General features: G+C 40.6%; 9 protein-coding genes, 1 long non-coding RNA gene and 21 other non-coding genes across 35 annotated transcripts; 23 read left to right on the plus strand and 8 right to left on the minus strand.

The window, feature by feature from the left end:
• The first annotated feature begins 20,363 nt into the window (after nucleotides 1–20,363).
• On the plus strand, nucleotides 20,364–29,528 carry LOC102722149. The gene is made up of 12 exons (XM_006662248.3): nucleotides 20,364–20,738; nucleotides 20,876–20,977; nucleotides 24,482–24,562; nucleotides 25,001–25,110; nucleotides 25,205–25,340; nucleotides 25,410–25,508; nucleotides 26,333–26,438; nucleotides 26,582–26,892; nucleotides 26,978–27,160; nucleotides 27,305–27,502; nucleotides 28,375–28,692; nucleotides 29,242–29,528. Exons 1-12 carry the CDS (start codon nucleotides 20,409–20,411, stop codon nucleotides 29,332–29,334), a joined length of 2,067 nt encoding a protein of 688 aa, XP_006662311.3. The 5' UTR covers nucleotides 20,364–20,408; the 3' UTR covers nucleotides 29,335–29,528.
• Nucleotides 29,529–32,749: 3,221 nt separating this feature from the next.
• Nucleotides 32,750–32,858, plus strand: LOC121055630. The gene has a single exon (XR_005812664.1). It is a non-coding gene; the product is annotated as a small nucleolar RNA Z173 (small nucleolar RNA).
• A 1,500-nt stretch (nucleotides 32,859–34,358) lies between these two features.
• Nucleotides 34,359–34,439, plus strand: LOC121055624. The gene has a single exon (XR_005812658.1). It is a non-coding gene; the product is annotated as a small nucleolar RNA Z168/Z174 (small nucleolar RNA).
• A 1,033-nt stretch (nucleotides 34,440–35,472) lies between these two features.
• On the plus strand, nucleotides 35,473–35,554 carry LOC121055621. Its single transcript, XR_005812655.1, has one exon. It is a non-coding gene; the product is annotated as a small nucleolar RNA Z168/Z174 (small nucleolar RNA).
• Nucleotides 35,555–35,921: 367 nt separating this feature from the next.
• LOC121055638 lies at nucleotides 35,922–35,996 on the plus strand. Its single transcript, XR_005812672.1, has one exon. It is a non-coding gene; the product is annotated as a small nucleolar RNA Z163/Z177 family (small nucleolar RNA).
• Nucleotides 35,997–37,073: 1,077 nt separating this feature from the next.
• On the plus strand, nucleotides 37,074–37,167 carry LOC121055625. The gene has a single exon (XR_005812659.1). It is a non-coding gene; the product is annotated as a small nucleolar RNA Z165 (small nucleolar RNA).
• Nucleotides 37,168–52,433: 15,266 nt separating this feature from the next.
• LOC121055633 lies at nucleotides 52,434–52,524 on the plus strand. The gene has a single exon (XR_005812667.1). It is a non-coding gene; the product is annotated as a small nucleolar RNA Z182 (small nucleolar RNA).
• A 202-nt stretch (nucleotides 52,525–52,726) lies between these two features.
• On the plus strand, nucleotides 52,727–52,808 carry LOC121055640. The gene has a single exon (XR_005812674.1). It is a non-coding gene; the product is annotated as a small nucleolar RNA Z185 (small nucleolar RNA).
• Nucleotides 52,809–53,940: 1,132 nt separating this feature from the next.
• Nucleotides 53,941–54,049, plus strand: LOC121055629. Its single transcript, XR_005812663.1, has one exon. It is a non-coding gene; the product is annotated as a small nucleolar RNA Z173 (small nucleolar RNA).
• Nucleotides 54,050–55,249: 1,200 nt separating this feature from the next.
• On the plus strand, nucleotides 55,250–55,329 carry LOC121055622. Its single transcript, XR_005812656.1, has one exon. It is a non-coding gene; the product is annotated as a small nucleolar RNA Z168/Z174 (small nucleolar RNA).
• A 360-nt stretch (nucleotides 55,330–55,689) lies between these two features.
• On the plus strand, nucleotides 55,690–55,759 carry LOC121055639. The gene has a single exon (XR_005812673.1). It is a non-coding gene; the product is annotated as a small nucleolar RNA Z163/Z177 family (small nucleolar RNA).
• Nucleotides 55,760–56,292: 533 nt separating this feature from the next.
• LOC121055650 lies at nucleotides 56,293–56,374 on the plus strand. The gene has a single exon (XR_005812684.1). It is a non-coding gene; the product is annotated as a small nucleolar RNA Z168/Z174 (small nucleolar RNA).
• Nucleotides 56,375–57,194: 820 nt separating this feature from the next.
• Nucleotides 57,195–57,269, plus strand: LOC121055637. The gene has a single exon (XR_005812671.1). It is a non-coding gene; the product is annotated as a small nucleolar RNA Z163/Z177 family (small nucleolar RNA).
• Nucleotides 57,270–58,039: 770 nt separating this feature from the next.
• Nucleotides 58,040–58,119, plus strand: LOC121055635. The gene has a single exon (XR_005812669.1). It is a non-coding gene; the product is annotated as a small nucleolar RNA Z163/Z177 family (small nucleolar RNA).
• A 4-nt stretch (nucleotides 58,120–58,123) lies between these two features.
• On the minus strand, nucleotides 58,124–64,271 carry LOC107305108. The gene is made up of 3 exons (XR_001551196.2): nucleotides 63,818–64,271; nucleotides 63,518–63,667; nucleotides 58,124–58,933 (listed from the first exon to the last, which is right to left on the minus strand). It is a non-coding gene; the product is annotated as an uncharacterized LOC107305108 (long non-coding RNA).
• A 1,016-nt stretch (nucleotides 64,272–65,287) lies between these two features.
• On the minus strand, nucleotides 65,288–66,709 carry LOC121055489. Its single transcript, XM_040527986.1, has one exon. It carries the CDS (start codon nucleotides 66,707–66,709, stop codon nucleotides 65,288–65,290), a length of 1,422 nt encoding a protein of 473 aa, XP_040383920.1.
• A 5,657-nt stretch (nucleotides 66,710–72,366) lies between these two features.
• LOC121055634 lies at nucleotides 72,367–72,458 on the plus strand. Its single transcript, XR_005812668.1, has one exon. It is a non-coding gene; the product is annotated as a small nucleolar RNA Z182 (small nucleolar RNA).
• A 943-nt stretch (nucleotides 72,459–73,401) lies between these two features.
• LOC121055641 lies at nucleotides 73,402–73,487 on the plus strand. Its single transcript, XR_005812675.1, has one exon. It is a non-coding gene; the product is annotated as a small nucleolar RNA Z185 (small nucleolar RNA).
• A 718-nt stretch (nucleotides 73,488–74,205) lies between these two features.
• Nucleotides 74,206–74,322, plus strand: LOC121055632. The gene has a single exon (XR_005812666.1). It is a non-coding gene; the product is annotated as a small nucleolar RNA Z173 (small nucleolar RNA).
• A 4,817-nt stretch (nucleotides 74,323–79,139) lies between these two features.
• LOC121055623 lies at nucleotides 79,140–79,219 on the plus strand. Its single transcript, XR_005812657.1, has one exon. It is a non-coding gene; the product is annotated as a small nucleolar RNA Z168/Z174 (small nucleolar RNA).
• A 1,017-nt stretch (nucleotides 79,220–80,236) lies between these two features.
• On the plus strand, nucleotides 80,237–80,317 carry LOC121055636. The gene has a single exon (XR_005812670.1). It is a non-coding gene; the product is annotated as a small nucleolar RNA Z163/Z177 family (small nucleolar RNA).
• Nucleotides 80,318–84,414: 4,097 nt separating this feature from the next.
• On the minus strand, nucleotides 84,415–91,990 carry LOC102703063 (eukaryotic initiation factor 4A-I). Of its 4 annotated transcripts, none has more exons than XM_040527926.1 (12): nucleotides 91,621–91,990; nucleotides 89,740–89,817; nucleotides 89,575–89,653; nucleotides 86,942–87,051; nucleotides 86,793–86,827; nucleotides 86,562–86,709; nucleotides 86,424–86,472; nucleotides 86,183–86,323; nucleotides 85,554–85,790; nucleotides 85,361–85,400; nucleotides 85,190–85,287; nucleotides 84,415–85,109 (listed from the first exon to the last, which is right to left on the minus strand). In XM_040527926.1, exons 6-12 carry the CDS (start codon nucleotides 86,651–86,653, stop codon nucleotides 85,092–85,094), a joined length of 675 nt encoding a protein of 224 aa, XP_040383860.1. In that variant the 5' UTR covers nucleotides 86,654–86,709; nucleotides 86,793–86,827; nucleotides 86,942–87,051; nucleotides 89,575–89,653; nucleotides 89,740–89,817; nucleotides 91,621–91,990; the 3' UTR covers nucleotides 84,415–85,091. The 4 variants fall into 4 exon arrangements, with proteins under 4 accessions (XP_040383860.1, XP_040383859.1, XP_040383861.1 ...); XM_040527925.1 differs by having other exon boundaries at nucleotides 86,793–86,844; XM_040527924.1 differs by lacking the exon at nucleotides 86,793–86,827 and having other exon boundaries at nucleotides 84,416–85,109.
• A 16,136-nt stretch (nucleotides 91,991–108,126) lies between these two features.
• LOC121055490 (loricrin-like) lies at nucleotides 108,127–108,522 on the plus strand. Its single transcript, XM_040527987.1, has one exon. It carries the CDS (start codon nucleotides 108,127–108,129, stop codon nucleotides 108,520–108,522), a length of 396 nt encoding a protein of 131 aa, XP_040383921.1.
• A 1,983-nt stretch (nucleotides 108,523–110,505) lies between these two features.
• Nucleotides 110,506–114,121, minus strand: LOC102703336 (probable calcium-binding protein CML8). Of its 2 annotated transcripts, none has more exons than XM_015841693.2 (7): nucleotides 113,803–114,121; nucleotides 113,139–113,292; nucleotides 112,989–113,025; nucleotides 112,508–112,535; nucleotides 112,184–112,336; nucleotides 111,597–111,753; nucleotides 110,506–111,058 (listed from the first exon to the last, which is right to left on the minus strand). In XM_015841693.2, exons 1-7 carry the CDS (start codon nucleotides 113,803–113,805, stop codon nucleotides 110,994–110,996), a joined length of 597 nt encoding a protein of 198 aa, XP_015697179.1. In that variant the 5' UTR covers nucleotides 113,806–114,121; the 3' UTR covers nucleotides 110,506–110,993. The 2 variants fall into 2 exon arrangements, with proteins under 2 accessions (XP_015697179.1, XP_006661729.1); XM_006661666.3 differs by having other exon boundaries at nucleotides 110,509–111,058; nucleotides 111,651–111,753; nucleotides 113,803–114,110.
• Nucleotides 114,122–119,208: 5,087 nt separating this feature from the next.
• LOC121055628 lies at nucleotides 119,209–119,312 on the plus strand. The gene has a single exon (XR_005812662.1). It is a non-coding gene; the product is annotated as a small nucleolar RNA Z188 (small nucleolar RNA).
• A 301-nt stretch (nucleotides 119,313–119,613) lies between these two features.
• LOC121055627 lies at nucleotides 119,614–119,728 on the plus strand. The gene has a single exon (XR_005812661.1). It is a non-coding gene; the product is annotated as a small nucleolar RNA Z188 (small nucleolar RNA).
• Nucleotides 119,729–122,572: 2,844 nt separating this feature from the next.
• Nucleotides 122,573–122,682, plus strand: LOC121055626. The gene has a single exon (XR_005812660.1). It is a non-coding gene; the product is annotated as a small nucleolar RNA Z188 (small nucleolar RNA).
• Nucleotides 122,683–123,617: 935 nt separating this feature from the next.
• LOC102703616 (red chlorophyll catabolite reductase) lies at nucleotides 123,618–125,762 on the minus strand. Its single transcript, XM_006661667.3, has 2 exons — nucleotides 125,330–125,762; nucleotides 123,618–124,386 (listed from the first exon to the last, which is right to left on the minus strand). The coding sequence occupies exons 1-2, from the start codon at nucleotides 125,720–125,722 to the stop codon at nucleotides 123,772–123,774; spliced, it is 1,008 nt and encodes a 335-aa protein (XP_006661730.2). The 5' UTR covers nucleotides 125,723–125,762; the 3' UTR covers nucleotides 123,618–123,771.
• A 4,749-nt stretch (nucleotides 125,763–130,511) lies between these two features.
• On the minus strand, nucleotides 130,512–132,449 carry LOC107305093. Its single transcript, XM_015841633.2, has 3 exons — nucleotides 132,292–132,449; nucleotides 131,814–132,104; nucleotides 130,512–131,728 (listed from the first exon to the last, which is right to left on the minus strand). The coding sequence occupies exons 1-3, from the start codon at nucleotides 132,297–132,299 to the stop codon at nucleotides 131,311–131,313; spliced, it is 717 nt and encodes a 238-aa protein (XP_015697119.2). The 5' UTR covers nucleotides 132,300–132,449; the 3' UTR covers nucleotides 130,512–131,310.
• On the minus strand, nucleotides 130,748–131,143 carry LOC107305094. Its single transcript, XM_015841634.2, has one exon. It carries the CDS (start codon nucleotides 131,141–131,143, stop codon nucleotides 130,748–130,750), a length of 396 nt encoding a protein of 131 aa, XP_015697120.1.
• Nucleotides 132,450–134,925: 2,476 nt separating the features above from the next.
• Nucleotides 134,926–138,455, minus strand: LOC121055589 (red chlorophyll catabolite reductase-like). Its single transcript, XM_040528431.1, has 2 exons — nucleotides 138,070–138,455; nucleotides 134,926–135,870 (listed from the first exon to the last, which is right to left on the minus strand). Exons 1-2 carry the CDS (start codon nucleotides 138,412–138,414, stop codon nucleotides 135,226–135,228), a joined length of 990 nt encoding a protein of 329 aa, XP_040384365.1. The 5' UTR covers nucleotides 138,415–138,455; the 3' UTR covers nucleotides 134,926–135,225.
• Nucleotides 138,456–141,241: the final 2,786 nt, after the last annotated feature.

A 141,241-nucleotide genomic window follows, 5' to 3' on the forward strand; every position in this document is an offset into this window, starting at 1 on the left:
TTTTGTAGATTATATTACTGCTGTAGGATCGAACAAGATCAAACAAACCTACCAGAGGGGGGTAAATGGTAGGGAAAAACAAAACCCAAAAATCTTTCGCGGAATAAAGGATTACCTCTGTCGAAGAAATTAACGAAGACTTGCTACCTTAATCACGTCGCTCCTGTGTCGCTGCTACCTTGATCGTGCCGCTCATGTGCCGTCGAGCAGATCATCGAATCGCGCCACTCCTATGACGTCGATCGGATCGTCGGAATCCAAAAAATCACCAGTAGATGAAAGTCAAAAACGTAGATTGAATGATCTTGACTTTATTGCATCAACTGGTATTTACAAAGTGCACCAACAGCACTCCTATCAAAATCGTCGATCTAGAATCAACAACTAAGTCTCACAAAAGCACACCGGGGGCATATCCCTCGGTCTCTATTTATATCGAAAAGCCTATCACCAAATAGGAGTAGGACTCCTTATACTAATATGGCTCATCTCTTTGTTTTCCTAATTAAATCCAACATGCCAAAATCAGGCGTGCTACAGTAGTCCGACTGCAACAGTACCCGCCGCGCTACAGTAATCCGGTCCGGTTGCTACAGTGCCGCGCGCTACAGTACGACGCTGCTACAGTGTCCGACCCTGTAGCAAATTCCTTTTCTTTTCTCATCCAGTTTTGATCCGATTTACTTTCCGATTTTTCCGGCGCTTACACATACAACATGTGAAGCCCGTTACGATTCCATCCCACACGGTGTTGCTCCACCATGTGCCAACTCGTATTCAATATCGTCACCTGGCATTCTCGATCGTCCGGACCTCAGCTCCTCCCTGAGCCTAGTCACGATCCCACCGCCATTGACCGATATTGACTTCAAGTCACCTGCACAACTAGAGACAAACCAACCGTTTCCGAGCACAGATATCGCAACCTGACTCACATTAGTTACACACACTCGCACCAACACCTTAATTGTTTTCAAACCAAATTCAATTTATAAACCAAATGGCAAGCCAATTGTTCATCAGAAAATATTAATCATGCTTATGATCTTACAATCTCCCCCTTGATGAACACATTGGCAAACACTTCAAAATTTGTTTTGTTGTTTTTGTGTAGAAACTCCAAAAAGCATGCAATGCAAAAATCTCTCACTTTTGAAAAGAAAGAAAATCCTTTGAGTATGACAATTATGCACAATTTTTTTTTTGTTACCTTGTTCTCCCCCTTTTGACAATGAATTCATCAATGAAGGTTTTTTATTTTCATTTTTTCTCGGAGAGCTTTGCAATGTACCAATAGTAACTCAAGAACTTGTATTGCAATAACAAGGTAGAAAAAGTGACTAGCTAACTAACAAGCATGCACTAAAGTAAAACCATGAACTCGAGATATGGCAATTAAGATCAAGTCAACATTAAGAATTCATGATTTCAAAGAGTTATAATGCAACATCGGTACAAGCACATAGATTGAAAAATAAATACTGTACATATATACCCATTGTATTTATCACTCTTTCTCAAATTAGCTCTAGCACAAAATTACCAAGAGAATTTTTAACCTTTTTACTTGAGCCTTTTTGCTCAATTTTTTTCTCTCAATTATTCCGGGTACGTCCTTGTCGTCAAGACTGTTTCCAAGGATTCGGCACCCATTATTTTTGCTCACATCGAATACGTCCTTGTCGTCAAGACTGTCCAAGGATTCGGTATTCATTTTTTTCTCTCAGATATTTTTTATTCTCTTGAGCAATTTAAAAAGCTATTGAGGAATAACAAATCAATAAAGCATATATATAAGCATTTAAGTGTCATGCTAACATCAATATTGCATATTTACTTAATTCAAGTATAGAATTTAAGTGTCATGCATCATCTCCCTTAAAAGCAATATCAAAAGCTCATGTATAAACCAAAAATGCAGGCAAGCTAGATTACTAATCATATTCTCTAACAAGTATTGCAAGCAAGTACTACAATATACTAAAGGCACGAAACAAAGCTCTTCCTTTTTTTTGATTTTTTTTTGGTTTTAAAACACACCATGCATTAATTAAAACATGTATGCAAAAACAAAATCAAAAGAGGAAAATGCAACACGGAGCCAAAAACTCCCCCTTAATTGATGCCAAAAGGATGAATAACTCCCAATTCTCCCCGAAGAAAAGCAAATCGAGAAGAATCCAAAGGTTTCGTGAAAATATCGGCCAATTGCAATGTAGTATCAACAAATTTTAATTCCACATCTCCCTTTTCAACATGATCCCTCAAAAAGTGAAAACGAATATCAATGTGCTTAGTGCGTGAGTGTTGAACAGGATTCTTAGCAATATTAATAGCACTTGTATTATCACAAAAGAGAGGAACTTTCTCAAAAGTAAGACCATAATCTCTCAAGGTTGAGATAAGCCACAAAATTTGGGAGCAACAACTAGCAGCAGCAACATATTCAGATTCAGCAGTTGATTGAGCAACATTAGATTGTTTTCGAGAAGACCATGCAACCAATGAAGTACCAAGAAAATGGCATGTACCACTGGTACTCTTCCTATCAATTCTACAGCCTCCAAAATCCGCATCCGAATAACCACTCAAGCATATAGAAGATGAAGTAGAATACCAAATTCCAAATTCAAGAGTGTGTTGTAAGTACCTCATGATGCGTTTAACCGCTTGGTGATGTGAAGCTCTCGGAGAAGCTTGAAATCGAGCGCACAAACACACAGCAAATTGTATATCCGGTCTTGAAGCAGTGAGATAAAGCAATGATCCTATCATACTCCTGTATTCCTTTTGATTAACCGCTTCACCATCTTCATCAGGATCCAACACAGTAGCAGATCCTATAGGTGTAGTCATCGGCTTGCAATTGTCCATCTTGAAACGTCGTAAAAGATTCTTGGTGTATTTTGTTTGATGCACAAACGTACCTTGAGATGTTTGTTTAATTTGCAATCCCAAAAAATAAGTCAACTCGCCCATCATACTCATTTCAAATTCCCTATGCATCGTTTCAGCAAACTCCACAACCAAAGGGTGAGATGAACAACCAAAGATGATATCATCCACATAAATCTGAACGAACAGTTGATCATCACCATGCTTAAGAACAAAGAGAGTTTTATCAATTTTTCCCATTATAAAACCTTTAGCAAGTAAAAAGTTTTTAAGCCTATCATACCATGCTCTAGGTGCTTGTTTCAAGCCATACAAGGCTTTAGACAAACGAAAAACATGGTTGGGAAAATCAGGATTTTCAAAACCAGGTGGTTGTTTCACATAAACTTTCTCCTGTATATAGCCATTTAGAAAAGCACTTTTAACATCCATTTGAAATAATTTAAAACCTTTTGAAGCAGCAAAAGCCAACAAAAGTCTAATTGCTTCAATTCTAGCAACAGGAGCAAAAGTTTCATCATAATCCAACCCTTCCATTTGAGTAAAACCCTGAGCCACAAGTCTAGCCTTGTTTCTAACAATTAAACCATCCTGATTTTGTTTATTTTTGAAAACCCATTTAGTTCCAATAATATTATGACCAACAGGAGGTTCAACTAAGTACCAAACTTTATTTCTTTCAAAATTCTCAAGTTCTTCATGCATGGCATTAATCCACGATTCATCAGTTAAGGCATGAGTAACATCTTTGGGCTCAAAATTAGCAACAAAAGCAGAGTTCACATGAAAATCACGAGTGATTACCTTCGACCTTGTAGTACGTTCATCCAAGTTACCTATTATTTGTTCCGGAGGATGTCGTCGTTGAATATGAAGTGGAGCAGTGGCTTCAGATGAATTTTCATGTTCTGTACCCTGTTCTAACGAACTAGAGGTTTTTGGAGGTCCACCACCATCCGCACCTGAAGCACATGAGAAAGATCCTCCGGGCCTGTTTGACCGCTCTTCTACCTGCGGTCTGACTGACATTGTGCCACCGGTCTGACCGGCTGACAATTCGTCGTCGTCCTCGTCATCACTTTCCTCCACAAATATATCCTCCCCCTGAACCTGTGATATTGTACCTGAAATTTCGGGTCTAGTACCTGGACTAGCCTCATCAAAAGTGACTTGACAAGTCTCAACAATTTTGTTAGTTTCTAAAACAAGTACACGGTAACCTCGAGAATGGGCAGCATATCCTAACATAAGTCCATCACGAGAGCGTGATTCAAATTTATCTAAAAACCCAGACTTTAACACAAAGCACTTACACCCAAAAACACGTAAATGAGAAATCTTAGGTGTATGTCCAAAACGAAGCTCATAAGAAGTCTTTCTAAGTTTTGATCTCAAGAAAACACGATTGGAAATATAGCATGCAGTATTAACCGCTTCAGCCCAAAAATTCCTAGGTGTACTGTACTCATCAAGCATAGTCCTAGCCATCTCAACCAAAGAACGATTTTTTCTTTCAACCACACCATTTTGTTGAGGAACCCGGGGAGACGAAAATTGATGTTCAAGACCTTTTTCATTGCAAAACCTCTCAAAAGAAGCGTTTTTAAACTCTCCACCATTATCGCTTCGGATGGTTCTTAAAGATCCAGGAAGTTGAATGGCCAACCGAAGATACAAACTTTTAAAGTGTTCAAAAGCCTCATCTTTGGTAACCATAAAGAAAACCCAAGAATAACGAGAGAAATCGTCAACTATAACCAACACATACCACTTTCTTCCAACAGATTGCACTCTAGCCGGACCGACAGTGTCCATGTGTAAGAGCTGTCCTGGTGCATCCGTCATCACAGAAAATGTAGGAGTATGCGAGCATACAACCATTTTAGCATGACGACATGGCGAGCAAACCAAATCAACATCTTTTTTAAGTTTAGGCAAACCACGAATAAGATCTGAACCACTAATCCTAGTTAGATGATCAAAGCCAATATGTCCAAGTCTGCGATGCCAGAACATCACATCTTTAGAAAACTTTGCAACAAAACATATAACTTCAGAAGAAATACTACTTTCAAAATCAGCTTTAAAAACTCTTCCATATCGAGAAATATTAAGCACAACATCTCCAGAAAAATCAAAAATTTTACTTCCACTTTTCTTAAACAGAACATCAAAATTCTCATCCACAATTTGAGAAACGGAGAGCAAATTGTACTTTAGATTTTCAACCAAAGCGACATCATTCAATGTAAATTTGTCACTTACCTTGACAGATCCAGTTGCAGTGATCGTACTAGTAGAAGCATCACCGAAGATGATTGAATCCTTCCTTGATGCCCTCACGAGAGAGGAGAACCAACTTTTATCACCGGTCATATGTCGCGAACAACCGGAGTCCACAATCCACACGTTCTCCTTCCTCGCAAAAAATGCCTATGCATAAGCAGATGCCGAAGTCTCAGTACTGGGGTTAGATAATAAACATTCAGGAATCCAGTACTGAGACACACGACCAGATCTAACAGGAACATAACCAGTAGAAAATTCAATATGTTTCCTTTTAGAAAAATGCTCCCAAGGCTGGTTTAACTGCTTAGGAACCTCCGGTCTGACCAAAGCTTTACCACCGTTCTGACGGGGGTTATAACACCGGTTTGACTGCTGGTACTGCTGCAGTCTAACCGCCTGTCTCGAGGTAAAAGCCAATTTTTGCCATCTTTGTTTTGCAAAAGCAATTTTCCGTTCCTTTTTCTGCTTTCTAGCAAGTCTAAAACAGAAACCAACAATATGGCCATCTTTGCCACAAAAGGAACATGTATACTTATCACGATGAGTTGAAGCACAAGTTGATATAGCAGGTTTAGCATTAACAACCGATGTAGTACTAAAGACAGGTTTGGCATTTACAACAGATTTAGTGTTAAAAGCAGGTTTAGCATTCACAACATGTTTAGCACTCACAACTTTTGATGAAGAAGCACTCAAGGAAGACATAATGCCAGCAGATTTAAATACAGTGGTCTTAGGTTCAGGTTCAGTCAAAATTTCACCATTCTGAACAATACTTAAAACAGTAGGAGGATGTCTAGAAAAGTGAACATGAGGATCAAAACCTAAACCACGATTGTGTGTGCTAACTTTAGATTGATCAAGAATCATGTTGAGGTTCCTTTTTCCATCAGAAAATCTTTGCAAAGAACTTTTTAAATAAGAAACCTCTTGAGTTAAACTAGCACAATTTTTGCAAGAAATCACTTCATCTCTTTTAACAACTTCCTCCATTTGTTTAACACACTCCAAAGCATGTTTAAGTTTCATCTCATTAGCAGGACATGTCAAGCAAGGTTTAGCACTAGATTGCTTGATTCTTTTAGAGCTAATCAAGTTAAACATAGAACTAGCAAACACAGCAACTCGACATTTGTTTAAAGCTCTCTTAGCCAAGAATAATTCATCAACCAATCTAGTATTCATTGTAAAGCTAAGAGCAAGACAGGATTCAAGTTTTCTAGATTTCTTGGTTACAGCATCAAGTTTTTTGCAATTATTCTGATTAACTTCTCTTACAGCATTCACTTCAGCAAATAAAACATCACACGATTTGCATTCATCATCATTAGAAGCAAGAGATTTTAATTTACTATTTTCAATATTAAGAGAATCAATAGTAACTTCTTGTTGACTAATTTTTTTCTCAAATTTAGAAATCTTGTAACCAAGTCTAGCAATCACTTCTTGAAAATATTCAACACTAGAAGGACCAGTTACCTCGTTGTCATCGTCAGAATCTTCAAAACTTTTAGCCATGAGACAAACACCAGCAATGTTCATACTCTTGTCTTCTTCTTCATCATCTTCAAACTCAACGTCACTGTTTTCTTGAACAGCTGCAAAAGCTTCATCCAACGCCTTTTGATAATACTTCTTCATCTTCATATTCTTGATTTGTTTCTTATTCTGCTTGGCATCTTTAGATGCATCTTGAGGTTTAGCTTCTTCCTGTTTACCTCTTCCAAGCTTGGGGCACTGAGAACGGATGTGATTCGGTTGACCACATCCAAAGCATCGAATTGGTCCTCCTCTTCTCCTGATCCTGATATTACTCACAGCTCGAGAAATTCTGTTAGCGGCCAAAACCAAGTTCTCCTCACTGATCTCTTCCAGTTGATCATCGGACAAGGCGGTAAAAGCAGCAAAGGCTGCCAAAGAAATAGACTCAGAAGAAGATCCAGATGAGGATATTAAAGCAGTAGATTTCAAATCAGTCCTTTTTGAAAGAATATTCATCTCATATGTTTTCAATTTAGTATAAAGAATATCCAAAGTTAAAGCATTCATATCAACAGACTCTTGAATTGAAGTAATTTTAACATCCCAAACTTTCATATCAAGGCCATTCATAAAGTGACGAGCAATCTCAGATTGAGAATAGTTAACATCATAAGAAGCATCAACAGATCTAAGATCACTCAAGATTTTATTGAAACGAGCCAAATAGTCATCCAAGGATTCTCCAAGTTTCATCTCAAATTTTATGTACTCCTTTTTGAAAACATCCTTTCGCAACTCTTTGATATTTGAAGTTCCAGTATGAAAATCATTTAAAGCTTTCCAAATCTTATTAGCAGTTGCAAGATGCGAAACACGATCAAAATCGGAGCGAGAAATCCCATTCAGAATAATATTGCGCGCTTTGCAATTATTTTCAAATTCTAATTTTAGAGCCGGAGTATCAATGCGTTCAGGAATCTCATAAGGTTGATTAACTTTAAGCCAAATATCATAACCCTGAGATGTAATATAAGATTCCATCTTTTTCTTCCAATAGTCAAAATCAGATCCATTAAATATGTGAGGTTTGTTTGAAAACTTTTCAGCCATGGCAAACAAATCTAAAGATCGGTGAAGATCAAATAGAAAACGAGGCTCTGATACCACTTATAGGATCGAACAAGATCAAACAAACCTACCAGAGGGGGGGTGAATGGTAGGGAAAAACAAAACCCAAAAATCTTTCGCGGAATAAAGGATTACCTCTGTCGAAGAAATTAACGAAGACTTGCTACCTTAATCACGTCGCTCCTGTGTCGCTGCTACCTTGATCGTGCCGCTGATGTGCCGTCGAGCAGATCATCGAATCGCGCCACTCCTATGACGTCGATCGGATCGTCGGAATCCAAAAAATCACCAGTAGATGAAAGTCAAAAACGTAGATTGAATGATCTTGACTTTATTGCATCAACTGGTATTTACAAAGTGCACCAACAGCACTCCTATCAAAATCGTCGATCTAGAATCAACAACTAAGTCTCACAAAAGCACACCGGGGGCATATCCCTCGGTCTCTATTTATATCGAAAAGCCTATCACCAAATAGGAGTAGGACTCCTTATACTAATATGGCTCATCTCTTTGTTTTCCTAATTAAATCCAACATGCCAAAATCAGGCGTGCTACAGTAGTCCGACTGCTACAGTACCCGCCGCGCTACAGTAATCCGGGTTCGCTACAGTAATCCGGTCCGGTTGCTACAGTGCCGCGCGCTACAGTACGACGCTGCTACAGTGTCCGACCCTGTAGCAAATTCCTTTTCTTTTCTCATCCAGTTTTGATCCGATTTACTTTCCGATTTTTCCGGCGCTTACACATACAACATGTGAAGCCCGTTACGATTCCGTCCCACACGGTGTTGCTCCACCATGTGCCAACTCGTATTCAATATCGTCACCTGGCATTCTCGATCGTCCGGACCTCAGCTCCTCCCTGAGCCTAGTCACGATCCCACCGCCATTGACCGATATTGACTTCAAGTCACCTGCACAACTAGAGACAAACCAACCGTTTCCGAGCACAGATATCGCAACCTGACTCACATTAGTTACACACACTCGCACCAACACCTTAATTGTTTTCAAACCAAATTCAATTTATAAACCAAATGGCAAGCCAATTGTTCATCAGAAAATATTAATCATGCTTATGATCTTACAACTGCCAAGTGGTAGCTATGAATTATTGAGAAATTTAAGTAAGACCTTGTGAGCTAATTAAGTCAGTGTAAGTTGGAATTATCATTTAGCCGGTCCAACATATTTATACGGGCTCTATACATCTGAAATCACCGAAGTTTATTTTTCAGTATTAACTTTTAGATTGCTAAGAATATATATATATAAGTTCTATTTATACATTATTTTTCGTTTATAAATATGGTGTTTGACTTTTTCAATCACCCACCATTTATTGTAAATATGTATGTACCCTTGCATCCACCATTCAACTAGCTAGATGATCAGTAGATCGTATCTAAATTGTGTTTGATGTGGTCAAAATCAAATATGTCTACGTACCTATCCCGGTCTCTCTCTGGATTCAATCCGCATGCTCATGTTCTACGCCAACAATCTAGTTGAGTGGTACATGCAAGTGGTACATAATTGCAATGAAATATATACAAATGACTTCAAGGCCTTCATGCCTGCAAGAAATTTGCTAGTAGTTGAGTGAGTACCACTTGTCATGATTTTTTTGCAACATGCTCGTTAATGGAAGAACGTCACGGTGCTGGTTGGCTTTGTTGGTTGGACACTAATAAACAGAGAAATAAGAGATAAAGAGATAATATAAGAGATACTGTTGAAATAAGAGATAAAAGATAAAAAAGAGTTTGTAGTTAGAATCAAACCGAATTATTCGAGGGCGTAGATGCACTTTCAGCAGTCTAGTTCTATCTCTCTCCTGCCAGAGGGGAAAAATAACACCTGAAACTACCACCGCTCTGCCAGCACATGGTACTCGGCGTGCTGGAGTAAGGACCCAGGACCGGTGTTTACAATTTCAGACCAAAATTAATTCCGGGTTTGTCGGCAGGTCTCAATAGTGAATGTATTTTGGCCAAAAAATTGGTATGGATTGTTGCAACCTATAATTTCTCATTTGTTGATGCACTTTATGAATCCAAAAGTTATTTGTTGTTACCACTGATTTAGATGGTTGACGGATTGTTAATTCTAAATTAAATTTTAGAAAATTTGATCAAATTTTAATTTAAAATTAAATTTTGTTTTAAAACTTCGTTCGAAAGTTATGAATAAATCACGATACCAATACATTGAACCATGTCTGGGACAGGTATGTTGGAGAAGTAGCTAACACCTGTCCTATCGGGGGTTCTTGTCCACCACCTTGCAGCTTGGTGATGAGACGTTGATGTCCAGCAGTTGCAGACGTGTCGCATTACCCTTCGTCCGGGAGGTGAATGTGGCCATGCAAGCAACTGCATAGGCTGCCATGTCTTGAGTGCATGCGGGTGCGCTAGAGCCCTAGCATCGCATCCCTGATGGGGGTGCTATCAATGTTAGGGTGTATTTACTCTAGTACCTTGAAGTTGTAACTTTGTTGGTCTCAACACTCCCCTTGCTTAGGAAAAGCTTGTAGAGTCGAAGGGAGGCTAAGTCCCAAGGACCTCGGGGACTCCTTCCCCATAGTAGCCCTAGGGGGCCAGAGCTTACTATGTCCTCTCGGGGGCACAACCTCTGAGTTCATGATGAGCATTGGCTTGGAGGAGATACCGATGTTGGGGTGCACCAGCTGATCGAACACCTTGATGTAGGTTCCGATATCCCCTCCATCGCGAGCAGCATAGGGGAGGCACTGAGCCCCCAAATCCGGGGCGCACCATGCTACTCTGGATATGTAGATTTTATAAGTCTCCACACTCTCCTTTCTAGGACAATTATGAAGAACGGGGAGGTGTTATGCCCCCGGTCCAGGCCCCTGCCTTCTGCGTGGTGACATGTTGGGCCACGACATGGCTTCTTATAGGGAATGGGAGATTTTGGGTCCTATTTTGCCAACACATTTACGAATCTAGACAAAGTTAGATAGTCTTGCATTATATAACAAAGAATTTATTAAATAATTTAAGTCAAAGAGTGTATTAAATAATTTAAGTCGTAATCTATAATTCTCATGGTTCTCGACCAAGATGCATAGCCTGTTATATATAATTTGAGCCTTCAGATATGTACCTACTATGCATCACTACTTAACTTCACATTTTATCTTCTATATATTACAAATGTATCAAAATATAAATATTTTTAGATTGTTTAGCAGGGATTAAGGTTGAGAAGAAAAGACTATAGTTCTATCTAATAATGAGGAAGAATGTAGGGTGGGAGGGTAGCCGAGGGACAAAATAGAAAATAAAAAGTGATTACTAAAACAAGAAGTATCGTAAATAATGCCATAAATATTTATATATGGGACAATATTACATGCAGAAATAATTACGTTTTGGAACATAGGGAGTATATCTCAGCGATCTTCAGGGCTAATCATACACTGGTGCTAAGCTAGATAATTAAAGTGCACCCTTTTCTTCTGAACTGATGTGAACAACTCTGTGTGTACGCATGCCCTTCTATTTCAAGGTAAAATGTACGGGACATGTTTTTGTTACCAGAATCAACAATTATAAGCATTTACAATACTAAAATTTTGGTAGGTAACAACCTAGATGAACCTCACCATCATACCTTACCAATATTTGATTATTCAAGTAAATTGTACTCATAAAACTATGCTAAAATTTAGTAGGATATCAAATTAACTAAACACGCCTATACATCTTACATTGTCAAAAATTTGGTATAATTGCTAAATTTTGGCTTTGGTAATGGACGATAAAGTTTATTTGGGCAAAAGAGTGAACATACCCATAGTTATGCTATGTTTCCCTTTGAACTAGTTATTTTTGTGTTCTTCGCTTCTTAGGCTGCATTCTAGGGATAGGATCGGAAACATCTCCCCTATTAATGAAAAGTATAGCGGTGGATTAGTGCAATATTTATTTAGTATTAGCTAAATGAATTGAAAGATGAATTAATATAATGTTTAGAGCAAATTTTCTATAAGAAATCTTTTACAAAAATGTATCATTTATCTATTCATGAGGTGTACGCATGGATATCTCCATTAAGGGAAACAAGTTGGAATGAGATAAAGGAACCCAACTGATGTAGTATCGTGCATCTGCCCCAATGTATTCATCATTTGTTAATAATGACATACTCTGTTATTTCTAGAAAAAAAACATATTCTAGATTATGAAATTTGTCGAGTGTGAGCTACTTGAGCAAGAGTCCGTGGGACCCCTTTGTGAGTTTGGCCGAGCTTAGGGCCCGAAAGCCTCGTCAAAGAGAAGAAAGTAAAAACAGGGAGGATACCAGGGGATCGGACCCCTCGGCAGACACAAAAGCGAGTTATACATGTTTAGACCGCCGTAAGGCGTAATACCCTACACTTGTTGCTTGTGCACTATAGGAGTAAATCCGTTACAAGCTTATGTGAAAATGTTCTCCTTGTTTTTTCATTCTATTGGCCAGGGTTTCCTTTTATAGCACAATGCGACACCACAACAGCCATGATTTTTACCTTCTGCAATGTGTAGGCAATCATCATTTTTGGGACTGCTGTGGAGGCTTGTCGTTGGTCAACTTAACGCCACGCCGCTCAAGTTGGGTCCCATCCGTCAGTGGGTAGGTGCAATGGGCGACGCCCCCTAGACCCAGCGGTCCGAAAAGAGAAACCACCACTCCTTTCCTGCGATCGTCCATTGCATTTAATGCGACGGCGATGCAAAGGAATCAGGCCATCCCTGCAGCGGTGAAGATGTCACCGTGCTGTCAGATTGGCATGTCTCCTCCCATCTCTTCCCAAGGAGAGGTGTAAGCCAGGGGGCATACGCCTGTAGTTGCATTTAATGCAGCGCGGACGCATGCCTACGCCCATCATGAGAGCGGCGTGGCGCGCCAGACGCCCTCTCATCGCAATAAATGTAGTGGTTGGGCGCTAAGGCCGCTTCTGACGTACGGTGGGTCCCACAACACGCTGCTCATGCCCGAGGGGTTAGGGGCGGCCCGACCCCTCGCACGCTCGAGTGCTCAACCACCTAGCATCCTTCGGGCTCGATCCCTTGAGGGTGCGTGGTTTTCTGGGGCCTGACCCCTTCCCTTTCCAGGGGTTTTGTTCAGTGGGCCCATGGTCACCACACGTCAACCTAAAACAAGGGATACCCCTGGATCCATATCTCTAACAAAATCGGTAGCACGAAATGCAGAAGAAAGCTCTAAAAGAGATTTAGGGCAAATTTGGATCATGGGCAAGGGCCATCCTAACCTTGCAGGCTAAGGAGAGCCGATTTGGCTCGCTTTCGACGGCAAACTTTACTCGTGTGAAAAATTGACGGAGGGCGATGCGGACTTCTCCAGAATCAAACAACTAACCGCCGTTCCTTGCTCCATGAAGCAAACCCCAACCAAATAGGTTACGGCAAGGCTAGCAGCAAGCTGGCGATGGACTGGTTTAGGCCGTGTTCGGTTTACAAAATGATTTTACGAAAAAATCGTATTGATACCTACGGTCACATATTTAAAACATTTAAAGTATTAAACGTAGTCTAATTATAAAATAAATTTCATATTCCGTCTGAAAACCGCGAGACGAATCTTTCGAGTCTAATTAATCCGTCATTAGCACATATTTGTTACTGTAGCACTTATGGCTAATCACGTACTAATTAGACTCAAAAGATTCGTCTCATGATTTCTTCTGTTCATGTATATTTAATGATTTATTTAGGTGTCTAAAGATTCGATGTGGTATTTTCGAGAAGAACTTTTAGGAACTAAATAGGCCCAGGCTAGCTAAGTAATAGCCAAACATACACCTGATCTCCCTATCTCTTCTCGTGCTCTCTCTCTGACTTTTGTGGGTAAAGAAGTACTGATCGTTTTCAAACTCATCGCACAGGTTGTTCAAAAAGTGGATTAAAACGTACTACCTCTGTCTCATAATAATTTTATTTTTCATTTTTTCGTGTCTAACGTTTGACCATTCGTCTTATTTGAAAAATTTATATAAAAACATAAAAAAAGTCACACATAAGATACTATTTATGTTTTATCATCTAGTAAAAATAAAAATATTAATTATAAAAAATTTCAAATAAGACTATCAAAAAAACTGAAAAACGATCTTATTTCGGGATAGAGGTATTAGCATATTTTGTTTGCATCTGCCCAACTATATACTCCGTTAATAAATATTCAGCGCCGTTAATTTTTTTTTATATACGTTTGACTATTCGTCTTATCTATTTTTTATAAATATATAAAGCTATATATATATAAGTATATTTAACAATAAATAAAATAATGTAAGAATAATTAATAATTATGTAAGTCTTTTAAATAAGATGAATAACTAAACGTATATAAAAAGAGAATAGCTTTAAGCATTTAGGGACGAAAGTATATCTCGCACGTATATGCTACCAGCGCTATCGAGATGCATGAGACTGATAATGTTTCATTCTGACACGGCGTCTCAGAAATATTAAAGGCATCCAATCGCGAAGAAAATATGCGATGTGCACTAAACCAAGCTGATTCAACGCTCGAATATTAACCAGCTGCTTCTTTCGGCATCAAACTAAAATTCGTCTTTGGCTGATCTCGTGGACAAACTAATACTGAAAATAATGTGTTTACCTGTGCAGTTCACCTCCCTTGGACCAACATGCCCCAGCTAAAAATAGCTTAGAATAGTTTTCAAATTTGTAGTGATTAATTCTATCGTTTATATTATTAATTAGCTAAAACAATTCGATAATTTTTATCTTCCGTCTTTTACAGAAGTAAATATGAAAGAACGCAGAGTGCACGTGAAATTTATGAAGTATAAGGAAGTGTATTTTAAAAGAATTATGAAAACCGAAAGGAGTTTAACTGAAAAACTTATCATATACGTAGATGATTCAGTTTATATGACGACAGTTCCTGGCCAAAACAATGTATGCTCGCTGATATGTACTGTTTGATTCTTTTGGTTGCAACGTTTAACCATTTGTCTTATTCAAAAATTTAATACAAATAAAAAATGACAAGTCATGCTTAAAGTTCTTTTGATAATAAAGTAAGTCACAAGTAAAATAAATAATATTTTCGTAATTTTTTGAATAATATAAATGGCCAAACATTGCAAGAAAAAAATCGAACATCTTATTATGTTATGAAACGGAGGGATTACATTGAACCTTGTTTTCTGTTCATACTTCATATCACAGTCCTCATTTAGTTACAAAATATATTACAATAACTTGTAGTATTTAAAATTTGTTTTAAAATACTCCCTTCGTCCCTAAATGTTTAACGCCGTTAACTTTTTTTATACATGTTGACAATTCATCTTATTCAATATTTTTAGTAAAATATGTAAAGTTATATATATGCTACAAGTATACTAAACAATAAATAAAATGATATAAAAATAATTAGTAATTATGTAAATTTTTTAAATAAAACAAATAGTCAAACATGCATTAAAAAGTCAACGGCGTCAAACATTTAGGGACGGAGGTAGTATAAGGTTTCCTTACATCTGCTCACCTGTTTCGACCAATAATCACAACCACATTTTATCTAATTTCTTCACATATTTTCTCATCTCAGCTAATCATTACTGTACCATATTTAATTTTATTATAGTTCGTACAAAAACTGTAGAAGCGGTTATATTTTAGGACAGATGAGTAGACTGCCTATATTATTTCGTTTTCATCTGTTTTTTTTTCTGAAAGACCGTATGTGATACGCACTGGATCATGCATGGACGGGTTAAATCGAGAACAATTTAGGACAGGAACCTTAAAATATGGAGTAAAATATGTAGACTGATATTGTAAATAAAGGAAGTAAAAATTATGGTTTCTCAATTTTTCTCACTGAACTTCAGTAGTTAGGTCTTTATCTCATTAACCAACTGAAATCGCTTTTCTTTTTTCCCCCAAAATTCCAAATATATTTATGCTCAAATATATTTCATACGTTTTCATGCAACCGAACTTTGAAACCAATGGGTACTTATTAACAAAAAAATGTAACGATTTAACCATCATCACATAGTGATATTGATGAATTTGTTGCACTAAAAATATTTAATAATTATTTTCACTAACAACAAATCAAAATAAGAAATGAACATTTTCTGTATTGAAGACGATGTTGATATATATTCTGATTGGGCTGTGTATGCCCTCATTGGGTGTAGAGGTCAGGTTTTATCAACTCCATTATTAGAAAACAAAATGGATATTCTGAGCGCATATTAATTATTTCACTACATGGACATACTGTCCTAGCTTTATGGTACTTATAAAATTTCGTATGCACACGCGTGTGTGTGTATATATATGACAGATACGATCAAGCTGCTGAGAGCATCATTGTTTCGATTATATATATTATACCTTTTCTATTTATTTTATTTGACGCAATTGACTGTTGAATTTACGTTTGGCCATTTGTCTTATACAAAAAATATGTAATTTTAATTATTTTGTTATGATTTGATTTATTACTAAAAGAATTTTAAAAATGAGTTATAGTTTTGCATATTTGCACAAAATTTTTGAATAAAATGAACTGTTAGATGTTTATCAAAAGTTAACGGCGTGGTATAAAAGAAATCCAAGGGAATAGGTTGTAATAGATCATTAAGGACAAAAACATTATGAATATCAGTAGCGGTTTAATAGTAGATGGTTCTCTGCAGAAAATAAATTACGTTGTAAAAACTCAAAATTAACTTCATACAAAATAAATTACGATAAAAAACCCAAAAAAATTAGATTTAAAATTAAGTTTTAAAATTTAAAGTACTTGGGCTACAGCTTACCGGCGGTGGATGATTGAGTGTGATTAATTAGTTGCCCTTATATAAATCAGGTAGCTAAAGTTTAATTAACTGCTGCTAGTAACAACAACGTCTAAAGTTTAACCAGGCTGCCGTGCTGTGGTGGATGCATGAACCGGTCTTGATTATCGCTAACAACCCACTAAGTAACAAACAGTCAAAAATGACCGGATAGATGGATGTATAGACCATGTCGTTATAAGAATAAAGGTGAAAAACTTGCGTAGCCAACCAATCTCTATTTTCCTAGGTCAGTCCTGGTATTCCAAATCATTATACTACCTCCATCCCTAAATATTTGAAGCCATTGACTTTTTTTAAACACGTTTAACCATTCGTTTTATTCAATTTTTTAAAAAATATGTAAAGTTATATATATGCATAAAAATATACTTAACAATAAATAAAATGATATAAAAATAATTAGTAATTATGTAACTTTTTAAATAAGACGAATGGTCAAGCATGCATTAAAAAGTCGACGGCGTCAAATATTTAGGGACGGAGGGAGTAACAAAGGGCCCATAATTAAAAATAAATCATTAACAAGGAGAGTCCAGATCAACAAAGTCGTTTTCTCCTCGATCTATATCTTCGTTCTCTCCATGTACACGATTAAGAGCATAATTCACTGACCCTAGCTAGCTAATTAACTTTTTGATAATGCAAATGTGCTCCATTTGATATCTTTTAGCAATTTCTTTACAATAAACTCCTTCGATGTGTTTCAAGAGGAGCAACATCAAAAACTTCTTCGATGTGCTGTTTGTGGCCTAGTTGGACTTTATGTGTGATGCTAGAACATGATAATGTGTTGATTTGTGGCCCAGTGATAGCTACAAATAAATGTTTGTGTACCATTATTTGTGTTATCGCCATATATTATGTGCTGATATGTGAATGTGTATTTTGGAGATGATTATGTGCTATTTTTACATGAACATTTTGTATATTTACCTCACTGTATGCAATTTGGTAATTTTGGATAATATGTTGTCAAATTTTGTTAAAAAATAGACAAAACCATATCAAAATTTTGTTTAAATTAATTCAGATTTGAGTTAAATTTAGTTCAAATTTTACTACATTTGTCAATTTAATCAAACTTCACTAAAATATCAAACAAATTTGTCTCAAATATTAAGCATAAATAAATCAAATATTATAGTTAAATTATTTGTTACAAGGGACATGTGTAACAAATTTGTCTTAAATATTAAACATAAATAAATTAAATATTATAATTAAATTATTTGTTAGAGGGACAGATATATAAAATTTGGCCAATTGTGCAATAATCATTTATAAAGTAGGGTCAAATATGTAAGGGTAAAAACATTTATTCATATATCATTTAACACCGTTATGCTCACTTAACGGATTAGGGTTAGCCGACCACTTTAATTTTAAAAAACGGGGTCAAATCTGCAATGTGAAAAAACCAAGATCAAAAAGAGGGTTAAATGTGCAGTTAGTTTTCAAAGTAGAGTCAGTTATGCCCATTTATCATTTATTAATCTCACTGTCTCACACGAACAAAAACCATAGAAAGTTGCATAATAAATGGCAATTGTCAATTGACATGACTTGCATCAATTAGGACCTTCAATTAGAAACTTTCTAGGTGTTTCTCTGAATTTTTCCAAATTGAAACCCTACCATCCTAACCCTACAATATAAACAAGAAAAAGACCAACAACAAATTTAGGGCTCTATATCTTACAAATCAGATTAATTGAGAAAGGAATAGAGGGAAAATGTTGTGCTTATCTACTTTTTGCCGGTCTGTGGGCAAGCTGCGATGATGATTCGCCGGCGTCGGCCACGGCGATCGGCGCACTGCATGGACGTGGAACCGATTGGAGCCTGGAGGAGAGGACCGAAGAGGTGAGAGGTCGTGAAGACTGAAGACGAAGAGACGGAGCCGGCGAGAGGGATGCGCATGCCTCGGTGTGTGACTTAAGAAAAAGATAGAAACTATCGATCTGCCTTCTCCCCTGCCCAGATCGATCTTTTCTCTCGTGGGCTGACTATGGGCCTTCTTTGCTGCTGCCTGCTCACCTTGTTGGGCTGCTACTTGGACTAAGGGTGCAGTTTATTGGGCCGAGGGGGTGCATATAGGGCCCATATATGAGGTAATAACTGAAATTTTTTTAAAAAATGTCTACCAAAGGTCTCTATTATAGGCTAGTTTGTTTTCCGTCCTAACCAGAATACCATAAATATATACCCTTTAATTAAATAAAACCGTGCAAATTCAGTCCCATAGCAGGTTTGTCTGTTTTTGCGTGGTTTCGAATGACGTGGCATAAGATAGCCCATATGTCAGTGGCCTCAATTTTTTTTCTCATTTTCTTTCTCTTTGTTCTCTCCCATGCTCTTCTCTCTTCCTCCTCACTTCGCATAGGGCGGCGGCGGCGGCGGCGGCGGCTGGGCACGTGCAAGCGCAACTAGGGCGGGGGCTGGCCGACCTGTTAGGATTAGTTCTTGCTTTTTTCTTAAAGTTGAGATGACTAAACTTATTCGTTATGCATGCAGTAGAATAGAGACAACGGTCATCATACAAATTTTCATCAAGGTTGGTTAGAGATTTAGTAACAGATTATCTTGCTAATTATGTATATCCTCCTAGTGTGGTGTTTTTAGTTTGTCTTCTTTTCATCACTAAATATTTGCTAGTTCATGTTGGTGTTTTTTATATTTATGTAATAAGACACTATATCTTAACTTTTATGTAAAAGGGGATATTTATCCATTATCTAAAAATACATAGTGCTAATGGTACGGTAAAAGACTTCCTGCAACTAAAACCTAATCAAAAACAAATGTGTGTTGGTCTTTAATGTAATCCTCCAATTTTTAATTGACGTGATTGACTTTTAAATTTAAATTTATGTTTCACCATTCGTCTTATTTATTTTTTTAAATATAAAAAATTATAAATTATGTTTAAAGTTATTTTTAATAATCAAATCATAACAAAAAAATCAATAATTATATAAATTTATTGAATAAGATGAATGATCAAACGTATATTAAAAAGTTAACGGTCTCAAAATAAAAATACCAGAGGGAGTAATGGTTTATAACGAGAGATATGTCATTATTATTTTTAAACAACACCTAATTAATCATAGAGTAAAGTGCATCAGCGGTCCCTAAACTTATGTGTATATGTCATTTAGGTCTCTGAACTCTTAAAATTGCATTTTTGGATCCCTGAATTTGTCTGGTGTGTCATATAGGTTCAAACGGGCTTCGACCCGCTCCATCCGCTGACATGCCATGTCACGGTGGCGTCTACGTGTTGGTGGTGCCATGTGGGTCTCACATGTCAGTATCTCTCCCCTCCTTATTCTTGTCTCTCCCTTCTCGATTCCTCTACTGACATATGGGACCCACACAGCCCCACTAACACGTAGACGTCATCGTGGCATGCCATGTCAGCGGATAGAGTGAGTCGGAGCCCATTTAGACTTATATGACACCCTAAACTAAAGACCTAAAAAATACATTTTGAGAGTTAAGAGAACTAAATAACACGTGCCCACCACTGATGCACTTTCCTCTTAATCATATCTCTACCGTAAATGTAGTGCTACTGCTCATATTTCCAGAAGCGTATCAACTTATCGCACGGCACCTCGATTTTCGCTACACGTACACGCGCTGTCCACCCCAACCTTCCCCACCGACTTCCTCCTCGATTCATCATCTCCCCCCACCTGCTCCCCCCAACGCCACCGCCCACCGCGATGGACACGCCGCCGCCACCGCCGCCGCCGCCGGTGAACTGGGACGCGCTCGACGCCCTCGTGCTCAACTACGCCAGATCCGACCGCCTCCTCCTCTTCCCGCGGGCCTCCTCCCCGTCGCCGCCCTCCTCCCCATCCTCGTCCTCCACCACGACCGCCACCTCCTCCTCGGCGCCCTGCTCGTCCTCGTCCTACCGCTCACGCATCCTCATCCGCCGAGCCCGCAGCGCGCTCGAGGAGGGGGACGTCGACGCCGCGCTCGCGCTCCTCCGGGCGTACGCCCCCGGTGCGCTCCTCGACCACCGCCTCCTCTTCCACCTCCACAAGCAGGTGCGCCCGCCCCCGCGCCCGTGCCTTCCTCCTCCTCCTTCTCCTTCTCCTTCTCCTCCTCGGGATTTCCTCCAGTGCTCCCCCTGCGCGGCTTTCGTCTTCCTAACTAGATATGAATTTGTTCTTCGTCGATGCAGAGATTCGTGGAGCTTGTGAGGAGGGGGACGGAGGCAGACAGGGAGGCGGCGCTGGACTGCCTCCGCACGGTGCTTGCGCCCTGTGCGCTGGACGCCTATCCGGTGAGTGCGGCTTCGGCTCAATATTCTCCTCCTCTCGTTTGAAACTGATGTAAATGGAACGTGATCGTGAATTTTGTGCCGGGATACCCCCACCAGTGGCTTGGAGCATGCCATCTTATAGTCTGCTTGACACAATATGCGGTGGATCGAGTGAACAGGATAGTTAGTTTCCGTTATTTAACATAAGGTGAAATACTGTATGTGTGTTTTCAAGTAGGATTCTAACTTTAGCCAGTAGTATGATGGATGTGTACTGAGCTTATTGTTACAATATTATTGTAAAGTTAGCTCTATCACCAATCATGCTTGATTTTGTAATTCTGCTAGTGTCAAAACCAAACAACTACCAGAAACTTGCGGTTACAAGTGAAATAATTAAATGATCGGGCAAATACAAGGAAAACATAGCTTCCACGGGCTAGTTCCCAGCTTTCTATTGCTCCTTATGGAAAAACAACAAACATATCTGGCTAAACACCAAACATACCCTTATCGTTTTTTTCTGATACAGATGCCTTAACTACATAACACTATTACTGTTTGCGTCTTAAAGATTGCCCCATATAGGTTTTAACTGAAGGTATATACAATATTTACACCTGATATATATTTTTGATATGTGGAAAAAAATTCTAAATCAATCACAAACAGTTTTTTTTTTTTCTCTCAAAGGAACAAACAAGGTCAGCTGTGAAAGGTCAATTACTTGATAAGGTGCCTGTAGCATAAGGCATTAATGATTTCATTTATTTCATATGCAATCCAACGTGGATTCAAACAAAGCTTCATAGTTGAGTGTGACCAAAAACCCTATAAAAATGTTGAGATAATCACTATATCAGGCCACTCAACCAGTAGTTACTGCTTTACTGGCATTTGTTGTTGAGCCCAGTGTTCTCCTAGGCCACCCAGGTCCTGATGTATGCCCACTGGACAAAATCATCTAGGTGGCCACCCAATGCTAACCTTTACCAAGTGACTTATAGGAAAACATATGTTTTGCCTGTTTAGAAAACTAAAGGGAAACTGTTCTACCTTAATATTGGTGATGGAGATTACTCAGAAGATTTAAACACCACATATGGCGCCATTTGTGACATGTAAGGAACACAACAAAATGGTTTTCTCATATTACATATCTCTATCACAAAAGGTTATTTTGACTTTTTCCATGATAATGTTGGTGATCACTGCCTGTTGGAAGTACCCTTTCTTTTAAGGGTGATTGAAGATGTGTCTTGAGTAACACTGAATCTTCTTTTTTTGTGTGAAATAACTATAGTGCTACCTATGGTTTTAAAAGTTTCACCTAGGCAAAGCCTCCATGCAAGGCAAAGCATCGCTGTCGCTCAGCCTCTCCAATACTCTCTGCTCTTCCTCTCCCCTTCATGTTCTTCCTCTCCCTCTCTCTGCTGTCTCTTGGATCTCTACTCTAGCTCTTCTCCAATCCTTTGCTCTTCCTCTCCCCTCCCCCCTGTTCTTCCTCACCCCTCCCCTTCGCTCTAACTCTTAGATCCCTATTCTTCCTCTTGCACCCTTGTGTAAGGTGTCACCTTGACTATCGCCTTGAACACCTAGGCAATTTGAGCGGTGCTGTGTCACCTTGCCTCGCCTTAATGCTAAAAGAATCACGGTGGTACCGTGCTGTGTACCTACCTGCTGAAATATTCACTTGACATTCTTCCATTGTAAACAGCTATGCATTTTTTTTATTTCCATGAAATAATGTATTGCAATAATATCAGAAGGCAGGAAGAGCTCCTGTCACTTCCCTTAAGTTCCCTTATACTTACTTTTACAAGAAGTACAAAGGCCATACTACTTGCTAAATGAGAATGCGGATAAACAATTCAGTGGACTCATTGTTTGATTGTTATAGACTTACTGTTCTGTACCATGCTATGGTCCTACTTGATGTGACTCTGAAGTTCATTATTGTAACTTCCTGTTTCTTTCCTATTCCACCCTAGGGATAGAAAACTTCAAATATATTATATGGGTCGGACATAAATACCGCCTCTTGCTTTCTAGAAGGCTTATTTTATTGTCAAAAAGTATGGAGATTAAACCTTGGCTATTGATTTCTTCTAAAATATATTCTCATAGCTGAACGCCTGAACCAATATTGTATGAAGACAATTTGAAAAATTTAGTATACTACATGTACTTGTAATTTGAATAGTTGTTATTCAAAATCTACAAAGTTTGTATCTGTGAAATCAAAATGCGAAGTACCAAAATACCAGGTTTAGCCGAACATTTTACATTTTGATTCTGACCCCCATTCAGCATAAAGCTATATGGTCGATTGGTCATCATGTTTGGCAGGGTTAATTTTCTTCCTTATTGAAGACCCAATATATTGAGATATCCAGGTTGAGCTTTTCATTCACTGTCTGTGAAGATACTAAAATGGATGGCCTCCTGCTAAGCTATTCGAATTGCCCTGTATTTCAGTCACCTAACATGTATTGTACTTGATGCCTCAAATACGTTATATCTGTCTACACAATAAGTTTGTTTTTCCCATCAAGTTAAGAACCCTGCGGAAAATCTCACATGTCCTTGCATAAGCATTTGAGCCTCTCATGATATAATAACTTGGAAGTATAGTGGCTATAACATATTGAAATGGCATACTTGAAGGTCTGCCCATGAACTTTGTTGCATCTTTCAGAGGGTTCTTTTCTTGACAGGAAAAGCCTAGTATCTTTATAGGAAAGGGAAAATCCTAAGTTATAGATGTTGATAACAAAATTCTTTCACTCTGTAGCATTATTCTTCCAGTTACATCTTTATTTTCTAGCAGAGTGGTAGTATGTACTTACCTCGTACTTATCTTAAAAAAAATATAGCATCCATCTGGTGTAAACTGTATGTGGTCAAGCATCAGTTTATCACTCTATGTAGCATTTCTTTCCTGTTACATTTTTATTTTTTAGTGGAACAATATTATGCATTAATCTTGCCTTCATCTTAAAAATAATGTAGCATCGATCTAAATTGAACACCTTGCATGTTATTATGGGACGTGTTCCACTATAGAAAAACACTTGTTGATGCAAACTAATGGTACATAAGGATATGCATAACATGTGAACAATTCATAGCTTGAAGCCTTTTCAAACTATTTTATGACATCTAAATTTGCACATATGTTCTAATTTTCATGCATGATCATAGTACTCTCTCTGGTCATAAATATTTGGTATTTAGAACAAATTTGGTCAACTTTTGATATTCTTAACTATCATTAATTTCTCCAATGCTTAATCTAAAAAATGGTATGCATAAATTTGCCTTGATAAGTCCTATCGTAATATCATAAACTTATTGGTTTTATAAACTTCTTCTAATACAAAATTGATGATCAAAGTTTTAAAATTTTGACTGAATCTTGTCCTAAACGTCAAATATTTATGGCTGGAAGGGGTACTGTCTTTCTGTTTGTTTGGATTTTTTTTACCGAATGTTGGCAATTTGACATGTTGGTATGTTCTGAAGGAAGCTTATGAGGAGTTCAAACATATACTGCTGGTATTGATATATGACAAAGATGATCAATCATCCCCTGTAGCAAATGAGGTATGCACGATCATGTGTCCATGTTATGCTTGCAAGCTTTTTAACAGAAGAATGTGAACTTTTAAATTTATTCTTAGTATTTCTATTTTGGCATATAAACTTCTTAACATAGCAACTTACAAGTCCTTTTGACATTAATAGATTCAAGATGAAAGGAAGAATGTAATAATAATAATAATAATATTATTATTATTATTATTTCATGTTTCCAGAGCCATAGCATCATGTTGGTTGCTTTACCATTTTACCAACTCATTTTATTAAATATACTATCTCCACTGCTTCTTTGAACTATGTTTAAAATTAGAGTTTGGTGATTTACATTCTTGAGCATTTTTTTAGTGTGCTGTAGGAAAGCGGTTGTTATCTCAGATATAACACTTATTTTAATTGAAAGATACAACACATTTCATCTGGTTAAAATGTTCTTCTCTACAGTGGTCTATAAAGAAGCGGTTTGAACTTGCCGGATTGCTATCATCCATATTAAGAGCTCATTTACAAGCTTATGATCCTATTCTGTCAATGACATTACGGTACTTGATAAGGTACCTTATTTGCTATACCATTTGACCTTTTTAATATAGTTGATTAGGCTGCTTCCCCTACAGTATTCTGACAATCTTACAATGTTTTGAAAAGCATCCACAAACAGCTTTGCTCGCGCCAAGGAATTTCTTCGCCCATATCTGATCTGACTGAGCGGCTGCTGTTTGATGACTGTGATCTACCTGCAGTTCCTCAGGAATGCTCACTAGAAGCAGCACCATTTGATGAGGCAAGCACTTATCGTAATGATTTAAGAATACTATGATCCATGTACAAGCTTTTAATATTTGAATATTAGGTAGATGTGCAAGCCCTAGCACATGCTGTGGAATTGACAAGGCAAGGTGCTGTTGAAAGCTTGAAGTTTGCGAAAGGAGATATATTTCAAGCATTTCAGGTTATATTTCAAATTTCAAATTTATGTATGGTGTTATTCGGCTGTCATATGGAAGTTTTATTGTTATCTTTGTAGTTTTGTAGTAATTAAATACATTGTTAATATTATTATTACCATGAGTAGCATGTATCTAGCAATCAATGGAAATTAGTTAACCTATTCTCTCTCCCTAAATTTCTTCATCCCAATCTATAATCTCACTTTGGTATAAGTTGTGCCTTCCTATTGCATCCTGCATGCTGATGCTATCCATAGCCATACTGTGGATTCGTTGCTCTGTTTGATAACGTCAAATGTGCAATAGAGTTCTGAGAATTCTACCTGCTGATACTATATATTAGTTGGATTCTTTAATATTATCTGGTATGATTATATTAACATTATTAATACTTCTAATTTAGCTCCTTGTGCTTGTGTCTACTGTAGACATCTGTGTGTAAAGTGCACCACTGTTTTCCCTGAGTTCCTGAGTAACAACCGTGCATCACAAATGCTTGCATGGTTTGCGCAAGACCGTTATAATGAAATGGGGGTTGGGGAGTTGATATTTTTCTAATGCTGTGGCACAATAAATAGTTTCATATGGATTTTATCGTCCTGGATGTTGCATCATACTATCGTTGATTATTTCAAGAAGTGCAATATATGAAGAGTGATCTGCATTTTGTGGCTTGTTATTTGATGCAACTGACTGAACCTACTTTTCTATTTTGTATGTTCTTGCTTTTTTAAAAAGATAAAAGCACCTATGTTTCAACGATTGCTACCATTTATCTTCACTGATATCCAATGCTGTGTAAGTTAACTCTCTGTAATAATGCCAGAATGAATTGTGCCGAATGAAGCTGGATCTGCCACTCTTGGATAAACTTGTACATGAATACTGTATATATAGGGGAATAGTTGAAGGTGGTTCAAATGCCCTTCCTGGTAATGACAATGCCTAATTGACAATTTTGACTGATTTATAGAAGCAATTTTCTGTAGTGTTTTATGTTCAGTTAACTCTTGGAAGTACCTTTTTGGTTTTATGTAGCACTAGTGCAAACTGTTCACTTTTGCATATTCTGTAGGATGGGAAAGCAATAACCAAAAAAATGATGTCAACTCCATAGATAAACAAGAATCCAATACAGAAACACGGACTGAATTTGAAATGACTACCAATCAGAATGGAGATTGTAGCACCAGTGATATGGCCAATCATGATTCCTGGTCCAGGAGATTACGTAGGGTTAGAAGTAGTACATCAGGGCAACGAAGGCGGAAGAGATGGAGAGGACGGGTAGATGATCTAGATTATGCTTGTGTGACCCCATTGGATGCAAATAAACACGTATATTCTGCTCCTGACATGGACGAAGATGATATGGTAGTTAAAATGGTAAGATTTATTTTCTACTCATTATTCTGAGCCTGAATCTAGATTGTTCTGAAAACAAGTTCACTGATGGTTATACCTATTATAGGACATGATGGCAGATTCTGGTTTGTCTGATGCTAGAAACAATCAAGATCAGAAATATGAAGTTGTTTTAGAGATGAGGGATCTCACACGCAAAGGAATGGCTTCAAAAGTAGTTGAAGAGATAAACAACATGGATCCCGATTTCTTCTTGCAAAACCCCATTCTTCTATTTCAGCTGAAACAGGTGAGGCCAGTATGGACTTTGACTCAGGACCAGGAAAGAAAGGATAGGAAACCTTGATATGATCAGAACTAGAATGATGTATGCAAATCTGATAGGTAAGAAGCAATTCCTTTGATATCTTACATACAAATGTTTACATTTCAGGTTGAATTTCTTAAGCTAGTAGCTTCTGGGGATCATGTAGCCGCTCTCAAGGTTGCTTCCACTCATCTCGGGCCTCTTGCTGCCAGTAACCAAACTTTGCTAAAACCTTTGAAGGAAACTTTAGTAACACTAATTCAACCCTGTGAAGATGTACTCACAAAGTCATTGTCATTGCCTGTTCTTGCAAATTCTCTTCAGGTATGGTTAATGTTTGGGTTTTGTGAACTGTTAGCAAGTGGAATTGGTCTGCACTCTGCCATTTAATGAATTTATATTGAATACTCATGGTAGTAGACTACAACTTGTTTACTATTTTGTGGAAATGCATGAAATATATAATACCTTCCTTTTGTGGAGTAGCAATAACAGTAAAGGCCAATCATATGAAACAAGGCCTGATGTTTATTTATTTTGTCTGAAGGTTTTTTTTTATTTTATCTTGAGGTTTATTTATTTACTTTTATCTAGCTACTCGCTAATGTAGCAGTTACCTATCTATGTTTTTCATTCCATGAAATCATGGACCACCTTTGAAACCCGCCTTTGTGGCAATGCCCCATCCGTTCTCTCTGTATTCTTTTTCACCCTATTAGTCTGTATTTTGTACCTGGCTGAGAACTTCTTTGTCTTTCCCTTGTTTTGGTTAGTTTTATTTGGAGTTTGAGACTGTAATCTCTTTTAACACAAACAATCAAGTATTCTTGATGTGAAAGTGCTACTATTTACTACCCGTGTAAACTTGGCTCATTGGGTGCTATGTGATTCCCCTTGTCATGTAAAGTTGATGGTTCCAGTGCTTTTGATCTTGTTGGCCCTATCAATTATGTTCCTTCTTCCTTGAGTTTTTTGAAATTATCAGTATAGTAGATTGCTAGCATCATCCAGAACTCCAGATCTTTTTTAATGCAAATTGTGCTTAATTCCACATAATTCAATGTCTACATTGCAAGTTGCCATACGTGCAAGTTGCTATGGCACAAAGTGAATAGACAATTAAGTAGGAATTCAACCACCAACTAGTAGGGTGAAGCAGAATGATATTGTGGGCTTATTACAAGTCTTTTTTGAAGATTGCAATGAGCAGGAGGCTTGGTATTGAAGAACCTCAGCTAATGAAGATAGTCAGAACAACACTTCATACACACGGTGAATGGTTTAAGCTTCAGATGTGCAAGGACCGTTTTGAGCACTTTTTGAAGATTGATTCTCTTAAAGAGGTTGATCCATCTGTGGGGAGCCACATTATGTCCAAGGTCCTTACAGATGAATGTGCTAATGGATCTTCTCAAATCACAACATGCTCTAGTGGCAAGGTGCCAGATGAAGGTAGTAGCCCTCAGGTGTCTTCAGAAGTTGCCTGTGATGAAAACGCCATAATCAAGGTTATGGTAAGTAACATTTTCTTTTGGGTGCATTTGCTTGTTTGACACAAATCATAGTCCATATATATAAATCTTAGTCAGGATAATTTTTGGTATAAATACTTACTAAAATATTCCTCAGCCTTCTGCCACATTACACTATTTCCCATTTCACCCAACTTGTGGATTTGTGGTTGGCGATGAAAAGTTCTTGTAAAGTAGACAAAAGAAGATTTTACACCATTCATATATATCTCAATTCGCAACCTGAATTTTGACCTACAAAAAATACTGAAGTTGTAGCTTGGTGCTTCATTTGGCCTCATTACAAGTCTTTATTTAGGGTTAATCCTGTAATAATAATAATAATAGAAGCTAGCTAGGGACTTTTTGTTCGTATCATGATGATCTAAAACTAAATATATTGAGTAGAACATATTTATAGGCATTGTCAGAATATGTTTTTGCGTTAATTCCCATGTTCGGCATGACATCAATGACATGCACATATAAACTTGACAAGGAATTAATCAAATCGTTTTTACATTTTTTTCACTGTTCTACCTATTCTTTTAGGAATTTCTTGCCATGCCGAGGGCCGACGCCATTCAACTTCTCATGCAATATGGTGGGAACGCAGAGGCAGTCATCCAACAGATATTTTCGTAGTTCTTTATGTAAATATCAAATACGTTACATTTGTTTTAGAGATCAATTATTTGTTCATACTTTTCCTGTATATGAAGTTTTATTGGAACTAGGTTTGTCCTTTCGGCACCTTGTCTACTACCTTTTTTTTCATGTAACACAGAAACAAAGATGAAAAGATAACCTGGCTCACAATTTTCATGCGAGAAACTAAAGGATTGTGCTGAAAAACCATGGTCAAATCATGAAAAATCATGGTCTTTGTACTGTTTGTGATCACCAAAGACTTGTGTATTGTTGTAATTAAGTGACTGTGAGGGCATCAGCTGTCATCATTCTATGAGAAGACTGAAGACCACATGAATGATGTATATTTTCCTCCGTGCATCTTGTAAATCTGTAAAAATGTGATCATTAATATGGCAGTAATCAGTTGTATTGGAATTGGATATGTATTCATCAATGTTCTGTTTCGTGCATTCACATAGTTTTCGACCGTGTTTTTTTTTTTGGGGGAAAGAATATATGATTCTGTACCTTTTGTGTTCCAATTCCAATTTGGATGAATCGAGGGACATATTCGTACTCAAACTTAGCGAGCGTTCGCACGAAAACAGTAGGGTGGTCCTCGGCCAGTTGCAAAACAGCATGGAGCTATCCAACCGGCTTCGACCTGTTCGCACGGTTCGGCCGCGGCGCCGTCGAGCTGGAGGCTGGACGAGTTCCGGGTGAAGATGAAGGCAGGGATGAGCATGGGTGTTCCGGGTGAAGATGAAGGCAGGAATGAGCATGGGTCGACCCGTGGGTAATTTAGGGTTAATAAACTAAGTTTCACCATAAAATAAAATTTAGTTTATTTAGTTGAATTAGCGTCGATCCTAAAGTGGGTCGACCCACGACCATCTCTAGATGATGAAGTTGGTGTTCCTCGTTCCTGCCGGTGCAGATGGTCGAGGAAGACAGCTTTTTTTTTTTCTCGAGGTGGCCACGCATGGCAGAACACATGGTGTAATACATAAATTAATTTCTAGTGCTATTCACAAATCACCAGCCAGCTTTTTGGTCCAGGAAGAGATAATTAATCTTATGGGTGTCCGGTCCAAGTGAGGAAAAAAAATATGGGTCATCCAGTAATATAAACATGTAGAGGATTATCAATTCGAAAGCATTACTCTCGCACATAATGGCATACATGGGCCGGCCCAACAGCGAGAAAGAAAGCCCATGCATCTCCATGGGACGCAGAGGCTTTTCTTTCCGGGTGTTTGGGTTTCGTCGCGGCTCCGTTTCCTCGTATTTTCCTTTTCTTTTTTCTTTTCGCGAGTCGTAGCCAGCCCCTGCAACGCCGAGCTCGTGAAGACGATCGATCAGAGCCGTCCGTTCCCAAAAGGAGGCAGGACCGCATCGATCGAAGCCGTCCGCGCCGCTTATTAATACGCCTCCCACCGCTCGCTCCTCTGCCCCTCACTATTCTCTCGCTCGCTCGCTTTTGCTTTCTTCCTTTCTTCTTCTTTGCAAGGCCACCCTCACCTCCACTAGTAGTACTAGCATCGCCCTACTGTTCTCTAATCCAATCTCCCTCTTGTTTGTGATCGCGTTTAATGCGTGTGGTTAAGTTGTACGAAATCGTTTGCGCTCTCTGAATCTTTGTTTTCCTTTTGTTCTTTGATTTTGGTGTGGGATTGGTGTGTTGTTGGATTGCTCTTGTTGCTGGCTTTGCCGATCGATGAGACGAGGCGAGATCAGATATCGATCTGTGCGCTCTCGAGACCTTGTCGAGGCACCATGCGTTTTGCGTATTCTTCGTGGAACTGCAATTTTTTCCGTTTGATCTGAACTTTTTTCTTCGTCTTGCAGTTTTCCTTCTTTAATTTGCTCCATCTGTTTTTCGCTTAGATCTTCGGTGATGACCCCTTGAGGTGGGCGCAAGATCTGAGTGAAGACGATCGTTCATATATATAACTAGCGAGATGAATACTTGACGAGATCAGTTGTGCACACTGCTCATGGACTACGTTTTCCATTTTGATTTGGTTTCTTCCTTGTCCGTTCGCTCAACGGCGCCGGCGAGCCGCCGTTCGCGGCTCGAGTTTTGCTTTTCCGTCGTCTTTTTCACCTGCAGCGTCTGCAGCAGCAGAGCTTGTCCCTCCAACGTGCGTGCCTTGCGGGCGACGAAACCATCCGGGCCGTTGGCTGTTCGCGCGGAGCAATCCGCCGCGTCCACGTGTCACTGCTGTGCTGCTTTGGCCTGTCTGCTCTCTGTCTCGTCTTCTTCGTGATCTTTTTTTTTCCTCTTCTTAAATTTCTTCGGCTAATATGTGTTACCCCGTGAAAATTAAATTTATTTCTATTTATTTTATTGGAAGGGGAACGCAGCTGTTAATTATGTGGATCTTTTGCTTCTACCTTTTCTTGGTTAAGTTGATCTTCTTCGCAGAAGCCATCTGATCATCGTGTTCTTCGTTTGCTCTTGTTGTGTGCGTGTGCTGGTGATTATAAATTTACTGTCAATTCAAGGGTCCCCTCAGGACCCTCGCTACGATCTTGCAGTACTAAATTGGAGCTGAAAACTGAGGCACATTAATTTTGATTTCTCTCTTGGCGCTTGATGTCCAGAATATATAGGCTTAATTTACACGCTTTTATATTGGTTGTCTTTGAATCTGTTTTTCGATTCTTTCCCCTTTTAATTCTGTTTTGAGGCGCTGTGGTTAATTAAAATCTTTATAACAAAAATCAGTTTTCCTGATTGTATCTTGCTCCTTTTGATACCAATGATGTTTTGTAACATGCAAGAATTGAAGCCTGATGATGAGAAACCATTTGATCCCGAGTTGGAGATGATACTTAATAGATTGTTCTGAGGGCGTCGGTTCGCCGGCATGCATGGCCGAAGTTCCTCTGCCGCAGTTGCATCTCGTTCAGCTTCTTTATTTCATCTGCGGCAACTCCGGGTCTGCAGAAGAGAATGTGGGCGGAGTGATTGGCCACATCCACCTGTCCATTCTTGGTCGCTTTTGTAACTAATTTTTTTATTTTGCTGGTTATGTTTTGTGAACCTTTGCATGCTTAATTTCTTGATTTGTTTTCTGGCTAATTAACTTTAATTTGCTTGCTGCGCTGATGATGAGTTTAAAACGTACTAGGTTGAATTCTGGTTCGAAGTTCGAACGATGACCATCTTGTTCTCCAGCCATTTGAGGTGTATTTGCAAAGGATTCGAAGGAATTAATTATTCTTCTTCTTGCTGTGGCGTGCTAATTTCCTTACGTTGAAGACATTGATGGACCTTTTGGCTGATTTTAAACCTATCTCTATTAACTTTCAGTAGCAATCCGGCCTTTTATGCAAACAAAATATATATGCATCCGATTTCTTGTGCTGTTGTCTGTGCCGAGGTTGTAGATTCTCTTGATTTGATCGCTCTAGTTAATTTGCAGCACCGATGATGAGTTTACAATGTACTAGGTTGAATTCTGATCGATCTGAGCCTCTGTGGTTCGAACGATGACCAACCAAGTGTTCCTCTCGATTTGAGGCGATGTGGTTCCGCTCTAGTTAATTAGCATCTTTCTAACAAAACTCAGTTTGTCTTGATTGTATCTTGCTCCTTTTGATCTTAACATGCAAGAATTGAAGTCCGATGATGCGAAACCATTTGATCCTCGAGCAGGAGATGATACTTATTTGGATATTCTGAGGGCGTCGGCTCGCCGACATGCATGGCCAGAGTTCCTCCTCTGTGGTTCGAACGATGACCATCTTGTTCTCCAACTATTTGAGATGTATTTGCAATGGTTCTGAAGGAATTAATTATTATCTTCTTGCTGATTTATTTACGTTGAAGACATTCAGGTACCTTTTGGCTGATTTTAAACCTATCCCAATTAACTTTCAGTAGCAATCCGGCCTTTTATGCAAACAAAATATATGTGCTTCCGATTTCTTGTGCTGTTGTCTGTGCCGAGGTTGCAGATTCTTTGATCGCTCTACTTAATTTGCAGCACCGATGATGAGCTTACAATGTAATAGGTTGAGGTGGATAGCACGAGCGAAGATTTTAGTACCTCGCGGTACTAGTTCCTTGAGGTCCAAAGGAAGGATGTGAGTAAATCTCTTTGTAACTATTTTTTTTTCGTTATTTTATGTAACTACTATTTTTTTTATTTTTCAGGTTAATTTTTGTGAACCTTTACATGCTTAATTTCTTCATTTGTTTTCTAGCTAATTAACTTTAATTTGCTTGCTGCGCTGATGATGAGCTCAAAACGTACTAGGTTGAATTTTGGATCGAACAATGGCCACCTGTGTTCCTCTCGAATTGAGGTGTATTTTGTCACCAACTAACTAAGTATTCTGTGAATTGAATTTCAGGTCATGAACCTTCTTCTCGTTCTCCAACGATTTAAGGTGTATTTGCAATGAATTCTAAGGAATTAATTATCTTCTTTTGGCTGATTTAAACCTCTCTCAATTAACAAAATACGGATTATTAACTTCAATGTTCATGATATTGGCAGGATCTTTCTCTGTTTCTCTGCTCTGTTCTACTCGCCGAGGTTCCATGCTCTCACCATGCATGGAGGTTGCCTTTACTTCCTTCGAATCTTCTTCTTTCCTGTGCTTTAGACTTTTGTTTAGTTTCCAGTCTGGTCTGAGGCCATCCATCCAACCTTTGTGGCATAGGCGAGATGCTGTTTCTCTGTTTTCTCTATGCTGTTCTGCTCATCGAGGTTACAGATTCATGGTTTCCGACGATGTTTGCAATAATACTGCTGCTTACTCTTGATCTTACCATTTGATCCTCGAGCTGGAGATGATACTTCTCAAGATTGTTGAGGGCTTTGGCTCTCCGGCATGCATGGCTGGAGTTCCTCCGCCGCCGTTGCGTTTTTTTCTGCTTCTTTTCGCCGTCTACGGGAACTGTCGTCTGCTTCTTTTCGCCGTCTGCGGGCCCTGCAGCGAAACAATCTGCCGTCTGCTTCTTTTCTGCTTCTTTTCGCCGTCTGCTTTTTCTCTGTTTTCTCTGCGTTGTTCTGCTAGTCGGGCCGATGATGCAAAACATGCTCCTACGGTCTTTGACCTATGGGGAGGTTTTCCTAAGCATATTTCCCAAGCTGAGGCCCCTCATTATCAACCTTCTTTCTGACTTATCTCTCCCATGAGATTGCAGTTGTTCGATTCAAATTCAGTGGGCTGCAAGTTTGATTCTTTTGTTCGCAGCAACTCCATTGAATCTTGTGTCGCCAGTGATATAAATCAAAGACTTGGTCGAATTATCGCGTTCATGACGTCTCTTGCGTTTATTGGAGCTGGATGAGGCACACAACATCTTTTCTTGCCCTAAATTTGTTTTTAAGGCTTTCATGACGTCTTCTATTTGTTTTTACCTGATGAAATATGAGCCTTGGTTTGCTATGCCCCCAAAGTCTTTTGGATTTGGCCAGTGAAGTACACCATAGAATCCGAGGCCTTGAAATATCTTTGTTTTTAGCTTTTGTACATTTTTTGGATTGGCCTTGAAATCCGAGGCCTTGTACCGATACTCCGAGTAAAATGAGGTGCACTGACTCTCTTTCTGAGGCCATGGGCGAATATTTTCTGTAGACATTGAACAGCTCTGAAAATCGCCAGTGGTGAACCTGACACACTAACAAATCTCTGATCTGTATTCCTCAATTATTTTGTCAGGTCGGCCAATGATGCAAAGGAAATCAGTGTAGCCTGTGATGAATCAGATATTTTGACCTGAGTATATTTCTTGACCATAATCAGAGCATTTCCATTTAGGCACATTGAAATATATATTATTAGATCTGAGACATTTCACCTATCCATAATCCATAATTACTTTTAAGCATAAATGACATTACATATCAGTTTCTGCATTGCATTTCTTCTGTTTTGACTTTTGAGCAAAAATGACGTAACATTTCCTCTGTTTCTGCATGTTGCTGACTTGCTTATATTGAAATTTCTATTCTGTCTATGTAGCTTTTGCTTGTTTTGTACCAAAGATTTTTGGATTGGCCACTGAGTTAAATGATTCAGGTAACTGTTAAGTAAGTCAAATACCTTGTCTTTTGTATTGCAGAGTTGGCAATGATAATGATTTATTGATGCACAACTGAATTTAATCTACCTGATTGCTTCTTCTGTGGGCCGGTGATGTGAACCATTCTCCTACGGTCTAGACCTGTGGGGAGGATTTCCTAACCATATTTCCCAAGAGCTGAGGCCCTTAGCTTTATCAACTTCTTTCTGTTTTCTCACTCCCAAGAAATAGCAGTGGCATTCTTGTTTGCCTTTTTCTGCAGCAGCAACTGCAGTACTTTGTGTCTTTTGTATTGTTTGAAGAAAAAATGATTCAATGATGTAAAATGTATATCAACCTGCTATACTTTCAAGTCTGAACTTCCCCTAATTCTTCCACTCCAAATCAAATGCACATTTGCACTACTTCGTGTAGACAGGGTGCACTAGTCTTGTGGACTGCCAATGAAGAAATGAAGCATAGGAAACATTAGGTCCAAGTGTGCTCCTGTCAGTCATAGGAATAAAAATCTGCTTTTTCAACCGTAGTTTGTTTTTCCCTAAGTCCTTCGGATTGGCCAGTGATGAAAAGTGAGTTGTACAGATACTCTATTGAGTTGAATGAAGTACACCCATAGAATCTGAGGCTTTGAATTAGCTCCGATGGTGCTATGAGCTTTTATGTCACATTTGAGCTTTTGTTTGTTTGTTTTTGGATTGACCAGTGATGAAAGCTTCTTTGCTAGTCTCAATTTTTGGATTGACTTCCATCTTTTTGTACGATGTAATCGCCTGTGATAAATCTGAAACACTAACAAACCACTGATCCGTATTCTTGAATGGTTTGTGTACAGAGCTCATCAAATTTCATCACCTTTTTGAGACCTCTATAGAAAGCTCAAGGACACCTGTGTAGCCTGAGGCGCTAGAAACAGGTAATCACATAAATTTCGATGGTACTCTGGAACTTGCAATAGCTAATCTTTGAAGTCTGGACTTTCTGCTTTTGCATCAAATGCATATTTGGAGTTCTTGATGTCTTGCATGTTCCAGTTATAGCATTACAGGGTGTACAATCCAGCTTCTTGATGAACTTAATAGTGGAGTGTTCTTTATTTTTACTATAAAACAGTTTTAATTTATAACATTTTTAAGCTTCTCATAAGTTGATATTATGACTGTTCCTTTTGATCTGATGATGTAATCCCTAGTGAAGTGCCAATGATGACCATATATTGTACTTTCTATGGCTCTATCCGAGTTCTTTATCTGGTGGAGACCGGTGATTTTTGCAACTTCTGTTATTTCTTGAAAGTAACTTTGATGGATTATTGTGATCTGATATCATGTATTCTTGCTCATAACTGTTTTTATGAAAATACCAATTGCTTGATTTCCCTTTGCTTGATTTTTAGAATAAATATATATTTGGTTTTCTGAGCTCTGCTTTTCTGCTAAAAAGAGAAATTTGTACTCCCTTGTTTCATAATATAATATGTTTGACTTTTTGCTTGCAATGTTTGACCATTTGCCTTATTTAGAAAATTATGAAAATACTATTTATTTTGCTTGTGACTTACTTTATTATCAAATAAACTTTAAACATGACTTGCCATTTTTTCTATAATTGTACTAAATTATAAATGGTCAAAAGTTACAAGTAAAAAAGTTAAACATCTTATATTATAAAACGGAGGTAGTACCTATCACCTGTTCACAGCGCAATAACCATTCTATGATGAATTGTCCTTAGTGGATTCCAATGTGAATCTGATGACGTTTTGGTTCTATGAGAACATGCTATGACATGTCTGAGACAATAAAGATTTGGAGTTTTGACATGATTTGACATGTAAAATGGCTTTGAGCAATGTTGACTGTAATTGCAGCTATGGGCCCATGGTGTTCCAGACGTTGACAGTTGCAACGGGTCGATGAATAATTCAGCACTTAGAGCTGAAGGTTGTTATGCATGCACGAGAGATGTGGGAGCAGCAGGGATGGTGACTACGTCAGGGTTGGCGTGAGTTCCGGATCGTGGGATGGCATGATTGTAGGCCTTGGATTCTTTAATTTTCTGTTATGGAGTATAAGTAGATGTAGCTTCGTTTCCAGTTGTAAGTTTCTCAATTCAGTTGAATGAAGAAAACCAGAAAATCGCCCCACATATCTTCTCTCTCTCGCAAAGTTCTGAAACTCTGAACGTTCTTCTGTTCTGTTGTCTTTCTGCTCGTTGTTGCTGTTTTCCGTCATTTGCCGTTCCGGACGAATGCAGTTTGCGCAGAAGGTGTTCGATCGGTGGTCTCGCCGCCAACAAGCAAATGGCTTGGGTTCACAAGTGAATTTGTTCTGCATCAATTGTCATCAACACTTTGAAAAGCAAAATTTGAGGCAAGCATTTGCCTTTTTGTTAGTTTGCAATTTTATGCAATCTGATTCCCGTGTGTTGTATTACAGCTTGTTTTCACTCATGGTTGTATTACAATTTTATGCTGTGTTCTCAACATCTCTCTGCCACATGCACTCTGTCTGCATGTGTTGCTTTCGTTTTGTCGTTCTATTTGACAGCTAGAGTATTTTTCGTTTTGTATGAGGTTATATTATCGCAGTTGGGTGGGCTAGTGCTCTTCTTTGGAATTTTGGAAATTAAACTTGTGCAGCCCTGGTTTGCCATATTTATGCCAATGATATTATCTTACTTTCAATAATTTAATATGAACAGCGGGGCCAGTTCCTGTGCTCATATGTTCAGTGAGAAAGATACACATATATGAGGCATTTTATATTTTGACCTATTCGTTTTATCTAGTGTACGTGGCTTAGCTTTATTTCTCGATAATAAATTGGTTTTAATTTTTAGACCTATCTTCGTGATATCTCAAGGCTTGTTTTGTTTCCTCTAGATACACAATTTTTATATGTGATACAATTTGAATTTTTGCACCTCCACACTTGACATTTTGTTGCTGATAGCAAAGTCCATAGTTATGGCACACGCCATTCTAGTGTCTGCTTTCCTATGATATTTTAGATAATGTCAAAATTGGGCCTGTTTTGCACATTTCCTATGGCAAACATCAGTTTCATTAGCCTTATTGATGATTGCTGAGAATATTTTTTTAGTAGGACTCTGCTCCGATTTATCATTAATTTTAATTTCGAGTTGTCAATTGCCAGTTTTTATTTCCAATTGTTACATATGAATGCTGAGTTCTACACCTTTATGCCAATAACCATTTTTTTCCGATGAACCTCTTTGTTTTAATGTAATATCAGCCGATGATGACAATTGTCTTAATTTTGATAATCAATGATGACAATAATTATCTGAGGCATGCTTTGCTAGGCATATCGTGGTGCTCAATTGTTCAAATCACAGTGCATACTAAATGGTGACGTCTGGAATTGTTTAAATTGCATGTGCAAACTCTTTCAAAAACAATAAAATCATGACTCTTGACAAACCTGAACTTTTTTGGTTACTGTCTTAAGGCAATCAATATAATCTTTAGTTTGCTAATGGAAACATTAGAACTCAAGGAAATTGTTGTTCTACAAGGCATTTTATTTTCTGCTACATTGGCCTTATCTGATAAGTTGTTTGATCACTTTATTTTCTGATATTATCATTATTTTATCATTTCCACCTTTATGATTGGTTTTTTCCCTTACTAAATTATAGTCACTGGTATTGGATTGTGCATGCAGACCCAGTATGCGGAAATTCCTACTGCATTGCTTATCTGATCATGTTTGTTACTACTGGATAAACATGAAGTCTGTAGTCGATCCATTTCTAGATACAGAGTTAAACAGATTCATTCATATGTGCTTTCTATGAAGTATTGAATGAATACTAACGCAACCATGCAAGCACTGTAGAATTTGTGTGCAATTGTAATCTTGTAACAAAACCAAACTGAGAAAAAGGGACACTTGGTTGCAGACCATCTTCTATAACTGGATTTGTTGCTAGATGGAAAGAATTTACCTGTCTTTTCTTTCTCGAGGACTGAAGAACAACCACAGCAACAATGCATCGTGCGCTGTAACCACACAGAAATACAAATTGAGCATACCAGTGGGATGAATCCAATTGAGCAGTGGTGTTCTCTCGAAATTAAGAAAACTTTTAACTACTTCCATAACCCAGAAAGCTTATTTATTCCTACATGCAAGGGTACATAGGTTCATGCATATGTGCTCTCTGAAGAATGAAAAAGTATCAATGCAAGAATGCAGCAAAGAAATGAGTAACCATGGAGCTCTTGGTTGCAGAAAATTATCTACTGATTACTGCAGAAAAAACTTGAATTTGTCTTTGATTAGTTCTAGTAGCCCTCCGAATTCGAACTCATCTTTCCTTGCAATGTCTTCATGAATCAAATTATACCGATGAGATTGCAATGTCTTCATTGTGCTATAATTTGAGCTCCATGCTATAATTTGAACTTTAGCAGCCAACTCATCTTTCCTTGCAATGTCTTCATTGTGCCAATACCGATGAGATTCCTCTGGCCGATACTATCCCTCGAGTTGAATTCCTTGAGCAGTGTATTCGTTGAGTATTGTCTTGATCAAGTCTCGCAACGTGCTCATCAAAACTCCAGATTGATCGAACAAGGCGCGACAAACCGATTCATCAACAGTACCTTCAAGTGTCTTGACCATCGGCTTGGGAAATTGAATCTTCTGAATTAGCCCTTTTGGTATCATGATGAAAGATTGAAGGCAACGCTTCTCAAAATCTGTCACATGTTGTTTCACCAGCTCCCTTTGTTCTTCCATCAAATCCTCCATCGTGATTGAGTTCTTGGCAAACGATCGTTTGTGAGTAAAAATAACACGTGGTCCCACCTGGCGTGCCAAAAATGTGTTGACGCTGAAAATAGTAACAACGGTCACACACGAAGCCCTGGAAGTCAATCTTAGATAGCTCCAGTGCAGGACCTAATTTTTTAGAATGATACGCGGGCGTGCCAGTCAGTTTGATCCTGCAACTAACAAGATGAACGGTAAAACAAGCCGATCGGCTATCGAGCCGATATGTAACTAATAATCCAGCCGATCAGAAGTTGATGCTGCAATGGTTAGTCGATAGGATAAACGATCAGCTGTAAAAAGCTTGGATCGGCTAGAAACTTAATCTAAATAGACTTGAAATAAATATTAGACCAACATAACCCGCCAAGTCACTTATTAATCTTAGTCGATCGGACAAGCCCCTATAACCATGTCGAACTAGACATACAAAGATTAGACTTAACTAAGACAATATGCAGTCGAGCACGATATGATTATAGGAAACATGAAGATCGATAAGGCTAATAAATAAACCGACGAATTACTTGGAATAGACAATGAATCATATGTTACAATCGGCTAAAACCAATTTGCATGTAATTCTCATAAGCCGATGCAACATAAATAACTGCCGATCTAACTAAAAAGCCGATTGGTATAGAAATAATGCAGCAAAGCAATCAACTACTTATTGATGTAATATGATAAGCATGTAGATCGGTAAAAATCATCGGCTATAGACGGCGGACAAACAACCAAGATGTATAAAATACCTAGCCCAGATTGCTAAGAATAATCATAGAAGATCGGACCCAACCGAGACAGTTCAAGATTAAACCTAGCAATGTCAGGATAGATACTAAATAGATTCAGATTGCTATCGAGCCAATGAGCCGATGACTGGTAGCTTATCGGCTGGTACTCCGATAAAACAATGAATACTAGATCGGACCTAACCGAGACAGTACTAGATCGAATATGTCAAATAGCAAATATCAAACAAACATAGATCGCCCAAAGCGGTCGACTAGATCAACTCAAAACACGAAAGTGATCTAAGTTGAAACTGATACGATAACTAGCAATCATGCAACTAGATTAGAAGATCAGACCGAATCGAGACAGTTCTAATCTAGCCGAACGATTACCGTGGCCCGGCGGAACGTAGGACTTACCTCTCTGTCAGAGATCGAGACGATGCAGCCCCACGTCAGGTGCCAAGTTCCGCCGGAGTTAAAACCTCAGTTAGGAGGGTGGCGATGCGCCGAGAGTAATTGATCTATTGATTGATGTAGATGATTTACAAGGACCCCGGACATACATATTTATACCCTCGGGTGGATGCTAGTCCATGTCGAAGACGACTCCTAATAGATAACAAGAAATAACAAACTCTATCTCTAACACGACACGATTTCTAATAGATAAAAGAATACAAACAAGTCCCAATCGGACTCTAATCTCTTAGAGATAAAATCCTAACTAACTCTAACTACTAGATAAAATTACGCCATCAAGCCTTGGTCTTCATGATTCTCTGTTGAGTTCGAACTCTTTCAGATAAAATGTCTATCGGCGATTGTACCTTTCCCTATCCAAATCCAATAAAGAAATTTATCAAATTTTGGTGTTAACACTTTTGTTACACCACGATTTCCTGTCCATACTCCATCATGCTCACCCTTGCCTTAGTACGTCAAATAGTTCGAAGCCATGCTTCAAATCCCACCTTACCCATTTCGACATGTGGTTAGTACGTGTAAGATTTCCAGGGGTTCCCAAGAACCGGTCCTTAATTGCCATGGGCGCGACTCTCAAAATCATGCATCCACAGCCTACCATAAGCAATATTTTAGTTATATTTAATCCACATCAGGTGATTAATAATGATCACAACCATTAAAGGTCTATTAAGTCTAACAGTAATTAAATAAGAATTGGTGAACTCGTTGACCCTAAGATGACAATAATAATAAGTGGGAAATAACGGATATAAAGGTAATAGCCCAATAGATAAATAAAATAAATAGCTTAAAACAATGCATGTTTGAATGTAAAGCGGAGATTTTATAATCATGGGACCAATATGGTCAAAGAAGGGTGCCACTTGCCTTTCTTAGACCCACGAGAAACTTCGGCGACGACTTCGAAAACGAACGGCGCTTCGACGGGCGAAAAACCTACGATAAACAGAGCAAACAAGTGAAAACAGGCTATAAAACTACTGAAACAGAGAAAGAAACTATTTTTAGTGGATTCTTGACATTTTTCTGGATTTAATGAAATTTGAATGGAATTAAACGGAGACCGGATGCATTAGTTATGAATTTTAGAAGATTATCTGTGTTTTTAAGCTAAACAGAAAACCTTAATGAATTGTTGCACAATTAATTGAAGGCATGACATCAACACAGGGGAGAGAGGGTGTGCTGACAGGATGGGCCCATCGGGCAGTGACCCAAGGTGGGGTGGATGCACTGACATGTGGGGCCCATGGGGGAGAGAAAGACAAAAAGGAAAAAGGGGAGCTGATAGGTGGGCCCCACATGACAGAGGAGAGAGGGCGACTGACACGAGGGCCCCACGGGTCAGAGAGAGGAGGGGAGGGGCTGATGGGCTGGGCCTGCTGCCTAGGGAAACAAAACAGAGAGGGAAGGGGGAGCTCAGCTCCGGCCGAAACAGAGCGGCGACGGGCGGCGGCGTGGTGGCGACGGCAGAGCGGTGGTCGGTGGTCGGCAGCGGACTGCGAAGACGGCGCGACCGACCGTGGGGCGAAGCACGGCGGACGATGGGGGGACGGTCGATGGCCAGCTCGGGGAAGCGACGACGCGGCAGGCAACAGCGGCGGTGAGGCGAAGGTGGTGACGGGTGGAGGGGCGGTGACGACGACCGGAGCACGCACGCGCGCAGCAGCGGCGTCGGCTTGGCAGTGGTACCCGGAGGGGAAGAAAGAGGGGGGAAAGGACGACGGTGACGAGAACGTCGGCGGCGAGTCGGCGTGGAGGAGGCGGAGGTGGCGACGGGGTTGCGCGGCTCGGAGCAGCAGTGAGAGGTGGAATCGGGTGGCGGCGATAGTCGAGGGAGAGAGAGGCGGTGGCATGGGGACGGTGGCCGACGGTGGCGGCGACGGCGTGGAACGGTGCCAGCGGCGTGAGGATGGTGGTGGCGGTGTCGGTAACGTCCGGTTCGAGTGGAGGCGATCGAGAGGGAAAAGAGGAATGAGGCGGGGTGGTGCTTACCGGCGCGACGATGACGGCGAAGCGGAGGAGTGACGAGGGCGGCGTTCGGCTGCGGCGATCGACGGGAAGCGTGGTGTTGAGAGGCGAGCGCGAGAGGGAGCGATGTCACACCCGAAGTTTCGTCCTAAGCCTAAATCGTAAAAGAAATTCGTAAATAACAATTGGCTTAATTAACTCAGGAAGAATCCCTCTAAAAGGAATTAATTCAATTAAATTGAGGCTCGCAAATCGACTAACAGGATTTAAATTCAAATTGCAGAAGTATAAAATTTGGCCAAACAAATTAATTTAAAACTCGGTAAAAGTGGGGTTTTCCTTTTTCCCTCCTTTTTTCTTTCTTTTTCCCTTCCTTCTCAAATTGGGCCGAAGTCCAATTTTCCTCCCTCTTTGTTTTTCCTTTTCTTTTTCTTTTTCTTTTCCTTCCCGGGCCGGCCCAGCCGAGCCAGCCCGCAGCCTCCTCCTCGGCCGGCCCAGCCGAGCCGGCCCCCTCCCCTCCGCCCGCGCGCGCCCCGCCTGGGCCGCCGCTTGCCCGCGCCGTGAGTCCGCGCCGCCTCCCTCCTCTCTCACGCGCCACTGACAGGTGGGGCCCACCTGTCAGTGACCGTTTCGCCCGCCCGCGCCCGCGCCGCGCCGGCCGAGTCCGAGTCCGCCGCCGCCGCAGCGGCCGCCGCCGAGACCGTGTCGTCGCCGACTCGGTCTCCAACCTCCGCCCGCCCTAGCCGGTGCCGCACCCTATAAATCCCGAGCCGCCGCGCGCCGTCGCCCACTTTCCGCCGTCGCTCGTGTCGCCGCCGCGCTGCTGCCTCTCGCCGCCGCCGCGCAACTTCGCCGTCGGACGCCTTCGCCGCTGTCCAGCCGCGTCATCACCTCCGCGTCGCTGTCGCCGACCGGTCGCCATCCTCGTCGTCGCCGGTGAACGTCCCCGCGCCGCGCATTCCTCCGTCGTGTCGTCGCCGTCGCGCCCGGTCGCCTCGCCGCCGCCAATCGATCTCCGCCGCCACCGCCGATCTCCCGCTCCCGCCCGTGTCGTCACCTCCGCCTCGGTCTCGCCGACCCGTCCGCGCTCTCGCCGCCGCCGGTGAGCACCCGCACCCTCCTCCCCTCTCTCTCCCCCTCTCCGGCCGACCGCCGCCGAGTCGCGCGCCGTCACCGGACGAGGCCAAAGCTCGCCGCTCCCGTCGGCCGCCGTGGTCGTCGTCGCCTCCGCGTCGCCGACGTCTGGCCGCCGTTGCTTGCGCCCGCGCGTTCCGTGCCGTCGCCGCTCGCCAGTCGCCGTCGCCGCTGTCCCTCCACCGTCGCCGTGCGTCGCCGCCTCGGCCGTCGTCGCCGTCGCGCCGTCGCCGCTCGCCGGTCGTCACCGTCGCGCCGTCGCCGTCGCGCCGCCGTCGCCGTGCGCCGCCGCCGCCGCGTCGCCCGCCGCTCCCACCGGCCGCCGCCGTCCGCCCGAGCCGCGCTCTGCTCCCCTCCTCTCTGCTCCCTCTCGCTGACGAGTGGGCCCCACCCGTCAGTCACCCCGCGCCCCCTTCCTCTCTCCTCCCCGGGCCCGCGTGTCAGTCTCTCCCTCTCCCCTTCTCTCACCGACAGGTGGTCCCCACCTGTCAGCCGTCAGCTTCCTCTCTCCTCGCTGACGTCAGCAGCCCCATTAATTGCGCAATAATTGATTTAGGACTTTTCTGTTTAGCTAAAAAACCCAGAAAACTTCTAAAATTCATAAGTAATTCATCTAGTATCCGTTTAGGTCCATTCAAATTTCATTAAATTCATAAAATTATCAAGAATCCATTAAAAATAGTTTCTTTTGCTGTTTCAGTAGAGTTTGTGCCTGTTTTATTTATTTTTGTGCTTTGTCGCTTAGATTCGGACCCCGTCGAAGAGCCGGTTTACTTCGAGATCGTCGCCGAAGTTCCCCAAGGGCCAGAGCAAGGCAAGTGACACACATCCTTGAACATATTGAACCCATTATTGCAAATTCCTCGTTTATTTGTTTCAAATATGCATTGTTTTAATCAAAGTACTTACTTTATGTTATTTTCAGGTAAACCTTATTATTATGCCGTTGTTTATCCAACTTTATTCATTGCTGGACCAGGGGTAACTTGACTAGAGTCAGGCCTAGGTTAATGCTTAACCATGCTTAGAACAAATAGTTCATGGGATCACATGTAATCATGCTTAGTTCTGAATAGCCGAGATAATGATTCACTACCCGGTTCGGGTTAATGTCAACTAAAATATTGATAATGGTGGGCTGTGGGTGCATGGTTTTGAGAGTCGCACCCATGGCGATTAAGGACCGGTTCATGGGAAACCCTGGAAGTCATTAAGTGCTAACCACATGCCGAAATGGGTAAGGTGGGATTGGGAGCATGACTTCGAACTATTTGACGTACTCAGGCAAGGGTAGGCGTGATGGAGTATGAACGGGCAATCGTGGTGTAACGAAAGCTTCTCCTGCTTCCGGATCTACCAAGGCACAAGAGGGGACTGCCCGACTTGGTGTAAAGGAGGGGGTGAAACCTGAAGTGTGGTACGATTAAATAGGGAGGGTTGTGTAACGGGTCCTATCACGGTCTCCTTTCCGGTATGCCGTGGTGGTATGTCGGCGCACGTTCAAGTGTAGTGGAGTTGTGTCTTGTGGGTACAGTAGTACACCTCTGATCAGAGTATAAACTATTCGAATAGCCGTGCCCACGGTTACGGGCGAGCTCCCAGCTTCACTGTGATTAGTGAACCTCTAATAACCTGAGTAAATTGGTTATCACTCGGGACTACTGCAACGTGGTGTAACGTTGAGTAGTGGTTGGGCCTGTTGCAACGTGGTGTAACGTTGGACAGTGTTGTGGTACTTTACAACTGCTTATTTTATTTATGCTTTACTGTACTTAATTACCTTTGTTCTTTAATCTCTGTTATTTGTTTAAACTGCTGCTTTATCGCAACTAACCCTAGCCTGTCCTTGTTAATCCCTATGCATCATTTATTTTCCCCTTGTCCGTGTTACTTGTTGAGTACGGTGGTTTGTACTCAGCCTTGCTTAACTTTCCCAACCCAGAGCTAGAAGCAGAGTCTGATGGAGGTGCCTCTTAAGAGTGGGCTGTTCCGCCGTCGAAGTGTTGCCTGTGGACTGGAGCCGTACCCGCTGGAGCTAGTGTACCCTTTTTCTTTCCGCTGCATTTCCGCTAGAATAAGTGTAATTTTCAGTTGTTTCTAAGAACGATGGTTATGTAATCAACATTGTCTTTTTGTGTACCCTGGCTGGTCCTGGACAGGGATTTAATACACAATCAAGTTCAGAAATTCGTGTGAGGAATTTCTGGGCGTGACAAGCGAGGGGGCGACGATGCGGCCGGGGGAGGAATTTAAAGGGGGATGGAGAGGCGGGTGCGAAGGGCAGGGAGGTGGTTAGTGGCGCGGCCGGGACTCGGCACCGGGATGTGCGGGCAGCGGTTGGCGTCGCCCAGGAAAAGCGGAAGGTGGTTGTGGCGGCATGAGCAGCACGCGCGCGCAGATGTGGCAGCATAGCTCGGGCGACGGCTCGGGCTCGCAGCGCTCACGGGCGGGGTGGTGAGGCGAGGCAGAGGAGAGCGGCGATATGGCGCGGCTTGGTCATGGGCGCGGTGAGGCGAGGTGGCGGTGCGATCCGGGGCGACGGCGACGAAACCGAGCGGCGAGGAACACCCGCGGCGAGTGTGGAGAGGGGATAGGAAGGGAAAGCATAGGCAGCGGCGGCCTTGGCGATGAAGACCGATGTTGGCGTGGCAATGGTGTTGACGCATGACCGAAGACGTCCGACGTGCGAACGCGGGCCGAGAAGAAGGGAGAGAGGGGAAAGGAGACGGCGGGCTCACCGGGGGTGGCGTGGCGGCGACGACCGACGCAACGCGGCGGTGAGAGAGGAACGGGGGCGCGGTGCGATCCCTGTTGGCGGCGAGGATTGACGGCGATGGCCGATCGGCGAGTGACAGTGTGAGGCGACGAGCGGCGGTGATCCAGCGGCAGCGAGGGGCGGCTTAGCGCAACGCAGCTTGCTGTGACAGGACACAATGCGGGAGAGCGGAGTGGCATGTGGTGGACGGCACGACGGCACGGCGCACGTGGGGAGGAGACAGCGACAACGGCAGACGGCGGCGACCGAAGGCCGGCAACGCGACCACGACAACCAAGAGCGCATGCACGCGCGTCGGCGGCGAGCGATGACGGTGACACGGGCGGGATTGCAGGATCGCCGGTAGCCGTTGCAGGCGACGACGCAACCGGGGGAAGCGGAGCGATGGTTGCACTCGGGAGAAGGCGACGCGGCGCAACAAGGCGGCGACTCGTTTGGATCACAGCAGCGGCGCGGCCACAGCGGTGCAGCGGCAAGGCGAAGCAGCGTGGCGCGGACGCGACGGCGACGCGTGTGCGCGGGTGAGGCAGCGAGCGGGTGTGGCCAAAGGAGGGAGACGTGTTCGACAGGTGGGGCCCACCTGTCGGTGTCCCGAGGAGGAAGGAGGTGGCCTAGACTACAAGCGCGGGAATTGGGTTGGCTTGGCCCAGCCCGGGAGGGAGGAAGGACGAATGGGAGGGGAAATAGGCCGGCCGGGAGAGGGGGAGGAATTGGGTCGTGGTGGCTTGGGCCACCGGGAAGGGAAGGAAAAGGAGGAGGAGTGGCCTGAGGGAGGCGATGGGGACTTCGAGCACGGGTTGGACCGTGGCTCGGGAAATTTGCGAACAACACACTTGTTCGCATAATAGAACTAAATCGTGCACAAATCATAGATTCGTACGACGAATTAAAACTGAAACGAGAATCTATGAATTGTTAGCGGAACAGCGACAGGATTTAACGACCCATTAAGTCGAGATTGAACAACTTGCAAAACTAGAAACTAAACGACTTTAACGTAAATACAATCTATGTACGAAATTAAACTCCGCACTATAGATCAATCTCACGCTAGCTAATTAGATAGGAAAACCTAAACAATTACACGATAGATCAAAAATAGATTGATTCGCATGAGTAAAACATACGTGAACCTGAGACTTGGTGGAGAGATTAGCGATGAATTGCTGCTGATCCTCGCTGTTCGGCTAGAAAACCTAAACAATTAAACGGTAGATGAATTTAGATTGATTCGCAAGAATAAAATATATGAGAACCTGAAATTCGGTGGATAAATTGGCGACGGACTGCTGCTGCGAATAGGGAGCAACAGGGCTGCCGACGGCTTACTGTCATGCTGAACAGGGGCGCAGGAGGCGGCTGGAGGTGCACGGGAGAGGAAGACGGGGAAAAGAGGCAAGGCTCTATGGGGTATTTATAGAGGAGCTAGAGATAAAACTTTAATCCATCTCCTATTAAAACAGGGATAGATAAAGTTTCAAAGGGATGAGAATTAGAGTCATAATAGATTAGAAATTGGTTTTACCGTGAGAGAGGTGGAGATTTGGTTGGTCACGGCTTGGAGGGGGAGATCGTGCGATCACCAGGGAGGGGGAAGAGAGGGAGTACGACAGGGGGAGGGGGAGGGGGAGGTGGTGTTCGGCCAGGGAGGGAAAAAAAGAAAACAGAAAATAAAAAGGAAAAAAGGGAAAAAGAAAGAAGGGAAAAGGAAAGAAAAAAAGGAGGAAAAAAAGAAATTGTCTCCAATTTTGCTGATTTATATTAAGTTTATTTGAGCAAATTTTATTGACTGCAATTCAAGTTTAAATCACGTTAATAATTTAAAGCGCTTTTCGGAACATTTTAGAACATTCCGAAAAGCTTCCAATTAATTAATTAATTTATACACTACTTTTCTCCTGAACTTTAATTAACAAATTATTTTCAATACATTTTATTAATTTTAGGTTAGGGTAAAACTCATGACGTGACAATGAGCTACAATCGATAAGATGTGCAGGCAGGCCGTATAGAAAACATAAGTGATGTTGATGAGTTTATTAGGGTGAAGTGTCTAACTTTGGATTAGTTGTACTCTGACTCGGGTCATGATGTGACGACTGGCGATGGACAAAGTATTATCTAGATATTTCAAAACATTACTAAACTTATGTTCTATTGCATTTTTTTTCTAAAATATTACTTAATTCTCAACTTTGTATATGTTCGGATTTTTGATAAATTTTCATACTATTTTTTATCGATGTTTGGTATTTTAATTTAATATTCGCGGATACAGTATATAGGTTAAGATTCAAGGTTTATATTTTTTAACTATGCTAACCAAAAGTTTCTTTACTAATTAAGGTAAAATCCATTTAAACATAATATTAATTGAGTATGTATTTCCTTCATAATACACTATCAACAGTTTTTTTTTTACTTTTGAGTGGTAAGTGATATCATCTTGCCTCTTATACAAGGTAGGAGTCGTAATAAGTAATAACCATTGGATCTTCCAAAATGAATGGTATAGAATTACTTGGGAGTAACATAAAACCGTTCATTACTTTCTGTACAAGTTGTAGTTTGGCGTATCCAAGAAACATGGAGTGATTACCAGCGCAATTAACTAAAACATTTTCTTTGTTATCTTGTTCTTAAGTATTCAGAAATGCTCGCGTCTGTCCCTGTCTAGCTAGATTGGAAGCCAATGCAACACATGCAATCGACCAGTGCACAAAAAATGGCAAAACTCTTTCAATGAAATTCTGAGATGACCAAACTCTTTCATGTGAGTATGACCAAATGTTTTTGTCATGCACGCGATGGGGTGCGTGTAGCAAGCGAGATCCGAGGGGAAAGCCTGGCTAGATAGGCCGTGCCGAGCGGCAACGCATCGTTTGGCGCACACGGTCTGTACCAATACTTTTCCTTTTTGTCGCCGTTGACCTCTCCAATAAATAAAATGTTAATGAGATTTTGCTTTAATGTTTTTGGATGTTGTTGTTGGTAGCTTTCTAGTCATCGAGCCAAAGAGACGGGATGGGTCTAATTCACTCACAACCCATCCAGAAGTAACGGTTAGTAACGAGTAGAAAGGCTATTTAGCGAACGATCGTCCAGAAAGATGGGCCCAGTGTACACTCACAACCCACATCCGTTAGAGAACAAGCAGAAATACTATTTAGCGAATGCTCGCAAAAAACCAGTAGAGTGGTCCTTGGCAAGTTGCAAAACAACATTGAGCTATCCAACACTGGCTTCGGCCTGTTCACGTGGTTCGACCGCGAGGACAGTGGCGCCGTCGACATAGAGGCTGGAGGAGTTTCAAGCAGAGATGAAGGAGGTAATGTGCGCTCGCCGACATCGCTGGACTCGGGTTCCTGCTGAACTCGGAGATGAAGGAGATGATGCGTACGCAAGTTTATCATCTTAGTAGATTTCTAATTTTATATAATTTTATCGTTTACACTAATAAACAACTATTAAAATAGATAATCTTTTATGTTTCATCTTTCGTCAATCCAAAGAATATAACCTTAGCCACAAGCTTGTTGAGATTAGGATGGTCGATGACTACATAAATATTAAGGCGAATCCCGTGTTAATGGAAAAGATGAAAAAAGCAAAGAGGAAAAATAATATAGAAGCAGGTTAGTACCTGCATCGGCAAGTTACTTAAGCCAATAGTACTATCCAATTAAGGGATCACAGTAAAAAGAATTGGCGCGGCGGCCACGAACCCAAGGACCCCTACCCTACCCCACCTGTCAGTCACATGTACACGCGCTACGTACACATACGTGCCCGCGACGAAAGCCCCTGCAACACCGAGCTCGTGAAGACGATCAGAGCCGTCCGTTCCCAAAAGGAGGCAGGACCGCATCCATCGAAGCCGTCCGCGCCGCCTATTAATACGCGTCCTACGGCTCGCTCCTTCTCTCGCTCGCTTTTGCTTTCTTCATTTCTTCTTCTTTCCAAGCCCACCCTCACGTCCACTAGCTGTAGCTAGTAGTACTAGCGCTGCCCTACTGTTCTCAAATCCAATCTCCCTCTTGATTGTGATCGCGTTTAATGCGTCTGGTTAATTTGTAAAAAATCGCTGCGCTCTCTGAATCTTTGTTTTTTTTCTTTGATTTTGGTTTGGAATTGGTGTACGTGTTGTTGGATTGCTCTTGTTCCTGGCAAAATTCTGCTAGGTGGATTCTGTTCTTGGCGTACGTGCCGATCGATGACTTGAGACGAGATGAGATCAGATATCGATTTGTGCGCTCTCGGGACCTTGTCGAGGCACCATGCGTTTTGGTGTATTCTTCCTGGAACTGCATTTTTTTTTCTTGATCTGAACCTTTTTCTCCCTTTTCTGATGCTTCGTCGACTTAATTTGATCACCGTGCGGTCGGTTCTTGCGATTTTACTTCTTTAATTTGATCCATCTTTTTTTGCTTGGATCTTCGGTGTCTCGGTGATGGCTCCTTGAGATTACCGCAAGATCTGAGTGAAGACGATGTATAGCGAGATGAATACTTGACGAGATCGATCAGTTGTGCTCACTGCTCATGATTTGGTTTGGTTTCTTCATTTTGATTTGGTTTCTTCATTTTTACTGGTGGCCAATGATGATGTCAAGATCAGGGAATCAGAGCCTGAGAGGCCCTCAGCAATCTCATCTCTCTTCTTCCCTAGATAGAGTACTAGAGTCAGAGCTCTGTTTTGGCATGGCCGGGGTTCATTTCTTCCTTGTCCGTTTGCTCGCCGGCGCCGGCGAGCCGCCGTTCGCGGCTCGAGTTTTGCTTTTTCCGTCGTCTTTTTCACCGGCAGCGACTGCATGCTCCCCTGCAGCAGCAGAGTTTGTCCCTTCAACGTTCGTGCCTTGCGCGCAACGAAACCATCCGGGCCGTTGGCTGTTCGCGCGGAGCAATCTGCCGCGTCCACGTGTCACTGACGTGCTGCAAGGCCGGTCTGCTCTTTGTCTCGTCGTCTTCGTGATTTTTCTTCGGCTAATCTGTTATACGCCGTGAAAATTAAATTTACTCAACAGTTAAATTTCTCTGCATAGAACAATTAAATAAATGTAAATGTTAGCTCTGTCTTTCTTCTTAATTGTAGTATTTTGCATCTCGCCTTCTGCTGTTACCTTTGCTATAGCTGCAGAAAAAGATTGGGATGTTTATTGTGGTGTGCCTATGATGAATGTTGAACTTGCGTCAGGATTTGAACCACTGGATTGGGCATGTAAATCTCAATAGGTTTTTTCTGAGGCACATTTTCACTGGCTGTTTAAAGAGTGTCTTGACAACAAGCTCTGGATTTGCCTGCTTTCCCCATGAATTTCACTGTATCCTCCTTTTTATATCAACTACTACAGGTTTTTACTTCTCGTTCTCGTAGATTTGTCTCTTTTAAGTGACAAATGTACTGTGCATATTCATGAGGCATGCAGAAACTATTGAATGTATCTTATTGTACATGGCCAAATGATGTTTGAATCACCACCCATCCAAAGCAGACCGAATGTCTGCATGTGCAGAGATGTGATCTTCTGATGGCTAACATAATCGCATGTTTCCAACATTCTTCTTCTGTCTTATTATTATGACACAACTAGCATCTCCAGTTTACATTCCCTTGATATTGACTCCCTCTAGTTTGATAAATCTGTTAGTTTTAGGCAGTGACACGGTCTCCAAAACCCGGCTAAGCCGATGGGTGTGTGCCATGCCTGGATGAAGAACAATATGCAGCCAATGGACATGCATACATGCATCCATTGTCAGAGGCTTAGAGCAACCAAGTTTTGGCTTCTTCTTCTCTTGCAGTGCTGTCCTGGAGATCAGGATCAATAAAGCTGAGGTTCTGCAGGCTCTATTGCAATAGTACCGCTGCTTGCTCTTTTCGACCACCTGCTTCTTTTGCATCCCTTGCTTTTCTTGCACACACCAGCACAACATGCATGCATATTTACTTAATCTTCTTGGATAATAGCACAAGGTATTCTTGCTTCGTTTTCTTGTTCATGGGTTTCAATGGAATTTTCTTGGTGTTCTTCGTTTGCTGTTGTTGCGAGCGTGTGCTGGTGATTACAAATTTACTGTCAATTATAAGGGGTCCTCTCATGACCCTCGCTACGATCTTGCAGTACTAAATTGGAGCTGAAAACTGAGGCACGTTAATTTTGATTTCTCTCTTGGCGCTTGATGTCCAGAATGAGCTTAATTTGTACGCTTTTAAATTGGTAGTCTTTGAATCTGTTTTTCGATTCTTTCCTCCTTTAATTCTGTTCCTCTCGATTTGAGCCGCTGTGGTTAATTAAAATCTTTATAACAAAAATCAATTTTTCTTGATTGTATCTTGCTCTTTTGATCCCCAATTGATGTTTTGTAACATGCAAGAATTGAAGCCCGATGATGAGAAACCATTTGATCCCGAGTTGGAGATGATACTTAATGGATTGTTCTGAGGGCGTCGGTTCGCTGGCATGCATGGCCGGCGTTCCTCGGCCGCAGTTGTATTTTTTTCAACTTCTTTTTTTCATCTGCGGCAACTGCAGCAGAGAATGTGGGCGGAGCTATCTCAATTAACTTTCAGAAGCAATCCGGCCTTTTATGCAAACAAAATATATATGCTTTGATCGGCTGTTGTCTGTGCCGAGGTTGCAGATTCTTTGATCGCTCTACTTAATTTGCAGCACCGATGATGAGTTTACAATGTACTAGGTTGAATTCTGATCAATCTGAGCCTCTGTGGTTCGAACGATGACCAACCGAGTGTTCCTCTCGATTTGAGGCGTTGCGGTTAATTAGCATCTTTCTGACAACTCAGTTTATCTTGATCGTAACATTCAAGAATTGAAGCCTGATGATGAGAAACCATTTGATCCTCGAGCAGGAGATGATACTTATTTGGATATTCTGAGGGCGTCGGCTCGCCGGCATGCATGGCTAGAGTTCCTCCTGCCGTTGCTTTTGTTCTGCCTCTTTTTCTTGTTTTAATATCTGAACTTTGCTGTTGCCTTTGGTGTGATGAAACAATCTTTGTCCCGTAAGATACTAGTTCCACGAGATATTAATATTCTTACGATCAAGCTGGTATCTCGAGGTATCATACATTTGTGACCTTTCAATCTATCATATCATGACCAATAGTCAGGATTTTAGTACCAACTTGATTATAAGAATTTTAGTACCTCATGGTATTTACACTTGAGGTACAAAAGAAAAGATGAGACTAAATCTCGTAACTACTTTTTTTTATTTTTTCTGGTTATTTTTTGTACAAAAGTAAAGATGGGACTAAAACTCAGTTTGTCTTGATTATATCTTGCTCCTTTTGATCTTAACACGCAAGAATTGAAATCCCGACGATGACAAACCATTTGATCCTGGAGCAGGAGATGATACTCATTTGGATATTCTGAGGGTGTTGGCTTGACGGCATGCATGGCCGGAGTTCCTCCTTTGCTGTTGCATTTTTTTCTGCTTCTTTTTATCGTTTGTGGGAACTTTGTTGTTGCTTTCGGCGTGATGAAACAATCTGGGCCGTTGGTTATAGAGCTTTACCCCTATCCTTTTTTTTTACCGTGAGGTACTAGTACTATGAGATACTAATATCCTTAGTCATGCTATCCATCCTACGATCAAGTTGATACCTTGAGGTACCATGTAATCGTGACCGTTCGATCTATCATCATCAATGGTCGGGATTGCGAGGTGGATAGCACGAGTGAAGATTTTAGTATCTCGCGGTACTAGTAGCTTAAGGTCCAAAGGAAGGATGTGATACTTTTTTGATCTTAACATGCAAGAATTGAAGCCTGATGATGACAAACCATTTGATCCTCGAGCTGGAGATGATACTTCTCAAGATTGTTCTGAGGGCTTTGGCTCGCCGGCATGCATGGCCGGAGTTCCTCCTTTGCTGTTGCATTTTTTTCTGCTTCTTTTCGCCGTCTGCGGGAACTGCATGCCCCTGCAGCAAGATTGTTCTGCTTGTCGGGCCGATGATGCTAAACATGCTCCTACGGTCTAGACCTATGGGGAGGTTTTCCTAAGCATATTTCCCAAGCTGAGGCCCCTCATTATCAACCTTTCTGATTTATCTCCATTAGATTGCAGTTGTTAGATTCAAATTGAGTGGGCTGCAAGTTTGATACTTTTGTCGCAGCAACTCCATTGAATCAAAGACTTGGTCGAATTGCGTTCATGACGTCTCTTGCGTTTATTGGAGCTGGATGAGGCACACGACATCTTTTCTTGCCCTAAATTTGTTTTTAAGGCGTTCATGACGTCCTCTATTAGTTTTTACCTGATGAAATATGAGCCTTGGTTTGCTATGCCCCCAAAGTCTGTTGGGTTTGGCCAGTGATGACCATGAAGTACTCTACAGATACTCTAATGAAATCACTTTGTTTGAGCTTTTGTATATTTTTTGGATTGGCCAGTGATGAACCATGACTTGTACCCTCCGAGTAAAATGAGGTGCACTGACTCTCTTTCTGAGGCCAATAGGCCGTGGACGAATATTTTCTGCAGACATTGAACAGCTCAGAAAATCGCCAGTGATGAACCTGACACTAACAAATCTCTGGTATGTATTCCTCAATTATTTTGTCAGGTCGGCCGATGATGCAAAGGAAATCAGTGTAGCCTGTGATGAATCAGACATTTTGACCTGAAAGTATATTTCTTGACCATAATCAGATAATTTCTATTTAGGCACATTGAAATATATATTATTAGATCTGAGACATTTCACCTATCCATAATCCATAATTACTTTTGAGCAAAAATGACATCACATATCTGTTTCTGCATTACATTTCTTCTGTTTTGACTTTTGAGCAAAAATGACGTAACATTTCCTCTGTTTCTGCATGTTGCTGACTTGCTTATATTGAAATTTCTATTCTGTCTATGTAGCTTTTGCTTGTTTCGTACCAAAGATTTTTGAATTGGTCACTGATTTATATGAAGTGCTTCATTTGCTCCTGAAAAAAAAATGATTCAGGTAATCAATCTACTTGATTGCTTCTTTTGTGGGCCGATGATGTGAACCATTCTCCTACGGTCTAGACCTGTGGGGAGGATTTCCTAACCATATTTCCCAAGAGCTGAGGCCCTTAGCTTTATCAACTTCTTTCTGATTTCTCATTCCCAAGAAAATAGCAGTGGCTTTCTTGTTTGCCTTTTTGCAGTAGCAACTGCAGTACTTTGTGTCTAGACCTGCTAATGGGTTGGATGAAAATGAGTTAAATGGGTTGGTTTTAATTTGGATTGTGTTTGGTTGGGTGCAAATGGATTGTAACTTCAAATGGTCTAGATTGGATTGGGTTATAAAGACAAATGGATTGGTATGGACTGGATTTGGTTAGGTTATTTTAGTTTCTAAATGGATTAAACCCGCGGAGGGTAGATAGATCCTTTAATTGGTTAGCCAATGGATAAGATAATAGACATACGTGGGGCCCACATATAGAAATCGACCAAAATTTGCACAAAGTTGCTTTTATACATAACAGATCATTCCACTAAATTTCAGTCAAATTTGATAAACTTTTTACGTTAGTTTATACATATCAAATGGTGCATCCATTTTGCAAGATGGGTTGAATCCATTTTAACTAAATGGGTTGGTGCAGGTTGGGCTAAAATCAAAATTGGATTGGTTTGGATTGAATTCCAATGAAGAATAATTGGTGCGGGTTGGTTTGGTAAACTAATTAGCAAAGAAATGGATTGGAGCTTATTTGGATTGGATTACAATCCACTGGCAGGCTTATTTGTGTCTTTTGTATTGTTTGAAGAAAAAAATGATTCAATGATGTAAAATGTGAAGAAATGAAGCATAGTCAACATTAGGTCCAAGTGTACTCCTGTCAGTCATAGGAATAAAAATCTGCTTTTTCAACCGTAGTTTGTTTTTCCCCGAGTCCTTCGGATTGGCCAATGATGAAAAGTGAGTTGTACAGATACTCTTTTGAGTTGAATTAAGTACACACATAGAATCTGAGGCCTTGAATTAGCTCCGATGATGCTATGAGCTTTTATGTCACATTTGAGCTTTTGTTTGTTTCTTGGATTGAGGTACTCTTTGAGTAATTGAGTTGCATCGAGTCTCTTTATGAGACCATGGTTAAGCTTCTTTGCTAGTCTCAATTTTTCACAATGCACCACTTCCATCTTTCTGTATTATGTAATCGCCTGTGATAAATCTGAAACACTAACAAACCACTTATCCGTATTCCTGAATGGTTTGTGTACAGAGCTCATCAAATTTCATCACCTTTTTGAGACCTCAATAGACAAGTTCAAGGAAATCTCTGTAGCCTGAGGCGCTGGCAACAGGTAATCACATATAAATTTCGATGATGCTCTGGAACTTGCAATAGCTAATCTTTGAAGTCTGGAATTTCTGATGTTGCATCAAATGCAAATTTGGAGTTCTTGATGCCTTGCCTGTTCCAGTTATAGCATTACAGGGTGCACAATCCAGTTGTAGTGAGCGTTCTTTATTTTTACTATAAAACAGTTTTATTTAATAAAACAGTATTAATTTATAACATTTTTAAGCTTCTCGTATGTTGATATTATGACTGTTCCTTTTGATCTGATGATGTAATCCCTAGTTGATTGCCTGTAAATTTATTGCTCTCCAGATTTTGTCCGTCTCTTAATATCAAGACTTTGGAAATTAACGTTTGCTGTAGGCATACTTTTGTATTGTTTTGGTTTGAACCAGGAATAAAAATCAGATCTCAACCTTCTGTTTTGGTTTGAACCAGGATTGGCCAGTGATGAAATTCTAGTTGTACAGACACTACGAGTGAAATGAACTGCAACAACACCCATAGAATCTCTGAGGCCTTGAATTAAACCGAACAATATTGTCTGCGTGTCTGCATGGTAACTTTTGCTACCACACGAGTTCTCACTTCTTGCACTAATTTTGTATGCCAATGGTGTAACGAATATTAGTGCAGCCTATACAAAATTGAAAACTGTTTTGCGGTGGTTGCCTACGTGCCAATGATAAGAAAATGATGCAATGATGAACAAATGAGTTTAATCTTGCAATAAAAATTCTTGAAAACTTGTTTACTTTGATTTTTCCAGTTTTGACTTTCTGCCAAGCTTTTGCCATTGCATCAAATTCACATCTGCAGTTCATGATGTCTTGCCCTGTTGCATATTCTTGTTCTAGTGCAGGATCCCGCTTTTTGATAAACTGTCCTTAGGTAAGACAATTATTTTCTTGGACACAACATGATGGCCACGCTTGATAGAGAACCCCTCCTGACCAAGACTTGTGTTGGACACAACATAATTGAGTTTTTCCTTGATTTTTAATTGCCAACTATGCTTCTATGGTCTACACCTTTCAGATTTGTCATTCCTACAACTGCATATCGTTTTGTGCCTTTTGTATTGTTTGGACAGTGGGCAATGAAGAGAAAACAAGTAAATTATTTAAAAATAAATATAACCTCGCAATGCTCTGAGCCCCTCGTTGACTTTGATCTTTCGATTCTGAACTACCTCTTACTCATAGAATCTTTGAGGCATTGAATTAAACCGCACCCCATTGTCTGCGTGTCTGCATTGTAACCTTCGCTACCACACCAGTTCTCACTTCTTGCACTAATTTTGTATGCCAATGGCGCAAGGAATATTACTGCAGCCTGTACAAAATTGAAAACTATTTTGTAGTGTTTGCATACGTGCCAATGATAAGAAAATGACGCAATGATGAACAAATGAGTTTAATCTTGCAATAAAAATTCTCGAAGTTATGTTGAGGTACTTGTTTACTTTGATTTTTCCAGTTCCAAGCTTTTGCCATTGCATCAAATTCACATTTGCAGTTCTTGATGTCTTCCCTATTACATATTCTTGTTCTGGTTTTTGTTTTACAGGGTGCATGATCAACTTTTGATAAATTGTCCTTAGATAAAGACAATTATTTTCTTGGACACAACATGATGGCCACGCTTGATAGAGAACCCCTCCTGACCAAGACTTGTTGGACACAATATGCAGTTGAAAAACTGGCATAGCTGGCAGTTGAAATAAGGTGTAGGCCATAGAAGCATAGCTGGCAGATTAAAAATCAAGGAAAAACTGGCATTGTTGGGTGATCTGTGTACCAATCTCATTAATTTTTTGAGGCAACAGTGAGCAAATTCACTGGCTTCGTTACCTTTTTCTTTGGTTTCTCTGACACCTGACTGCTTATTGACTTTTTCTTGGTATGTTATGAATTAAAATTTCCTGTCAAAACAGTATACTAATATTGCTCTTAGTTGTTCTTGAGACCTAATTTGAGACAAACCGCTGCACCAATTGGTTCTGTATAGTAAAATTGAACTGGATTTGAGATCTTTCACCTATCCATGTGCTTTGTAGTTCTGTTTTATTAGGAAAATAAGCTTGCTAACATCTCCTAATTTGCAACATTTTTATGTGCTTCCATATGATGATACTATGATCCCTTCTTTCATGCTAATGATGCGACCAAGTGGGCCAATTGGCCATTTGATGTGTAAACTTCAGTTTTGTTGAGGCTTATAGCAATAGATGACTCTTATTTCTGGAGCAGAGTTCTACATTTATTCTATTTTTTGTTAATATCTGCATGTTGTACTGCACTATCTCTGGTTTTGTCCTAGAATTATTGGCCCATACCAAAGTTTGCAGTGAAGTGCCAATGATGACCATATATTGTACTTTCTATTAACCCTGAGAATGATTTATTCCATATCTGAGGTACTTTTCTAAATATTTTACTGCATAGGAGGCATTTATCTTGAATAGCATGGCTTTGTTAATACTCTGCTCTATAGTTGTTTGTTCCATCGGCTTGGAAACTTCTTGATTGAAAAATTTTCCTTTTGTATTTTTTTCTATATAAAATAGAACAACATTTTGCCACTGAAAGTGCATGTCAATAAGAATTATCATGCTATGCCATTCCCGTGACCTACAATTTTGTCCGTTGGATATGTTCTTGTTCTTGACCCTACCAGTGTTTGGCCAGAGATGCATCTATGCCTCTATCCGAGTTCTTTATCTGGTGGAGACCGGTGATTTTTGCAACTTCTGTTATCTATTGAAAGTAACTTTGTTGGATTATTGTGCAGGGCCTGTGAGACTATTTATCCTTGCTCTGATATCATGTATTCTTGGTTGTAGGTTAATTTCATATTATGATTTAGGAAAATTATATCTTAATTGCTAGTTTATTAGAAGCTCAAATTTCACTAACTAAATTTAGATGTATATTATTTTCATTATTCGTAATACAAAGGTATAAAAAAGAACTAGCTCTTCTCTTACTGGTTTGCTCATAACTGTTCTAAAATGACAGCTTAATTCTCACGTGAATGATCAGAAAAAGGGTTGTAATGTTATATTTTCACCGGACACATGAAAGTTTCAGTTCTTTGATTAAGGTACCTCTGTGGCCCTAGAGTACTAAACATATTTATTTGACCAGAATAGAAATTGTCTGACTGCTATGAAAGAAAAATAAAATGAGGATAATAAGTTGGTCATTGATATAATATTTAAGCTGCCACTATGAATAGTTATTTCCACATTGTTAAAGGCATTTTGGGTTCAATTTGGCATCAATTTGTTCATGTTTACTTCGCTTGATGTATTCATTTTCCATCATCAACATTTTTCTCTCTTCATACAAATTGAATAATCCTTGAAATGTCCTTAAGGTTTTACAAGCCATTTCTTTGTTGTTCCTATTGTTGCATATGCTGGAGAAAATTATTTAGTGACAATCTATTAAATTAATTTAGCAAGAAAATCTAGCTTGGTGCACATCTCCTTGTTATTGCTTTTTACTATATCTGTATGTCTTATATGAGGTTATATTATCGCAATTGGGTGGGCTAGTGCTCTTCTTGGGAATTTTGGAAATTAAACTTTTGCAGCCCTGATTTGCCATATTTATGCAAATGATATTATCTTACTGTCACTAATTTAATATGAACAGCTCGGCCAGTCCTTGTGCTCATATGTTCAGTGAGAAAGATACACATATATGACGCATTTGATATTTTGACCTATTCGTTTTATCTGGTGTACATGGCTTAGCTTTATTTCTCCATAATAAATTGGTTTTCATTTTGGGACCCATCTTCCTGATATCTCAAGGCTTGTTTTGTTTCCTCTAGATACACAATTTTTGATACAATTTGAATTTTTGCACCTCCACACTTGACATTTTGTTGCTGATAGCAAAGTCCATAGATATGGCACACGCCATTCTAGTGTCTGCTTTCCTATGATAATGTCAAAATTGGGGCCTGTTTTGCCCATTTCCTATGGCAAACATCAGTTTCATTAGCCTTATTGATGATTGCTGAGAATATTTTTTTTAGTATGACTCTTCTCCGATTTATCATTAATTTTAATTTCGAGTTGTCAACTGCCAGCTTTTGTTTCCAATGCTGAGTTCTAGACCTTTATGCTGAGTTCTAGACCTTTATGCCAATAACCATTTTTTTCCGATGAACCGCTTTGTTTTAATGTAATATTAGCCAATGATGACAATTGTCTTAATTTTGATAATCAATGATGACAATAATTATCTGAGGCATGCTTTGCTAGGCATATCGTGGTGCTCAATTGTTCAAATCACAGTGCATACTAAATGGTGACGTCTGGAATTGTTTAAATTTCATGTGCAAACTCTTTCAAAAACAATAAAGTCATGACTCTTGACAAACCTGAACTTTTTTGGTTACTGTCTTAAGGCAAGCAATATAATCTTTAGTTTGCTAATGGAAACATTAGAACTCAAGGAAATTGTTTTTCTAAAAAGCATTTTATTTTCTGCTACATTGGCCTTATCTGATAAGTTGTTTGATCACTTTATTTTCTGCTATTGTCATTATTTTATCATTTTCATGTTTATGATTGGTTTTTTCCCTTACTAAATTATTGTCACTGGTATTGGATTGTGCATGCAGACCTAGTATGCTTTGGCTCACCCCAGCAGCGTATCACATCACGGAAGGTCTCCATTGACAGTTTGCAGGAGTGGGACTGGGAGGTGGAGGTGGAGGGAAAACAGAAAATGAAAAGGAAAAAAGGGAAAAAGAAAGAAGGGAAAAGGAAAGAAAAAAAGGAGGAAAAAAAGAAATTGTCTCCAATTTTGCCGATTTATATTAAGTTTATTTGAGCAAATTTTATTGACTGCAATTCAAGTTTAAATCCCGTTAATAATTTAAAGCGCTTTTCGGAACATTTTAGAATATTCCGAAAAGCTTCCACTTAATTAATTAATTTATACACTACTTTTCTCCTGAACTTTAATTAACAAATTATTTTCAATACATTATTTTATTAATTTTAAGCTAGGGTAAAACTCATGACGTGACAATGAGCTACAATCGATAAGATGTGCAGGCAGGCCGTATAGAAAACATAAGTGATGTTGATGAGTTTATTAGGGTGAAGTGTCTAACTTTGGATTAGTTGTACTCTGACTCGGGTCATGATGTGGCGACTGGCGATGGACAAAGTATTATCTAGATATTTCAAAACATTACTAAACTTATGTTCTATTGCATTCTTTTTCTAAAATATTACTTAATTCTCAACTTTTTAGGAAATTGTTTTTCTAAAAAGCATTTTATTTTCTGCTACATTGGCCTTATCTGATAAGTTGTTTGATCACTTTATTTTCTGCTATTGTCATTATTTTATCATTCTCATGTTTATGATTGGTTTTTTCCCTTACTAAATTATTGTCACTGGTATTGGATTGTGCATGCAGACCTAGTATGCTTTGGGTCACCCCAGCAGCGTATCACATCACGGAAGGTCTCCATTGACAGTTTGCAGGAGTGGGACTGGGACATGATGCATGAGCAGGCTTCCAGATTGATAGGCCATTTTTATTTGGTGTCTCTGTAGTTTTTTATCTGCTTGGCCTTTTGTTAGCAACCTATTTTGAGGAATATCCTTATTTGCGGAAATTCCTACTGCATTGCTTATCTGATCATGTTTGTTACTACTGGATAAACATGAAGTCTGTAGTCGATCCATTTCTAGATACAGAGTTAAACAGATTCATTCATATGTGCTTTCTCTGAAGAATTGAATGAATGCTAACGCAACCATGCAAGCACAGTAGAATTTGTGTGCAATTGTAATCTTGTAACAAAACAAAACTGAGAAAAAAGGACACTTGGTTGCAGAACATTATCTATAACTGGATTTGTTGCTAGATGCAAAGAATTTACCTGTCTTTTCTTTCTCCAGGACTGAAGAACAACCACAGCAACAATGCATCGTGCGCTGTTACCACACAGAATTACAAATTGAGCATACCAGTAACCAGTGGGATGAATCCAATTGAGCAGTGTTCCATAACTCAGAAAGCTTATTTATTCCTACATGCAAGGTAAATTGATTCATGCATATGAGCTGTCTGAAAGAATGAAAAAGTACCAATGCAAGCATGCAGCAAAGAAATGAGTAACCATGGAGCTCTTGTTTGTAGAAAATTATCTACTAATTACTGCAGAAGAAACTTGGATTACCTCCTAGTTGGAAAAGATTTTTACATGCCCTTGTTGTTCTGAAGAAATGAACAGCTACCACTGTCCACTGCAACGACTCCGGTCACCTGCAGAATTACGCTGCCACACAGAACTAGAGAGCTGTGCTGGAAAATCCAGTTGGGAATGGGAGGTGCTCTCTTGCATCGCAACCATCAACCACATCTCAAGCGGTGGTAGGAGGACGGCACCATCTCGGGAGCAGGAGGCGGCCGACGGCGAGGAAGTAGAGCGGGGTGGCCGGAGTTGAGGACGAAGAGGCGCCATGGATTGGCTGACGAGGCTGGCCCCACCCTGGGGAGGAGCCTCACCGGGAGCGGCGGTGTGAGGTCGGAGATGGCGCCGCGGCGGAGTCTCTCGGCGCCTCACCACACAGTCCAGTCCAACCGACGGTGGCTCGCCTTCGCCGGAGAACAGCGCAGAGAGAGAACGTATTCTGTTACGGCCCATGGGCCCAAAATGTATTAGTCGCTTCGCTTGTTACCACTTAATGAAAAATTTTCATTTCTTCTCCTAAAAAATTATCATTACAATTCCATTATTCATAGACGTGCCATTATAAATAGGTTGAGACTACTTTAAATATGTCACTTTCAATGCTCGAATCATAACTGTTGACCACTCTTGACCGTGATTTTCTCATATTAATAAAAATATCTCCCGTTTTGCTTGATGGATATGGATGATGATGTCCGGCTTGTCAACGACTGACTTGTGGAGGAGCGAAAGACTAGGCGAGGGCTCCGCTCTAGCAGGGAGAGGCAAAGGCTGGTCAAGGCTAGAAGAGGTGACGGTCCCGTAACGACGATGCAGATTCACTTGTTGTGGGGCTCGCAGACATGTTGTTTGTAGTAGTATCCATCAGTGGCATCGCGCCTGCGCCTATGGCTCCTCCGCCCCTCTTGGGGTGCCTCTTCACTCGCTTTGTCATGTCCCTCCCACGCTTATCCAACGGCACTGTGACCTCAGCCCCAATGGTGGCGTTCTAGTCACATAGCAGTGGTCGGTAGTGGGGAGGAAGAGGAGCATCAGTCCCAATAATGTCTATTGCTTTCTCAGCCGAAGAGTATCCCGTCTTTGCCTCACTGGAATCTTTGTTTATATCACCAGCGACACTAGTAGAATTGGGGAATTTTTTTTACTCGGTGTCTCGATGCCATATAGTATCGACGAGATATTTTAGTCTATAATAAATACGGTACACAGAAAACACGTATAATACCGATTTGGGCATAGGAGGTGGCATGAGAGTAGTTTCATATTCTTTAAACCCGTAAATTTCTAATGACATGGATACAATTAACAAAAAAATATTTGTTTCAATTCTCTTATACAAGGTTTCTTTTGCATCAATTAAATACCTAAACAAAAAGACACGTGGTATAAAAAGGTGATTAAATTTAGATTATTCGACGACAGTACTGTTCCACTTGGTACCACTGTAGTATCTCTTCACATCATCCCCATCGTCATCATGGCGAGCAGCAGCGACAACCAAGCGGAAGACACCGGGAAGGCAGGCGTCACCGCGGCATGGGACGAATACCGTGACAGCGATGACGACGGCGGTGATGGCGCCGATGACGCCGCCTTCGCCTGCGACAGCGAGTCGAAGGTGAGAGTGTCGTCGTCGAGGTTATAGGTCATCCGCCTGCCGGCCTGCAGCATGCTGCCGACGACGGACACCCCGCCGGCCAGCGGCGAGCGCAGGATGGAGAGGCACACCACCCCGTGGCTCTTCTTGTACGAGTAGTGCTCTGGCTCCAGCGCCATGGCGGCGTCCTTGCCGGCGAGGAGCAGAGTGAGCTCCGGGAGCTTCGTTTCTTTCGGGTAACACTGTTGCTGTAAGCTCGCGTCGAAGTCGGAGCCGCCGCTCATCGCCGCGGCAGCTGTTGTGTGAAGCTCCTGCTTGAGGTGGTCGAAGAGTGCCGGGTTGAGGAAGGTGAAAGGCATGGTGGTGGTCAAGATCGCCGTGGTGGCGGCGTTCTTCCCGCTGACACGGCCGTCGCCGACCTTAATGCCGGTGATGTTGACGTAGTAGAAGCTAGGATCCATGTCCGCCGAGTCGACGACGGAGATGAGCTGGGTCGTGCTCTTCCGACCACCTCCCGTCGCTGGCGCCACCGCGCCGTCGCCGAGCCAGACGAAGCTCCGGCGATTGGCGTCGACGAGGTAGGAGAACGTCTTTGACGAGTTGGCGAAGACGCTCCCCCTGCCGAGGCCGACGATGGCGTAGTTGCCGTCGCCGTAGCCCCCACCGGGCCTGCACGCGTACACCGTGTCCTCCCCGGAGAAGACCCGCTTGCCGCCGGAGCCGGACGTGGACAGGGACACGTTCCCCTGCAGGAGGGCGTCCTTACCTGCGCTGCAAGCCTGCGCCGCGCCTCCGCCGCCGCAGCTCGGCCGCCGCCCGCCGGCGTACTGCTTGCACAGCGGGTCGCCGCACTGCACCCGCCGCTGGCCACCGCCGCACTGGCTGGTCCAAGTGACGTCGCTGGTGACGTCGACCACAAGGGCGGAGAAGTCCCTGCTCCCGGCGCTGACGACGCTGACAGCGCCGCTCGGGCCCACCCGGCCCTTGCCGCCAACACCGCCGCCGCCGGCGGCGGCGCTGCGCTCTTCTTTATCTTCTTTGCTCTTCTTGTAAATCTCCTCGACGATGGTCTTGATAAACTCAGTCACCTTCAATACAACTTTGCCCTTCGACAACGCAGCAATAGACCGGGCCTCCTCGTCCGCCGCGGCGTCGTCAGCGCCAGCGGCCTGAGCACCGACGGACGCGGCGGCGCCGGCGAGTAGGACGAGGACGACGACCGCGGCGAGGCTGGTTGTTGGTGGTACAGCAGCACTACTACCACCGCTAATCTTCGCCATTGCCTGATGATCAATGCGTGCGCGTATTGAATTATTGATGGATGGATGCTGTGAAGTGAAGTGTGTGCGCTTAAACGATTGCCGGAAGCTGCTTTTATAGCAAACAGAGAAAGGGAGGGGTCCGTTCAAAAAAGCTATTCTCAAACTTAATTTTTTTTAATGAAGATAAATTAATAGTAATAACTTATATAATTATAACAAAAATAATAAACATTACTGTGAATATATATGTCCTATTTAGAGTTTAAATTTATTATTTTAAACCTGCATATTTTATGGAGTCATACATCATATTAATCTATATTTGTACTTTTTTCAAACTATTTTTATAAATATTTAGATGAGAGGAGTTGTCTGAAGGTACGTAGGTTCCCTAGACCCGGTTCAAAGCACTAAAAACAAGATAAACGTCCCATATATTTCATATATTTCGTTCTGGCTTCCGTCACTTAACATCCACCGAAGAAATTAGAATAATGAACATGTTCCGTACCTCCGTGCGTCTCCATGGCTACCGGCGGGGCAGGAAGCTAGCTAGGCCGGCATGGGAAGGAATTTGACACGTTGTCTTATTGTCTACTAGAATGATGCGTGCATCCATGGGCAAGTGGAGGAGACGGTCGGCGACTGGTGGTTGGAGGAGGCTCTCGCCGTCGTACGCCCACGGGGCGCGACCCACGGGACCGCGTGGGGGAGCTTGACGCTTGAGAGCCCACAGAAAAACAAAAGGAGTGTAGGATACTCCTATATGTAGTGTCATATTATAAGTTATACTTTGAGTTTATTATAAGTTAAATATTCTTTTTGGTTGGTCAAGTTTATAAAATAAATATGGTAATATTTTTTTACACGAATTAGTATAAATATATTTAATTATCGATTTAATAAAATTAACTTAGTGTCATGGATGTTAGTATACTTTTTTAATAAAATTGGTTAAACTTCAACAGATTATATGCACTCTTAGCTTTTTCCACAATAAATTTAAATTATAATAAATAAACAATATTTATACAGGTATTTTAATTAGATGAATAGTCCCACGTATATTAAAGAAAAACCGGAGGGAGTATCAGCGAGAACTTTTTAACATTACAAAAGATGCGCTTTCTCCGGCTAAAGTGTCATGTACGTTTTGATTATTATTTTATACCAAACAGAGATATACAAACGATAAATTAACTATCCTAAAATTTTAATATAAATTTCAAATATGTTTCAAAAAATTCATACATATAAGGTTTTTAGGAAAATTGCACTATTTATAATCTCAAAAAATGTGTCACGGTTCCCTTGTTTTGGAGGAAGAATGGTTCCACCACATCACATGCACAGATGCTATGCACCTCGGTTGCTACGACATGAATATGATAGAAGTAAGTTTTAAAAAATAAATGTAATAATATATAATTAGTTAATTCTAGTAATTTTGAAATAGGGTTATTTCCATCCGCACGGGTGATTTCCTAAGATCACTGTTCGAACTACCGTATGTTTTAGTCCATTTCCTCAAGAGAATCATTGCCTGTGAAAATACGTCATTTTAGAATGTATTTGACCTAAACAGGAGCTCAAACATTTTAAAAGTGGCTTCCGTAAACACAATAGCATGTAGCCGGTGAAAATGGTTACTTTTCCAGCTATTCATCACAAAATAAAAATGATATTTATAGGACTAAAATGTACGACCGTGTTCAGGCCCGGTCTTGGATTTTCGAGCATCGGGTGCAAAATTAAACATAGGGACCTTAATATATACACACATATATAGAATAAAAACATACATGAAAACAATATTTATATGGAATACTTTACAAATCATAAATATTATCCAAATATTTCTAGATATAAACTCGTTAATAATGGTAGCAATATCAATCTTATTTAGCAATTTCTTAATGTACAAAGTGTTAGGAATTAAACTTATATAGATTAGAAAGCTGCGGCAGCCGTCCGTAGTCAGCAGTAGGTGTGGTAATGGGTTACGATACTGGGGTCTTTTCACAATCTTAATTAACATTTACAAATTTAACTCAAAATCTATAAATTCTTAGGCTAGTCTCTATGCTCAATTTCACTGTATAGTTTCTAAAACAACTAACTCGATAAAACGCTGCATGAATCAACTACTCACAATGTAACGTTTCATTATACCATTTCCTAAGCTAAATAAAACATTTAATTACTACTGAAAGTTTGATTGCATAGAGAGAGTGTTTGATTGCACGAAATACTTCAAGTCACTCAATGCGAGTTTCACTATATTACCGAGGATTTGTAACGGCGCCTAATGGTTTCATGGCCATGAAACTAATTTCTTCTCTCTCCTTATAATTTCATATAAATATCCCTTTTGTATTGATGTGTTATCTAATTAATGTGCATGACACCTCTATGAACCTCTATTGAGTCTAGCCTTAGCACACCCATTTACACCAAACCCTTAAATTGTATATATAAAAAGTTGGATCCATTACTGACGGGCCCTACTCGATAGAGATAATGCTTTAAACCTGTTAGAGATAATCGATCCTGTTCTAGTGCTTTCACAATCCTAATTAACCCAAATAGGAGACTTAGCCTCTTAACTATCCAATCTGATATTCATGCTCCTATAGAGATTTAAACCCAAGATATTAGGTGTTACTTAGGTCACTGCAACTACTAGGCCACATGTCCTTTTATCATACATGTACCACTCAATTTAAATTCAGGTACCATAGCAATGAAAACTTAGTTCAAAACACCAAATAGCAAAGGAGTAGCACCCATATATTTAGAGCCTGTTTAGATAAAAAAATCCTTGGACTCATAGAAAAAAGTCCATCCTCTTTCAAACAAGAAACAAGATAGTTTAGAATCCTTCGGACTAATTAGTTCTGTCTCATCCCTAACGTGCCGCGCAGAGTAGTTTAGAATCCATGGGCGGCCCGGCCCCTCCATGCATCTCCATGGGCCATAGCTACCGGCGCAATGTGCGTAAAGTAGTCCTGCTCGGCTCCCATGCTGTGGTGTTGGAACTTGGGAAGCTAGCTAGGCCTACATGCAAGGAATTTGTCACGTTGTGTTATTATAGAACGATGCATGCACTTACGCTGTTGCCTCAGACCGGCGCGGGGCGGTCGCAGCGGCAGCGGGGGCTCGACCAGAACGTGATCGCAATGTTTTCGACCATGGCGTACACCGACGTGAAGGATACGCTCGAGTGCATCGTATCAGCGAGTTCGACGATGACGAGACGCTGCGCATGTTGATATATGTTGCATTGTTGATATATATTACGCGGAGGATACGCGCAGCATGCATAAACTGTCATACGCTAGACTTTGATTCACAAATCACCAGCCAGCTTTTTGTCCAGCGAAAGATAATTATTAATCTTATGGGTGTCCAAGTGAGGAAGAGAAATATTGGGCATCCAGTAATATAAACATGCGTAGAGGGTTATCAGATTCGACAGAATGGCATACATGGGCCGGCCCAACAGCGAGAAGAAAGCCCATGCATCTCCATGGGCCGCAGAGGCTTTTCTTTCCCGGTGTTTGGGTTTCGTCGCGGCTCCGTTTCCTCGTTTTTTCCTTTTCTTTTTTTCTTTTCGCAATTTTTGGGTTTCGTTGCGGCTGCGCTGCGTGTCGTAGCCAGCCCTCCCTCTGCAACGCCGAGCTCGTGAAGACGATCGATCAGCGCCGTCCGTTCGCAAAAGGAGGCATCGATCGAAGCCGTCCGCGCTGCTTATTAATACGCGTCCTACGGCTCGTTCCTTCTCTCTCTCGCTCGCTTTTGCTTTCTTCATTTCTTCTTCTTTGCAATGCCTCCCTCACCTCCACTAGTAGTACTAGCACTGCCCTGCTGTTCTCTAATCCAATCTCCCTCTTGTTTGTGATCGCCTTTAATGCGTGTGGTTAATTAAGTTGTACGAAATCGTTGTGCTCTCTTGCTTTTCTTTTTGTTCTTTGATTTTGGTTTGGAATTGGTGTGTTGTTGGATTGCTCTTGTTCCTGGCTTTCGCTAGATGGATTCTGTTCTTGGCGTATTAATTCTTCGTGGAACTGCATCTTTTTTTTTCTTGATCTCAACTTTTTCTCCTTTTTCTGCTGCTTCGTCGGATTAATTTGATCACCGTGCGGTTTTCCTTCTTTAATTTCCTCCATCCGTTTTTGCTTGGATCTTCGGTGATGGCTCCAGATGAGCGCAAGATCGGAGTGAAGACGATCGTTCATAAATATGGCTCCAGATGAATACTTGACGAGATCAGTTGTGCTCGCTGCTCATGGACTACGGTTTCATTTCTTTCTTGTCCCGGCCCGCCGCTCGCTCTTCCGCCGGTGCCGGCGATCCGCTGTTCGCGGCTCGCTTTTCCGTCGTCTTTTTCACCTGCAGCGTCTGCAGCAGCAGAGCTTGTCCCTCCAACGTGCGTGCCTTGCGCGCGACGAAACCATCTGGGCCGTTGGCTGTTCTCGCGGAGCAATCTGCCGCGTCCACATGTCACTGACGTGCTGCAAGGCCTGCCTGCTCTGTCGTCTTCGTGATTTTTTTTCTACAGCTGATCAGGCCTCTCGGCGATACTCATAAGGTTAGGGTTTACGTGTGTTTTTAGAAAAGAGTGTATGCGTTGTGAGCGTGCGTTATAATGTGTTCTCTGAAAAAAAAAAGTAGTATTGAGTTGGAGTTACACCGTGAATAAAATACTCTTTGAATCTACTGTGTAATTTGTTACGCTAATCTGTTTTATTTATATATTTTTTTTGAAGGGGAGCGCATCCGTTAATTATGTGGATCTTTTGCTTCTACCTTTTCTTGACTAAGTTGATCTTCTTTGAAGAAGCCATCTGATCATTTGCTGTTATTGCGTGCGTGTGCCGGTGATTATAAATTGATCAAATGTTTGATTTTTTTCTGTCAAACACAAGTGCAATACATGTGGGGAGTTGAGGGAAGGGTATTTATGATATTTTTGATTTGTATGTATGCTTCAAATTATTATCCAATAAAAATGATTGGATTTGATGGATGAAATTAAAATTTTCAAACGTTTAGTCAATAGACAAACCCACAAATTTACTGTCAATTCTGAGAGGTCCCCGCATGACCCTCGCTACGATCTTGCAGTACTAAATTGGAGCTGAGAACTGAGAAACGTTAATTTTGATTTCTCTCTTGGTGGTTGATGTCCAGAGTGAGGGAGCTTAATTTGCACGCTATTATATTGGTAGTCCTTGACTCTGTTTTTCGATTCTTTCCCCTTTTCGATTGGCTAATGGCACTTATTTTTCTCTCTCTTTGTCATTGATTTTTTTTTTCCTTCTTCAAGACAAGATTGCTATGTTTCAGGACAGCGTTTCCTGTGAAGGACAGTGTTTCCTGGACTCACAAATGCATTTGGATTAATACAGGCAGACGATGATTCACAAATGCTGATGATGGCGATGCTCGTTCTGAGGCCTTGAAATCAGTGGTTTCCATTTCTCTTCCAATTGGTCACAGCAACTCAACAGTTAAATTTCTCTGCATAGAACAATTAAATAAATGTAAATGTTAGCTCTGTCTTTCTTGTTAACTGTAGTATCTTGCCTGCACGCAATTCTGTTTTTGCATCTCGATCGCGTTCTGTTGTTACCTTTGCTATAGCTGCAGAAAAAGATTGAGATGTCTATTGTGGTGTGCCTATGATGAATCTTGAACTTGTGTCAGGATTTGAACCACTGGACTGGGCATGTAAATCTCAATAGATTTTTTTCTGAGGCATATTTTCGCTGGCTGTTTAAAGAGTGTCTTGAAAACACGCTCTCGATTTGCCTGCTTTCCCTATTAATTTCGCTGTATTCTCTTGCCTTCTATATCAACTACTACACGTTTTTACTTCTCGATCTCGTGGATTGGACACTGATGACAAGCTTTACGTCTCACTGATTATGTGATCAAGCTTTACGTCTCACTGATTATGTGATGTGTACCATATAACATTCTGCTTCTCTGAGTCCAACTGAATGATGAATCTTTTCTCCAACGTTCTGTTTTGATCTTATCGAACTCTATTAGCAGTTATTATGTTGCAAAATGTGTGGTTCTTTGACTAAACATCTTGTTTCCAGCACGCATGTCATTCCTTTCTATGCCTTTTACAAAATCCAGTTTACTCCTGCGTCATATCAAAGTATAACGTAGCAGTGACGACAAGTTTCACCTTTTCATGTATTGGTCAGTGATGATGACCTTTGCACCTTACAAACACTGGTTTGTATGAAGTATAAGGCCCTGTTTAGATCTTTAAAATGGCAAAAGTTTTACTATTTTGGAGTACTTTTTGGTAAAATATATCTAAACACTAGGGTAAGAAAATGACAACTTTGCATTTGGCATTTGGCAGTCTAGAGTAGCAAATTTCGCTAAAAAGCGCATAGGGACGCAGACCACCTCTCACTTTTGTCAAAAAATAGCAACTTTTGCATGTCTCAAAACACCAACTTGTAAAAATACAATGCCAAAACTTTTGTCACCAAAACTTTTATCATTTGCCATTTGCTATTCTAGATACAACAGTGCGTGCGGCTGTGCATCATTTAGCATCTGGCTTCTGCTTGCATTCTTTCATGAAATGGTCTAAGGTCAAATGTTTCTCCTCTTTTAAGTGACAAATGTACTGTGCATATTCAGGAGGCATGCAGAAACTATTGAATGTATCTTATTGTACATGGCCAAATGATGTTTGAATCACCACCCATCTAAAGCAGACCGAATGTCTGCATGTGTAGAAATTAATGTGATCCTCTGATGGCTAATATAATTGCATGTTTCCAACATTCTTCTTTTGTCTTATTATTAAGAACAACTAGCATCTCTAGTTTACTTTCACTTGATATTGACTCCCTCTATAGTTTGATAATTCTGGTAGTTTTGGGCAGTGACACGGTCTCCAAAACCTGCAGGCTAAGCGAATGGTGCGTGCCATGCCTGGATTACGCACAATATGCAACAAATGGACATGTATCCATTGTACTCTTGGTCAGAGGCTTAGAGCAACCAAGTTTTGGCTTCTTCGTCTCTTGCAGTACTGTCCTGGAGACCAGGATCAATAAAGCTGTGGTTCTTTTGCCCTTTTGATCTCTCTAGTGTATGTTCTTCTGCAGGCTCTATTGCAGTAGTACTTCTGCTTACTCTTTTCGACCACGTGCGCAGATCCCTTGCTTTTCTTGCACACACTAGTACCACATGCATGCATATTTGCTTAATGTTCTTGGATAATGGCACAAGGTATTATTGTTTCATTTTCTTGTTCATGGGTTTCAATGGAACTTTCTTGGTTTTTTGCATTGACTCTCTCTCTCTCCTATGGCTACGGGACTTTGTTTTCTTGTTTCTATGATTCTATTGAGTTTATGGGCACCGATGATTAGTTTAGAATACTAGGGTTGAATAATGATGGACCAAGTCGAATTCTTTTTTCCTTTTCTTTCTTGATGGGTTTATTCTCTTGATTTGATCGCTCTAGTTAATTTGCAGCGCCGATAATGAGTTTACAATGTACTAGGTTAAATTCTGATCGATGTGAGCCTCTGTGGTTCGAATGATGAGTTGATGGCAAACCGTGTGTTCCTCTTGATTTGAGGCGCCGTGGTTAATTAACATCTTTCTAACAAAAATCAGTTTTTTATTGTTTTCAGGTTAAACCGTGTGTTCCCCGATGATGTTTTCTAACACAAGAATTGAAGCCTGATGATGACAAACCATTTAATTTGATCCCCGAGTTGGAGATGATACTTATCAAGATTGTTCTGAGGGCGTTGGCTCGCTGGCATGCATGGCCAGAGTTACTCCTCTGCCGTTGCATTTTTTTCTGCTTTTTTTTTTTGTCAGAGTTCCTCCTTTGCCGATATAGCGAAGATATTTTACTTAGTGTTTTTCATGCGTTAAATCTTGTGTCTCATGTGATTGATCTATCATGTTCCATCATTTATTTGTCGTGTGTTTTCTAAAACAATCTGGGCCGTTGGTTATATGGCCGGAGTAATCGGCCACATCCACCTGTCCCTGATGGCTAGGCTTGTCTGCCCATTCTTTGTCGCTTTTGTAACTATTTCTTTATTTTTCTGGTTAATCTTTTTGAACCTTTTACCTGCTTAATTTCTTGAATTGTTTTTTGGCTAATTAACTTTAATTTGCTTGCTGCGCTGCCGATGAGTTCAAAACGTACTAGGTTGAATTTTGGATCGAACAATGACCACCTGTCTTCCTCTCGATTTGAGGTGTATTTTGTCACCAATTAAGTAAATATTCTGTCACTGTCAATGGAGAATTTTAGGTCGTGAACCTTCTTATGCTCCAACGATTTAAGGTGTATTTGCAATGAATTCGAAGAAATTAATTATTATCTTGAAACAAAATTGTCATGAATTTTTCTGTGATTTCTTTACGTTGAAGACACTGAGGCACCTTTATCATCCCAGTAAATTTTTAATTTTATCATCTATACTAATAAACAACTATTAAAAATAGATAATCTTTTATGTTTGACCCAAAGAATACAATACAACCTTAGCCGAGCTTGTTGAGATTAGGATGGTCGATGACTACGAAACACGGTAAATATTTAGGCGAATCCCGTGTTAACTCGAAAAGATGCAAAAAAAAAAAGAAAAATAACATAGAATCCAATTAATGCATCCGTCCTTAAATGTTTGATGTAGTTGACTTTTTTATGCACCTTTGACTATTCGTCTTATTCAAAAAATTTATATAAATATTAATTATTTTTATATCATTTTATTTATTATTAAGTATATTTTATGCATATATAGCTTTATATATTTTGTAAAAAAAATAAATAATATGAATGGTCAAACATGTATAAAAAAATTAATGACGTCAAATATCTAAGTGCGAAGAGAGTACTTAAGCCAATAACAATCCAATTAAGCGATCACGGTAAAAGAATTGGCGCGGCGGCCACGAATCGAGCTCGATCGCTCAATGTAAGAGCTAAGTACACATATATACGTGGCCGCGACGAAAGCCCCGGCGGCATCCGGGGCCGTCCGTCTCCGGCGCCCGGAGGATCAGCGCCGCTCGTGGTAACACCGGCGGCTCCCCTATTTTACACATCATCAGCAACGCCCCTCGACCAAAGGACTACTAGACCTCGCCCATTACTATTCCTCTCTCCCACGACCCGTTTTCTGCTTGCTCCAGTTGCAGTAGTTTCTTCATTTTTTTTCCCCCGTTTCTTGGATCGATCTTACCATGGGTTTGGGTGCTCTCCTGGTGTGTGCTTTGTGAGAGATATGCTTGATTGAGATGTTGTGCTTGGTGCGTGTGTTTGTTTAGTTTTGTTTTGTTGATCCCACCCCCTGTTCTTTCCTGGTCGATCTACCCCTGCTGTTTCTCTTGTTTTCGAGGTGTGTGTGTGCGGCGTGTGGTTGTTTCGTTTTTTTCTTTTTATGTTCCTCTCGTTCTTGCAAAGGAGATGCTACTCCCTTCTGTGTTCTTAATTTGTTCTTGCGTGCTTCTTGATCTTTCGGTTTAAATCGTTCTGGCCAGTGATACATGCATTGCTCTTGAGGACCTATGAATACTTGATTTGATCAACCCCGGCCTTCTCAAAATCTTGGCTGAATTTACTCCTTTTATTTTGGCCCCTCTGATCCATCTCAAGGTTATGCCTGCCTGGAGGAAGCATATATAAATATTAGTACAATACACATGCATGTGTGTGTCCACGCCAATGGACATGCATGCATGCTTCCCTTGCACTGTCCTGGAGATCAGAAAGCTGAGCTTCTTTTTCCCTCTTGAGTCTTGATCTCTATTGTGTTCTTCTGCACACGCTCTGCTAAAATAGTACTGGTGCTTTCTCTTTTCTACCCTTGCTTTTCTTTTGGAGGACACAGCAACTGGTTAATGTTGTTAAATGTTCTTGGATGGTATAATAGCACAAGCTACTGTATCTCTCTTTCTAAAATTTGCTAGTTCTTGTTCTTGGTTTCAATCTATGTTCAATGGAACTTTGTTGGTTTCTTGCACCGACTCTCTCTCTCTTCTATGGCTAGGGGACTTTGTTGATGGTAATTTTCATTTCTTGTTTCTGTGATTCTATTGAGTTTATGGGCACCAATGATTAGTTCAAAATACTAGGTTGAATAATGATGGACCAAATCGTTGTGCCTTTGTGGCACAACTTTGTACGGTTCACACGATTACAACCACATGTTCCTCTCGATATGAGCTGCCCGGATTTGTTCTCTTGATGGGTTTATTCTCTTGATTTGCAGCGCGGATGATGAGTTTACAATGTCTTTCTAACAAAAATCAGTAGTATGTGTTGATTGAAGCCCGATGATGAAAAACTATTTGATCCCCGAGCTGGAGATGATAGTTATTTAGATTGTTCTGAGGGCTTTGATCCGGTCGTCGGCATGCATGGCCGGAGTTCCTCCGCTGCCGTTGCATTTTTTTTTCTGCTTCTTTTCTTCTTCTGCAGCAACAGAATGCCCGGATGCCCCCTGCAGCGGAGAACGTGGGTGCCTTGGGCACGACGAAATAATCTGGGCCGTCGGTTAAATGGGCAAAGCAATCTGCCATGTCCACCTGCCCCTGTACGGCTCAGCTTGTCCGTCCGATCTTGGTCGCTTTTGTAACTATTTCTTTTGTCTATGATATGGATCTTTCTCTTTTACTCTGTTCTACTCGCCAAGGTTGCAGATTGCATTGCTAGTGCAGCTTCCATGCATGGAGATTGCATTTTAGGTCATGAACCTTCTTGTTTTTCTCCAACGATTTAAGGTGTTTTTTGGCTAATTAACTTTAATTTGCTTGCTGCGCTGATGATGAGCTCAAAACGTACTTGGTTGAATTTTGGATCGAACAATGACCACCTGTGTTCCTCTCGAATTGAGGTGTATTTTAGGTCATGAACCTTCTTGTTGTTCTCCAACTATTTAAGGTGTATTTGCGATGGATTCGAAGGAATTAATTATTATCTTCTTGCCGTAGTGTGCTGATGATGAGACAAAATTGTCATGAAATTTTCCATGATTTGTTTACGTTGAAGACACCGAGTCACCTTTTGGCTGATTTAAACCTCTCTCAATTAACAAAATACGGATTATTATCTTCTATGTTCATGATATTGGCAGGATCTTTCTCTGTTTCTCTACTCTGTTCTTCTCGCTGAGGTTCCATGCTCTCACCATGCATGGATGTTGCCTTTACTTCCTTTGAATCTTCTTCTTTCCCGTGCTTTAGACTTCTATTTGGTTTCCGGTCTGAGGCCATCCATCCTTCATCGTAGATTGCATTGCTGGTTGTTGCTTCCATGCTCTCACCATGCATGGAGCTTGCCTTTACTTCTTTTCGGTGCTTTAGACTTCTATTTGGTTTCCGGTCCAGTCTGAGGTCATCCATCCAACCTTCGTGGCATAGGCGAGATCCGGTCTCTCTGTTTGCTCTATGCTGTTCTGCTCATCGAGGTTACAGATTCATGGTTTCAGACGATGTTTGCAATAGTACTGCTGCTTACTCTTGATCTTAACATGCAAGAATTGAAGCCTGATGATGACAAACCATTTGATCCTCGAGCTGGAGATGATACTTCTCAAGATTGTTCTGAGGGCTTTGGCTCGCCAGCATGCATGGCCGGAGTTCCTCCGCCGCTGTTGCAGCAACTGCATGCCCCTGCAGCGGAGCAATCTGGGACGTCCACCTGTCCCTGTACGGCTCGGCTTGTCTGTCCATTCTTTGGTTGCTTTTGTAACTATTTTTTTATTTTTTTCTGGTTAATTTTTGTGAACCTTTTACATGCTTAATTTCTTGATTTGTTTTTTTGGCTAATTAACTTTAATTTGGTTGAATTTTGGATCGAACAATGACCGCCTGTGTTCCTCTCGAATTGAGGTGTATTTTGTCACCAATTAATTAAATATTCTGTCACCTTCAATGGAGAATTTTAGGTCATGAACCTTGTTGTTCTCCAACGATTGAAGGTGTATTTGCAATGGATTTGAAGGAATTAATTATTATCTTCTTGCTGTAGTGTGCTGATGATGAAACAAAATTGTCATCAATTTTTCCATGATTTGTTTACGTTGAAGACACTGAGGCGAGGCACCTTTTGGCTGATTTAAACCTCTCTCAATTAACAAAATATGGATTTGTTTGCGTTCATGATCTTGGCAGGATTCTCTGCTTCTCTCTGTTTCTCTGCTCTGTTCTACTCGCCGAGGTTGCAGATTGCGCTGCTAGTGTTGCTTCCATGCTCTCACCATGTATGGAGGTTGCCTTTACTTCCTTCGAATCTTCTTCTTTCCCGTGCTTTAGGCTTCTGTTTGGTTTCCGGTCTGGTCTGAGGCCATCCATCCTTCATTGAGGTTACAGATTCATGGTGTCCGACGATGTTTGCGTATAAAGGTTACATCATTTTCTGAAAAAAAAAATTCTTGGGCCGATGATGCTAAACATGCTCCTACGGTCTAGACCTATGGGGAGGTTTTCCTAAGCATATTTCCCAAGCTGAGGCCCCTCATTATCAACCTTCTTGCTGAGATTGCACTTGTTTTCTGCTTCTTGGGCACTGGATCAATTCAAGTTGAGCGGGTTGAAACTTTGATTCTTTTGTTCGCAGCAACTCCATTCAATCTTGTGTCGCCAGTGATATAAATCGAAGACTTGGTTGAATTATTGCGTTCATGACGTCTCTTGCGTTTGTTGGAGCTGGATGAGGCACATGACATCTTTTCTTGCCCTAATTTGTTTTTAACTTGTTCATGAAATATGAGTCCTGGTTGCTATGCCCCCAAAGTCTTTTGGATTTGGCCATGAGTTGTAGTACAGATACTCTAGTGAGCTATATGACGTACAACATAGAATCCGAGGCCTTGAAATCACTTCGTTTTTTGGATTGGCCAGTGATGAACCATGACTTGTACCGATACTCTGGAACTTTCTCCTGTTGCATCAAATGCACATTTGCAGTTCTTCATGCCTTGCTTTTTCCAGTTATAGCATTACAGAGTGCTATTTATTTTTACTATAAAACAGTTTTATTTTTTAAAAGAACTTAATGTCTCCATATTACCTGTAATTACCAAAAGTTCATAGGTAATTTATAACTCTTTTAAGCTTCCCATATGATGATATTATGACTGTTCCTTATTTTAGCCGGGAAGACCGAAGGAACGGTCATCCAAAATTCATTAAGAGTAGAATAAACAAGTATACAAGCAGAGATCCCTAGCAAACAGAGGAGCAATGGGGGCAAACAGCTGCGCAGCACAGCTGTGAAAAGGAAAGAAAACCTAAAACAGCAAGCACTATTAGTTTTGAGCTGGTGATGCGACCAATGATCCTACGGTCTTGACCTGTAAATTTATTACTCTAATTTAGCTTAGTTTTTCTTGATGGGTTATATCAAGACTTTAGAAATTAACGTTTACTGTATGGCGTACTTTTTGTATGCCGATCAAATTTGTTGTTAATTTGAGACAGCACAAGAATAAAAATCAGATCTCAAGCTTCTGTTTTGGTTTGAATCAGAATTGGCCAGTGATGAAATTCTAGTTGTACAGACACTCCACGAGTGAAATGAACTGCAACAACACCCATAGAATCTCTGAGGCATTGAATTAAACCGCACCCCATTGTCTACGCGTCTGCATTGTAACCTTCGCTACCACACCAGTTCTCCCTTCTTGCACTAATTTTGTATGCCAATGGCGCAAGGAATATTACTGCAGCCTGTACAAAATTGAAAACTATTTTGTAGTGTTTGCACACGTGCCAATGATAAGAAAATGACGCAATGATGAACAAATGAGTTTAATCTTGCAATAAAAATTCTCGAAGTTATGTTGAGGTACTTGTTTACTTTGATTTTTCCAGTTCCAAGCTTTTGCCATTGCATCAAATTCACATTTGCAGTTCTTGATGTCTTCCCTATTCCATATTCTTGTTCTGGTTATTATTTTACAGGGTGCATGATCAACTTTTTGATAAACTGTCCTTAGATAAAGACAATTATATTCTTGGGCACAACATGATGGCCACGCTTGATAGAGAACCCCTCCTGACTAGTCTTCGACACAACATGATTGAGTTTTTCCTTGATTTTTAATATGCCAACTATGCTTCTATGGTCTACACTTTCAGATATGTCATTCCCGCAACTACAGACCGTTTTGTGCCTTTTGTATTAACAGTGGGCAATGAAGAGAAAACGAGTAAATCATTTAAAAATGAACATAACCTCGCAATGCTCTGAGCCGTTGGTTGACTTTGATCTTTCGATTCTGAACTACCTCTTACTCTTGCTGCTACAGATCAAATGCACATTTGCTCCACGTGGTGTGTTGGTATATAGTCTTTCAGGGTGCACTAATCGGGCTTCTTAATGAACTGTTGTGAGTAGTTAGTGATTTATTTGTTTTGCACCGTACGTGTCTTGTTAGAGCAAGTTCAATAGTATAGTCAACTACTATCTTCAATTCATTTATAGTCAATTTAATAGTCAATTCATACAATAGTTATCTACAAAGCATTAATACATACTCTCACATATCATACACACACTACGTCTTGGAGCCTGTGCTCCGGCTAGATACAAATTTAGTAGCTCACTGCTCTTTTCTCTCCTCTCTTATCTCTTTAAAATATGTTTACAGCTGGCTTATAGCGTTGCTATTATATCTGCTCTTGTGCCCCCAAGTCTTGTCGATTGGCCAGTGATGAAATTCTAATTGTACAAACACTCTATGACTGAAATGAAGTGCAAAACATTTTGCCACTGAGAGCAGGTACAATAGCAGATCTATAAACATATTTATAAACATATTTTAAGGAGATAAAAAAAAATAAGAGTAGCGAGCTACTAATTTGTAATTTGTAGTCAGCTACAATACGATTTTCAAGATGCAGTGTGTGTATGATATTTGAGATCATGTATTAATGCTTTGTAGGTAACTATGGTATGTTGGCTATTAGATCGACTATAGATAAATTGAAGCTTGTAGGTGGCTATACAATTGAACTTGCTCTGAAAGTGCATGTCAATAAGAAAAACATGTTATGATATTCCTCTGACCTACAATTTTGCCACTGAAAGTGCATGTCAATAAGATAATAATATGTTTTGTTCTTCACACTAGCAATGTTTGGTCACGGATGCATCTATGCCTCTATCCGAGTTCCTTATCTGGTGGAGACTATTAGTGAAAGGAAACTAACTGTATCTGAGGCCTCGTACCGGTGATTTTCGCAACTTCTGTTTTCTATTGAAAGTAACTTAGTTGGATTATTGTGTAGGGCCTGTGAGACTATTTATCTTTGCTCTGATATCATGTCTTCTTGGTTGTAGGTTAATTTCGTACTTAATTAGGATTTAGGAAAATTATATCTTAATTGCTAGCTTACCAGAATAGAAATTGTCTGACTTATATGACAGAAAATAAAATGAGGATAATAAGTTGGTCATTGATACAATATTTAAGTTGTCACTATGAGTAGTTATTTCCACACTGTTAAAGACATTTTGGGTTCAATTTGTCCATGTTTACTTCGCTTGATGTATTCATTTTCCATCATCAACATTTCGCTCTCATCATACAAATTGAATCATCCTTGAAATGTACTTTTTAAAAGTTTGACTTTAACCTCGTTCAAAAAAAGAATTATCAACTGGAGAGACTAACTTGTATACAAAACTTATAGAATTAATTTGCTGATTTCTCAGGATTCTGTTTATCTACACCAAGTATGTGATGAGTAGGTAAGAATTCCAGAGACAGTCGAAGGTCACCCTATTTACCTACCATTCTACTTAGACAAAGCGGGCTTTCCTTTACTTGATTCCAAGAGATACAATGTACAAAAGTCCTATCCACAGAAAATGTATCCATCACTTTTATCTTTTGCACAAGATGTTGCATGTCTTGTGTACAGTTTGAACATAAATTATGTATTAGATATGGTAGAAGTATCATATACCAAGATATTGTATTACCAAATAATTTGGTGTAGTGTTTGATAATAATATATATGATTAAATAATAACACTTATAGCTAGCATGTATATGTATCCACCCAATGCCTTTGATGTTTGTCATTTTAACTTGTCATTATTTTAGAATTTCTTGATATAAGTGATAAGTCAGTCATAAATAAACTTGCACCAGTCCCAATACTTAGTTGATTTCACATCAATTAGTGGGGTGATGTACTTTGTGCATATATGTGTGTCTGAGTTTGGACAAAAAATAATGATATGTAATTATCATGAAACATCTTTTAATAATCTCTTAGGATAGCTTGTTTTATCCACTATCATTCATCAGTTTGTTCCTAACAAATGATATAGGTGGGTTTTTCTTATCAAAATTACCCATAAGAAATTTCTTTGCAACAATGGTTTGACTTTTAATCTCTTTTACACCTATAGGAAGACCCAATATGTGATGCACAGATTGGGGGCAGATTGTTATAACTTGTCCATTTATGCAAATGTCTAAGCACTTCACATCAGTATTTGATGCAATCTATTTTGTAAAAGGATTTTGTAAAAGGAAGTGAGACAATGAACTTATAATTCAACAAACTTATAAAAGGGCAATCAAGTAATATATTATTTTGCTCATTGATAATTCTGTCAATAACCTTGACAAAATAACTGCAATTGTAGCTACTTCTAACTTTTGGTGAATCTTTTTTTTGTCATCGAGTTTGTAGACAGATTTTGTTTTTCTTCATTTTGTTAAAAGGTAATATCTCCATTTTATGCAGTAAAAAACACATAAAAAATAGCAGCAATGTATATATCATGTATAAAAAAGAAACTCTATACAATATTTTTTTGTAGAAAAGTGAGCTACAGTTAAATTTGTACTTGCAAATTATTAGAGGCGTAGTTGCAAAATCTATAGTGGAAGTTTCACATAACTGATAAATGGCCACTATAATAAGTGGGGAGTCCAATTTACATTTGCTATTAACAGATTTTAATGTCACAGAGATACGAAGATTACAAAATTACCTATCTAAGTTTAGGATTTTGTTTTCCCAAGATATGGATATAGTAAAGGAAGGCATCTAAACATACATAGATGACTTTAAAGAAATGTTTTCTTCAAGTTTATATAATTATAGCTTTTCTTTACTATATCTATAACCTAGATAAATTCCTAAGCTTATAATAGGTAATTTTGCAATCTTCATAATCAAAATCTTCATAATTGTAGTGGTCATTTATCAGTTACGTGAAACTTTCACAGCACTAATAATTTGCAGCTACAAATTTAATTTACATTATAGCTCACTTTTCTATCAAACATGTTGTACAGAGTTTTTTTACTTATACGGGATATATACATTACTGCTATTTTTGTGTGCTTTTTACTACGTGAAATGTGCGATATAGGAGATACCACTTTTTAACAAAATAAAGAAAATCAAAGGATTGTCTACAAGCTCTATGAAAAGAAAGGATTCAACTAAAGTCAGAAGAAGCTACAATTGCAATTATTTTACCAAGGTTATTGACAGAATTACCAATGAGCAAAAGAACATATTACTTGATTGCTATTTTGCAAGTTTGTTGAATTATAAGAAGTCTATTGTCACACTTCCTTATATAAAATCCTTTACAAAATAGATTGCATCAAACACTGATGTGGAGTGCTCAAACATTTGCATAAATGGACAAATTATAACAATCAGCCCCCAATCATGCATCATGTATTGGGTCTTCCTATAGATGAAAAAGAGATCAAAAGTCAAACTATTGTTGCAAAGAAATTTCTCTGGTAACAGCAACCAACTTATATCATTTGTTAGGAACAAGCTAATGAATGACAGTGAAGAGGGTGTTAAAAGATGTTTCATGATAATTGTGCTATCATCATTTTTTTTGTCCAAACTCAGACACACATATATATATAAAGTACATCACCCCACTAATTGATGTGAAATTAAACAAGGATTGGGATTGGTGCAAGTTTATTTCTGATTATCTTATGACTTACATTAAAAAATTCCAAAATAATGACAAGTCAAAATGGCAAACATCAAACGCATTGGGTGAATGCGCATACATACTAATTATTTGCTAGAGCCCTCCTTGGTAATACAAATTAGGATACAGTTGGATAATTTAGTAAAATGTTATGTGATCTACTAATGAAAATAAATTTCACTGCAGCACATAGGACCTAACCTCTAACCTGAGATAAAAAGTACCAAGGCACTGAGAAACCACAATAATACCCTCTTTATTTTGACTGAGTGCTGGTTTTCTACTCTGTTGTAAGCAATTGCACAAATCAAACTAGCACAAAACAGAACCTTTGGCTCCTTGAGTAGTTAGTTCCTACGGAAGTAACTTCTGATTGCCATACAATTGAGACAGTTATAATATCTCTGAAACCTGCCATAGCAAATTTTTTTGGTTTAGGCCACAAGAGCATATCATATGACAAGTAAATGATTCTCTTGCACGCGTCTTACATGTATTGGCATCTCTGCAATAAGTAGACCACTGTTTTCTTCTAGAGCCTTGAGCGTGGCTACTTCGCCACCAACAACCATGTTAATAACGATTCCATCTGCACCAACATAGCTCATCAGCAACAATAATACTCAATAAAATGAGGATGAAATGATATTTTCTTGATTCACCTGCTGCCAAGCATGTGGACATACGTCTGAAGTAAGCTTCCTGAAAAACTCAATTGAAAATTCTACTCAGCCTAGATATCAAAAGATCAAACTGGAGGAGCTCAAAGAAACTGCATAGTGCATACTGATGGTTTCCATAGATTATAATACTAAAAAAACAACAGACGTCGTGAAAAACATGTGGTTGGCTCACCTTCTTTGTGGGAAGTTCATAGTTTATTAGCACGCGAGCCATAAGGTGAGTCTCTCCTAATGTTGCCTGGGGCAAGCAGGCATCTGTTGCTACAATGATGGTTAGTTTTGACTCTGTACTTTCAGTCTTGGGACTATCTGCAATATCAGCAGCAATTTTCATATGATTCCACTGGATTGTTGCCTGACGAAACTTGTCAAGAACCGATGCTCGCTCTGATTCGGCCTGATCACTGTACTGCATTGGGAGGAAAAAAAAAGAACTGAAGTATCTAGCAAAATCCAACACAGGAAGTAACTAGCAAAAGCCATTAACATGATATAGAGGGCTTCATTGTATAAGCGATCACAGATATCCATTAACACAGGAGGCACCTGAGGACATTCGGGTATAGAAATTCAGTATCACTAGTTGCATAGGCATTTCTGTTTTCTGACACAGGTACATTGCTCCATATGCACAATTTTTTTTCGTTGAATGAAACACCTACCGAAACACTAATGGATGCACATTCATGTAAAATCATAAGATGAGAAAATGACAGTGGTCTTGTCGTTACTAATCAGCAATAAAACCTTTGTAATATCACAACAAAGTGCACAACAATCTGGGGCATCAGTAGAGCATACCAGCGGCGACAACGACATGAAGGGGAGGCCGGCGACGTCGGCGCAGACGGCGTCGAGCTCGTCGCGGGAGGAGACGCAGATGGCGATTGGCAGCGCGCCGCGGCGGTCGGCCACGACGCCGAGGAGTTCCAGGAGCGTTCTCTGCAATCACACGCATGGCCGCATGCAGATGACGTCAGATCCAGTTCACGTGGCAGCGCGGTGCGGTGCGGCGCGGCTCGTTAGCTGGAGCTGGGCGTACCATCTTGAACTGGAGGCGGTCGACGGCGAGGTAGAAGTGGCGGCCGGAGCTGGGGACGAAGGAGGACGACTGGTACTGATTAGGCGAACCTCGAGACGCGACGCACGGGTGGGCGACGGGGGAGATTCGGGCTCTCACCTGGGGTGGGATGGCGTTGCGGCGGGAGAGGTTGGAGACGGCATCCCGTCGGAGAACTCCGTGGCAGCGGAGGCGGCGGCCGGGGTCATCATCCAAAAGAAGATATTTTGGAAGTGCAGATTTTATAACCAGAAGGAAATAAGGAAGCCTTGCACAGTGAGAAAGCTATTAGATTCCCCACCTAATTATATAAAAATTAATGCACGGTGAGGAGGCTATTACATTCCCCACCTAATTAAATTGCAAAGAGGAGGCCATGTCTTGCCCTACAGTGATCCCAGTACTCCAATTTTGAACCACATATTTCCATTCCACACTCAAAATTTTACATTACACAATTAAGGGAAATATGGAAACAAAAGATTCAAAATTGGTTTCACCTTAATAGCAGGTTTCTGCAGCAAGCTTCTGTGACTTGATTTCAGTACAAGTTGTGCACTGTGAAAAACCGATTAGCCTACTTGACAAAAAAAATCATCTTTTGATTTCCCTGTGCCATGTAATAATTTAATAAAAAGTTATTATAAAACTCAGAAATGGTAATTTGCAAGCTCAATGAATATTAACTGTGTAATACTAACAAGGAAAAAATAGCAGGCATCACAAAATTAATTGCAACAATAAAAGGTGCCAAATAGAGAGTTCATCATCCTGATGGCCAAGATCCGATGCTTCTAAGGAGAGGTTTTATTATACAAATGATGGAGTTCTATTTCTTCTGTAAGCTCAGATGAAAATTTATGTTCCAAAATTTTTCTAACACCTTTCAGTCCATTCAAAAAGAAATGAAGGATATATAATAGATTGGAGCAAAAATAGGGAGCAAAATTTAACATGCAGGTTGCAGTTAATTCGATACATTGTAGCAAAAATAGGAAGCAAAATATTTGAACCAGAATGCAACCTCCAAAGATTCCGTTAAATACAGGATAAATATGCTAGCACTGTACGTTAATTTCAAGCAGAACACAGCCCCTTCAGGATGAACATGAAAATATAAAAAAAATTCTGTTATTCACACCATAAATATTATCATCAGCAATTTACTGCCTAATATATTGCATTATTTTCAGTTTAGCAGCATATTTACATTACTCATTGATGTATCTGTATTTTGTTGTGCTCGAAATGTAGCATGTCTAATTCTTTCAGGTATTTAAAGATTAGTCTATGGAAAGCACATGATCGAGTCCCTAATTTATGTATTCAGTATTGACTGTAAGTAGAATGCTTATCTCATGGTCTTCTCTTCACATTATAATTTCATCATTTACACCTTTATAAACCGCTGTTCTTATGCCTTTATCTATGCCTTTTACTAACTATTGATTTCTATTGCAGGGTGATGAGATCTATGATTCCACCATGAACCAGACTAATGTCGGAGATAACAATAATGAGTTCTATATCATCCAAGCCTTAGGTTTCTCCAACAACTCTCTCCTCTATCTCTTTGATCAATTGAGATCAGAAAGACATTCCCTCTCTTCTAACAGTTGAGTTATATGAATTTGATCCATGAGGCTATCTTACTTTGATAATTACCTGCTTATTTCACAGAATTGAGTATGCTTCTTTTAGAAGATCAAATGCACCATTCATAAAATGTACTCTGGGCGCATACATTCAATTTTTCAATCTCTGAATAATGTATAGTGTTTGATAGATCATTAACTGATGTGTTAATTTTAGAATCTGATGTTGGTGGAAGCTTCATGGTTTACAATAGATGGGGGAGGGTAGGTGCACGGGGACAAGCTACATGATCCCTCTACATCGCGTGGACAAGCAGTATATGAATTTGAGGGGAAGTTCCATGACAAAACCAATAACCATTGGTCAGATCGCAAGATCTTTAAATGTTATGCAAAGAAATATACCTGGCTTGCAATTGACTATGGTGAAGCTAACAGGGAAACTGTAAGATTACTTTGTGTTTTCTAATTAGTAATTGTGTTGCAATTTAACACGTGTATTGATTTTAAAACTTTAACCCTGATCCCTTCAAATTGGTCCCAGAACAAGAAAGTCAGTCCCACTACTGATCACATGAAAGAAACAAAACTTGAAACTCTACGGTTATCATGCAACACGTAGCCACTGAGACGAAACAGTTTGTAGAGTGGTCCAGCTTGAGCAAGTGGTGATGCTGCAGCAGCAGCAGAGCAGCCAGCCATTTCAAATGCAGGATTTGCATCAGCATCAGCATCAGACTACTCACAGAAACTCAGACTACACTCGACCTCATTACTCTAAACTATTTAATTTAATGCCATTTTGCAGCTCAACAAATCATACATAGAAATTTGCAGATCAACAAATCATACAGTTGGAATGCTTGAATTTTCATGCCTAATACTCGTATTAAGCGATCAGGTATGCAAAACACCTGTGTTTTATGAAGCTAGGCTAATCCAAAATGGAAAAAAAATGTTTCAAGTATTTGTGGAATTTATGTTGTAGGGATTCATGAAGCTAGGGCAATCCAAAGAAGATAAGCTCTAGAGAGTAATGCTTCAGATTGACAGTTCAGATATCACTTTTGCATTTAAGGTATGGAAAAAATGCTTCTTACTCTTGCAAATTCCTGGCATTCTTGTATATTTGTTTTCAGATGTACTTATTAGCTTAATTTAAATACAGGGTAACCGGTTCTTTCAGAAATGCTTGGAGCAACCAAAATTTTAGTTGACTACTCCATTCAGCAATTATGTCTATACACAGTTGCATTGAATCTTATATCAAATGCAAGCAAATCAAAATCAAGAATGCCCAAATTCAGGTGAATTTCTGATTCAGCAATTACCATACAAGTCACTTCTAATGTTAGTACGCGTCTTAGTAATTCAGCCTCTAAGTGCTTGACAATTTAGTTACAAGTGAAATTACTTTGTGTTCATGGAATAAGCAAATTATTGTAAATTACCATACACAAAAAACAGAGTGGAAAATGAAGAGCAAAAACTGAAAAATATCCAAAAAAAGAGTGGGAAAAAGGGGGTTGGATTTGGACCTGTTGCCGAGAGAGTGGTGGGGCTGACGATGAGGGCCTCCTCAGCGGTGAAGTTGCCGTGCTTGATGCACTCTACAAACTGTTACCGTGTGCCATCGGGAAGTATTAGTTTATCTTATACCAGCATAATTCCATCAGTGCAGGGGATCTTGGCAGAGAACATACCGTTACCATGTGCCCCTGGTTCGCTCGTATCAGCAGCTCACCATCCTTCACCAATTGTTTCTTCTCATCAGGTGTATGCTACATTCAACCACAAACTTTCATCAGGCAAGCACGTCTTGTCAAAAATAGCTTATATTAACATCAATTAACCAACATTTGCATATAGCTTAACTATATTTTGTGGAAAATATATTCACTTTTAGAACACCAACAAACATGACACGAAAAGGGTTGAAAATACCAGCAAAGATGCAGTACATCATTTAACAGTAACAAAAACCCAGCATTAGACAGAGAGAAACCAGAGCATGCTGATGATAATGTGCTACGGAAGAATATATGACTACTTCATACAAAACACTATCGGAATACAAGTATTAGGCATTACAAATGCACATGAAAACAAAAGTGTTACATGATGTTACTTTCTTCTCCCAAATGAGTTATGTTTCAACTGAGTTAATTGTTTGATCAATGATTCAGTACTATTCAACTTTTGTTTACTATTCAGTTCATTGATAATATGGTTGAACAAAGATCCTAAGAAGTTTTTGTGGTTTCTAATGATAATTAGCACAGATACAGCGATTTAGAACAGACAGACAAACCACTGCTGCTGCTGCACACATCTGATAAATGACAATGATGATCAACAAGGCATCGATTAAGCAGGCAAGCAGCTGACAAAAATGCTGAGTCAATGACTCCATATAGTCCGTTTGTTCTTTCTGTCGTGAGGATAATTAATTAATTAGGTCGCACGATGCTTATGTGCTCATCAAGCAAGATGTGTGAATGCGTGTACATACGGCTGGTCGGCGAACAGGGGCGGAGAGGGCGGCGACGAGGAGCGAAGCGGTGGGCCGGCGAATGGGGGGCGGAGAGGGCGACGAACAGGAGGGAGGCGGGGGGTCGGCGAACTGGGGGGGCGAAGACGATGACGACGATGGAGGGAGGCAGCGGGTCCGCGACTTGGGGGCAGAGGCGGCGGCCGCGGCAACGACGATGGAGGGAGGCGGCGCAGGCGGAGGGGCGGCGGTGCGGTGGAGGCGGCGTGAGGGGTCGAGGCGACGTGAGGGGTGAGGTGAGGCCGTGGGGGGCGCTGGGGCAGAGGGGAAGATGCTAGGGTGAGAGATGATACAGAAGATCCAAGCCGTTGATTGCAAAATAGATTGATATGAGCCGTTGGATCTGAGAGGTGAGGATGTAGAAGTGAGGACCTCAGTTGGTGTACTATAGGGTGACCAGTAATGTGCCTGTGCTAATGCTACGGTGTCAACTATATCAAATGTTAAATTTATTATCATATAAAATGCATTCAGGCTTAAAATCGATCCAAGTTATATATCAAATATTATATTGTAAAGTGCAAATAGTATGATCTGCATATATATTTAGCTTGATACCATCAAATATAATATTTTTATATTGTGAACAAAATATATCCATATAGAAAAACATAAGCATTCGGTAACACCATGGCTAAAATGCCCCTGCTCAATTTAAAAGCATGGCAGCCTGTCCACCTCCAGGCCGAAAGAACGCCCAGCAAAAAAACCAAACAGCACCCAGGTGGACAGAGCATCCATTCAGCTTATTTGCAAACAATAAAATGCATCCATTCAACTGATTTGCAAACATTAAAATTAAATCCCAGGCATTCATCATCATATAATAAATCATATTATACATGAATTTGTGTCATCAACGTTAAATTCAGTATAATAAGCGGCAAGTAAAGTCATTTCTTACTCCAAAAATTAATTTCTAGGTTCTACCATACAACTAAACACTAAATTCAGGGAAATGCACTAACTAAAATCGTAGCAGTATACTAACTAATCAAAAAATTTAGAGCACTAAAATTGAAATAGGGCTTACCGGGGGAGGAGAGCTGGCAGCACGACGGCCGGGTACTGCCGCTGCCGGGGGGAGCAGAATTCCCGGCGCCGCCCCGAGGCGGCGAGCTGGCCACGGCGGCCGGGGATGGCGCGGCTGCAGGGGGGTGGCCGCGGCGACCTGCCGCCGGGCCTGAGGACGCAGCCTGGCCGCGGCTGCAGGGGGAGGCGGCGGCGGCCGGGGGGGGCGCTGACGGAGGAGGGGGCGGCGGCCACGGGTCCGGCGGAGGGAGAAGGCAGCGGCGGCCGGGGAAGCCGGCGGCGACCGTGCAGATCGGCGGGGAACTGGGGGAAGGCGGCGTCGGGCGTGGCTGCCTGATGGGAGGACGAGCCGACGCTAGATCTGTCCAGCCATTAGGTCCAGTACGTCTATTCAGAATAGAGGAGGATATTTCTGGACATTTCGTGTATTTTTTGATAAAAAAATGAGAATACACCTTTAAATACGGTGAGGTAGTATTTTGTTAAAAATGTTAGACGAAGGGTGATATTTTTATAAAAATATGCTAGAGGGTGATATTTTGTTGAAGACATCTAAATGGAGTGACATACAGTTAAATTTCTCAAGAAAGCTTTGGGAAAAACTTAACTTGCATTGGGTGAAACTTTGGAAATCAAGCTACATAGGTCAGGAGGCCGCCGGCCGAGTGTCGCGCCATGCTGCTCCGTCGTCGAACTCTACCGCTTCGCTGCAACGCCCTGCTGCTCTGCCACTGCTATGGTGCTGCCGTGGACAAGCGTTGTCGCCGCTGCCACAGAGGGGAAAGTACATATTAGAGTTTTGGTATTCTCTTATGTGAAAGGCTATTTGGACTGGAATGTGGGAACCTGGGCTTTGAGAGGCCATGGGTAGGGCTCGCCCGAACGAGTAGGGCTAGGGTATTGGAGTTTCATATATTTGGAAATGAATGTTTGGAAAATATATATAGGTATTATTCCTCGTTCGCTTTCCCCCTTGGCAACCTTAGATTCTCTCGTTTTTCACGCGCATGCATTCCGAACTGTTAAACGGTGTATTTTTTGTTAGAATTTTCTATATAAAAGTTGCTTTAAAAATTAAGCTTAATTCATTTTTCTAATTTTTATAATTAACTAATCATATACTAATCTATTACCGTGTTTTCTGTGTCAGTTAACAACCTACCTCCCGAACACATTAGTCCACTAAAATGGTTTCCAAGAGTGGGCTCAGGCCCAATTCAACTCCTGCATGACCCCATATGAGAAGGGCGTGATTGCCAAAGATTTGATCACACATGTATAGTGTATTGTTTTCACAATGTGCAATCCAGTTGTCCTGTCCGACCACTCACCGCTTCAAGCCAAGGCCGTGGCATTCCCACCTCGGCGATAGACAACAACCTGCTAATATGAGAGATGTAAAATTATTAGATGTTAATTATAGTTATTTATGTAATTGTGTTCTTTCCCGGTGTAAAGTTAAATATCTATTTATAAATATGAGATAATGAACATTTTTACATATAACTTTTTACAAAAACGTATCATTTAGCGGTTCATAAACCGTGCGTAAAAATCAAGAAAAAAGAACTAAAAATAAGCTGACCTGAAGAATACAGTTAAGTACAAACAAGGGAGTTAACCAACACTAAGGAACATTTTGCAAAAAAACGAATTGTTTAGTAGTTTGGAAAAAAGATGTGGGTAAAAACAAACAAAAAGGTGACGAAAATCCATCAATTTCAAAATCAGAAAAAAAAAAAGTTTGCATATGCCATCAATCTTCCACGTGCAAACATCGTTGATTAGATGAAATCCATCAATATCCACCAAACATGTATGTACCATGTGATGTACCCAATTGAGATAATGTAATCGTTGATGCTGCTTTTCTATTCTTTCTCCATTATATAGAGGAAGAAATACGACTGAAAAGTAATCACCAGATCGAGTCTTGTGCCATGCATTCTTCTGCGTCCATCCCTGCAGTACATGCGCTCATCCCGTTCGTGGTGAACGACGCGGTACCACTGAGATTAACTTGGATACCTCCACTAACACACGGCTCCCACACAAACTCAGAAAGCTCGTGTATGACCAAGCTAAGAAATAGACAAACAGACACACAATTTTATTCTAACAGAGATCCTTCGTCTCCGTGCCCGTTCTTGGCGTGATCCTTGTTGAGTAAGCGCGGCCCATCCGGTATACGGTTACCTCAGCATCAATCCCCTCGTCGTGAAGATGAATGACCTCCGCAACATTGGGGGTGGCGTGGAGCAAATGGTCCATTTCTAAAAAATAAAAAGGTTTTCAAGCCAGTATATTATCACAATTTGTTTTCGAAAGAGTCAAATAGCATAAAAACCGGAAATATATAGGTTTTACCTCAACCAGGAGGAGGTGGTAGAAAAGGGCCTAGGAGCATCATGAGAAGGAGAACATGGGTGATGAACTCCCGTCCGGTGCTCAGATGCTCGTAGTGGAAAGCAGCCCCGCAGCGAGGCGCCACGTAGAAAAGCATCTCCGACCACACCGCCGCAATGAGCTCCCAGCGCCGGGATTCGTCTTGGATTGCAATGAGCTCCTGTGCCACCGCGCATGCTTCCGGTAGCACGGGAAAATGGAAAGCCTTGGCGTGCTTCTGGAGTTGCTCGATTTGTTTGATAGCAGCATCGTCGTCATCGTCATCGTCGTCGTCGCCGCCGTCGTTGTCGCCGTTGTCAGCAGAAGCAGCAGCGCCGGTGACCGGTGCTTGAGACCGTCTCTTTTCAAGCAGCAGCTTGAACGCTTGCTCCTCATCGCTAATTACCTGATGTTCTCGTGACAACGTGTAAACAATCTCGCCATGGGCTTTGTCATGTACAAGCCGGGAGTTGGGAGTAAGCATCACACCGCACTTGAAGACAAGGTACGTGACATAGTTTGTTAGCTCTCTGCTCATACGCATGTTCAGCTGTTGCTCATCAGAACTGCTGCTGGTGTTGTTGTGATAGCAGCATATGTGTGTTGCAATGTGCCAGATGATGACACCTGACGGGAAATCAAACCCACTGCTCATGGTCTTGGTCAGTGACTTGACATCGTGTGGCCTTATTGTTGTTTGTTTGCCCATCCAATCCCTGAGTGCATGACGGCCACGGGTGCTGGCAATGTTCCATTTCCCCTTTTGTCCGAAGTAGATCAATTTGTCGAGGATGAACCCGTTGACGTCGGTGCGAGTGCCACCACCTCCTTGTGCTGCGATGGGTATGTGTGTCAGGTCAACCAACCAAACACCATAGGAACCCAGTTGCCTGCCGACCCACCCCTGTGCTAAGTGCCTCTTGATCATGTTGTACTGTGCTAGCTCTTCAGACCAGTACCGTTTCTTTCTCTTGATCCATGCTGTAGGCAGACGCTGTAGGCACTTGGACATAATGGCGATTGTGGTAGAGGACACATCTAGGACTGTTGCTCCTATTAGCAACACATAGGACACGGTGATATCAGCTCTGCTATAGTGTAGGTTGCCTTGGTCCCTCTTTTCGGCAGCCCAGAAGAGCACTAGGGCTAAAGGGGTTGAAATATAATTCAAGAATATGAGAATGCACCAGAGTGTTGCTAGAATGCTTACGCAACATCCTAGAGGAAGACAAATGCATAAACATATAATCCCGCGTATGCAGTCTTTACAAGAAGATGGTAGTGGTATATCATTAGGGCATAAGAATTTAGTAAGTGGGTTTTTGGTGTAGAGGTCTAGGTAGAAATTTACGAGAACTGATCCCAGACGCTCATAGACCCTGTATCGGCCTCCATTAGAACCAAACTGCTTGAGTAGCTGGGGTAGATCCTTCTTCGCACATGAAACCATCATTTCGCCATTAAGAGGAGCATCCACTGACAGGATGTCTCTGAACAATTCTCTATTAAAATCCCCAAGATCACTTAAATCCTCTTTAGATTTGGACACCGTGTTAAAAGCTTCTCGCATGCTCATTCCCCTGGCGCTCTCCTTACCCTGGAGGTTATTTAGCTTTAATGACAACTTAGGTTGGGCATCTGATGAAAGCTTAGCTGGGCTCGCACCATAAAGGCAGTAGGTACGCCCAGCATACTTGAAGCAGCCGGAGAGGAAGATGAGCGCCATGGCAGCGGTTAGCCGGCCATCGTTCCAAGACACCCCCTTGGCCATGACATACAGGGCTAGCACCATCTGCGACACCAAGCTCAGCAGGTGGCGTGTCCACAGCTCGTTGTCCTGCCTGGAGAAGGCAGTGATGGTGTCCTGCCCGCCCAGGTGGACAAGCATGAATGGCGCCCATAGGGACATGAGGCGGTGCTCCACCTCGCTGGAGCTGGAGCGCACCGTGAGGTGGCCCAACACGAAGATGGCCACACGGAGTCCGCCGACAGGTAGGCGAGCCACAGGACGGTGCTCAGAACCCACGACGAGCTGCGCCTCCGCAATCCTGCGAAGAGGAAGAGGAAGACTTGCAGGAAGAGGCTTAGGAGGACTAGGTAGTGGATCTCCCACGCGTTCCACAGCTCTTGGACTTGGACAGTCGCCGCCCAGCTGTGGAGGAGTTCACCCACCATCGTTAAGCTCAAGAAAACTATCGATTAAAACACCACGTACGTATATTATACGTGCATGCATCCATCAAGACAACAAGACCGATAAAATTATTTTGAAACATTTTCCCAATTACTCTCAAGTGTGGGTTCCTATAAAGCCATTTGTAGGAGACGTTTCATCTAGCTAGATCCGTACGTATATGAGTTGGTTTGCAATAACTCAAGCAGAGTGAAGTTTTAGTTTTATAATTAGTTTTTATTCACTTTGTATCTCTATCAAGAAATATATCCTCCTCACTATTTCATGCAATCGATCTAGGCTATAAATGGCACATCGAAACTTGTCATATTTGACTTCTTGCCATCCATGCATTACATTCTTATATCTTGGCTACTTTGCATCCATCCAAAAACCTATCACCTTTTGCTTTCCCTAAGAAAACTTATTGTATTATGTCATTTCAATATTCTAGGTCACACATGCCTGTTTCGGACCACCTAGGTCATCCGTGAGTCATCTCAAGTGACTCTGGTAACTATTCCCATCATACAAACCATTTTCACAAAGCACAAGGAAAAACAAATCTATGCTTGGAGAATCACTTTACATTCATCCTTGACTATGGGCATGGTTATTCGTATAGTTTAGTTAATATATGTAGAGTATGTACGCTTTATCTACATAACACAAAATTAATCCAAAGTTTGTTTAAGCACATTCAAATTGCAGGGGATCAATAATTTTGTCAAGAATCCGCTAAAATAGTTTCTTTTCCTGTTTCAATATCCATTTGTACTGTTTTGAGTATTTCTAATGGATTGCTTTAGATTTCGGCGAAACCCAAGGTCTGGTCTACTGTGATGTGGCAGCCCAAGCGATTTCAAATATGCAAGACATGTCACAATGCAAATCCTTGAGCATATTGATCCTAGTTTTTAAATTATTTTCGTATTTATAATTTATAAATATGCATTCTTTTGCAATTATATGCTATATGGGATTACTTATGCTTCGCTATTAAGCCCTTATGTTGTATTTATCCTTTTAACTTGTAACCTAGGTTTTTACTTTTATTCAAGCGGATATGCTTAGCCCGGCTTAGTTCTCTACCTCACGTAATCTGTGTTGAGACATATATTCATTCTCATTACAAAGCCAAGATTTTGTCTTGCAAATGAAAATAATTCATGTTTTAGGAATTTTATTAAAAAACTAAAACATAACTAATGGTGGGTCGTGAGTGCATGGTTTGATGGAAGTGCTCATGGCAATTAAGGACCAGTTCATGGAAAACCCTTGTGAGACTTATCCACATTTGCCACAAGCTAGCGTGGTCAACAGTTGGGCTTGACATACAACTTTCTCCTCTCCTACGCACCCAGGCGAGGGTAGATGTAAAGGAGTTGGGTTGATCCGAGTATGGATTGATCTGCTGCTGAATCTACCATGGCACAAGAGACGTAGCATGCCCATCCCGTGTGAGGGTGTAGGACGTGCACCCTTAGTGTGGTGTGAATGGTTAGGGGTGGGTTATGTGAATGATCCTGTCACAACCTTTTTGTAGGATTTTGTGGTGGCATATTGGCGTACGGGTACGTACGTGGGGCTATGTCTTGTGGGTAAAGTTGTACACTCTTATTAGAGTAAAAATGTTTAAACAGTCATGCCCAAGGTTATGGGCGATCAAACCAGACTCATCGTTATTAGTTTTGTTGTTTTCATAATTAAATGAACATGGTAAAAATTCTTAAGATAGATGGGTTAAGCTAGTACTATGTGGTTTAGCATGATATTAGTGGCACTGGTATTATGTGGTTTAGCACAATATCAGTATTGGTTGGGTCTAGTTTGGTGTGGAACAGTGATTGGTTTTATATTGTTATTTAATTATCAATGTTTTGTTTTTGCTAAAGTAGTTGCTTTATAAATGTTGTTTTATGCAAAAGTTAAGTCCGGAGCCTTTCATTTCTTTATATACCTTATACATCCATTTATTGCATTTGTTCGGTGTGGCTTGTTGAGTACGGTGCTTATAGTCACTCTTGCATTTTCTCCTATTTTTCCTAGAAGCTGAAGTTGTGTCTGATGAGTAGACATTTGATAATTAGGTGAGTTACCGTGCTCAAGTGTTGCATGTGGGTTGGTGTCACTATTGTTGCTTCTCTATAGTTGCATTAGATTTTTCTTTTTCTGTTGCGTTGTTAAGTCGCTATTATTTTAATCATTTAACTAAGATGATGCACTTGTATTAATTTGTCATAGTGTGTACTTGGTCTGGTCCTTGTTTAGAAATTGGTGTAATTTTTGGGCGTTACAATTCTCCTCTTCCATTTCATATTATAAAACTTCCAGCTTCGCCCTTCATTCATTGATCAAATTATATGTTTTGTATATATATCTAAATCTATTAGCATCCACACAAATTTGGGCAGACCAAAATGTTGGAGATATGGAAATTGGGCTCCTCCTTACTAAGTGATTCCCAAAGTGCCTTGTGAGGGGCTTCGAGAAGATCTTGATCAGACCCCCGTGGTAGGGGCCAAGGCAACAAGGGAGGGTCTGGTTGCCCCGACCCCTTCCTCTGGAGGATAGTAGATGTCGGGGCAACCCGATGCCCGTCACTTTTTTTGTGGGGCATCTATGCAAGGGTAGGTGGCTCCTCTTCCGACCTATGAGGAGAGGATGCAAAGTGAATGTTTCTTATGCGGGTTGCATTTAATGCTGCCTTAGTCTAACATTAGCCTGGTGTTGTAATGCGCAACACCCTGTCCCTGTCGGCTGTCGCAACATTAATTGAGACAGGAAGACTCCACGTCATTTGGGGGGTAGTTATGGAAAAGGGGGAAGGTGCACACTCCCTTTTGTTACATCGGTTCCTTCTGTCATATCCTCATTATCGCCTAAGGTCATGTACAACTAGATGGGGCGCTTGTTTGTGCTCCATGTTGACGGTCTTATGACCGACCTTCTATAGGGGCGAGATGTATCTAAAAGGTCCCCGGGAGACACGAGTAACATTAATTAGGCTCTTGGAGCCATCCTGTCTAAGACACCATGGTATCCCCTTGAGGTTAAAGGAGATCCATGCCCAAAGGGGAGAGGATGATGGATGGCGAAACAAAATTAGCTGCATGACCTGAACATATACACATCCATAACTTTGATATCGATCGACAAGGCCAAATCCATCTCACATCCAATACAACCCTGGCAATCGCATTCCTTGGGCCGAACCTAAAGGTGGGTTCCCACGGTCCCCGGCTAGAGAAGTTCCCCTTTGACACAAAAAGTCCTATAATGTAGAATAGAATATGTATGCTACTATTTATAACCAATAGTGATATCTTGGACCTAGAATCCAGATTCTTAGAAAATTAATGTTAGTGATAAAGTTTTAGTTGTCGTTGACATCTACAACTTTGATATAGGACATGTCTCCATCCGAGATTGTTTATGAAATTTCAAATTTTCAATTTTCAATTACCGGTGACAGGCCATAACCAAAACCCATTAAAGGTAAACATTACCTATGATGTGTCATAACTAAAACCTGTCAGAGGCATATGACCTTACTATGATGGGTCATACCACTGCAGACGACACAAATAACACTATTTGTGACCCATCTGAGTTGACCTGCATTAAACTCTATCGAATGGTGACGATAACCCGTCACGGGTAAGGTCCCAACTCATAACTGTAATGGGTCAAGCTAATCAGCCTTATCTATGAACGAATATCTTCATAACCCGTCAAAGTTGAAGCTGTTTGTGACGAGCCAATGCGGCCTATCACAGTTTAGAGGCTTTGTAGCAGTGCTACTTCCTAAATCTTATCACGCATGAGCCTCACATGCATATCTATTGTCTAGTATTTCAAGCACATATATGGGAAAAATATATCAAGTACGTTTTACATTATAAAATGGTCTAGCACTTTCTAGACTCATAAATATAATAATGAATCTAGACACAGATATAAAACATATTCATTGATATATGGATGAATCTACATAGTACCGAAATATCTTATCATATAAAATGAACAGGGTAGGCATCAAGAGTGGATCCTAGTGGACATACAGAGTCACACCCTAACCATCACAAACTTTATGTTTTTCCCTGCTAAATCATATATCGAAGAAGTAAAGATTGAGCAAGTCTGTCTCAAATTGTAAAATTATATATATATAGAGAGAGATAGTATATATATCAATGAATATATATATAGAGAGAAATAAACTGCTCCCTCCGTCCTTTAATAAACTAAACTTTCGGTTTCCGTGCCCCACATTTGACCTCCCGTCTTATTTGAAAAATTTTCAAGAAATTGAAAAAAATAGTCACTATTCATGATTTATCGTTTAATAAAAACAAAAAGTTAATCGTAAATTTTTTTAAATAAGACGAAGAGTCAAATATTATAGAAGATTGATTATTTTAGGACGGATGGAGTAAATAATACTCCTGTGTGGAACTCAATAAGGAAACACCATCTTACTCTAGTTTGAGGATATACATGCATATATTATATATAGAGAGAAACTATGATATAAATTCTCAAAATCCCATACAGTTAGAGTAATATGCAACAATAGCATAAACAAACAAATAAAATCAAGAAGTAGCATAATATCATTTTACCTTTTTTTATCAATCTGATTGCCGCCGCCGACGACCTGATGTCCATTTATCTTTAGCGCTCTCATTTCAATTAGGCAGGGTACGCACGCACGCAGGCTGCAGAACACACTAGCCGCACTCCTATATTTATGCTTCTTGTGTGGATTTCATCCGAGTGAATGTCAAGTTTGTAGGACTGTGTGGATGCTTGCTTTGCTTTGCTTGGACAGAGAGCCTGTGTCGATGCAATGTCTGCAAGCACACATAAGAAGATACTTGCTTCGATAGAGAGCAAGGTGTACATACCGGTGAGCATAAAGTTGTACGTGTCGATGCGTGAGATCCTGACCATGGTATTCTGACATGAAGGGACCGTTTGGTAATAAAACTTGACCTGTCGTTAAGAGATTTATGCTAAGAGAGTACGAGTAAGGCAGGGTAAGCGTTAGAGCAGGTAAAATAGCAGGCTATAAGTCAAGTATAAAAATATTTTAAAGAGATAAAAGGTGAGAGAGAAGAGAGGTGGACTAGCCAGCTGTACACGAGCTCTAAGACTGGCTACACACGAGCTCTAAGACAAAATATGTGTATGACATGTGAGACCATGTATTGAAGTTTTATAGTTAACTATTGTATGAATTGACTATTAAATTGACTACAGATGAATTGGAGCTAGTAGTTGGCTGTACTATTGTACTTGCTCTTATGGAAAGGATTGGATTGTGAAGCTCACGTAGTTTCAAAACAAGTTTCCGTGAAGAGCTAGGGAAATTCGAGCCAGGAATAAATTTAATTTCCTTCTGTAAATTTGTTTTTCTTTTCTTTTTAGGAATAAAATTTCGATCGGTTGCTTGTAACCGAGCTAGACTCTAGACAGATGTTTAACCATGGGTATTATAAATGGACATCAATTTACTATACAACATTAGTCACATCGCCACCCTCAGTAGTTTTCAACGGAGCGGCCTCGTAGCTAAGCTACATCGGCTTCGACATCCAGCATACGAGTGAGTTCTCGTCACCCAGTAATCATTTTTGCTAGATCATTACTTGTTTAATTCAATGTTCAGATCATATCTTGTATGGTTGCTAGTTATCATATCGGCCTAATTTAAGTTACTTTTGTCTCTTTAATTGTTCATCTTAATTACCCTGTGTAATTTGTATTATTTTGATAGGTTAGGTCTGATATATTAGACTGCATTTATCAAATAGTCTATCATATTAATTTATATATATCATTGTTCCATCGGAGTCGTAGTTGATGAGTTATCTTGTTATCGTATAAAAATCGTAATCCATCAGTTCATTAGAACAATAATTAGTGCAAATGTGCTAAACTTTTTGCCTAATCTAAGTGTAATCTTATATCGTCTCGATTAAATCCAATTTATCAAGATTATTCTTAATAAGATATATTAGATATTTCGTATATTTAAGTTAATTGTCAGTCAATTGCAGCTGGTGAGTTTTACGGAAATCTCACATTTTTATTGCTTTCACACTGACAATGTAGCGTTTTCACTTATTACCGTGCTTTGAGATCAATCGGTTGGTCACAATGAGATACATTGGCCTATCGGCCAATTGACTATTTGATCTAACACAATTTTGTCAATTACATTGGTCAAATTGATTGTCATGCCTCAAACCTATAAATTTAGATTTTGTACTATAGTTAAGCAGACCTCTTACACCTCCAGTGTTTTGGTGCGAATTTTGCATCAAGGGTATCAAGGTAGCAGTCCATCCATTTCACAATGTGTGATCATTTATCTTATTCAAAAAATTATGAAAATATCATTTATTTTGCTTGTGACTTACTTTATTGTCAAAAGAACTTTAAGCATGACTTATCATTTTTTATATATGTATTAAAAAATTTTTAAATAAGACAAATGGTCAAACGTTGTAATAAAAAAATCAAACATCTCATATTATGAAATGGAGGTAGTAGTATAGATGCACACAAGCAGAATACTAGTTCGATCAAGCCCTCGAGATAAGTAATAACGATACTCGGGTTGTACCGTCAGCGTATTGATCATACCCAACACAAGTATATATATACTACATAGATAACATGTCTCAACTCCTCTCCTTCACAGCCCGGGCCAGTTGATGAAACCATTTCTCTTACTCATGCAGCAAAAGAGCATAAAGCCCCAACCCCAGCAAGTGAAGTTCCTTGTTTAGTTCCTAAAAAATTTTCCAAAAAAAATCGTATCGAATCTTTGAACACCTAAATAAAACATTAAATATATATGAACATTAAAATTAATTACACAGTTACGGGAGAAATCGTGAGACGAATCTTTTAAGCTACTTAGGACACGATTAGCCATAAGTGCTACAGTAACCAACATGTGCTAATGACGGATTAATTAGGCTCAAAAATTCGTCTCGCAATTTCCATGCCAGCCGTAAAATTCGTTTTTTTTTATTCTTATAACACGCAAAAATTTTCGTTTCACCTACTAAACACCCCTTATAGCCATAGCATGGCACAAGCAAGCAAACTCGCTGGCAGTGCAGAAGGTGACGACGCTGACAGGACACGACGGCTGCAGGGGCTTGCCGCACAGAAAAAATAAACAACAATAGCAAAGACCGTAGACACAGCTTACAACCAATAAGGCGGAAAATAAAAAATGCTAAGCAAGAAAACCAGTGAACCGAGCCCATGCAGGTACGAAAGATGAAAAGTGGACTGCACAGACGGCAGCACAAGAGCAGAATGAGACACTCCCATGGTAGGTAAAGAGACAGAGAGCAGCTGCATTGCCCAGCCGGCAGTGACAGAACAACCATGGACCAAACGCAGCGACCACAACAAGCACATGCAAAGGAAAGACACGCCAAGCAGAGCAGACAGCAGAAAAGCATAGGAAAAAAGGGAAGGAGCAAAGACCGGAAAAAACAGAAAGGAAGAGCACAGAACAGCAGCCCGGGACACCACAAGCAAGAGGCAGGAAACCGAGAGACCCCACCCAGCAGCCACAGGGAGCAGCATGCACCTAGCGCACGCAAGAACGATAAACATCACCAACGACGTGGCAGCAAGCGTGCAAGGCCACGACAGCGTCAAACGCTCCGGATGGCTCAAATCCAAGCAGGCTTTTAGACTTTAGATGGGTGTCAAACCTAGCCCTACCAACTAAACTTGGTGAAATTGATGGAATATATAGTCGGTGGTAGTAGTCGATGGCTATGGATGTAACCCTCCCAGCTATGAACATGATGTGGCTTAGCTTTTCCTGGTTTACAATTCCATGCCCTTTCTTCTGAATTTTTTTAAGAATTAATATTATTTTAATGAAAAATCGTAAAAGTAGAGGTCATCCGGGGAAAATCGCAAATTTAGAGGTCTATTAAACGGTGGGCGTTTCACTGGGGCCTATCGATCGAATGGAGGGAGTTCGACAGGGCCCACCACCCGGTCGACTATTGAGCAACCAGGCTTGTCGCCCCCTGTCTAACTTTGAAAGTTAGACAGCCCCCCGTGTCGAACAGAGGCATTTCGACAGGCCCTGTCGAACTGCAACACTGGCGATCTAGTCCGATCTCCTCCCCAGTCGACTGCTGGTCGTTCGATAGGGGTCCTATCGAACTACGGCAGTTCGACAGGAGCCTAAATTTGCGATTTTTACCGATGCCCTCTAATTTTGCGATTTTCCATTAAAATAATGTTAATTCTCAAAAAAAATTCCTTTCCTCCTTGTATCTATACCAAGATTGGCACATATTCCCCATATTCCAAATAGGACTTGGAGCAACTTATCGTAGCAGCTCAAGTAATCCTTACTATGTTTGGGTCGGACTACTAAGTTCTTTCTTTATCTAGGACAGACTTTCTCCCCAGCCATGCTAGTATCCATCCTATGTTTAGTTCTTTCCATATATCTTTAGATATGCGGCGTTTCTGAGCTTGCTATATGTCACGCTCAGAAATTCCTCATATAAATTTCTAAACTTAATTATGTATTAAAATTCATGTCCAGGATCAGCCAAGGTACATAAGAAGACAATGTTAATTACATAACCATCGTTCTTAGAAAGAACTGAAAATAACACTTATTTAACGAGTAATGCAATGCAAAAGATAATGTAGATAGCTCCAGTGGGTAAGGTTTCGGTCCACAGGCAACGCTTAGACGGCGGAACAGCTTACTCCTGAGAGTCACCTCCATCGGACTCTGAAGGGAGAAATTAGGCAAGGCTAAGTACAAACCACCGTACTCAACAAGCAGCACCAAAAAGATTGGTAATAAATGATGCATAGGATCATCAAGGACAGACTAGGATTAGTTGCAATAAAGCATCATATAAATAAATAACAGAGACTAAACTGAATAAAGGTAATTAAGTAAATTAAAGAATAAAGAAATAACAGTTGTAAAATACCACAACACTGTCCAACGTTACACCACGTCACGACAGGCCCAACTACTACTCAACGTTACACTATGTTGCAGTAGTCCCAAGTGAAAGCCAATTTACTCAGGTCATTAAAAAGGTTCAACTAATCACAGTGAAGCTAGCAACTTGCCCTTAACCGTGGACGCGACTATTCGAATAGATTTACTCTGATCAGAGATATACTACTGTACCCACAAGACATAGTCCCACTACACATGAACGTGCGTCGACATACCACTATGGCATACCGAAAAGGGAACTATGATAGGACCCATCGCATAACCCTCCCTATTCAATCGCACCACACTTCAGGTTTCGGCCCCTCCTTTACACCAAGTCGGGCAGCCCCCTCTTGTGCCTAGGTGAATTCGGAAGTAGCATAGGCCATCGTTACGCCACGACTCTCATCCAAACTCTATCACGCTCACCCTTGCCTGCGTACGTCGAATAGTTCGCAATTACACTTCAAATCCCACCGTTGCCCATTCTAACTTGTGGTTAGCACGGAAATAACTTCCAGGGTTTCCTGATAACCGGTCCTTAATTGTCATGGGTGCTACTCTCAAAACCAAGCACCCACAACCCACCATAAGCAATATTTTAGTTAGCACTAACCCGAATCGGGTAATGAATCATTATTAACAGCTATTCAGAACTAATCAAGATTAATGAGTGATCTCATGAGCTACTTGTTCTAAGCACGGCTAAGCATTAACCTGGGCCTAACTCTAATCAAGTTACCCCTAGTCTATCATGAGTAAAGATGGATAAACAACGGCATAGTAATAGGTCACCCGTAAAATAAATACAATAGATACTTTAAGTAAAACGATGCATGTTTGAATAAATAAAGCAGAGAGTTTGCAATAATGGGTTCAATATGATCAAAGATGAGTACCACTTGCCTTGCTCTGGTCCTGGGGAACTTCAGCGACGATCTCGACATAAACTGGCGCTTCGGCGGAGTCCGAATCTAAGCGACAAAGCACAAAAATAAATAAAATAGGCACAAACTCTACTAAAATAGTAAAAGAAAGTAGTTTTAATGGATTCTTGGCAATTTTATGAATTTTATGAAATTTGAATGGACTTAAACGGAGACCGGATGAATTAGTTATGAATTTTAGAAGTTTAACTGGGTTTTTTTAACTAAACAGAAATCCTAAATCAATTATTGCGCCATTAATGGGGCTGCTGACGTTAGCGGAGGAGAGAGGTAGAGCTGACGGGTGGGAACCACCTGTCGGTGACAGAGGGGAAGAGAGGAGAGGCTGACAGATGGGCCCGAGAGGGAGAGAGAGGAGAGGGAGGAGCGGTCGACTGATGAGTGGGGCTCGCTCGTCAGCAGCCCAAAACAGAGGAGGAGGGGAGGTGGCCTTGGCCAGGAGAGGAGAGATGGCGCCGGCGATGAGCGGGCGGCAGAGGGCGGCGACCGGCGGGCGGCGTGGAGGGCGGTGACCGGCGGCGACGTAGAGGGTGGCAACCGATGATGGGCGGCGACCGGTGAACGACGCGGCGGCGGCGCGAAGGGGAGGACGTCAGCCGACCGGCTCGGGAAGGCGACGACGACGGCGCGACGGGTGTGGCGGCGCTCCGACGACGGCGGGGTCGCGTCGGCGACGGCGAGGCGGGGTGACGGCGGGCGAAGGGGCGACGACGACGTCCAAGGCACGCACGCACGTGGTAGCGGCCTCGGCGACAGCCGACGGAGAGGAAAAGGAGGGAGAGGGAGAACGATGATGGCTTACCGGCGGCGGCAACGGCACCATGACGGCGTGGTGACAGCGGTGGCGGGCGGCGGCCTAGCGGCGACGATCGGTGAGCCTCGACACCCGGTGATGGCGCGGAGGTCCGGCGGTGGTGATGAAGGCGAGGGAGAGGGGATGAGGGCGGCGGCGGCTCACAGGCGGTAGCAAAGGCGGCAGAAGATCGGCGAGGATGAGGCGGAGGTGGTGATGCGGCTCCGCGACGGCGAATGGCGACGAGGCGCGGGATTGGACACGGCGGCGAGACGAGTAGGCACGGCGGCGGCTTGGGCGGAGAGGGGAAAAGTGCCGGTTGGGCGTAGGCGCGGGGATTTTATAGGGTGGCGGCGCCGGCTAGGGCGGGGACGCCGTTGGAGGAGTCTGGGTCGGGCGCGAGCGGAGAAAGGCGGCGGCGAACGCGGCGGTGGTTGTGGCGGCGACACGGAGTCTGGCTCGGTGGGCGAGGTGCGCTGGGCCGAGGTGGCCCAGGCGGAGAGCGGAGGGCGCGTGGGGAGGAGGGGAGGCGCTGGGCCGAGCGGCAGCTGGGGGAGATGGGCCAGTCGGTTGGGCTGGCCCAGGAGGAGGATGAGGGAGAGGAAGGAGGAGGTAAGGAAAAAAAAGAAAAAGGGAGGAAAATTGGACTTCGGCCCAATTCGAGAAGTAAGGGAAAAAGAAAGAAAAAGGAGGAAAAAGAAAAGGCCTCACTTTTGCCAAATTTTAAATTAAGTTTTTGGGCAAAATTTTATACTCTACAATTTGAGTTTAAATCCAGTTAATGATTTGCGAACTTTGATTTAATCGAATTAATTCTTTTAGATGGATTTTTCTTGTGTTAATTAAGCCGATTATTATTTACCAATTTCTTTTACGAATTAGGCTTGGGATTAAACTCCAGGCGTGACACTACATGCATGTGATATCTCTAAGAGTTATAACAAGAGAATTTAACCAACGCCATCGACGAGCGTATAGTTCTGACTAATGCCATCCACGAACATGACTTCCAGCAAATGCCATCCTATAAACCAAAACTTCCCACAAATACCATCTCCGTCGTTGCTCTGTTAAAATATATCTGTTAGCTACTGTTGCTTTTGTTGAAATGACCAAATAGTCCTCATATGAAGGATAAGCACTTAACATGTAAAAGAGTAAAAGAAAAAAAAGGGAAAACACGTGATATGGCTAACCCTAAACCAGCAGCTTGCTCTGGCGGCGACAGGGGCGATAAGGCCCGCGGCGGCGCCGGCGGCGGCCGCGGAGGATGCGATGGCTGCGGCCTTCGGCGCCTGCAGCGCAGGGGCGGTGGGGGACCCGACGGCCACGGCAGGGGCTGTGACGGCCGCGACGGCGGGCCCTATGGCGCGGGCTGCGCCGACGACGCCGGGGGCTGCGACCTCCCCGGCACGGGCTGGGACGACGGCGCCGCGGGCGATGCTGCCTGCAGCCGCTGCGACGGCAGAGGCAGTGCGGCATGCGACGGTGGCGATGCGTCCCCCGGCAGCAGGACGGCCTGCGGTGGCGGCGATGCGACCCACGGCAGCGGCGGTGGCGATTCAACAGGCAGTGGGGAGTAGACTACTACACTCGTGTGTTGCTCCGCGAGAATTTTATTTAATCTATGTGTTTGCTATTGTAAGTTGGCAGCTTCTTGTTTGTGGCAGCTATGCATGCACAATACATCGCTTACCTGAATTGTTATGCTGTCAAGTTTTCCAAAAAAATAATACGATTTGCTTCTTCGTATATTTTTTATTTACTAGCAAAATGACCATGCCTGGTTATGGAATTAAAAAAATCACATCGGCACATTATACATCTATTTTGAATTTTGTAGCTTAACTTTATAATTAATTAGAGACTTTTGCCTTTTGGTTTGATGAAAAGGCCTTCATTTGTTATTACCATGCAAGGATGATTATGGTTGAGAGCTCTATAAGCTAAAGATGGTTAAATTAGATAGAGCTGGCATTTGCGCAGCCTTATAAGGCTAAAATGGTCATTGCACGGTACCTAACAGAGTTGGGTTAACATAGCAGTGATAGAGATAGCATTTGTGGGAAGTTTTAGTTTGTAGGATGGCATTTGCTGGAAGTCACGCTCGTCGATGGTATTTTTTAGAATTATGTGCTCATTGATGGTGTTTGTTAGATTTTCTCTTATAACAAACATGTGGTTATTGTGTGTGGCTGATACGCGTGCGTTCGTGCAGCGAATCTCTCCATCCGGAAAAATAAACTTGATGCATATAGATATTATATACATGTAATGATACTGTTATTGCATATAAATTTTGTTCATAAGAACTTACAGATATAATTTTCATGCATAATTTGAAATAATTAAAATTATTTACAAACTTTATACCATAAAAATATTATATACAAGCTTTATATATAAAATTATTATATATATACAAACTTTCTATATAATATTTTGTATATAGACTTTCCACCTATAAATATTATATATACAAACTGTGTACATATAATACTGAGAAAATTCCCTACATACCCATGAAAAATTGCTCAATCCCTTCAATAACCCTGAATTTTACCTCCTCCCTTATTACCCCTGAGTTTTTAGTTTGATCCACTCTATATCCATCTCCGTTAATTGACCATTAGTTGACCGTTAAATATTTTAAAATAACTATATATATTATCCCTCCTATACATACGTGCTACCTATCCAATAAATTTTTATATGAAAAAAATTAACTTATACTAACATACAAGCGATATATCATTTAATGACTAACTTTAAAAATAATTTTTTTAATTTTTTTAAATTATGTTTAAATCCATACATTAGTTTCACCAGAAAATTAAGAACTAAAACTAAATGTTATTTAGGTTTAAATTTTTGGGATATATATGAAATTCATCAAATTTGATCTGAAATTTATTTAAAAATTTTAAATATGTTTTCTAGTTTGTGATAAACTAATTACATCCCTTTGTTTCTTCAAAACAAATCTTTTTTTCAATATATATTTATTGAAAAGTTATTTTCAAATTTGATGCAGAACTTTTTTACCATAAATATTTTTTATTTTAATGAAATAATGTTTTGTTTTTAAAAATTCATAACAAATATATAGTAATTTATTTCTTATTGGTTTTCACAACTCAAATAATTTACACATAAAATATTTCTAGCTTTTAATAACATACCAGGGACAATAAAGTAATTTCTACAATAACTAACGGTTAAACTAATGATCAACTAATGTAATGCGTATGTATGAGATCCAAATAGAAACTCAGGGGTATATAAGAGATTAAGAAAAATTCAAGGGTGCAGAAGGGATTGGGTGGAATTAAAGGAGCACGTAGGGAATTGTCCCATGAGAAAATTCCCTACATGTATACATATAAATATTATATACACATAACATTTATACACATAATATTATATACACATAACATTTATACATATAAATATTACATGTATAGACTTTTCACGTTTGAATATTTTCAATACATGAATTTTTCAGCACTGATGATTGAAATAAGCTTAAAAATAATAACGTTATTTTATAAATTTTGTGTTGGGCATAGATTGATCTACGTAGAAATATAGGCCGGTCCCAAAAACATATGGAGACACACTGGTGTGGCAGAGAAAAAAATTAAAGATAAGCTAAAGCGTTAAGAAAAAAAGTTAATTAAAAAATTATGTATTCGCGCGTTATAGTGCGCGGACGTTCACGCGATATATTTTCCTGTGTTTATTTACTTGGTATTTGTACAATTATATGCTGTGTACATCATTTCCACAATCAACTTACTGCAAATATACGATGCTATCTGCCTGCGTACATATATAGTACATAGTACAGTCGGTACGTCGTGCCTAAAACCCAGCATCATTCTGTGTGTACTTAAGTAATTAATTACTTTATCTATCTCATCATATTATAAGATATTTCGATTGATCTAGATTTATCGATTGTACATATGTATGTTTTATATATATATATAAATTTATTAGCATCGAGATAAGATAATATGAAACAAGAGTTAATATGTTTGGAAAACTCCTGTCAGGCCCCAAACCCTATCCTCTTCATCATGTTGCAAAACTCCTCGTGGTCGACCTCGCCATCACCTGCAAAAACAGAAACTCCAACGAATTATTATCCGACAGCCAACTTTCGATCGAGTTGTACGCACCGGCTAATCTGTTGATTATGAGTGCACATAGAATTTAGGATGTAGAAATCGATCACACCAACTAGAAATATTTTTAAAAATATGCATGAATTTGTAACTTTTACACCATTTATATACGAGTTTTTCAAATTCATTATATTTTGGGGCTATCGAATAGGTAAGAAAACGACAGTGTTAATAATTAAATCGAATTTTCACTGGTATCTTCTACCTTCACGGTAAATCTGAAGTTGAAATTTCATATTCTCTCCCTCTTTTTTTTCTTAATTTGATGTCGCTTGACTTAAAGTCTAAGTTCTGTCATTATTCGTATTCAAAATTTTACATAGTTATTAATAATTTTATTATGTTTTGATTTATTACTGAAAGCAAGTATATATAACTTATAATTTTATATGTTTAAAAAAATTCCAAAATCAATGACGTTAAGTAAAAAATATATATATTAAAGTAAGATTAGGATCATATAATACCCGAAATCCAAGCCAAGACAAAAATGCTGTGGGCGAAGAAACAGTTAATCTGACCGTTCTCATCGGCGGCCTCGATCATCTCCCTGACCTCGTCGATCGTGAATGGCTCGCCGGTCTCGATGGCCAGCCGCTGGATGTCCACATCCGAGATCTTCCCCTGTTCATCAGTAAACCCGAAACGGCTTATCAGCGATCGAAAAATATTTAAAATAATTTTATGATTAGACTTTTTTATATGCATATCTGTTATGATCTACAAGTAATCATAATAAATAAATCACGATGAGAATAAACACAGAATCTTCTAAATTTAAATTTTGGCTAGAAAGCAGAAGCAAAATCGAAACGATGATGCCGTATATATAGTGAAAAAAAGTCAAACGACATATTGTAAAAAAAAATTATAAATAAAAAAATTATAAACATGTTCTCAGCAAGCTAAAAATCTAAAATTAACTCTGAACTTAATATTTAAATTTAAATTTTAGCTGATAACAGCAAGCGAAAACGAAACGATGGGAGCTGCATATGTATTCAGCCAGATTCAGGCTGTGCACCAGGAATGGAAGGGGAGGAAGAACACTGACGTTGCCGTCCTTGTCGATGATCCGGAAGGCCTTGCTGAGCTCCTCCCTGGCGTCGCGCTCCCCCATCTTGTCCGTCATCATGTGCACGAACTCGTCGAAGTCGATCGTCCCGCTGCCGTCCTTGTCCACCTCCCGGATCATCTGATTGATTTGCTGCAACCAACCAACCACAACAACAACGATTTTTTCATTGCATCATTCATTCTCTGCTCCGTCGTCAGCTTCCAAGAACTGACGAACAGATGGATATGTTCCTTTTTTTTCTGAGCAGATTGTGGTCTCGACAGAGAAGGGATTCAGACAATTCCATGCTCAGGCTGCTACCTCTGGTGTCATCTCAAAACCCAGTGCTCTGAAAAGACAGGAGAGAAATTAACAGTGTCATCTTGCAACTGCTAGCCCTGTTTAATTTGGATTATTGAACGGGTTAGATTATGTTATTTGGATTGCAGGGATAGTTAATAATAAACTTAATAAACAGTTTAAAATAAGTTACGGAGAATATAGTTTTATAAGAAAACATAATCTTTAAAGCGTGGAGCAAATAATCTGTTTGATTAATTCGGTGAAGAATCTAGGCTCGTGTTCTTTTTTCAGCTAAAATGAAAGATTATCGGGTTTCTTAATAGCTATTTAATGGTGTAAACGATAAAATTAAGTCAAAGCTACTTGAAATATGATATGATAAACTTTTATATATATTTATTTAAAAAATACATTGTTTAATCGCTTAAACAAACACGTGTAAAAGCCAAAAAAAAAAAGGAGAGAACAATATATATGAATGATGAAGAAATACATTTACCTCATCGCGGTGTGGAGCTCCTTGGGGTCAATGGTGCCTGCGCGGATGCAGCGAGCAACAACGAACAGGTGAGCGAATCCCGTGTATGTTCGAGCTGAGTTCATCGGTGCGAGAGGATAAAGAAGGCGACGGCGCCGCGAAATTCAGAACCTGATCCGTCGATGTCGAAGAGGTCGAACGCCTCCTTGATCTCCTTCTTCTTCTGCGCCGTCAGCCGCTTCTTGCGCCCTTCCCTGTCCCTCCTGTACCCGCCGCCGCCGGCCGACGAAGGCTCGTCGTAGTAGTAGCCCCGGAATTTGCTCCCCTGCGTTCCGGAGTTCGTTAGTTCGATTCTCAGAGTTTTTTTCAGCGAGTGTTTGCTTCTGCTGTTGCATCTGACGCTCTCCGCAACAAATTTTTCTTTTTCGCACTTTCAGTATCAATATTAGCATCATACTTCCAACTATAATTATTGCTTCATACACGCAATCACTGTGAGCAAACTCATAGGAAATTTCAGGGTTTTTTGGGAAGTCGGTTACTCAGAGATACTGAATACGTAGTTCTTTATAAGCAGTTCGGTAATCAGGCAGACCTCTATGTATATTCAGACAATTACAGAGGCCAGTTCGTGCTTAAGCTTACCCAAAAAAAAAACATACATAGCTATCAAAACGAGCAACTGGCTATCTGCCTTATTAAAAAACATCAAGAAATTCAGTTACTTCGTCAGAGATGAAGAAACCGGATCGATGAAAACAAGCCGCTAAACTTGAACCAAAGAGAAGAAGAATTCGGAAGAAATCCAAACAGCGTCGTAACAAAGTCAGCATACCATGATCCGGAGGTAATCGGAGCTGAAACTCTCTCCGAGAGACGATGATTTCTCGCTTCCTCTTTTTTCTCCTCTCTCTAGATCTCTCTCTCTCTCTCTCTCTCTCTGTGTCACGCAGGAACTGCAGCTTTCTTGATGCTCCGTTTCGTGAAGGAACTAAAGTGAGCTGGGATGAAGAAAGGGTGAGAGATTAAAAATGGTTTCTTGCGCTGTCTCACGAACGAATCGAACAGCGCATAGTGAGCGAGAAGGGATTGATGAATGATGAAAGGAGAAAGAAGGAGAGCGACGGATGGAAAAAGCGTAGGTCGAAGCTCCAAGGAAGTGCAGCGCAGCACGTCAGCCATCAGGAGTCGTCAGTGATTCCTGCTGCTCCATCCGGTCCAAATCAATTTGCCGTGCCGTGCCGTCGCAATTATCAACGTGACAACATTTTTTTTTTGTCTACTCGAAAATTCATTTTTTAATTTGTTGTAAAAGTGATTTTATTTTTGGCCGAGGCTTCGTACAGTCTCCACGATCGAAAATGCAAATATTTTTACGATATGAAGCTCCTATATAATATAAGCATTTCTGATGTTTTTGTTGTGGTACTTGTCCTATGGATCCATTCACATTTAAAGTTTTTTCTATTTAATTTTTAATCACCGTTCCAAAACATCATTTTCTAATTCACTGAGAAAGTAATGTAGTCCTTTATAATTAACTTAATCTCTGCTAATCTAATTAAAAATATTTATATTTTCGAACGGACCGAGTAGATGGCAAGATGTAGCAGGTGTGATGTCCATGGCCTATGTTAGGCTCGACTCTCACAACCCGTTTACCCCCTCTTAACATAGGGTGAAAAAGACCAAATGACACATTTACATGTGAAAAATAATTTGTAAATAAAATTTTAAATACCTAATCTCAGCGATAAAAAAACCAATGCTGTAAAATAAATTTTATGAAAAAAACTTAAAATCAACTTCAAATAAAAAAGATAGGGGGTGATAGACTCCTTAATAGAATTGATAATATGAGCAACTCCAACAGTTAGCCATAGATAGTTTTTCCAAATCTGTTATTTTAGCAAGTTTGTAAACAATATGGTAAAAGAAAAAATTGTTTTATCTCCAACAGTTAGGGATATTTCACTTGCCAAAAGCAGATTAAGTCATCAAAACAGTTGGAAATTGAGGGAGATCGCAGATTGTCGTCTCTGTTGTCGCTCTCGTCGCCCCAAGCAGTGGAAGCCGCGCTGAACACCTCGTCGCTGTGCACGGCGGGGAGCGCCAGGCACGTCGTCGTGCCGCCAGGGATGTTGGCCCGCGCCGACCACACCGAGTGGCTGTGGTTGTGCTCGCCGTACCCGTGGCAGAGCAGCTGCATGTTGCCGTCGGTGACCTCCTGTTGGTTCGACACCACGATCAGTTGTTGCCCGGTGCTGGCCATGAACGGCGTCGGCAGGTGGCTGCACCTTAACCGGAAGAAGAAGCGGAATGCCACCGCCGCAGCCATCGTGGCGGCGAGGGCGACGATCTTGATGGGCGTCGTGGCCATGGTGGTGCTGCGATGGCAGCGGCGTGGTGGTGTGCTTGGGTTCAGCGGGAGAGCGAGCGACCGAGCGCGTGGCAGCAGGTGACGCGCGGGCGACACAAGGGCATGGCGTGAGCGACAGCCGTGGGCGGCGGGCGAGCTAGCGCGGGGCGCGGCGGCCGGAAACGGACCTTGGCGGCGGTGGGACGGCGGGACGACGGGACGACGGACCGAAAAGAAGAACGAGAATTTTCCCGGCGAAGACGCGAGAGAAACTCAGCGTCATACTTCTTGGATGCTAAGTGAAATCAGGACTCTTATATATGCGCACAAATGAGAGGATATAGCAAATTGCCAAAATTTGGAAACATGGATGGTAAACTATTGGACAACTTTTTTACAATTTGCCAAAAAAACAGAGATAGCAAGTTAGAATGGGGAGCTGTTTGGAGTTGCTCCTGCGTTCCTCCGGTTGTCCACCTTTTAAAAAGAGGTTTTTTCCCGTACGGGGAGGCTTTGCTATTTAAGCCGATCGAAGCTAATTTTAAGTTTTAGATTTTTTTTTTCTAAGTGATTCCAACTAGAACATTTACTTATCCTGTTAACCAGGATTATTGAAAAGGAGCCGGTAACATGACACGACGAAACCCACTAAAATTAAACCTAAACTCAGCCAATCACTTTGACCTAATACTATCAATTAGCTTTTAAATTCTAAGGTATCAATAGCTTCGTATTTTTACTACCTTTGTCCAGAATGAGTGGGAATAGCTTTTAGAAAAATGGTACACGTATATTTGTCTTGCAGACTATCATAATATCATCACTTCATTCTAACATAAGATTAGTTGTAAAAAGTTTTAAAACTATAGCCATATCTATTCTAATAATTAAATATCTATAACCGGAGGGAGTAACTTCTTGGGGTAGTCCAAATCAGTTCTATAGGGTACCGTTGTATTTCTCGACACTAATTGTAAAAAATGGTGTTAATAGTACAATAAATGTTGGAATTAGATGAGAGTATACTTGCATTGCTTGCAACTAACGAGACGAGTCATATGGGGCTCAATAGTACTTCTTTTGCAATGCTGCCACTAACATGTAAGGCTCAGTAGTAGAAGCAGTATCGCATATGATCTGGATCCGAAGAGTTCTTGCTATAAGAAATGATAAAGGTCATATTGCTACCTTTGATTGCACAGTCCTAGATGAATCCTAACTTAATACTAGAAGCAACAAACCCGGTGTCATAGAGAATCACCTTCGGATGGAACTCTAGAGGTGCCCAACCAGACTCCAGGACGAGGACAGCTAGCCAATGTCGACTCCCTCGGAACCAAAGAAGACCGACGGGAAGAACCTGAAATATACATAAATATTTGAGCATTTTTTCTATCTTTCGAAGATATCATTGTTTTTATATAAAATTTGGTAATATCTAAGAGATGATAAAATTACTCTAAATATTTACTACTAGATGTACTAGAGCTACGAGAACTAGGAGGCAACCCTATCCTGGTACAGAAAACATAGTAATAGATTAATATATGATTAATTAAATATTAATTATTAAAATAATATAAAATAGATTAATATGATTTTTGAAACAACTTTTTTTAGAAATTTTTTATAAAAGATGTACCGTTTAGTAATTTAAGAAACGTGCGCGTGAAAAAGGAGACGGTAAGTTACCTTAGGGCAGCAAACGAAAGCGGCTCTGTTCGGCCGGCGAAGAGAAAGGGGAAGAGAGGTTGGAGAAGAGATGGAGTTACTTCTTGGGAAGATTCGAGGAGACAAGAAGTCACATGATTTGAGTTCTTGGTTGCATTGTTGACTAAAAGCATGCTGGTAGCGGTAGTGCAAACATCACCAGTATGAAAAAATATTTCATGCACGACAAAGTGGTGCACATAACTTCATCCAACATGGTTCAATTCCGATGACTACAATTACAAATACATGAATGTCTTTCAGTAATAATTATATAAGTGAAAGGGTATGTAGTCTAGTGGTTATAGTGACCTGATTAATACTTAAGGTCCTGGATTTAAATCTCCAAATGAGTATGAATTTCAGATTGGATATTTGAAGGGCTAGATCCTCTACTTAGGCTAAGTAGCATCTAAGGTCCTGGGTTCAAATCTTCATATGAGCATGAATTTTAGATTGGGTATTTGAGGGACTAGATTCCCTACTTAGGCTAAGTTTCTAGAGTTTCTGAAATAAAAAAAATGGATGCATATATCCGAGTGGATATAGAGGCCAGGTAAAATACCCTTCTCTTGTTTTTATCCTAATTTTTTTTCGTAAATTTCGTAAAATACTTAAAAAAGATACCACGTGTTGTTGGTTTAAAATAGGATGGTTGTCTTTTAACTTTAACTAGTAATGGAATCTCACTCTAGTTATAGAAACCATAACTTAAAAAATGAATAGAGCATGTAAGATACGTGTTTAATGAAATTTTCACTCAAACAATAAACAAAGTGACTCCTTTATTTTCCAGGAGGAGTGATGATGGCTAATTAAAACCGCCTCCCCAGTTATGGTTTTTTTTGTTACATTTTCTTACCATTAATTAGTTAGCAGTATTTTCCCAATATTTACCGCAGCAGTCAAAGCCTTATCTCGTGCGTAAACAACGGCGTCTCCATTGCTCGCGCACGAAAGATTTCGATTAATCCCCTAATCTAGGGTTCGTTAATTTCGCCCTCTTTATATATATCCAACTCGATCGATCTCCCAACGACCCTTCTATGCACACCACCCTCCCTCTTCTTCAATCCTCGATTCAAGTCCTCGCTGGGAGCCGAGTTCGTCGATCTCAAAGTGGCGAATTCGCAAAGATTGGCTGGGAATCAGATTCGTGTGGAATCAATCAATAGCCTGTTTCTCCGATCCCGATCCCTCGATTTCGGTTTGATTTGGTTGATTCCATCTGCTCTCCATGTTGGATCATCGATCGATGTATCCCTGTCCTTTTTAAATTTTTCTCAAGGCGTTGGTTGTTTGTCTGTTTTGGTTGATGCATGGATGAATTTTGGTTAATTCTGGATGACTTGTGTGGCGATATATGTAGTTCATCTGTTGCACCTTCAGCCATTCGCACTGCATACATGAAGCTTCTATCACTACTTTTGCTGTTTTTCGCTATTAGTTAATTAAAATTTTACTTCCCCATCCAAAATCTATTAGATTCGCAGCCAGAAGTTAACTTTTTGGATGATGAACCTGAAGAAATGCTCTCCATATCTTTTTTATGTTTTATTTTTTGAAAGAAAATTGAAGATGATGGAAGGTTTTCAATCGTATTATTTTAGTCTCTGTCCTTAAGATCGTTAGAAACACGTATATAAAAGTGTTATTTATACATAATTTTGGTGAAACAATAAAGACAACAAAAGTTACCTGAGTAGCAGATAACAAAAGCTATCCCAATTCTACCATTTTACCTTTAATTTGAGTAGCAGACAACAAAAGTTACCTGGGATAAGGGGATAACGATACAGATCGTCAGATCGGACCTGGGCAGATCCTGGCCGTCCGTCCCGTGGGCCAGCCTATCGCAGCCGTCCACGTGGCCCCAACACGTGACGACGCGCGCGTCCTGCTTGGCTTTTTTCCCCTCGTTCTTCAACCTTCCTCCTTTTTGTGCGCAACTTCTCCCATCTCCAAATCTCCTGTTCGATTGTCTCCTCTCTCTTGGCTCGATCGATCTGGTTTTTGTCATGGTTGTTCTTCTGGATCTCGAGCTGCAGCCATGGATACGACGTCGTAGTAGCAGCAAGCAGTAATTCTCTTGTTTTAGTGTAGATCTGATCAATCTCTCCCGTGAGTTCGATTGGTTTTGGTTTTTGTTCTTTTTCGGTTCATGTGGCGTGCTGGTGCCAGTGATGATTACAGAGCTCGTAAAAATGGTGAATTCTGGATGAGCGCACTCGCGTGCGTGCTGATATCCCTCTCTGATCAGTTCGTCTGAGGCACGAGCGCATGAACACCAGCGTTGGTTTGTTTGGATTTAAAGCTTCGTTTCTTTCTGTTTGGATGTTAAATCTTCAAATCTTTGCGCTTACTTGAAATCTCGGCGGGGGGATTTGATTGAAAGATTTGCAAATGGATTCGGCGTTGAGAGCGGCAACAAATCCTGAATTGTGGCTGTAACTGAATTTTAGAAACCCTCTTGGTTTGTTCAATCGATCTGCTTTCTTTGATTTTGCTGGTACTGTTTCGATTTTTCTTTCGGTCTTTTTGATTTGGTTTATGATGAACACTTCCGTTTCGATTATGGCGTACCGGTGATGATTAAAGAACTAAAAATAATGGTGAATTTGATGACTGTGTTGACGTACTACCGGGTGCGCAGCTGTGGTGATATTTGAATCCTTGTTCATCTGAGGCTCGCATAAATCAACTTACTTTTTACTTTTTTTTTTCTCATCAATGCTCGTATATGTGGAACAAACAAATTAGTTCTCAAGTTTGTTTAGTTGTCACAAGTAGCATCGTCGGTCATATTTAAAAACGACGAGACAAATCAATATCACAAAGCACATCCATATTGCACAAACCAAATGTAGTAAAACAACCACATTCCCAACAATAGTCTTACATAATTTTTTAATCTTTTTAATATATAATTTTATTATTAAACCTTGAAAAAAATATTTTTACCGCATAAAACTTTTGGCCACGCGGTTGGTGGCAAGACAACGCTGCAACGTAAAGGTAACCAACTTTTGTGTAGCATTATCTTGCCACGTCACCAAAATAGGTAAAAATAAGTTTTTAGGTTGTTTTGTTTAAAACTAAAAAAATTATTAAAAAAATTATTGGTTTCATGACCACCAATGACGATTGATTAAAATACCATTATTTGAAGCTCTTTTAACCTTTTTTATTTTCTCCACAAACCAACCACGCGAAAAACTGATTAGCCCTTGCCTCCTTTTTCGTATCGATCATTTTATTTTTATCATGGTGATGATTGTTGACCAAATATCATATTTATAAATAAAAAATAAATTTATGATTAAAATTTTAAATATGTCATTAGCGATCTAAAATTGGCTGCAAAATAAAATATAACAAAAAAACCTCATAATATACTCTAATTAAAAATTTAAATTTCGGTTTCTAAACATAAAAAAAAGATGGACCTGCTTGTTAGTAAAAACAGCACCCGCTAGTACAAACCTATATAAATCAAGGGATAATTGCTCTTTTGACCCTGCTTTAAAGGGTACCTACCAAAATGACCTTATTTTTCATGTTTGCTCATTTGACCTCTTTTATTAAAAAAAAGTTAACGGTGTGAAATAGGGGATAAATTGACCGTTTTGCCTTTGATCGTTTGACCTAATTGTATGCAATCTTTTAGAAATACGTTTAAATATTTATACAGACATATTGAAGACAAGATTGAAATATTTGTTAATGAATTTGGTATTGATTTGTTAGATTTCAGACAAGTTTGATTGATATGTTCAAAATTTGATTAAATTTGAAATTAATTTAACAAAATCCACAAGCTGCTCTTCCTTTCCTTTCCCAACACGCCAGTGCCACAGCTCGCCCCCAAGCTGGCCTCCTACTCCTCCACCGTTCATGCCGCTTACGACGCCCTATTCATACCGCTTCCGACCCCTATCTTCTTGGAACGGCATCAGGCCCACTTCCTCAAGACCCAATTCGCCACCGAAGTTGCTGCCCGCCTCTTCGCGTCAGAGGATGCTGAGAGAAGCGCTCGCCCCCTCGGTGGCATCTGAGCTGCCCATAGGCAAGCCGGCCTCCGACGCCATCACTGCCTCTCCTCTGCCCCATTGCACAGCCGTCGTCCTCCTCGCCTCGCGCCACTGCCACCTCTCCTGCTCCCTCACGTCCTCGTGTGCGGCCGTCGTGGCATCTACCCGCCGCCACGCGCGCCCCTCGTCGACTATCCCGCGTCGTCCGTCGCCCTGTGCCGCCGTCCACCGCCCTCTAGTGGATGGTGTATATTTATTTCATAATTATATTCTTATTAGTTTTAATTGTAACCCTAACGGTGTATGCACCAGAGGGTCAGATGACGGCTTGGATTTTGAAAAACATGGTCAAATAATCAATTGATAAAATATGGTCATTTTAGTGGTTGATCTTCAAGCGAGGGTTAAAAGAGCTATTGTCCCATAAATCAAACTCCATCTCAACCATCAGATGCAAGTGTGGCCAAATTATTTTATCACTCTAGCCAAGTGTGGCCAAATTATTTTATCACTCTAGCCAGGCAGGTGTAGACGTGGAAATAGGTTTTTGAAACGTTCCGTTTTAAAATTCAAAATAAAAAATAAAAAAGTTTCTAAAAGAAATAAAAGGATTCCTGGTCCATGCACGGACCACGGATGGCCCTCTCTCGGCCCCCAAGGCCCCATCACGTGACCTTTTCCTCTCCCTTTTCTTCTACCCGGCCTCCTCGGTGCGCAACTTCTCCATCTCCAAATCCACTCTCGCTTCTTCCGGGTGTGTGGATCCAGCTCGCTGGGATCATCCCTAGCAGCGGAGGCGTTCAGTCTCTGCCTCGGTCTCGGTCTTGTGTTTTTGCTTGATTACCTGCAGATTTGGCCCATCGATTCTTCTCTTCTTTTTTTCTTTTCCTTTTTCATGGTGGTTTTGTTGGATCTTGAGGCCGGAGCAGTTTGGTTCCTAGCGTGTTTCATCTCTGGCTCGATCTGGTGTTTTTGGGTTGGTTAGTCGACGATTTGGTCTAGTGATTCTTTCTTCTACTCTGTTTTTTTTTTTTTCTTTTCCTGGCTGTTCTGTTGGATCTCGAGCTGGAGCCATGGATACGCAGTAGCAGTAACCCCTCTTTAGTTGTAGATCTGATACATCTCCCGTGCTTCGGTTGCATCCTCGATTTTTTTGAAGATTTTAGGTTCTTCTGGCGCGTGCCAGTGGTGGTTTCAACTCTAAAATGGTGAGCTCTGGCACGCATGAATTGAATCTGTCAAACACAAATTTAAAATTTTTTTTGTTAGATCTTGAATCATTGCGCTTAGCTGAAATTGCGGGATTTGCAACCCAGCAGTTGCAAATTCAGCCTTCAGAATGGCAACAGATCTTGAATTTTAACGGTACTGTTGGTTTGACTAATCGATCGATCTGTCTTGATTTGATGCTCTTATTTGATTTGTGGAAGAACCTTGTTTCGACATTCTTGCATCTATTGCTTCTGTGATTTTATTTAGTATGAGACGCTTCCGTTTCGGTTGTGGCGAGCCGGTGATGATTGAAGAACTATATATGGTGAATTCGATGAATGTGCTCGCGTGCCGCTGGGTGCGCAGCTGTGGTGATATGCATCCTTGTTCATCTGAGGCTCGCGTAAATCAAGATCTGATTTTGTATTTCTCCCATGTTTGTTCTTTCCTGCTTTTTTTCGATACAACTCTCCAAAACTACGGTATATTGCACGAATCTTCTGCATATCCCTCCACCCCCCCACCTCCCCGAAAAGAAGTCAAAAACAGTTCTCTATTGTGTCATGTGCAGCTGCGCACAATGAACTGGTGCGTTTATGAAATTGAATGGAATGAGAATATCTGAACTGAACACGGTATGTGAGTTTATCTGTTAATCAGTAATGCATAAACTGGAACAAACATCACGGAAAACGACCAGTGAAATTAATTGACTGGTGCGGATAAATTATGATAGCATTTGAGGCACTTTCTTGTGTTGGCCCATCGTTTGGTTGCCTACCTGGAGAACTGTTCGGTTTGAATACAAATTCGGGGTGGAACCCAGTGTTGATTGATAATGAATCTATCAAACCTAAAGACCATTCTACTTTCTTGAAGAAATTATGAATCTAGCAAACCTAAAAATCATTCTCGTTTTTTTGAACAAATTGGGCCATTGGATTGAATTGAAGAAATTATGAATCTACCAAACCTTAAAATCATTCTCGTTATTTGAAGAAATTATGAATCTAGCAAACCTAAAATTCATTCTCGTCTTTTTGAAGAAATTGGGCCATTGGATTGAAACTCCTTGTAATAAACTTGGAGAATACGGAGGACTAGGCATATTGAAATAAATCCCCAATAAACCACATATCAAGGTTACAATTTGAAGAGTTGAACCATCTGTTCAGCTAGGAAAACGTGTTGGAGTATAGGCTGTGTACGAACTTTTTGCAAAATATATATCTATATATATATAGGCACAAAGGCTAAGGAAAAATTGAGAATAATCCATATTTTTTTCATTAACGGGCTACGATGCAAAAGAGACCTGGTAATACCAACAACAGCTTGATATAATCCTCTACACATGGAAATATGGCATCGGATGGTATTTGAAATTATCATCACATAATACATCCCATTGTTCAAGCAAAAGGGACTGGAGAATACTAACTTCTGAAAGATGTACAGATCTATTCCTGGTTACAAATTTACAAATCTAGTGCTAGGTCTCTTGTACCCCAAAGGCCTTCCGGATTTCAGCTATGACTCGGTTTGCGACATCGGGATCAAACATTCTCGGCAAATTTGAAGTCAGATCGACCTCGATTGACTTAGACCTTACAATTTGGTCCCTCTTTAGCATGCTCTCTCTCTCGCCGTCTTCCATTTCTGAAGCATGATCGACACAACTATCAAGCCAAATCTGAAGAACCTCCTTGGCAGCTGCTGCCAGTTGACCACGCACTATCTCCAATGCACCCTCCCCTCCTTGTCCACAGTCAATGGTCGTCAGTATTGCTGTCGGCGAAAAGGAGCTGCGCACGAAGAGAGATTGTGATCGGTATGGACGGGCCTGCGGCAATTCTTCAATCTTTTCTCTCTGTTTGTCCACTTGAGTATTCTCATAGTATTTCTCCATGTATTCTGGATGGAATGCAAGGTCTTTCCGTGGGAGGAGGTCTAGAAGCACAACCATCGAAGTCGGGCTACCTTGTATAAACTCCATCAGGAAGTGTGGTGCATCCGTTGAGGTGTTGAGGAAAATGAGAAGAGTTGTAATGTCGATTGCGCCATTTGGGACTTTACAGTGGAGTGAGGACTGGAGCATGAAATCAATCTGCCGACAAGAAAAACAATAATTCAACTCCATTTGTCATTACTTGCAGAACTCAACAAATTTTACTGCTATACATCATAAGCATTAGATAGCATGATTACTGTGTTTGATTAGTGTTAGTCTCATTATAATTCTGCTGATCGTTTTGGCTACTGCGATTTCATTGGTTGGGAGTGATAGAAATCCACTGCCACTACAAATCTACAATCTCATTATTTGTTACTAATAATGTAGATAAGCTACTCAATAATAAGATGAAGAGCAAACAGGAAAGCACTACTCAGGTTCCTGATTGTTCAAAAAGAAAGGGATCAACCTAGGAGGAACTAAGTTGAATTTATTGGAAGATCCTTTTTTTTTTAGAAAATGGGTAAAACCCAATAATCTGGAAAGTCAGGCAATTGCCTAAAAATTGAGATGTGGCTTGCCGCTCGCCTCGCCGCACAGCACCATCAATTTCTTTTTCGAGAGGAAAAATCTGTAAGCGATAGGGAGAATTGAGAGTGAAGTATATAACACTGAGAGAAGACCAACTCTTTTCCAGTTTGATCTTGGAAGTTTTGCCACAGCAGTGAATTTATTTAGCATTATTAATCTAAAGAAAAAAAATAATTTCCTCCGAAGAGTTGGATAATGAATCTTTGCTTCTCTGAAAGTTTGCGAGTGATAGGACAATCACCATTCGTTTAGCAGCTGCCAGCAAATTTTCTGCGCAAAACAGTTTCAGTAATCTGGTATGGGTTTTCATATAGGCGGAAATATTTGTGCCAGCATGTTTTACCACAGCAATTTCAGTAATTCACAGTAATCTTATACTGCAGTAGCAGAAGTAACATCCAGCAGCTACATGTTCTTGTCAGGTCCTAACACAATTCTCGTAGTAAAAATTACCAAGCGCGCACAAGTAAAATCTGAATGATCTGACAAGCGAAAGGTGTGGTACCGTCGATCCCGGGGCGCCGCGGCGCACGTCGAGGGAGCCCGCGGCGTTCCCGGCGCCGTTGCGGAACGCGGCGACGTCGGGCGGCACGGACGAGGGGAGCAGCAGCCGCCGCGCGCCGAGCCGCGCCTCCGCCTCGGACGCGAGCGCCCGCGCCACATCCCGGTGCGCCACCGCCACCGCCCCCGACTCCTGCCCCATCGCGCTATCCGCGGGAGCCGCACCCGGCGCCGCCGACGACGACGCGCGCAGAGCGCTCGACGTTTTGCCCCTGAGCGGGGGAGCCGCCGCGCGAGGGATCCGGGCCGCGCCGCGGGGTGGGACGGCCGGGAAGGAGACGGCGGACGGCCGGGAGGGCGCCGGCGGCCAGCGGAGGTGGTGCTGTGGCCGGAGCATAGGCAAGCGGTGGAGTGATGAGTACGATTCCGTGAGCGTGCAGAACTATCCCTCCTCACTTCTCTACTACTCTTATTACCTCTGCCGTAGAAAAACACTTGAAAATGATTTCAAATCCATTCTTTTTTTGGGTTACCAATCCATTCCAACGTCTCCATTGCAATTTGCAATGTCTGTAATAACATGGGTTGGGTTGGATCCATTTTAGGATTGTAGTATATGTTGTTCCATTTTTTTGTTGGATGAATAAGTTGAACCTTGTTTTTTTATGGTGGGAGAGATGAGATGAGATGGATTGGACCAGTTTTTTGTTTGGTTGAAGGGATAAGATAGGATAAAGGTTACCTCTCATATCTAAAATAAAATATTAAATACTAGGATTAATATATAAATAACCTAAAATAATTGGATGTATATTTATATAAGTAATATATCTTAAATAAATTTAATACTAAAATGGACACCCCTATATGTGTCGTGGTCGTCCTCTCGGTGGGATGAGTTGGACCTGGATCTAGGAGGAATATTCCTCTCCTAGGTCTAACCCAGCCCACCCATCCAGCAACCAAATAGGGTTAGAATGGATTGGCTCTATACTAATCTATCTTATCCTTGGAATTAAACACATCCTACAATAATATGAAATATATACGTACACCTTCAAAATGGTGAGACGAACCAGAGAATTTTCCCAAAAAAAAGAAGATGAGATCACAACAACTCGGGACAAAAATCATGGAGAAGATCAGCTCGTGGAAGACCTCTGGGGCAACAAATCCCGCGAGAATCTGCGCTTAAATAGTTTTAGCTGATTGAGGCTATCATCAAGCCTCGGAGCCAGGCCTGCGCAGCCTCGTAAAACATTGTAAAAAACTTTCTAACCTCTTCTTAGAACAAGACTAATAATATAAAACTTTCTATTCTCTTTTTAAAGCAAGGCTAACAATATAACCAATAAACTGGCTATAAGATTTCGTATAGCCAGCTCTTAGTCCACCCATATATTAGTTAGCTCTTCATCATTAATACAAACCAACGTATCACTCTCATACCCCGAACTGGCTACAAGCTTACAACCCGCTTACACTCTGTCATTCCCTCTCTGCTCTACATAAGCATTTAACCAGCTTATAACTTGCTATTATACTTGCTCTTAATATAACACTAGCTCAAGCTGGTTCTTACACCCTCTAGTTCGTAACAGACGACATCATTATTTTTTCAATATATGTGTGATCATTCGTATTATTCAAAATGTTATGTAAATAGTATTTATTTTTTGTTATGGTTTGATTTATGAATAGAGGTCGTTTAAGTATGACTTATAACTTTATATATTTGCATAAAATTTTAGAACAAGATAAATAGCGAAATGTTTGTCTAAATATTAATGATGTTATCCATTAAATACTGCGAGAGTATTTGGACAGTTAAAATGTGAAATGATGGCTTATTTAGCATAGCTTATTTGGTTGGGCTTGTTTTTGCCGTGCTAATGCAAATACAACCCAAAATAGACGGAGTCTGGTCAGTTACAAGAAAAATATGCTGCTTAGTTGCTTCTTTAATAGTTTAATTATTACTCACTAGGGCTCCTCTAAAATGCAGAAAATTTCCAGGATAAATTTATCTAAAGTTCCTCCAAATTGAATAGGTCTTTACTATTTATTAGTGCGGCTATTAGATGCAAATCACGCAATACCTCTTGCTGGTGAAAATCACGCAATATCAGCCGGCAGCTAGCATTGCAGGATTTGATTGGTTCAGCTAATGCTGCAGTAAAGCAAATAAAATAATCCATACGTAAAACTTTTATATATGTATTAGCAGCTATTTAAAGTCAATGCTAAAAATACTATGAAAACATTCCAAAAAGAAACTGTAAAATTTGGCTTTGAAATTTTCAATTTTGGTTGCAACAAACAATGCATACAATAAACGATAATCATACCATTGTTGTATCATCCTACCATATTAATATTTATGCAGCATTTATAAGAGCATGCCCAACAGATTTGGTAAATGGACTCTCATCCTAAAATTAGGAGATTTTTCATTAAAAAATTCAATCCAACAACATTCTTATTCTCAGCCCCAAAAGTTGGAGGTCCCAAACCCAGTTTTTCCGGTGCTCATTTCTTGGGACGCCGGCTCCATTCCCAATCGATGAATTTTTTTCATTCGCGCGCGCTGGAAGACATGTTGCCGCCATCTAGCTCCTCGCGCCTCGTCCTCCGCCGGACCGAGTTCCTCGGCCGTCGACATCGTCTTCATCGGAGGTGGCAAGAATGGTGTCGTCGCTCCCCCAAGCATCTCTGGCACCGGTATTTGTCACGACGGCTGCGCGCGGAACCGTGAATCTGGGCGCAAGAGGTTAGCCGCCAGCGTCGTCTTCCTCACAGCTGGCAGGAATGCCGGCGTCGCTCCCCCAAGCATCTCTAGCACCGGCTTATCTTGCGACGGTTTCACGCGGAACGACGAATCTGAGCGGTAGAGAGCAGCCATCGTTGCATCCACAGGCGCCACCAGTGCTGACAACTCGATTCGCGTCGTCACAATCGCAGGCAGTGCCACCGCAGCCACCTGGATTCACGACGCCAGCTCAGTTCAACCTCTCTCCTCACTCCCATGGCAGCTGGGATCCTCATCACTGTCAGCAGCCATGCTCCAACACTCAGGCGACAGAGGGCAAAGGGGAGCAAGAGACCCTAGTCAGAGAGGAAGTGCTAGAACCCCTCAACCATGAATCAACTGTTGTCAATTTGTCGAGGGATTGGTCTACTGGTGAAGATGATTTCCTCCAAAGAAGCAATTTCAGTAAGCCTGTCACTCATATGTTTTCCCGTGTTGGTTGTTTTGTAGTCTATATGAAATTTTTTTCAGATAACAATTTCAGGAAGTATGATAGGGAATAGTTGGTCTTTTACCTCTCAAGTCTGTACATTTGATTTGGCAATAAGAGAATGACTAGCTTGTAGTTCTGAATGTTTCTACAGTACTAGTTTTATAGTTCTGAATGTTTCTGCAGTACCTCTTAAGTCTGTACATTTCATTGTTTTCATTTGAAATTTAGGTTTCTGCAGTACTAGCTTGTAGTTCTGAATGCTGAGCTTGTGACTGTGAATGAAATGCTATCAATCTGATCAAACTATATTTTCTGACAGTGTACAAATTATCTGAATATCTAATCATTTGACCATGAATTCTGATAGTTCTGCATTTGTTCTCTTACTTCTTTTTATAAAGAGGGCATGTTCTTTTGCTGTTCTAGAAATAAAAATGTGAATTAATACTAATTGGCTGAAATGTATTGTATGGACAGATAATATGGCTAGTGAAAGATTTTACACAAACTTGTTGAGCGAGGATACCTATACCTTTGATTGCGGTGATATGGGTAGCCAACCAGAGCAGGAACAACCAAACCGTAATGAACCTGGTAAATCTAGGAGACAAAGCCAAAAAAGGACAAAAAATTTTAGCGATGAGGAGGACTACTTGTTGGTGTCAGCATGGTTAAATATTAGTTTAGATGCAGTTCAAGGTGTTGATCAATCAAAATCAACCTATTGGAACCGGATTTACAAATATTTCCATGAACACAAGATCTTCAATTCAGATCACTCTCAAGGCTCACTTAATCACCGTTGGACTGGCATACGTGATGCGATCAACAAGTTTTGTGGATGTTTAAGTCGAGTTGAGAATAGAAATCAAAGTAGTGTCACCATTGAGGACAAGGTTAAAGTTATTCTCACATAGTCTCATTGCCTTTCTTGTCATACTTCACTGACATTTTTTATTTCTTTATTTATTTACAGTTATCGCAGGCTAGAAAGTTGTACAAGGCAGAAAATAAAAATAGAGCGTTCACATACATGGAGTGCTACCATCTGTTAAAGAACCAACCAAAGTGGTTTGATAAGCGTATTGAGATGGCAGAGTTGGAAGCTCAAAAAACACCAAACAAGAGGCATAAGAGTACCACAAAATCAACAGCTGTACTTTCAACAGATGTGCCTACTGAAGGAAATATTGGTGATGGGAGCGAGACCACAAGAATTGATGCTGCTACAAATACTCTAGAAAGACCAGTTGGATGGAAGAAGATGAAAGAAAAGTTAAGGCAACGATTTGATCGATCCCATATCGAATCATTGGACTATCTGTGGGCCAAGAAAAAAGAGGCTGATGAGGAGAAAGAGATCAAGAAAGAGGAGAGGTATAATCATGCATTCGCACTAGAAGAACAAAGAATTGCAATGGAAAAAGAGAAGTTTGACTTCAAGAGGATGATAGAAGAAGAGAGGATTTTGAGAACAGATGTTTCTAACATGGATATGTCTCAGCAAGAATACTACAAGAACCTAAAGGACCATATTATTAGTCGACGTCTAAATAGCTCGACTGAATAGTTGAAGAATAAGTGCTCGGCCATATTCATACTTGTTTGCTGAATTTTTAGTTTTGTTAGACATTCCTAGCAGATTTGTATTGTTTGTCACTGAACTATATGGTCTGGTGCTGTCTTGTACTTAGACTACATGAAAGTATGATGTTTTAGGCAATGGGGCTAAAAGTGTACTGTTTTTCCTGAAAAACTGCTTGGAATGGTGCTAAAAGTGTACTGTTTTTTTTTCTAGAAAACTGCTTGGAATGGTGCTGGAATTATACTATTTTGCTATAAGTGTTCTATTTTTGCTGAAAAGCTGCTGGAATGGTACTATTTTGCTGAAAGTGTTCTGTTTTACTGAAAATGTTCTATTTTGTCTCAAATGTTGTTGGAATGGTGCAAGAATAATTCAAATTTGCTGAAATTGTCTTGTTTTATTCTCACTTCCTGCTAGAATGATGCTAAAAATACATTTGGCATAAAAAATGCGTCTACATGATTTTCATACTACTACTTATCTAAAATAAACACAACTTATTTGTAAACAATGTAAACTAACAAGAATCTCTGACATAAAGTGAAAATTAATATTGGTCTCCATGACGTTGCCACAGGTGTTCGACGAGGTCTTCTTAAAGCTGAAAGTGAGTTGTTTTGTCTTTAATTTCACTGTACTTGCGAATGTACTCATCAAAATCATCCGTTCTTTCATGTGAAGCTCTCACCTGTTCTCCCATCTCATCATAATCTAAATCAAAATCATCATCTCGCTCATCCTCCACAATCATGTTATTCATTATTATACAAGCTCTCATGATTTGACCCAGAGTTTTTGTATCCCAAAAACGAGCCGATCCACGAACAATAGCAAAGCGAGACTGTAAAACACCAAATGCTTGTTCAACATCCTTCCTATCGGCTTCTTGGGCTTTTGCAAAATATTTTCTCTTATTCCCCTGCGGCATCTGAATGCTCTTCACAATTGTTGCCCATGAAGGATAAATACCGTCTGCAAGATAATACCCCATGTCATTGTTATGCCCGTTGATGCTATAGTTTACTTTTGGGGCTTCACCTTCAGCTAGCTTTGCAAATAATGGTGACCTTTGAAGAACATTAATATTGTTGTGTGAACCTGGTAAACCAAAGAAAGCATGCCAAATCCATCGATCATGTGAGGCAACGACTTCTAGAACTATAGTAGGCTCCCTAGACTTCCCTGTATATTGATCTTGCCATGCAGTAGGACAATTCTTCCATTTTCAGTGCATACAGAGCCCAACATTCCAGGGAATCCTCTTGCTTCCCCAACCGTAAGTAATCTAGCTATGTCAGTCTCGTTTGGTGATCTCAAATACTCCTCTCCAAAAACTTCGTTCATAGCTACAACAAACCGTTTTAGACTTTCTATAGTAGTAGAACCTCCAATACGCACATACTCATCAACCGCATCAGCTGCAATTCCATAACTCAACATTCTAAATACTGCTGTAATTTTTTGCATACTTGACAATCCAAGTATTCCTGCTGCATTTCTTTTTTCAACAAAATAGTTATCATGTGCTTCTACTGCATTCATGATACGTAAAAAAAGATGATGTCTCATTCTGAACCTGCACATATATTGCCGGAAATAAATCACAGGAACCTGTATTTGAAGATGCATATAGGAAAAACATATAAATAATTGTTACAAACCTACGCCTAAAATAAGCAGGGCCATACGTAGATTCTTCAGAGAAGTAGTCATTGTATAGTCTACAGTGTCCTCCCAATCTATCTCGATCAATTACTTGGTGCCCATACACAGAGCCTCCACGCTTCGGTACATGGTCGGTCATGTCTTGACCATGTACTATTTCTACTGCCGATAAAATAAATTCCTCGTCATCATCCGACGAAGACTCATCATCTAATAGCATTTGGATGAGTTGACTTGGACGACTCATCTCTTTCTGTATTAGCAATTTGATTGGAAGAAGGATCGAGCTGCAAAATTAGTTATTGACGTCAAGTTAATGTTTCTCTACAATGACATCCTCAATTCAATCTTCACACATCGGGATCGGCTAGTAAATTGGATCAACTTGGCAGGAGAAGTATCTTGATGTTGTGTATTTTATGAAATCAAAGACAACGACTTCATGGATGCTACAGATCAGGGATGGCAAAATACCTCCTCATGGCGGCACATCTAGTGCATGCAGAGAAAAGAGATGAGCATTCGTTTTATCTAATCACAGGGGATCACATTGTTCTGGCCGTGGCCGGAGATCCTGTTGGAGAAAGTCAGGAAGCGGCGGTGGCGGCGGCGTCAAAAAACGTCGTTGTTCGGCCGAGCGTGGGCGGCGCCAAGAACGATTGTACGTTCTGTTGGTAGTTAAGATTTAGCATATCTTTTGGAGATGGATTATTTTTCTATTCCTTAAATGGGTTTTGAGAATCCAAAAAACTAATTATAGGAAATTGGATTTAGTACATCTGTTGGGTATGCTCTTATTGGTGCCTAGTTAAACTAAAATCCAGTTAATCACTTCTGCCAAAACAAACACCCCTATCTTTTTACTTTTGTTTATATTTATAAGCCAAAATTTAAATTTTTCAAACTTAAATTTGGAGTTGATTTTGGGGGTTTTTTTCATGAAAGTTTATTTTCTAGTCTTAGACTTTTAGATTGATAAGAGTATTATATAAAAATTTTATTTACAAATTATTTTTCATTTAAAAGTATACCTTTACATAAAAAAATCAAACAAGCACCCCTACTCCAGAGTAGCGTATAAGAGTTGGCTGTTAAGCTACTAATTAATAAGGTGCACAAAGCAAATCAATGTCAGAACTCACCTAAAAACCAAATTACTACTATCCGATTTTTATATTTGACGTGATTGACTTGAGTCTACATGTCTAGCCTTTCATCTAATTCAAAAATTTACCTAATTAATATTTCTTTTGCTGTGATTTATTTTATTTTTAAATAAACTTTGCGCTTAACTTATAAGTTTACATATATAAAAAATAAATAAAAAGAGTTGTTGAACAGATGTTTAAAATTCAACGATATTAAACATTAAAAATTGAGGGGCTGGTAGAAAAGTAAAATTGAAATACAGTCCAATCAGACCATAAGAAACCAGGTAAATTTCAATAAAAAACCGTCGATTTAAAGTAACAAACTTCAAAATTTTAAAAACATAACTACAAATATTTATGTAAGAGCAACTTCAACGGTTCCTTGTCCCGACTTAACATCTTTTGTTTTTTTTGGCAAATTGAGAAAAAAAAAATCTCCAACAGTGTGCTATTCGGCTTCCTAAATTTTAGCAATTTGATATATCCTCTCGTTTGCACGTATATATGAAAGTCGAGGTTTCACTTGACATAGAGAAAAGTAGGATGCTGGATTTCTCTCATGCCTCCGTCTAGAAATTTCACGGTATGACATTTTTCTTTCTGTCGAGTCCTGGCGTCGCCCTGTTCTCAGGCCGCGCCGTCATCTCCTCATCTCCGTCGCGTGCCAGGGCCCGCTCGCCCGTTGGGCATCAGTAAGCCTGGCAATGGATTTCAATCGAATTCAAATCCACCTTAATCTAGATCATCTTCAATGGATATCTATAAACTATCTATAATATATACTATATAATCTTTTAATAGAAAAGAGATAAAAACTATCTCTTAATTAAAAAAATAGTCTCTTGTACATATTTTAATATCGAGTGAAAATGAATGGTGGAATCATTTGTGCTATGAGTTAGTTGCTAAGAGCTAGACCATTGAAAAAATTGTCTTTTAGATAGCCTAGAGATAATATGTTATCTCTATTATTGAAGGTGGCCTTAGTTTACCAAACCAATCCATACCAATTATTTTTCATTGAGATTCAATCCAAACTGATCCAATTTTAGTTTTAGTTCAACCCGTACCAATCCATTTGGTTAAAATGGATCCAACCCACTCTAGCAGAATGGATGTATCCATTTGGTATGTATAAACTCAGAATTAAAATTTTAAAACTCGTGTTCACACTATAAAAAATTTATCAAATTTGACTGAAATTTCAGAAATAAAATTTTAAAACTCGTGTTCACACTATAAAAAATTTATCAAATTTAACTGAAATTTGTTGGAATGATTTATTATGTATAAGAGCAACTTTGTGCAAATTTTGATCAATTTATACATATGGGTCCCTCTATGGGTTAAATCCATTTAAAATCACATAACCAAATCTAATCCATACCAATCCATTTATCTTTATAACTCAATCCAATTCAAATCATTTGAAGTAACAATCTATTTGCACTCAACTAAAGACAATTCAAATTAAAATCCAACTCGTTTAATCCATTTATATCCAACCCATTAGCAGGCGTAGGCATCAGACGGTACAGACAGTGGAGCACGGCGGTGGCGTAAGCAGCGGACGGCGAGAACACGACGCGCGGGACGAAGAGCTCGCGTCCGCGAGTCAGCCGGAGAAGATGATCGGAGAGCACGGTGAATATGTTGGGCATATATGTGGCCCTGCGCCGGGAACGGCACGACCAGGACGTGCACCGCGGTGGCGCCGCCTCCGTTGGCCTCCTGCGCCATGGCGGCCGGCCGGTTGTTGGTGGACTGTTATCTCGCTGCGCGCAGTGCGCGCGTGCAGCACGAGCTGCTCACTCACACTTACAGCGCTGCGGTGGTTGGTGGCCGCGATCTGGAGTTCTTTAAGCGTCGGTGGAAGAAGACAACTCGCAAGCAGCCACGATGGACCAAATGGGCGGAGCCGCGGGGCAGGAAGACGCGGCCAGCCATTGTTGCCGGTAGCGGATTTGGGCGGCGCGGGTTGGTGCGGTACTCTGCAACATAGGCGACGACGCAAGAAGACTGGATGCGATTTGAAGATTAATTCTGTAATTGGCAATTGCGATATCCTAAACTTTTGGAGATAAAACAAAATTTTCTTTGTTATATTATTTACAAACTTACTAAAACACAGGATTTGAGAAACGTAATTTGGGAAACTGTCGGAGTCGTTACTCACTGTAAGTGAATGAAAGGAGCACCTCGATCGATCGCTAGCCATGCATGCAAAAAATGGTAGCCTTTGCTAGCATGCAGCTAGCTAGTTTCCCATGAACGCCTTGCCGATCTCGGCGACGACCCTGTCGGCCACGTCGGCGTCGAACATCCTCGGCAGGTTCGCCGCCAGGTTGAGCACCAGCTCCGTCGCCACCTTCCTGTCCCTCGCCACCAGCCGCTGCCTCTCCTCCTCTGGCGCCGGTGTCGGCGCCGCCCCGCCTGCACCGACGACGCAGTGCTCGAGCCAGACGCCGAGGACGTCCGTGGCCGTGGCGGCGAGCTGCCCGCGGACGATCCCTTCGAGCGCCGGCGCCCCTCCCTCGCCGCACTGGACGTCGGCCACGACCGCCGTCGGCGACCACAGGCTCCGGATGAGCAGCGACGACGAGACGTAGGGGCGGGCTTGCGGGATCCCGTCGAGGAAGCCACGGCGGCGGGCGTCGAGGCCCGTGGCGGCGTAGTACCTGTCGATGTAGGACGGGTGGAGCGGGAGGTCCCTGCGCGGGAGGAGGTCGAGGAGGACGATGAGGGAGGCCGGCCCGCCCTGGATGAACTCCAAGACGAAGTGCGGCGCGTCGGTGGCGCCGTTGAGGTTGACGATGAGCGCGGTGATGTCGATGGCGCCGCCGCCGCCGCCGCCGCCGCCGGGGAGCTCGCGGTGGAACCACGCCTCCAGCATGAAGTCGATCTGTGCAACGGAAGAAATAAATTACTCGCTTCATTTTTTATTCGAATACGTTAACTCGTAAAACTAGCCATTCTCCGTTCAAAAACTTTGCATAATAATTAATTATTTTGTTCTGATTGTTATTAATATACTTGTAATTAATATAGACACTTTGAATATAACTTATAATCTTACCAATTTGAATAGAAATTTGAATAAGATGAATAGTCTAGATCCAAAAGTCAACGATCCAAAATACTTAGGCCCCCCGTTTAGTTAAAAAACTTTTCGTAAAAATATCCCATCGAATTTTTGGATACCATTAAATATACAAGAACATTAAAACTAATCATACAGTTATGCGGGAAACTGTGAGACGAATCTTTTGAGCCTAATTAGGACGTGATTAACCATAAGTGCTACAGTAACCACCGTATACTAATGGTTAATTAATTAGACTCAAAAGATTCGTCTCGCGGTTAGGCAGAATCTGAAATTTATTTTGTAATTAGAGTATGTTTAATATTTCAAATGAGTGTTAAAAACTTGATTTGATGTTTTTGCAAAATCTTTTTTGCAAACTAAATGGGGCCTTAGCTAAGCTATATTTTCAAACATACTCCTCTATTTTTTATTTCACTTCGTTAACTTTTTTATATATATTTAATCATTCGTTTTATTCAAAATATTTATGCAAATATGTGAAATTATTAGTTATACTTATCGTTCTTTGAGTAATAATTAAAATAATAAAAATTAATAATTATATGAATTTCTTAAATAAGACAAATGATCTGATGTAGACTCAAAAATCAACGACATCAAGTAAAAGCAAAGTATGGCTAGCATTAAAGAAATTATGGGACAACCCCGTCAAACATAGAAATAGAGTTCAGTGTGAAAAATTTATATTTTTGAGTATAGGTTGTAGACGCACACACATCTGTGGATGTATATACTTAGAAGTGGATTTTAAACCCTCAAGTGAATATCCCCTCGTTTATTGCATGCTATTTAAATAGTCATCAAAAATTTTGAAAAAAATTGTAAAGATAGAGTAATATAAGATATATGATTACATAAACATGCAAGTTCAAATATGACTTCTACAATACATAGCAAAAATAAAAAATACGACTGTGAGTATACGTATACTATTCAGAGTTCAATTTATTATTTTTGTTATAAATTGTAGAAGTCATATTTAAACTTGCATGTTTATTAGTGATATATCTTATATTAATCTATCTTCATAATTTTTTTTAAATTTTTTAATGACTATTTAGATAGCATGCAATAAACGAGGGGATCAGAATACTTTCCCGTATATACTTGGATGGACAGGTTTCACGTCAACAAGTGAACAATTCAATCACCATCCGTTGATTAAAGTGCATACAAACAGACTAAACTTCCATTCTACTATTCAAAGGGGCTGGACACCAGCTGGATACACGGCAATTTGAAAGAGACACTCTTCCAAATTCTTTAGGCAAAAATTTACGGTTTTTAGACATGTAGATATTGACCCAGTTTTAAGTTTATGGAAAGCTAGCTAAACCTACCTTTAAATTTTACAAATTCCGAATTTTCTACATTTTCACGCATCTCGAAACTTTCTACTTTAACAGTTTCCAATGCAAATCTAAAAACCAAAAATTCAAATATGAAGCTAGGGGTGACTGTCAAACGACATGTTTATAAATTAGCTAGTGTGTTTGTGTGGCGTGGTGAGCTGATCACATTAGTGAAAAGCACAAAGTGTGTGCAGGGAGTATGTAGATCAGTGCGTCATTATTATGCTAATTGAAGTCAAGGGATATAGCTGCATGTCTACTTATTGTTCGGACATGTAGGAAGGATGAGTGGAGTCTGAACTACATGAGCACGTCATTAGTTGGTGAGTGAAGAAATTAGTGCATGCATGCAAGAATTAATAGTGGAGATGAACTTGCTGCATAATTCATAGAGTTAGTTGTGTGACTGATTGACCGGGTTGTGCGGCTAAACGTGGCTAAGTGTGTGCGCGCATGTGGAGCTACTTAAGCCACGTAATTTAATTGGTGTGGTGAATAGAAGTGCAGCGGTGTGCGTGTGTGCAGTGCCACAAATATTAATTTCTCTTGTGTTTGTCCTCTGGTTAGAATTTTCAATCGTGTGTGTGTGATCTTGTGTTTGAGCTAACAAAACCGACCAAACGTCCCAAACCGACGTACGTACCGAGGAGCCCGGCGCGCCGCGGCGCACGTCGACGGAGCCGACGGCGTCCCCGGCGGCGTTGCCGAACCACGCGACGTCGGCGGGCACCTCCGACGGCAGCAGCCGCGAGCCCAGCCGCGCCTCCGCCTCGCCCGCCACCGCCAGCATCACGTCCCGGTGCGGCAGCGGCGGCATCCGCGCCACCGCCTCCTCTCTGCTGATCCGCGACGACGACGACGCCGACGCCGCCCGTACCGCGCTCACAGCGGCCCTCATCCTCCTCCTGGCCGTCGTCGGCGCCGCCGGCGGCGGCGGCGGGAGGGTGAGAGATGGCGGGACACGGCTGATGCTCGGAGTAGGAAGCATTGGTCAGGGGCGCCGCCGAGCTCTTCAGCTTCTCGCGTCGTCGTGTCACGCACTGCACTGGTGTGTGTACTCCTCGAGCTCGACTATATATAGGGGCGCTAGCTAGCTGCTGGGTTTGGCTACTTTGGGCAGTGTTGCTTTCCGACAATCCAAAATCAATTTTGCTATTTCGGTCCAATCGTTTCACACCAGTTTTGAACGTTCGACGCTATTCAGTTTTGGACAAACTATTCGTCATTTTGAAAATTACATAATTATCGTTTATTTTGTTAGGACATGTTTTGTCACTACATGTACTGTCAACATGACTTGTATTTCTACATTTTTCACACAAAATTTTTAAACAATATGAACAGTGATGGTAAGAAGTCAATGACGTGAACCATTAAAAACAGGAGAAAGTCTTAACAGTTCATGGGTCAATTTCTTGAAATTCTTGACATATCTTATTGGACTTTAGTACTCCCTCATGTTTTTTTATTATTTGTTGACGTTTTTAGAGAGAGAATTTCTAAATGGCCAATAAATACCATTGGCATAGTTTCTTCTTTGGATAATTGTGCTTTTAATTTGACCCTATTTTGTAGCTAACTTAGATCGAAAAATAACACTTCTGCCCTTGTACATTTAACCCTACTCTCGAAAGATTTTTCCTACTTGGCCCTAATGTTCATGACAATGGACTTTGCATACGGTTCGACATATTTGTGTTGAATTTGACTTCATTTATTCTGTTTGTGATAAATTTGACATAGATTTAACAAATTTTAATTCTATTTTAATATAATTATGAGAAATTAGATAGAACTTTGATGAATTTGAAATACGATTAAACTTTTAAATATATTTCAAATTTTAAGAATGTTAAATACTTTTAAACATGTTAAATCATATTTTTAATTCATTAAAATTTGTCAAAATGGAATAAAATTTCAAAATTGACTATAATTTATTTGGCTTGTGACAAAATAGATAGATATTTGACAAATTTTATTTCATTTTATAGTACTTTGATTAATTTGAAATATGAATTAAATTCTTAAAAATATTTCAAATTTGATGAAATTCAAATATTTTGAAATCTTAATTTTCTTTGAAATTCATGAAAGTTCTGGCAAAATGAAATGAAATTTCAAATTTGACGAATTTAAGATATTTCTAAAATGTTTATTTATATTTCAATTTCACCTTTGTTTTAGCAAATTTGTACAATATTGTGCAAAATGGAATAAAATTTATCAAATCAAAGTGGAATTTGTAACAAACCAAATAAATAATGCCAAATTATACACGAATCTATCAAACCATACACAAATGCAATAATTTGTTGCGAACATTTAGGGCAAACTAGCAAAAACTAATGAAAGTTGGGTGAAATGAGCAAAGCAAAATTGACATTTTCTAACCAAATATGATCATATTAGTAGTTAGGCTTGCTACAAAATATGGTCATACACGCAGATACCCCTTCGCGGCTTCGCCCTTCTTCACCCTAGCATTGTCCTCAGTTCCCTCTCTCAATATCCTTCTCACCTGGACTAGAGCCTGCTCCACCATGTTATTATTAAGAGCATTTTTCTTATCCTTGAGTATGTACCATGAGGTACCACTATTTTATATACACAATTTGGTACCTGAGTTACTAAATTTCACATAGAAAATAATAATACCTCATGATAACTTATTAAGGATGGTAAAATTGCTCTATTATTATGCCATCCCTTTACCAAAGATATATTATTTGACTATCTAAAATGGCATAAAGAAAAATGGACGGTGTCCGTTGGCAAAGAATCCAGAACCCAGTGTCCATCAGCAAATCTAGTGTGCTATGCCAAATGTACAGACATATCAGGGACTAACACAGTGAGGCCCGGCCATTTCGCCGTAGCATCACGATCAAGAAAATTGAGCTTCCAGTAGCCATCGGTGCCAGTCGCTCTCATCTGATCAGCATGCATGTCGCTTAGCTTAAACTATCTTTGCTTCCCCGATGTGCCTTTCTTGCTCCTGCTCACAGCTGTACGGTCGATACGCAGTGGCCCAGGCTGCTAAACAACCCAGAGAGAAAAGTTCCTACTTCTTCTGCTTGTGCTGCTTATTTCTTCGTCCTCATATATGCTTCTTTGCTTGCATAGATTTGAAGCCCCGTGAGTGGTGTATATTAATTAGGAGGGGTCATAATTACAGAAAAAGAAGAAAATAAAAGGAAAACATAAGCGAAGACGTAGAACAAGGAGAGGTGGAACTGCATAGCCTAAGCCGAGAATAGTAAGTCACACTATGTTACAGGAAGTTGTTCATTGCCTTCTTGGATGACCGTTAAAGATGCCAGCCCCCTTGCTCCGCAAACACGCCAAATATTAAATTCGTTGATGATGCGGTGGACAATTTCTTCTTCTGGCGCGAGGTTCTTCTTGAAGATCCTATTGTTGCGCTCTCTCCAGATTTTCCAGGCAAGAAGGGTGAGGAGTGACTTAATCCCCTGCCTGGTAGGCTTTGATGCTGCCTGAACAGTGTCGACCCACCAATCTTGAAGAGGTTGATCCATTTGAGGGAGGATCAGAATATTCTGCCCTAGTTTGGTCAGGACCTCATGGCAGATTCGTCGTGTTACTGGGCATTCTTTGAAAAGATGATGCGCTGTCTCAAGATTTCGGAAGCACAATTAGCAAAAGTATTCGTTCGGCCACTGACGTTGTTGTAGACGGTCTGCCGTCCAGACCCGATTTTGCAGGAGCAGCCAGATGAAAAACTTGCACCTCGCGGGGGCCCAGACCTTCCAGACACACGGCACTGAGAGGGACGTTGTTGACCAGATGAACTG

The sequence above is a fragment of the Oryza brachyantha genome, chromosome 10 (assembly GCF_000231095.2).
Source record: "Oryza brachyantha chromosome 10, ObraRS2, whole genome shotgun sequence".
In the NCBI taxonomy this organism is placed as follows: Eukaryota; Viridiplantae; Streptophyta; class Magnoliopsida; order Poales; family Poaceae; genus Oryza; species Oryza brachyantha.

What these genes read in the sequence shown, in the direction of transcription:
- LOC102722149 (XM_006662248.3), top strand. Translation starts at nt 20,409, where the DNA reads ATGGACACGCCGCCGCCACCGCCGCCGCCGCCGGTGAACTGGGACGCG. An exon ending in ACATTACGGTACTTGATAAG is followed by an intron (nt 25,111 to 25,204) that starts GTACCTTATTTG and finishes TGTTTTGAAAAG; the next exon opens with CATCCACAAACAGCTTTGCT. An exon ending in ATATATTTCAAGCATTTCAG is followed by an intron (nt 25,509 to 26,332) that starts GTTATATTTCAA and finishes TAATAATGCCAG; the next exon opens with AATGAATTGTGCCGAATGAA.
- LOC121055489 (XM_040527986.1), bottom strand. Translation starts at nt 66,709, where the DNA reads ATGGCGAAGATTAGCGGTGGTAGTAGTGCTGCTGTACCACCAACAACC.
- LOC102703063 (XM_040527926.1), bottom strand. Translation starts at nt 86,653, where the DNA reads ATGATGACCCCGGCCGCCGCCTCCGCTGCCACGGAGTTCTCCGACGGG. An exon ending in ATGAACTTCCCACAAAGAAG is followed by an intron (nt 85,401 to 85,553) that starts GTGAGCCAACCA and finishes TGAGTTTTTCAG; the next exon opens with GAAGCTTACTTCAGACGTAT. An exon ending in GTCCACATGCTTGGCAGCAG is followed by an intron (nt 85,288 to 85,360) that starts GTGAATCAAGAA and finishes ATGTTGGTGCAG; the next exon opens with ATGGAATCGTTATTAACATG.
- LOC121055490 (XM_040527987.1), top strand. Translation starts at nt 108,127, where the DNA reads ATGGCTAACCCTAAACCAGCAGCTTGCTCTGGCGGCGACAGGGGCGAT.
- LOC102703336 (XM_015841693.2), bottom strand. An exon ending in CTTCGACATCGACGGATCAG is followed by an intron (nt 113,026 to 113,138) that starts GTTCTGAATTTC and finishes GCATCCGCGCAG; the next exon opens with GCACCATTGACCCCAAGGAG. An exon ending in GTTTTGAGATGACACCAGAG is followed by an intron (nt 112,337 to 112,507) that starts GTAGCAGCCTGA and finishes GGTTGGTTGCAG; the next exon opens with CAAATCAATCAGATGATCCG.
- LOC102703616 (XM_006661667.3), bottom strand. Translation starts at nt 125,722, where the DNA reads ATGCTCCGGCCACAGCACCACCTCCGCTGGCCGCCGGCGCCCTCCCGG. An exon ending in GCGGCGCCCCGGGATCGACG is followed by an intron (nt 124,387 to 125,329) that starts GTACCACACCTT and finishes TCTTGTCGGCAG; the next exon opens with ATTGATTTCATGCTCCAGTC.
- LOC107305094 (XM_015841634.2), bottom strand. Translation starts at nt 131,143, where the DNA reads ATGGGGTATTATCTTGCAGACGGTATTTATCCTTCATGGGCAACAATT.
- LOC107305093 (XM_015841633.2), bottom strand. An exon ending in CCTGCTTATTTTAGGCGTAG is followed by an intron (nt 131,729 to 131,813) that starts GTTTGTAACAAT and finishes ATATATGTGCAG; the next exon opens with GTTCAGAATGAGACATCATC.
- LOC121055589 (XM_040528431.1), bottom strand. Translation starts at nt 138,414, where the DNA reads ATGCTTCCTACTCCGAGCATCAGCCGTGTCCCGCCATCTCTCACCCTC. An exon ending in GCGGCGCGCCGGGCTCCTCG is followed by an intron (nt 135,871 to 138,069) that starts GTACGTACGTCG and finishes TCCGTTGCACAG; the next exon opens with ATCGACTTCATGCTGGAGGC.